This window comes from Thalia democratica, chromosome 6 (assembly GCF_965202585.1).
Source record: "Thalia democratica chromosome 6, ktThaDemo2.hap1.1, whole genome shotgun sequence".
NCBI classification, from domain to species: Eukaryota; Metazoa; Chordata; class Thaliacea; order Salpida; family Salpidae; genus Thalia; species Thalia democratica.
Window position 1 is genome coordinate 14099133 of NC_139170.1, and position 144179 is coordinate 14243311.

At 26.2% G+C, this 144179-nt stretch overlaps 4 protein-coding genes and 1 long non-coding RNA gene across 5 annotated transcripts; 2 read left to right on the top strand and 3 right to left on the bottom strand.

Annotated features, from left to right (window-relative positions):
• The first annotated feature begins 7136 nt into the window (after window positions 1-7136).
• Window positions 7137-18676, top strand: LOC145838281 (uncharacterized). The gene is made up of 9 exons (XM_082945850.1): window positions 7137-7244; window positions 8322-8444; window positions 8668-8824; window positions 8962-9204; window positions 10625-10858; window positions 11152-11270; window positions 11476-11683; window positions 12111-12283; window positions 18398-18676. Exons 1-9 carry the CDS (start codon window positions 7150-7152, stop codon window positions 18645-18647), a joined length of 1602 nt encoding a protein of 533 aa, XP_082801976.1. The 5' UTR covers window positions 7137-7149; the 3' UTR covers window positions 18648-18676.
• Window positions 18677-22433: 3757 nt separating this feature from the next.
• Window positions 22434-26013, bottom strand: LOC145838360 (activator of basal transcription 1-like). The gene is made up of 4 exons (XM_082945936.1): window positions 25903-26013; window positions 24757-24926; window positions 23219-23393; window positions 22434-22981 (listed from the first exon to the last, which is right to left on the bottom strand). Exons 1-4 carry the CDS (start codon window positions 25962-25964, stop codon window positions 22687-22689), a joined length of 702 nt encoding a protein of 233 aa, XP_082802062.1. The 5' UTR covers window positions 25965-26013; the 3' UTR covers window positions 22434-22686.
• An 834-nt stretch (window positions 26014-26847) lies between these two features.
• On the bottom strand, window positions 26848-28556 carry LOC145838284 (ubiquitin-associated domain-containing protein 1-like). The gene has a single exon (XM_082945853.1). It carries the CDS (start codon window positions 28536-28538, stop codon window positions 27441-27443), a length of 1098 nt encoding a protein of 365 aa, XP_082801979.1. The 5' UTR covers window positions 28539-28556; the 3' UTR covers window positions 26848-27440.
• A 14090-nt stretch (window positions 28557-42646) lies between these two features.
• LOC145837989 (uncharacterized) lies at window positions 42647-66052 on the bottom strand. Its single transcript, XM_082945501.1, has 30 exons — window positions 66002-66052; window positions 65704-65872; window positions 65486-65523; window positions 63183-63380; window positions 62960-63025; window positions 62709-62877; window positions 61941-62121; window positions 61697-61825; window positions 61281-61395; window positions 60681-61109; window positions 60190-60404; window positions 58946-59108; window positions 56707-56854; window positions 56087-56242; window positions 55906-55931; window positions 55608-55642; window positions 55391-55410; window positions 55207-55258; window positions 54756-54793; window positions 54296-54424; window positions 53991-54233; window positions 53872-53928; window positions 49753-49878; window positions 49627-49683; window positions 48952-49023; window positions 48352-48504; window positions 46969-47064; window positions 45576-46756; window positions 43135-44331; window positions 42647-42919 (listed from the first exon to the last, which is right to left on the bottom strand). The coding sequence occupies exons 2-30, from the start codon at window positions 65864-65866 to the stop codon at window positions 42731-42733; spliced, it is 5841 nt and encodes a 1946-aa protein (XP_082801627.1). The 5' UTR covers window positions 65867-65872; window positions 66002-66052; the 3' UTR covers window positions 42647-42730.
• Window positions 66053-96861: 30809 nt separating this feature from the next.
• On the top strand, window positions 96862-112705 carry LOC145839403 (uncharacterized). The gene is made up of 5 exons (XR_014370057.1): window positions 96862-96965; window positions 102018-102110; window positions 103961-104082; window positions 111533-111632; window positions 112586-112705. It is a non-coding gene; the product is annotated as an uncharacterized LOC145839403 (long non-coding RNA).
• Window positions 112706-144179: the final 31474 nt, after the last annotated feature.

The following is a 144179-nucleotide window of genomic DNA, read 5'->3' on the forward strand; positions in this document are numbered from 1 at the left end:
AGTGCAGTATTTTGAAATAACTTTGTTATGCAGGTATTTATTTAAAACAAAACTCGTTTAGCGATTGGATACTTTATACTTAATGTTGTGAGACAAACTTTAATCATACTTAACTTAAACCACTAGAGACTTTTTACCCAACGTAAAAATAACGTGAAGAAAACAAGGACAAAATTTTAAAACATATAAACACTTTTTTTTATACTTTTGTAAAATTGTATTTTAAAAAATTAACATTTAATAATTTTTGTTAAGTTTCAAGTATAAAAAAAACTGAATAACAAAAATGTAAGTTATTACATAGTAAGGTTCAGTGATTCTTCGGTTAAAAAGCAAGCAAAAAAGTTGTTTATTTTTAAAATACTAACTATCAAAGTTTGTTTGTTACTGTAATGTAGTTTTAACTCTTCATTTTAAACTCAAACAGCTTAGGATTGTAGCAATAAGATATACAAAACAATTGTATTTTGTTTTGAATTTTACGCTAGAAGTAGATTGAAACATAACAAAATACGAGATACACATTAGCTGGGTAACAAAATACCACAAAAACCTTAAATTATTAAAAAGTAACATATTTAATTGTTCTAACAATTTTTATTCTACAATATACAAACAGTCAAAAAGTTTATAAAGCTAAAAAAAAGAGAATTTCATCCTATCATCTTAAGTTACAATTTTGAGCGTGACTGAGGAAGCAAAGTTTCTATGTTTTGTCGTTGTTGCTTCCTTGCCATTCTTCATCAGATACAATCCTTCTGAAGCCTGCTTGAGAAGAACATCATCAGAAGTAGCACCTTGAATAAAACTTATTTAGTAAATGCAAACTGCAGCACAAAACTGAACCGGTTTTATATTTAAACAAATTAGAAAAAAAGGCTATTAATGCTTAAGTTTAACTTAACTTATTTGATGTATAACTTAAATTATATTGTACTAGAACAATTTAAGGTATAAATTATGTTTTATAAAAACTGATGTATTTTGGAAAAAATTAAAGTGAAAAATTGTTTAGAATTAAAGTAAAATATAAATAATTTTATCAAGCACAAATAAAGTTTAAATTATTGACATAGTTACCATTAATAAAACATTAATTGATATTACCAATAGCAGCAGAAAATTGAATAGAAATTTTTTCAGTTTTAATACTTAAAAATAAAACCAATAACAGGTTCACATCAAGTCTTACCTTTTTCGATAGAAAACACTCTGGCATCTCCTAGATTACTGGGAAAAGTTTCAACCACAGATTCATAAAATTTACCGTTGACGGTCATCAAATACTTCTTCCTGTTGCTTTTATCTTCCTTTGTAAACACGAAGAAGTTATCATGTTTGTACGCAGTATAAAACACGTCTGTATTCTTTTTAAAAAAAGATGAAACAAATATACCTTTTCTTTTCACTACTAGACTTTTCCCCCTAACTTTGATTTTTAGATTTATTTTATCCCACTTAACCCTATCAATTTTGTTTGAATTTTTAGCAGCATTAATCACCGATAAAAAACAAAGACAAACAATAAATATAATGTTTTTCATTATGTACTGTTTTTGGACCTACTTTGATAACTTGAACTGTAGGAATGAAATATTATTTTTAACTTGCTTGCTTTTTAACCGTAGAATTACTGAACCTTACTATAAAAAAAAAATCTCCAATTTTTTTTATTTCACTAATTAAAACTTAACAAAACTCATTAAATATAAATTAGAAAAATGTCACATTACAAAAATAAATATAAAAGTTTATTTAAAAAAAGGTATTTGTTTTCATTTTTTTACATTGTATTCCCTTGGGTAAAAAGTCTCTAGTGTTTTAGGTTATATATAATTAAAGTTTTTCTCATTAACATGAAGTATAATATTTCCAATTACTAACATAAGTTTTTTAAAGTGAAAACTGAAAAAAAAAGTTTTTACAAAATACTGTTCTATTTTAACGGGAACAAGTCAAATATGCACAGCGTCACTTTTATACTGATGTATCTTTTCATGAGTCGTAACTTTTAACGTTTTGTGAAATTAAAATAAAGCTAATTAAAATCTAATAAAGTGTAGTTAATGATAAAAATAAATAAATAAACTGAAATTCATAATTAATTAAAACAAACCTATTAAAAATCAGATAAATCTAGCTGTAAACCTAAATTTTATGAAAAGTTACGACTTGTGCAAAAGTGACGTTTCGTGCATATATAACACCTACCCACTTAAACAGATGAATATACAGTCCTCAGTTTTTGCTTTAAATTATGTAGATAAAACAATATATGTAGCTCTTGAAAAACTATAACTTAAAAAAAAATTCTTGCGTCAAACTAACTTTACGCAGTTCGATGGCTTGAGTACGGCAGACAATGAACACTACCTTTAAATATAAAACCAGGAATAAGTTTGATTTTGAATAAAGCCTTTTATGTAAACTGAATAACTTTGTTTATTTTTTTTAACTGAACCAGAAGTTTTATTTTTCACAAAACGATTTAATAAGTTAAGTTTACTAACTTGTCTTGACAAAAATGATCTAATAAAACAAGTATTTTATTAATTGTATATGATTTTTTAACTTTTTTTCTATCGTGTAAAATACTTCGCTCGTATAGTAAAAGAATAAAAACCAATGTGTTGTTTTATCAAATAGAAAATCCTAAAAACAAAAATTTTGTAATATTTAATAACCTTTAAACAATAAGAAAACTGTAGACTTTTTATTTAAACGTTATAAAAGTTGTACAAAATGTACAAATGTACAATGTTTTTAAAATTTGTATAAATAAGAATATTAAGAATTATTATTGTAAAATTATAAAGTTAAATTTAATTAAAATCTCTATGTTAAACTGTAGTCATTTCGTAACCTATTTTTTATACTTAAAAAGACAATACTATAAATACTTTTTGATTCAAATAAAATATTCAAAAATTTCTTCTAAATTTTAGTAAAAACTCAAGACAAGTAAATAACTATTTAGATATAGTTTCTTGATACTAATGCTAAGTTTGTTCGAACATGACTTAATACAAGAACTAATTAACTTTAAACGTAAGCGAATTTTAAGCACTTCTGTCTGTGTTATGCACACTAACAACTACCTAGCTGTGTGTGCAGCTTGTGTCGGCTTCAACCAATCAGTTGCTTACAACTGTAAAAAAAAATAAGTAGTACATATAACCATACGATGAACAATTGAGTGTCTAATATCTTTAACATTGCACAGGTAAGGTTAAGACAACTAAGATGAATTTCAAACTTTGCATTTTCATAATCGTTTGGTTGGCTATGGTTTGTTTCAGTACTCCAATGAGAAATCAAAGAAGAAGACCAAACTGATATTGAAGACTTTAAAAGTTTTAAAAATAATGCTTATTTATAGAGAAGATTTAAATCGAAAAAAAATGCTATTAAAATGATACAACATGAAAAAATATTAACAAAGTTATTTAGTTTTAAGAGACTCTTGTAAAGTTTTTTTAAAATCGCTGAGTCACACTTTAATCAAGTATGTTATACAAATTTCAGTTAGTTTCAAGTCGAATTTTGAAGAGTATGAAAGACTGAAAAGTAATTTTTCTGATGACGAAGGTGAACTTTTATGTATATAAAAGGTGTATATTGAATTTAGTTTTAAAGTTTTAGTATGTTAAACATTGGATTTAAAATTTGAAATACAAACTATTTTATCTCATTTATATATCTTAAAGTATCGCTTATTAAATAATATCCTGATATATTCCGGATATATATCCAGATATATGTATTTATTACATTAGAAATTTTATCCAAAAATAGAAAACACTTTGTTTACATATATTGTTTATTGAACAATAAAAAAGCGCTCAAACAGTTTGGTCTAAGGACCTGGTGTACGAAAAAACCTTTCGGTTATCGAACCGTACACCACGTCTTTATAACCACGTACACCACGTCATATAATCTACAGAGTAAAAATAAAACTATAAAGTTAGTTAATGTTAATTAAGATCTTAAGGATATTCAAAGGTTGAAAAGCAAAATAAATCAGAGCTAGTATAAAATAATGTTGAGATAATTGCAAACTTAAGTGGTCTTGTATTATACGCATATCATTAAAAAAGTATTAAATAAGTTATATTATGTATTTTTTATCAGGTTGTACAAGTTACTTATCAAGCTCTTTTAGAAACAAATATTAAAAATAGCTCACCACTTTTGTCTGAGCTTCTTTATTTGAAACGCGTAACTTACAATTAAACCTTAATATGTTTACAAATATGCAACAACTAGTTTATTAAAAACGTTTATGTTTAGTAAAGTTCTTTAGATTTAAAAAGCTTATGTACTTTTTATATCAAATTATATATTATATGTCTTGTAGTTTTTATTATACTGTATCGTTTATTTTTAATCTACAGGTTTTATATACGTTTGATTTAATGCAGTAAAAAACAGCAACACATTTAGTCCTCTATAAGAAAATAATAAATTGTCCTTATTGTATAAAAATGATAAACTGCTTTACGCTTACTTTTAATAAATGAATTTGTTAATTCCTACTTGTCTACTATTTAATGTTAAAATTGTTATATTTCAGCAAAACACGAAGACCAAAGAAGCTCATACTGTAAAATGAATAAAAAATAGTTGTAAAAATTCGAATATAACGAAAAAATTCAAAAAATATGTATTGAATGCTAGAAAATGTGTTTAACGTTGTTGGTATTCGATTTCAAAATTAACAATATCTTAATAAAGTTACTCAAGATTGCAGACGTTTGTTGTTTTTATGACAGAATTTAAAAACTAAACTAATAAGTTTATGTTGCAACACTATCTTCTTAGAATGCTAAATATTTTTTCTAAATGGATTTAGTTTTAACTTTCTTTATAAGTTTAGGCAAACTAAATTCTGTAGACTTTAATTCTAAATGACACGCTTTATTAAGGATAGAACTAAATACAAATATCAGCGGCTTAACTTAGTATTGAAAAAGTTTTTATTTCTTAAAAATCTCTTAAACATAATACAAAGTAAATATGTGGTGAAATAAGTATACAATACCAGCAAATTTTTCTCACAAACAAAGGGAAAGTAAAGCTATAGGTCACCCTGAATTGCAAATTTTTTTTAAGTTAACAAGTTTTTTTAAAGCTTTTGTTAATTTTTTCAAAACTCATACTTTACTTAAACATAATGAAAGTTGAGCATAAAAACAAATTTTTGCTGGTTAAAATTTAAAATAACAACATTTTTTTAAAAATCTTTTTGCTGAATCAGCAAATATGAGTGGCTATTATGGTCACGACTGACCTTTAATTTTAATAGCCCAAACACAGAAAGAGTGCACAAAACAAAATTTTGTTCTAAAAATCATGAGTTTATTTTTTTAAAGTGCTTGTTTATTTAGCTTAAAAGTATTACATCAAGTTAACACTTTAGAGCTTTAAAACTAGTTTAAATGAATAGTTTAATTATATAGATATTCAATTATCAAATTTTACTTTAAAATTTACCAACAAAAACGTCGATATTGCTTTACAGCTAATGGGACAAAGATTAAATAAACCAAAGCTATTATATTGACAATCAAAAAGAAACTTTATTAATTCCTTTACTTTTAATACTGATAGTTTCAAATATAAACTTTAACCATACCTTAAATACGAATAATGTAAAATTTCGAGGCAAGCTTAAAAAACATCGTTGTTTTAATTCTACAATTTTTTTTTTTAATTCAATAATATTTTATTAGTTAGCATCATATATAATGTTTTATTAGTAAAATGAATTTAATTTTACTATTTTAAACCAATATCGTACCTCTAAACATCATAACTCGAAATTTTTTATATTTTTATAAAGATTGAAAAATATTAAATGCTTTTAAACATATAGTATGTACAAACTCTGCAAGCTCGCCTAATATCGTATTTGCGAGTTGACCTCATTTACAGAACCCGATTACAAAAACTTTATTACCACTTTTTAGGTATTCCTATAAAGTATTTGGAAAAATTTAATTCGAGCTTAAAATAACTTACACTAAAAACTTAGTGGGTGCATTAAAAATGTAAAATACGAGAAAATAAAAATTATTTTCAAATAAAATTATAAGTTTATTTTTCTTCTTAATTTCTAAAAACAGTGTAAGTTTAAAAAAAAAGAAAAGATAAATCAATACTTTTTTTAGCTTTAACAGAATAAAAGAAGTAATTAAATTTAGAATAAATATTATTGATGTTTTTTTACGATCACACTAATGTATAAAAGCTAAAGACACAAGCATGCAAAAATATGTTATTCAAAGACACTATAAAAATATTTTCAGCGAATACTTTAAAATAGACACTTAAACTTAAATAACAAGTACAAAGTATAATTTTAAAAAGCCATTTTTTTAAGTAAAAAATTGATTATTAGTTATTAGTCAAAATATGATTTATGAATATTATCAACAAGAGGTCTTAAGTTCCATCAAATATCATCAAAATCAAAATAAAACACAGTATGTAAAAACTACTAATTAAAGTTTTTTAACAAAGCAGTTAATTTAAATAAAACAAAACTAACTGAAAAGGCATTAATTTTTGTAAGACAGTTTTATGAATAAATTGTGTGTATATAACTTAAAAGCCTTTATAAACAGAAAATATAAAAAACAGGGGTCAGCAAACAGAGGCCCGAGAGCACCGGACTCCGTTTCAACTTCGAAAACAATTTTTTTTTGTTGTTTATATATTTATTTGTTTTTTGTATACGTAATGTTTTGTCTGTATCGATTTTTCGTAAAAGTCAGTTTTAATCAAACAAAACTGTATTTTTCGTTTTTATTTAAAAGTTTATTTTTTTTTGACAAATTTATTATTGATTTTAATTAAAAATATGTTTGCAAAAAATATTTTACTTCGTATTTACTCAGTTTTTTAACTCAAGTTAGGAATCATTTTACGATTAAGTTAGCTTTGGCATGTTGAAATAAAATTTAAAGCTAACATACGTATTTCAAGTATTTTCAAAAACCGGTTTGAAACAAAAGCCGTCCCTGGAAAAAGTTTCAAGTAGTTATTAAGTGGATTGTAATTTTTTTATCGATTATGCGGTCATTCTACTTCTAAATATTTCAGAAGCTTTTACTCTTTAAAGAATAACAAACCCTAAATAACTTTATGACTGCAAACGAACCGTTTTCGCAAAGGTTGTCAAAAACTAGAAGTAATTTAAGCTTGCCAATGAAGGCAAATGATTTTCGAATAAAACGAAGGTTAGGAAATTTTGTTACTTTCTTAAAGCTTTTAAAATTTTAGGTCGGTTTAATTTCAGTTAACACTTTAAGATTGTTTAAAGTAAAACTAGATTTTTTTTGTTTAACAACTAGTTACTATTACTTATTGAATTCTGTAGTTAGTAATTATAACTAGTATTTAGCATTTAAATTATAGAAATACTTTAAACTTTGTAGGAAAAAAGTCAAATATGTTTTTTTTAAATATATTATTTTTTCAAATATATTATATGTCAAATATATATAAATAGTATTTAAGTTATGAGCTTTTAATAATTTATTTTTAAATTAAAAGATTATAGTACTTTCATGCAACACGTAATATGAAAAATAAATTTAGGAACACTTGAAATTTTCAAGTGACACTTAGAGTATTTACCTACCTAAGTAGTCAATATAAATACAAAGAAAGTCAAGCAAGTTAAAATAAGTAATTAAAAAAAACCATTTCTTTTTATTCTTACTAATTTAACTAAATTAAATTATAAAATTAAATAAAAAAAGTTCTAAAACACTTTACAGTTTAGTTTCTTTTTTCTCTAGCTAGACTAGGATCAATAAAATTTTATAAATTAGTTTTAAAAATTTAGAATGTTCAATAATTCAGGGCAGCAGCTGAGTATCGTGTACACTGACTGCAGTGACGTCACAACAGAAGTTTTAATGACTTCAAAAGATCAGAGTCGTGACGTCACAAAAACGCACGAGCTGTGCTTCGCCTCGAGTTTCAACTAGGTAGAATAGTTCAGGCAGAGAACGCTCCACCTCGCAACAAGATAAAAAATAGTCAGTCAGGTTGGCGAGATTCAAGCGAGAAGACGAGTTTGAAAGTTCTTGTGAGAACAACGCTACTCAAAACAAGTTGAAAAATGACATTTTTGTAAAAACCTTAGTCTCGTGCAGCGTACCCGTAGCACTCAGAGACCACGGAGATTGTGCAGTAGACCTGGACTTTGAACGGTTTAAACCGCTGCACGGGTGTTGCTTTGAGATTGCGAATAAAGAAGTGGCGAGTGATTACTTGTACGTAGTAAAAACACTTTATAAAACTAACAGTTCGACTTCGGTTGGGAACATGCACCAGGGCTCTTCTTCGAAGGAGACGTCTCACTTGGAGTCCCACCAGATCGAGTGCCACACAGTCGGCGATCTTCTCTCGTTCGCTTCCAACACCATGAGGTTTGTTCTTATTGGTATTTTTTAAGACGTATGTTTAATTTAGGTATTAATAAGTAGTTTCAATGCGCTATAATGATATGTCTTTAAACGTGTTTTTGACTATTTACTTACTTGTTTATTTTTAAATTTAAAAAGTTTTTTAGAAAAAACTTTAAAAAAATACATACGTAGTGGTTTTAATACTTGGAATTTAAACTTTAAAAATACTTCTGCTCACCTTTAGATATTTCGACAACCCAGATTTAAGTGATGTTGTTCTGTTAGTTGGTGAGAGCAGATACTATTCGCACAAACTTGCTCTTGCAGCTCAATCCGATGTTTTCAGAGACATGGTGATGAGCAATGAAAATCTTACTAGTGAATGTCCTGATTTTGACAAAGTTTTACGTGTTTTAATTGATTAAAACTAGCCAAAAGTAATACACTTTTAGTAGTTTAAAAAAAGTTAAATGAAAACAAAGCAACAAAAACGTGTTAATTTCAAGCGATTGAAACACTTTTTTATTTGTTTTTAAAGGAGCTTGAGCTGGAAGAAACAAAAGAGTGCGAGCGAGTCTTTGGCGAGTTCCTGAGGTTCTTCTACTGCGGCAGGATCTCCTTCAGCCTCGATACGGCGCTTCCCCTGCTGGTGCTGGCGTGCAAGTACCGGGTTCAAGCGCTGAGGTGCGCCTGCGACTCGTACATTTACAACCTGATTGAAGAAGGCGACCTGAAGATCTCGCTGCGGTGGCTCAAGTGCGCTGCACGGTACAATCTACATGTTGGTGTTTTTGAAATTTTGTATGTAGGTTTATTTTGTTTATATACGTTTGTTGTATTTATTCAAGTTGAAAAGTATAGATTAATTTAATTGAAAATAAAAATTACATTTGCATTGGTATAAAATAAATGTGTTAAGTTGAAGTTATACATGCGTTAGAGTTTGGAATAGCTGTGTGTTTTGATATAAAAAGTAATTTAAATGATCTTGAAAAAAAAATAGCTTATATTAAAACTGATTTTTAGTTTAAAGTTTTACTATACAAAAATACTTTTCACTGGCATAAGTTCAACAATTAAAAAAAGTAATAATTTTGTAATGAAATTTTATTAGTTCAAAAAATAATTTAAAAACTAATTTTTTAAATGAAACTAAACTTTTGAATGCGCTTTTATTGGTTTTACATTAAAATGCTACTTTAATTGCATGTTCTTTTCGTTCGATTTCTATAAAACTACATTTTTTTTGACGAATTAAATATATTTAATAACTTTTCTTATACTATGTTTTGTTATTTTAAATGTTATTAAGAAAGTTAATATACTGAGATACAAAATATATTTTTTGTATTAGTAAGTAGTTTGTAATTAACATAAAAAAGTTTTAAAACAAACTAAGCAAAATCTATTTCAAAAAGTACTTAAAGTGTTTATCTGACGAATTATAAAAACTGTTCGCTAAAATGCTTACAGCTTTCGAGAAATGATTGCAAAGTTAATACAAATTTGTGTTTTATTTTCTAATTTTAAGGAAAACAATCAATTAGTTTTAAATATACAAAAAGAAGATTTTTAATATTTTAAAGAAAGCTTTAATTTAAGTTTATTTGTGTTTGTGTTACACTTTATGAATAAGTTTATCTCTTGATGTTAATCTTCGTTATGAGTTTAAACTAAACCACTTTTTCTAGTTTATACTTTTAATAAAAAACTGTTTTACGTTCCGATATTTTAATATTTTGCCAACTTAAAAGGCTGTAACCATCTTTTTTGTTAAAATTGAGATATTTATAAAATTCATGCAGGCTTGAAACTTAAAGTTTTATAGAAAATATTTCAGTTATATACATTACTTTGTTTAATCAAAAATTTATACAAAACGCATTTCTTATTAAAAGCATATAAAAAATGCGACAAAATTTTAAAGAGTCGATTTTTTTTTCAACTTTAACACCAAATTTTCTTAACCTTTTTTGGTTATACTTATATTATTTTGAACATATTCAAATATTTTGTGTCTGCAATGCAATAAAAACATTAAAAAACAAAACAGCTTTGGACAATTATCGAAGTAAAGCAAGTGAAAACGTTTAAGAATCGTACATAGTCGTAAAATAATCAAAAACAACTTAAGAAAGTTATACTGCGTTTGCTAGCTTGAAACAACTAAACAACAAACAAATACAAAAATAAATTTTCAGGATCTGACGGAAAAATGCGTCAACGGAGCGATATCGGACTTCGTGACGGACCTGATCGAATCGAACGACTGGATCCTGCTTCCGCTGGATTGCGTGGACGCCATACTCGCTTCGAACTGCTTGCTGGTTCCCGACGAGTTCTACTTGTACGAAGCCCTGCAGCGGTGGTTCGTCGTGCAGAGGAAGAACGTGGAGGACGGAGAGGAGGAAATACTGGAGGAGAAGATGAAAAAGGTTGACTGCTTTGGTTTTAAATTGAGTTAAAATGGAAATGTTATTCTATGCTTAACAAATGGTATGTAACATTATTTGAGAGCTCTAGAGGATAGTCAAAATTAATTGTTGTAATCTTAAAGTTTTAAATTTTTCCATTAAATTTCAAAATACATAAGTATAGTTTAAAACATACTTAAATTAAGCATTTTGGGTTAGAAGTTAAGCAGTATTAACAGTTTTTAAAACGTAAATCTGAAGGCATTAATATGCTCAATTTTCAACATCATGTGTTTAATTTTTTTTTTAAACAGACATTGAAAAAGATAAGGTTTTCTCAAATGACTGGAGCACAGCTTTTAGCAGTGGAAGAAAGTGGACTTGGTAAAAGTTTTAAAAACTCACTGAAAACATGTCTTAGTGATGCCTACAGGTGATAAGCAAAAAATGTTTATAAAATTTTTAATTTAGTTTTATCAAGCTGATCTTTCAGATTTATGACAAAAATATTAAAAATAAAAAAGTATTTAATGAAATTAAATCTAAGAAAGCACAAGTTTTAGAGTTTCAGTTTTGAACTTTTCTAAAAGTTAAATAATAATGATGATGTTTTAATATAAAACTAGTTACTTTTAAAGGTACCAGATACTGATAAAAGAAAACGGATCCTTCCAAGAAGACTTGTACTTGTCACGTGACTACACAAATACAAGACACTGCACGCAAATAACTTACAATCCGAACAGAATGAAGAGAAACACGAGTTCGTCGTATTACGATGATGAGAGATGGGAGATACAGCCGAGAAGGTATTACGACACAGTCAACATTGTCATCATACTCAAGGTCAGTTTAAGTGTTATACATTGGACATAAGATAAAGTATATAGAGAAATGTTGCATACAGTCATGTAGGTATCAGTTGAATTAGTTTGACAGATCAATATAACTTTGTTATTGTAGTACTTTGGAAAATCTTAACAGTGAATACCATTTTTATTTGATTATAAAAAAATGAGTTTAACAAAACTAAAGCTACTTAGTAACTAAGAAGTAAAGTTATCAAAACAACATTTAAAATGTCAAAGCTTTTAAAAAAAGTACATCATGAAAGTTTAAATTTGTCTTAAAAATCAAACTTTAAATTATCTGTATATCTTTTTAACAAAATAAAAACATGCAAGCTTTAGGTCTGGAAATTAAGCAACAGTTGTTTTTAAGTGTACTTTTCATTATTGTTTACACATTTTTAAGTTACTAAAAAAACAAACAGAAACCTTTAGAAAATGACATGAAGGTGTATGTTTCAATTCTTATATACAAGAAAAGCGGAGGAGTTCAAATGAGGTTGAGAAGAAAAGCTTGTTTGTTGAGAGCTTTCGACTCTTCAACCATAAGAAGCAATTCACTCGTCGGTAACGTTACCCCTATAAAAGGTGCTAAAAGGTTTGGAATGAATTTATAAACAGTTATGCAGATTTAAGTTTACACTAAACTTAAGTAAATAAAGTCTATTATAAGCTTACATAAATTTATTTATTTGATATACTTATAACACACCCTTTTGGCTTTATTTTTTATTCCTTATTGTCAAAAGTTGAACCTAGACATCACTTAAACAGAAGACAAGCGGTTAATTCGCGTAATAAGAGTTAAAAAATACAAGACAAAATACTATTTTACAACTAAGAAAGTAACATCTTTACAAAATAAACTTAATTTAATATGCATTAAAAAGTTTTTTAAAAGTTATACATTATTATATATGTAGTTTTATTGTGAAATTTGGTCAATAGAGTTAACAAAGTTAAAGTAAAATTAAGCCGCGCGCACGAACAGTTTATTTTTAATTTTTCAAATATTATTTTTTATTATCTTACTAAACATTCTTTAAAGCAACTACTAAAATAAGATTTTTCGAAAATAATAAGTTCTTAGATCAATAACAGCGTATTTTAAACCTCAGCAAACTGAACAAAATAACTTTAAAAAGTATAAAAAAGTTGTATTATTATTATTATTGGAGTTTATTGTGCAAAGACGGACTCGGGCATTAAAACCCGAGCCGCTTAAACGATACACACGAGAAAAGAAACAAACAAATTACATTCAATGAAAATTAAAATCTAAAAACAACACAGTAAAAAAAAAAATTATAAAAATTACAAACAAGTAGTCCTGTACGATAAATAATAACTTAGTATGCACATAGAACAAAACGAAATAAATTCTAATATAAAAACCTATGCATAGACTAGAAAAGATTACACATTTACAAAAATTATATATAAAAACTTATAATCTGTAGGGGGAAGGCGTAAGGAAGAAAAATTGATCTTAGTGATACTAATATTTTAAAATGAATTTTTATTCGTTAATCACTGTATTTTACTTGTGTTTATATTATTTAAATCGAATTTTTTTAGTTTTAATCGAAATTGTTCCACCCTCCCACACGAAACCACATCCTGCGGTAACCTATTCCACATATTTATTGTTCTGCAGAAAAAAGAGTTTTGCCACTGACTGTTATTAAAGTTAAATTTACATTTTATTTTTTTATTATTTCCTCTCAAATTACAATTGGTCCTAGAAAAAACAAAAAACTGATTGAAAAATTCTCTATATTTACCATTAACAATTTTAAAAAGTGTTATCAAGTCAAACTGCCATCTTCTATACTCTAGAGACTCCAATCTGAGTTTCACCAATCTATCTTTGTATGAGGTATTTGAAATGTTGCATCTAATACAAACAAAACGGGTAAAATTTCTCTGCACAGACTCAATCCTAATAATGTCTTTTTTTAAATAGGGTGACCATATTGGGGTATTGAATTCGAGTTTAGGGCGAACGTAGATTTTAAATAGTTTAGTGAGAATACTAGCAGAACTGGTCTTAAAACTTTTAAGTATTTGATATGATGAGTTTTGAGCAATTTTGTATAAATAACTTATATGTTTGTTCCATTTTAGATTTTCAGATATATGTATTCCCAAGTCTTTAAAAGATTTTACTGCTGGTATTTTAGTTTTATTAATTAAAAGGTTAATAGAGAAGGGTTTATTTTTATTGATGGTTAGAACTTGGCATTTTTTTGGATTTAAATCAAGTTTTCTTGTTTTTAGCCATTCGTGAATATTATCTAATGTTAGTTGTAAAGAAGTTTCTGACTTGCTAAATACTTTTGCGTCATCTGCAAATAGACTTATTTCGCTTTTAATGTGAGTATTAAAAGTGATATCGTTGATGTAAATTAAAAAGAGAAGAGGACCAATGACTCCACCTTGTGGTACTTCACTGTGAATTTTTAGAGGATCTGATAATGTGTTGTTAATGAGTACACTTTGTGTCCTATTATTTAAAAATTCGCTTAACCAATTCACTAAGTTATCACCAAAACCATATTGAGTCATAATTTTTAATAATCTAATGTGTGACACAGAGTCAAAAGCTTTTTTGATGTCAGTATAGACTACTGTGACTGATTCATTGTTTAAGTAAGTTATTATCCAAGTATGTAAACATGTTAATAATTAAATTCCTGATGATCGGTGGGGAACGAAGCCAAATTGTTTTGGTGTTAATAAATTAAAGTCGAAGAGGTGGTTAAATATTTTTTGGGAAATAATGTGTTCAAAAATTTGGGAAAACGTACTGGTTAAGGATATTGGCCTATAATTTAATGGATCGTGTTTGATACCTTTTTTGTATACTGGAATTACATAAGATGTTTTCCATTGTTTTGGTATTTCTGACAATGCTAGGGAGCAATTTAAAATTAATAATAAAGGAAAAACTAATGATGGAATAGCATGCTTAATAAAATAAAATGGAGTTTTCTCTGGCGTTCTAATATTTTTATCTTTAAGATGCTTCGTCGATGTGTTAATGTCTCCAGAACTTATGATAAAACTTTTCATTTTACTGCATGTTTTTTTAGGTTGCTTAAAACTTTGATGATTTTGATCTTGTTTAAATACATTTTGAAAATTTATATTGAAGAGTGTGGCTCTTTCAAAATCTGAAATTACTGTTTTGTTTTTATGGTGATCAAATAGGGGAGGCAATGAAGTATTTAATTTAATTTTAGATTTAACGTAGCTATAAAACTTTTTTAAATTTGGGTTAGTGTAGAAGGATTTTTCATATTCTAAATTGTATTTTTTAACAGCTAATTCATATTCTTTTGATTTAATTTTATAGTCTTTGGAAAATGATTTATTTTTCTTACTTTTTTTGTCAAGAATAAGTTTTTCTTTAAATAATTTTATAATGTTAGATGGATATTTTTTGCATTTGTTATTTTTAGGATAAGATGGAATAAAGAGTTTAATTGAAGTTTGAATTAAGTCGACAAATTGGTCATAAAAGTGTTGGAGATTTTTTGATTTATTAAATAATGAAGTCCAATCAATTTTTGATAAGTATTTGTTAATATTTCTAAAATCAGCCTTTTTAAAATTATATGAAACTACTTTAGAATTATGTATTTTTTGACTTTCAGTTTTAGTGTTAAATGAGATCAAGTTGTGGTCACACGTGGTTGTTAATGGGAAGCTAGTTAAAAGAGATGTTATTCTATCTAAACCCAAATGGTTGCAAATTAATAAATCGAGTATGTTTCCACTTTTATGAGTTGGTTTTTCAATTACTTGAGTTAAAAAAATATCTGTGCAGAAATCAAGAAAAAATTCATGGGATTCATTAAAGCTTGTATAAGGAATTCTCCAGTTAATGTTTGGCAGATTGAAATCCCCAAGAACAAAATAAAAATAGCTATCCGGCAAAAACAACTTAATCAGTTTAATTACATTTTTAACAGTTGGGGCACATTTCGCAGCCAGTGGAGGAAGGTAGATACACAAAAATCTTAGTTTAGTCTTTTTAAAAATCACATCTATACATAAATATTCAAAACCAAGGGTATTAATCAAGTTTATATCATTTTTAACAGTAAAAACTTTAAAGGAATCTTTGTAGAGAACTGCAACACCTCCACCCCTACTTATCCTATCGTTTCGGACTATGTTATAACTACGAGGACAAATAACGGCATCGTTGACTTTAGAATTCAACCATGTTTCAGTTAAAAAAAATAAGTCAATATCTTTCATATATAAATAGTTTTCTAAAATATCAACTTTATTTAAAACAGATCGTATATTAGTATAAAAAATCTTTAAATTACTGTTAATATAACTATTTATAGAAGACTGATTAATCTTATCAGAACTAGCAGATAGATTCAATTTTTTATAAAAGTTTAAAACGTCTGACTTACAGTCTGTCCTATTAATCCCAGAGCCTCTGGGTGTCGAATCGAAAAAGATGATTCGTAGCTTCCACTATCTCATTGTTCTTTATCAAATATTTTATGTTGAGATTATTTTGTTCTGCTAAAACTTGTTTTCTTTTTAATTCTTCTCTTAGCTTCTTAAATTTTTTCATTTGTTCAATGGTTCGATCTTGATTTATGTAGATTTTAACTTCAAATTCATTTGTCACATACTTGAGATTTCTCAGTTTAATAAGTCTTTCTTTAGCTTTTTGTCATTGAGTTTTACAATTATAGGTCTGATTTTTCCATCTTCAAATTTACCTATACGGTATAAGGATTTTAGTTCGTATTTCTCGATTTTATTTTCACCTAAAACTTCTTGTAGGACTTTGAAATCTTTCTTGCAGCCATCAAGTTGAGGAACACCTTTATTTTCAGGAATATTAAATACGATTATATTTAATCTTTTTTTATCAATCTGCTTTTGTTCGTTATCAGCTTCTATTTTACTTTTTACAACATCGAGTTTATTGTTTATGTCGGTAAGAACTTCAACTGGCTTTTTTTTGACAATATAAGCATAGGTTGCTTCAAAACTGTTAATTTTAGTATTGATTTTGGAATAAAAGTCTTTTGGTTTCATCGTTTCCATTGCATCAACATATGTAGAAAACTTTGATTCAAACTTTTCAAATTTGGAAGAAAACTCTGTTTTGAATTCCAAAAAACTTCTTTGTAACTCTGTGACTTTTTCTTCTAAAGAAATAACTCTATTACTAAACATCACATATTTGTCATCATTCTGAATTTCAACAATACTCTTTTCAATGCTTTTACTTTTTTCATTATACTCAGTTTTTATTCTACAAATATCAGCCTGGAGTGAGTTGAATTCATTGTCTTTTCTACATCCAAACGCAATCAACTTTTCTTTCAACAGTTTTCCTATTTTGGAACATTCAATCAAAGCTTTAATTTCAGCTTCAATTTCTGTATTTACCATAATATCAAAAAATTTTAAAGTTTTTTGTTATTCACTTAGACTTCTTTATAAAGCTATGATACTTATGATTTACAGGAATGTTTTCATAAGATAAAATAATATTTGAGGATTTTCAAAACTATTTTTTAAAACTACAAAAGTTTTTTAAGTATTTATGTGAATGGTAAATATATATGAAAGTTTTTTTTAAGCTTATCAATGGAAAAACAAAAAACATAACGAGACTAATAACAGCCTTGTTTAAATTGTTATAAAAGCTTTTAAGTACGTACTACAAAAGCAGTATTTGGCGAAAATTTTGTTTACTAGCTTAAAGTAAAACTTTTGACTCAATTATAGAATATTTTGAATACAAATAGTACTATTTATACTTTTCTAAATAGTAATTTTCTTCTGTAGGTTCAATTTCTTACATCTTCAATCCTGTTAAATTTTCAGTAGCTTTGTTTTTACTTGATTTTTTTGCTTATGAAAATAAAAATACAAAGTTTCCAGAAGAACCTATTAGAAGTTTTAGTTTTTTGTTGAAATCAACAAATTTGTTTTAAATGCTGCTATTTTAATTGCACCATCCTTTAAATTGTTGTTTTACTCATTTAAGTTGTAACACTTTTTGTTATGTATAATTATTGTTCTAATAAGTTTTCAATATAATATAGCTGCTTTTAATTATCTTTTACAGTCTTACGGTACTATACGTGTGGTAGTGACTTTTTTGGTAAGCGCTACCCTAAACTTTGATTGCATATTTTGATGAAACAACCTACAAAAAACTACTAAAAATTTAATACTCCAACAGCTACACTTGTTAAAGAGTGAAAATAAAAACTAATTTGTGCATTAAACGTCTATCTCTTCAATAAATAAACCTTGTTAATTACTAAATGTAGTGTAATTAAAATTGGTGTGCAGTTCGATGACTAAAAAGGTCTACCTTACATCAGCTTGGCCGAAATAGTTGAGCGTTGATTTTTTATTTTCATCAATAAACTAATTTATAAGTATTAGTTCATTTAAAGTTGTCGACCATAACAAAGCTTCTCTGAATAAAAAAAATGGCATGAGAATAAAACCAAATCCGTATTTTATGTTAAAAAAGATGATTTTTTTAAAGTTTTTATGATTTACATGTATAACAATTGTAACCCTAATGTAAATGTTCGTACTAAATACTGCAGTTACTCTAAGTCGCTCAACTTTCGTTTTAATTTAATCTAACTTAAAATACTTAAAATAACTGCTTAACTCATGCTACGACAAACAAAATACTTTTCAGGTCAAACAAACTATCGAGCTCGGCACCGGCCAACGTCAAAGAGCAAGGCTCTAAACCTAGCACCAGTCCCAACATCAGCCCGCACAGAACGCCCCACGGTCCACCGTCCAAGCTTCACGGACCGCACAACGGACAGGAGTACTACGCGATAGACAACATCATATCGGATGCCGACTTCCAGCAGGCGCTCAACCTATCGAACGGCGGAAACATAAAACTGGGTGTCATTATAAGAACGTGGACTGTTTAGATAATTGTTTTTTCAACATTGTTTATGATTATTTTAATAAAGTTAGATTTTATTGGGCATCTTATATTGTTCGAGTATTTATACATTCTATGGATGAGCTAATATTTAGATTATTTTTGTTTTGTTTTACATTATTATATTAAGTTAGTACGTCGTTTTGTTAACATAGTTTAATAACACAGTTGTTCTGAATTTTAGTTTGAAGCTAATGTGTTATTGCTTAAAAAAAACAAACTAGAGTACTTTAAAACTTTTATACTTTAAAGATATATATTTTTTAAACTTAAAGTTAGACAAAATCAAAAAGTTCTAAATACATGTATAATTATGAGTCATACCATTTTAGTGATATTTATTTTAGGTTTATAATAAAATCAAACATACATTAGATTTTTGCCACTTAATACTGTATTTTTTATAGAACTATGAAAATTGCCCTGAAAACAATTGGTCCTAGGACCTGGTGCACGACAAAACCTTAAGGTTATCGAGTTGTACACCACGGATACCTTTTAATGTCTTGTCCAGGACAAGTTGATAGTTCTACATAAAAAGTACGTACATATTTTTTCATTTTCCTAAGATGATAAGATTTTTTTTTTTAGTTGTATAATCACCAGTAATATAATTGTTTATTGGTCTTAAATAGAATAAACGAAAACTAATAAGTTTTTTTTTATTATACTAAAAAATATAAATTAACTTTAAACTCTAAATTTTTTTCTTGTTAGATATTTTATAGCAGGTTTCAGAAAACTAAAGCCCCCGAAGGGTAAAAGTTCGGCCCATGAACATGCAATTTTGGCCAGCGAAAGACTAAGAAACTTACACTATATTTTCTGGGTTTAGAAAAAGGTGCTAGATACAGTTCACACTAAATTCGAAATTTTGCGGCTTGTATATATTTTGTTATCGAAAATTGGCCCGCGACTACCAAATGCCGCCGAACTTTGTTTTAAAGCCTTAGCCCTTATACACAGAAACAAGCTTTAATACGTAATTAGATTTAAGTTTGTGTTTGTTTATACTAATTAGTTTTATCAATAAGATTATTAATTTAAATTTCGTATGTAATAAGTATTTCATTTTTAGTCTAAATTTTTACATACCTGCTGCTTTAGAATAAACCAAGCTTCAATACCTCGATTTAGAAGACTAAGTTGGATAACATAAAAATGCTAGTTTTAAAAAAATACTATGTCATTTTAGCATAATTGCAACTAGTTTTACTGTCCTGGACAAGATATTAAACTTTATTCATTGTGTATGATTCAACAACCGAAAAGTTTTTTCGTACACCAGGTCCTTGGAACAAACTTTTAAGCGCTTATTTTTCAATAATCAGTTAAACTGGTAGTAAAAATTACCAATAAACTCTTCAGTTGTTTGTATCTTAATAAAAAATATTAGAAGCTTTGTTTTATTATTATGTTAAAGAAGTTTTTCAACTAATGTTTCTTGTTGTATTTCTTTTACATGTTGGTTCATAGCAATAGAAAACATTCTAAATTTGTATCTTCCCAAAAATTAAGGTTAGAATAAAAATATATTTCTTTATGTTCACAGATATGTGTTATTCAACACTTTATTAAAGTAGTGAATTTCATAGCTAACATTTAAAAAATTGAATTCACAATTTATTATGGACAAAAATATTTTAACATGAATATTCAATAAGCAATAACACAAAATATTTTAACATGAATGAGTAGATTTAAAAAAAATTTTTGAATTCCTAGTTATTGTATAATACTGTTTCAAAATTTAAGGTTTTTCTTAATAGTTATCAATTTCAATATTTGTTATTTTTAACTGTTTACCTCGTTTAATTCTGGCGATAAGTAATTTAAAAGTGAGCTAGAGGTTTATAAATTACAGACATAGTATCGTAGGGTCAGGCAACTTTTCTAGTTAGCAGACCAGATTTGTTAAAAAAGAAATAAGCGTTCTGCAAAATTATTAAAATTAATATAAAAAAGGTATATTTTGTTTGTTTTGCACAAAGTGTTATAAAGCGAAAAGATACGTAGTAGACCAAATATTTTTGTTGTCAGGCCATACTTATCACTTAAGTGAGAACGGTCAAAATCGTACGAAGAAAAAATTCCACGAGATCACAAAATTGCACGAAGATACTTTTGCAGGAAGACAAATTTGCAGGAGGGAACAAAATTACACGAAAATAATTTTGCACCAAAGGTCAATTTTGCACGAGAGTAAAAAAAAAACAGAATAAAATAATTAAAATAAACTAAAAATTAACAAAAAAAGAAAATTTACCGACCGAGGGCAAGAGGTAACAGTGATAGTAAAAATAAAAACATAACTATTAAAAGTTATTGCTAAGAAAAATAAGAATAAAAAAAAAAACTAAACTTAAGTGTTTAACGGATTTACACACTTCAAATAGGTTCTGTAAAAAAAATAAATACTGTAATGAAATAATAAAAGCTAAAGTAGGTGTATACATGTGTTCATTATAATAAAAATAGTTCCTACAGATTTTTAGAGGTTACGTGTTAAAACCGTTTAAAGTTTGTAATACTTAATATTAAGCATATATTTTTTGATATTTATATTATCTTAAAAAACTATAAATAAGCTCTTGAGAAAATCACACGTTTTGAAATTAAACGCGGAGAACATTTTTAGTTTAAGTTAAAGTAAGTTTTTTAACAATTCGAAAAATTTCTTTATTAGTTTTAGATTTCCTAATACCGTTAAGTTAATTTATGTATAAGAATTAATTAACCTTTATTATAACATTATATTATATTTATAATACAAGTTTTAAACTAAGTAACATTTATACAATTATTTAGTTTTCGTAGTGCATTAAAGATATTATAACATTTAACTTCCCTATTTCGCTCCCCTAACATGTCCTTTACCCCTCATAACCATTAGAGACCTTTTAGTTATAATGACCCTAGGTCAGATCTTTATGATTATAGATCAGATGGTTATACAAACCGAGGGTAAGGGGTAACAGTTTTAGTAAAAAAAAAAAACTAAATTAAAAACAAAAAATTGAAATTAAAAAGATTTCACCCGTGCAAAAATGTCTTCGTGCAATTTTGTACGTTCGTGCAAATTTAACAGCAACCCCACAAAGAATCAACTGCGACTAATTTATAAAAAAACTTAATGACAAAAGTATAGCAACACATACAACAAGAACATTTTCAACGTACTTAAAAGTAAAATTCGGACAGTTTAAAAATATTGCTAATGTATAGAGCAAAAAAGTTTGCAGAAAAAAAGATTAGTCATTAAATAAAAACTATATTATTGCTATTATAAATTTCATTTCCCCTTAATTTAACTGAAACCATAACCAGATTTTTTTTTAAACGTATTATATTATTTCAATAAAACTAGTTTCATTTAAATTCATTTGAACTTCTATAATTAAGTAATAAAACTAGCTTTTATTTTATAAAACTTAAGTATTTGTTTTCAGTGTGTGTGCTATACTTAAAAATATACATTTAAAATATCTAATATTTTTTTGAATCAAAAATAGAAAAAAAACTTTTTTTTTAATAGAATTAGTTATTAAAAAAAACTAAAGTACCTACAAATTTCTAGGCTAGTTTAAGTAAAAAGTACAATATTATTGTTTTCTAACAATAAAGTAAGAATAAACTAGTGACATTTTATAAACATTCTTAAATAACGTATTTAAAAAATGAAAACATTACTTATTCAAAAACAGCTTTTTTAATTCCAGAAAAACTATAGCGTAAATAGCTAATAAGCTGAAAACTTTTTAGAAAGGTTTATTTATAATATTTTTAGACACATTGGTAATAAGTTCATTTAAATGTTAAACATGTTTTAAGCTAATGTAAATTCCTAAATAAAACTATTCTTCAAATTAAAAACGTGTTAATTAAAAATTTTCTACTTTTCAAATTCAATTTTATTTTTACTGACCAATTCGAACATATAAAAACTTTATTTTAAACTAGAAATCTTAACTAAAAACTCAAAAGCATCCTAAGTAACTATTTCTCTATACGTGACAAAAATATTTCTACGTGAAAATAGAGGAGACCATCTTCTTCCTCTTCTTCGTCACTTCCTGGTCTTTTCCTCCGCTCTTCCTCTTCATCTCCTCCACCGTCTTCCTCTGCCACTGCGCGCCGCCCTTCTTCGGCTTCCACTCGTCGCCCTTCCTCTCCCTGATGCTGTTGATCTTCTTGCTCTCTTGGATCTGCCTGGCGAAGATGGTGGCCTCCTTCTTCGCCTGCGTCATCTCCACCGTCTTCAGCTTCTTCACGTTTTCCATCTTGTCCACCAGCTGCGACTTCAAATGCCGCCACCTGAACCTGTTAACGATAAAAAGTGCTGATTCAGCAGAAAAAAAAAGCGGGAACACACGCTGTAAAATCTCACTATCCCAGGTGCGTAAGAATGTTAATTTTTCATAAATTAAATAACAACGTTATTGGCAAAAACGAGCTATTCAAGTACATAAACATTAAGCGATAACTTCATTGCTTATACAAATCAGCCTATTTATGAACATTTGCATGTTATATTGGTCGTCATGTTTTGTAATTTACCTCGGCAGGTACCTAATGGACCAGAGGTAGCTCTTGAATCGTTTTCCCTCGCAAATAGGCGTGTTGTTGAGCGAGCTGGCCAGCTTCCTCGCCAGCCTCTTGTCTCCCATCTCGAGCCAGCCTTCTTTGAAGAATCCGCTTTCGTACTTGCCTTTCTGTTTCTTTCGTTGTCTGTCTGTTTCAAAAAAGAAAAAAAAATAAAAATTGTGGGGAGGTAATAATTAAGTCTTTATATACAACAAACTAATATTAGTTTATATTAATTAAACTAATATTAGTGAAGCACAAATCCCAGCAATATTTTATATTATCATTTTTATGTTGTTTATTGGGTAATTTAGAACTCGAGCATCAATATATTCCAAAAAAATAAAAATAAACAAAAGTTTAAACGAAGTTAAAACTAAAAAGAACTCATTAATAAGTTTAACCTTATTTGCTCAATATAAAAGGCGATAACTAAGCACAAAGAAAAATAAATAAAATAAATGAACTACCATACGAAAGTATAACCTAATAAATAAATGTTTATACAAAATTAATACAAGTTAATAAATATTCTGTTAGGGTAGAGAAGTAGGGAAGTAAAAATAATTAATATTACAAATAGAAAAAAGAAAAAATCAGTACTTAATTTAGATGAGATAAATTATATATTTTTTCTTTAATTGTTTTTAATGGAAAGTTATTGAACTTCGCTAATATCTATAGTATTAGTTTTAAGCGAAAGTGTTTGGCTCTCTCATACGATACCACATCCAAGGGTTCATTTTTTAACAGAGCAAAGATTATGTGGTAACTTGTTCCACTTAGTCTTTGCTCTGAGAAAAATGAACCTTGCCACTGACTGTTATTAAAATTATTTATGTACTTAATTTGTCTATTATTTCCTCTTAACTAATATTTATAATGGGAAAAACTAGAAAATTGACTAAAAAACCATATATTTGTTATTAATAATTTTATAAAGAGTATATAAACCAAATTTCCATCTTTTATATTCAATAGATTTCAATCCAAGTTAAATAATTTATTGGAAATGTTTCAACAACTACATATAAAACGGGTAAAACTGCTTTGCACAAACTCAATTTTGATAATGTCTTTTTTTAATTAGGATGAATAACACAAATTTGGGTGTTGTATTCAAGCTTAGGACGAACGTATATTTTAAATACTTTCGTTAGAATATTAGCTGAATTAATTTTTTTTTTTGATATTTGATGGGATGAAATTTGTGCAACTTCATATAAATAATTTATGTGTACATTCCATTTTAAATTTTTATAGATATATTTCTAAATCCTTAAAAACTTCAACTGTTGGTATATAATTGTTATTGATTAGTAGGTCAACCGGGTCAAACGGTTTTCTTTTCTTATGGTTAGAATTTTACAATTATTTGGATTTAAATAAAGTGTTTTTGTTTTTAGCCATTCGTATTATCTAGAGTAAGTTTTAAAGAGATAATATATAATATTTCACTGATGAAAAACAGGCATTTAAAAACAAACTCAAACAAATGTATTTGTTAATACCTGTTTGTTCGAAGAACACATGGCCGACCTCTCCGTGCTTCTTGAATATTTCAGTGACGATCTTGGGAGTCATGCCCGGCGGTATGTAGCTGAAATACATCATTCCGGGCTCCTTTTCTCTTGGCTTCTTGAATTTACCTTCTCCTCCTTCAGCTGCCGGTTGAAGAGACCTTAAATAGTTGGTGCTTCAAATAATAAATTTATCATTAAAAGTAAAACTACAAAATATTTAGTGTTTAATTGGTAAATGTCGGTTAAGGATCAAATGATTTTTTTTATCAAACTAAGGGTGGTCAGATATACAAAAAAAATTTTGGAAACTATTATATTATTAAATTTAAAACTTATGAAAAAATCTTGGCGTGCCACATAATTCTAAAATTGCACTAAAATATCAAAACCTTTTAAAGTAAAACTATAATGAAGTAAGCACTAAAGTGAAAAATTTAATAAAGATAACATTCAAAATAGTTAATACTATTAAACTAAATTTCATCTGAATATTACAAGATATTTTGTAGCTAATAAAAAAGTGTAGGCCAAGAATTTTTGGCGAACCAAACGTTGCCCACTCCAATACAAAACCATAAACATATTTGGGATATTCATTTTGAAAAAGTTTCTATTTATTTAGGGCTGCCAGATGTTTTTGGTAAATTTTCTCCAGGTTTTCAAAATTTTCTCCAGGTTTTTAAAATTTCCTCCAGGTTTTTAAAAGTACACATTTTTCGGCCTATTTTTAGTTTAAAGTTAGTTAAGAAACTGTGCTAAATAGTGTTAAAACATAGAAAAGATACTCTAAAGCTACTATATATTTGTTTTTTAATAAAAAAAGATTTGATGATGACAAAAATTGTTATATGTATATGATAGAATTTTTGTGTCAAATCGATATTTTACTACTGAACATGATTAAATTGTTAAACATTTTTAAGTTTTTTCAGATTAATTTAGTGATATTTGTTCAAAATTCCCGTTTCTTTTCAAAATTTCTCAAATTCCAGGTTTTTAAGCCTTAATTGTCAAATTCCAGGTTTTTTGACAACCCTGTGTTTAGTCTAAATTTATACCAACTACAGTATAAAAAAAATCTTAATCTAACTACTATCTTATAATTTTTTATAAAGACAAATTAATTCAACTAACTTTGTTTCTGAGTTGTTTTCTTCTACTTCAGAAAGCTCTTTAGTTGTGTCAGTATCACTCATTTTGTACAATTGTAATTAATTGCTTAAAGCAAGTTTTTTTTAATTTTTCTAAAAAACATACAGACTTTATTGTAGTTTAACAAAAAACTGACTGCATTATCATAAGTTGTAGTTTCAGATTTTAAAAAAACTAACACTAATGACAGAAAAATTAGTTGATTACAACTAATTAAGGCAAACTAATAAGTTTGCTGGTAAGAATCATTAACATCATTAAATATGAAAAAAAACTATATTACAGAATAAAATAACATTGTTTAAGTTAATTATAATAATTTTACTGATTTCTTAAATAAGTTGTTTATGAAAAACCTACAGATACAAAGAAAACAACAAAACTGTGCTTTAAAGAAAGTTGTTGATGAATTTTTACTTAAATAAAATTTTAAACTTAAAACAAAAATTTCAATCACATCAGTTTTTTATACTTTTAGATAATATAATAAAAGATAACCAAAAGCAAATAAATAACCATTTATATTTAAATATATGTTATAAAACTAGTACAATAGACTTATAAAACTAGTACAAAATCAATATAAAAAATCAAATTTTAGTGATTTTTGCAGTGTAATTTTGAACAAAAAGCAAAACCTTTCAAGCTTTTAGTTTTTCAATATGTAGAGGTTGGTTTTAAAAATCAGAAGTTAGCAAAAAGTTTTATACAAATATTTTTCAAAGGTGTACTTCATTAAATTAAACCTATATTTTTAATTTAAGTCTTACATTGTTAGAACCTTTAATATGTGAAACATTAAAAAAAATTAAAACTTTAGATATTTTTTTGGATTATATTAATTAAATCTTATTAAAACTTATATAGTTATACATTTTTTTAAAGTATTATATTAGCATTCAAAAATTCATAGAGCTTGATAGCTTTTTTGCAGACAAATGAATAGCTTTAAAAGCTATAAACTTATTTAATAAAAAGTTAAACAAAAAAAACTAAAAAATTTTTTTGTTACAGTTTAAAATTTAATTGTTATTTCATATAATAAATATAATTCATTTAGCAGTAATAAATCATAACTAATCAATCTTTAAAATGTATTGATAGTTTAAAAACAGAGTGGCCACTGCTTTTTTGGCAAATTTTTTCCAAGTTTTCAAAATTTATTCCAGGTTTTAGAAAGTACTTGTTTTTTTGTCTATTTTTATTAAAATTTAAGGTAAAAGTGTGTGTTAAATAGTAGAACAATATTGATAAAATATTGTTAAGCTACTTTTAATATATTTGTTAATACAAAAACTTATGATGACCTTTTGATTTTTTTTATCAATATGATAAATTTTTTGTGCAGTATAAAAATTTTACTATTTAACGTGTAAAAATTGTTTAAAACTTCCAAGCTTTTCATTGATTTTAGTACAAAGGTTTTTCCAGTGTTTTTTTTAATTATTTCTCAAATTTCAGTATTTTCCAGGATCCAAGGTTTAGTGGCCACCCTGTAAATAGTTTGTTGTTTAAATATTTCAATTTACATTTTCAGATGTAATAGAATACTTATTGTAAAGCTTCAATATTTGCAGTATGACATTTCCAACCGCACTTTCATAAGCCCAGTTGTTGCGCCTCCATGGGTTTTCTACCATGTCCTCAAGCGCCTCAACTACTTTTGGGTCGTGCAGGCCAATATGTATGGTTGGGTTTCTGAGCAAAGACTTGTACAACTCACAGTCTGGTGACAAGCTGGCATCTGGGTCATCAAACGGTGGTCTGTCACTAAGCAGCCACTCACAAGCAGCATTGGCGTTGTTACCACTCACTTTGAGCGCCAGCACAGAGTCATCTCTGCTGAAGCCCATTGCAAGCAAGTTGGCCAAGTGGTTCTGGTTTGGAACAAAAGACTTCTTTCTGCTTCTGTACTTGTAAGTTACTGCGGTTGAAGAGGTGCTTGTAGTGGGTTCCTCTTCAATGTTGACCTCGTCATGTGGATTGTTCAGAAGCCATTCCATTGCTTGTTTTTTATCCATGTTGAAAAGCAACAGGGCATGTTTTGAAATTTTTTCAGAAAACCCCATGTTGACCAACTCTTCTAATTTCTGACTGTCAACCACAGGTTTTTTCGGAACGCTGCTACCATCATCTGTTTCAAAGTGCATAAACTTGTAGGAAAGGTCCAGTAGGGCAAGCAGAACCTTCCTCAAAGTTTGTTCAACTTGAGAAGTGGTGCTGTCGTTGCTGACAGAAACTCTGGGAGGCAAGCGGCTTCTGCTAGTGATGCCTGCAGTGGCTTCCTGTATTTGGCTTTCAGTTGGAGCATCGTACACTCCACTGCTGTTTAGATTGGGTGCAACAGGCAGCTTGTGGTTGGGAGTTTTTATTATCAGCAGGTTGTTTTGATTTTTTAAGTTTTCATCTTTTGCATTGTTCGAGTCACACAATGACCTCATTGTGTCATTTACCAAAACAAGTTTGTACTTGCATTCATTTTCATTTATTCCCAAGAGTTTCATGACATTTTCCTTTAATTTTTCAATCTTGGAATCAGATTCAAAACTCACTTGTGACTGTTTTCCATAAACATCTCTTACATTAAGCCACATTGATTGAGAAACTTCCATAGACATAGTTGTAAAACCTTAACTAGTAGACTATAGAAAAATAAAATATTTATTCAAATAACATAAGTTATTTTTAAATAAACTGATTCTATCAAGAGTTTAATTTTTTTGAATTGAACTAATCTAAAAATAAATAAAAAACGAGAGTAATAATTTATATGAATCAGTCATAATTGTTTACAAAAGACAGCATAAAAAACCAAATATTTTCACAAACTTAAACCCCAAAAAATCTTTAGATGACTTAAACCTACAATTAAGTTTTAGTTTGATTTTATATTGAAAACTTAACAAATTTTACAAGAAGATCAATATTGTGACTAGTATATTAAGGGCATAGGGGGGATAAACACTTTTTTTTTTTGAAATTTGATCTTGTTTTATATAGTTTTTACCAAGCTACAAGATACTTTTTACAGATTTAAAAATTCAAAATAATTTTATAGATATGGCTGGTCAAAGTCAAAGGCAACAATAGGATCCTTATGGGAGGCGCAAACAAAAACGGTAAATAAGTAGAAATGACTAAAATTCTTCCCCTTCATTTTTTGAGATAACTACCTTAAACTTTCAAAAAATGTTCCTTGATATATACAGAAAATTATGTCAAAACAAAATTAAAAAATGTGTTTTGTTTATTTTTTATATAAAATTCTTTTTGACAGAATTTTTTAAATATATCAAGAAACATTTGTGAAAGTTTGAGGTAGTTTTCTTAAAAAACGTAGAAGATAGATTTTTAGTGAAAAAGTCTATTTTTGCTGTTGTAGTTTGCGCCTCCCATAAAAATCCTATTGTTGCTTCCTACTTAGACCGGCTATATCTCAAAAATTATTTTGAATTTTTTAAATCTGTAAAAAGCATCTTGTAGCTTAGTAAATACTATATATAATAAAATCAAATTTCAAAGAAGGTGTTTCCCCCTCTCCCTATGCCATTAATTCATAAACTAAATGCAAAACACGTTTTCTGTACTTTTATGTATGGTTCAGCTGCAGTTGTAAGGTTTTGGAAATTTATTCATTCATAATTATGCAAATGATGTAAAGTGATGATTTAGCATTATAGTAAGAACATCTATACCCTTATCCCTAAGACACTTCACCCAAAACTTTAAATACATACCCTTATCCCTAACCTAATTCACCAAATATATAACAAATAATTAAAAAAAAAATATTTACTTAAAACTTTTGAAAAAGTAAAATGTTAGTCAATCAGAAGTGCCTTTGATTTGAAGATCAATTTTTTAAACAAGTTTAATTGTCAATAAATATGTATTCAACTTGAAAATATTTACTATTTTTTAAAAACTATCACAAATAAATCTTAACAACTAACCTATATATATTTTGTAAATTAATTAGAAATATTAAGATCTTTCAAAAACTTAATACTTTTTGTGGATAGCATAGATTGCTTACAATTGTAAATTATTGCAATCTTTACAAACTAATACATTAAAATAATTTACTAAGTCTAGTTTAATATTAAGTACTAAACTCCTAAATTGAAGTAAAAACAATTCTTATTTGGAAGTAACAACTTCTTTAATTTTTTGTGTATACTAAAGAAAAAAAATCTGAATAGTTTTAGTTATTGTACTTAGTATAAAACTTTAATGAATGAAAATGTTAAAATAAAGTTTTATAAGGGCATGAAAAGATTCACTTTATTTAGCTTTTTAAGTAAAAAATATATAATAAGTTTTCCAACTACTTTTAAGTAGAACAAATGTTATGTTTTTCAATATAAATCTAAGCCACTTTTCTGATTACTTATTCACTATTCAAAGTATTTTTAACTAAAAGTCTATAAAGGTCAAATTAACTTAGTAACACTTTAAAATTTTGAACTTTTATAATCTTGTAAATCTAAACAAGGGGTCCGCAGGTCAAAAATAGAACAATTTTAGTGTGCTTAAAAAACATATATTTTAAAAATCTTATTGAATCAAAATAATAAGGCAATAAATATCTTACAATACAAAAACACTAAAATTATAAAATATATTTTTGAGAAAAAATGATATTAAATTATTTGAAACAATTTTTTCAATGCGGCAGCATTTTGAGAACATATGACCTAAACTCTAAAAATATATAACTTATCAGACAGATTTTTTTTCATAGTCTTACTCATTAACTTAAAACGTACTTAGTTTATAATAAGAATTTCTTATTTTAACTTGAGATTCTACAATTTTTTTTTAATAAATTAACTAAATTATTTAAACAATTTTCAGTTATCATCTTAACCCATATGAAACTTTTTTTAGTTTAGAACTACAGTCTGACAAATCTACATACTTAAAACTTTTAAACTATATATACATACAATAGACTAAACTAGGGTTTCCCAAACTTTTTTCAAAAGACCCCATTTAAATAAATCAAAAAAGTTATTGCCCTCTCCAACAAAATTTCTCTAAAAACTACGATTTAAAACTTAAAACCTTTTTTTCTCTTCATCACCATTTCCAAAAATATCTAGTTCTAGCTTCAAATTATGACTACATGGTCCCTTCTTTGGCCTCTTTTGCTGCTTATGGCTCCAAAGCCACTTTGGGAAACTCTGGACTATATTAATCTCTTTGTTCTTTTATGGACACAGAGAGATCAACTTTGTTTTTTACAAGCTGATCTTATTTTGTGAGTTTTGTTATATATTTCAGACACTTGTATAAACTTTGAAAATTCAAAATATCTTTTGAGATATAAGAATCAGAGTTTTGTGAGTTTAAGTCCCTTATGAATTGGAAGCTCTAGTGGTAGAAGCCTGAATTTAATATTCTAGTTATAAATGATTAAAGATTTACTAGACAGTATTTGTAGAAGTTAATTAAAGGGATGTATTATTAATAAATGACTTTTAAAACTATTAAGTAAGTTAGGAAAAAAGTAAATGATTGATCTTTCATTTAAAATATAACATACCTTTAAAAGAAGACTGACAAGTTGTCAAAAATAAAATGCCTAAATTTAGATATTAAATGGCTTAGAAATCTAGTTTAGTGAATGGTTAACCCTATTCATAAGAACTGTTTCCTAAGAAATAATAAATTTTATATTTAACTTTCTTTTTTATTGAAACAGCCAGTTAATAAACTTTTAAGTATGTTCTAAAAAACGTGCTCTTGTATCATCTCTGTAACAAAAAGTATCACAAAGTAATTGTTAAAAATAAAAATTATATTGCAACAAAAAAAGATCATAAGTTGCTTTTTTGGTTATGGTCGCTTTTAGGAGCGTGTATTTTACTTATTAAATTAGTCATTTATTTAGAGGTGCTTTTTGACATTATATTCAATTTTTTGTATAATGGGCATGTAATGAATATAATGTCAAAAAGTACCTCTGAAAGGATGAACTTAATAAGAAAAATATGCCCTCCTAAAAGTGACCATAACCGCTTTTTCTACTGTCTTCAATTTTTTTTGTATATAAAACCAAATAGAACAACTGCAATTTTAATAGTTGTTAGTATACAAAGTAGTTTTTTTATTATACATTTAATAACAATTTTTACAACTTTATATATAAAATATAAAGAAAACACTAATTGCATAGCAATTTTGAAGCAAAAAAAGCCAGGCTGAGTTACATCAAGTTAGACTGAGTTTTAAATAAAATTAAAAAATAGTTAATTTAAGTGAGATCAGAATAAATAGCTGCTAATCAATTTAAACACCTTAAAATTAAAATATAAAAACAAAAGAATTTTAAAAATGCACCAAATTCAAAAAAAAAGTTAAGTCAATAAAATTTATCAGATATTTAGGAAAAATATATAAACTAACCTGATTTTTGAAAGAAAAAAATAAACAAGCATGATTTTAATAAAATAGTTCAAACGAGCCTAAATTATCTTGAGTAGTAGACAACCCTGCAATTGAATAACTTTATTAAAACTAGTTGAGTAATACTTTCAGTAGTAAATATTTTACCAGTTATTTATTATCATTTATACTGTTGGGCACACTTAGCTTTTTAAAGAGAGAAGTTTTGCACATTAAATATTTGGTTTTACAAAACACATATTCCACAAGTTTAATTGCCATTTTTTGTTTTTTAGCAAAACCAGTCAAAATTTTATACTTTAATGCTGACCCCTACTCTACAATTTTACATTTAGATTTGTGATATCAATTTTAAACTATCAAAAACATTATTCAAAAAATAACAATTAAGATTTAGAGTATAGTTACGTTTAAAATAATTTTACTTCACATAAAAATTTCTGTGCTTAAGGGCATAGGGGTAAACACCCTTTTTTGGTTTTTGATCTTGTTTATATAGTTTTTACTAAGCTACAAAATGCTTTTTACAGATTTGAAAAATTCAAAATAATTTTTGAGATATAGCCAGTCAAAGTCAGAGGCAACAATAGGTTCCTTATGGGAGGCGCAAACTAAAACGGCAAAAATAGACTATTTCACTAAAAATCTTCTCCTATGTTTTTTGAGATAACTACTTCAAATTTACAGGAAATGTTCCTTGATATATTTAGAAAATTATGTTGGAAGGAATTTAAAAAAAATTAAAAAACAAAAATTTTGTATAAAAAATAAACAAAAATTTTTTTTTTTTAGATTACTTATTATTATTATAAAACTTTTATTTTCAACTTTATTTTAATTATGTTCCGACAGATTTTTTTAAATATTGCAAGGAACATTTCCTGAAAATTTGAGGTAGTTATCTCAAAAAATGTAAGAGGAGATAGATTTTTAGTGATCTCTAATTATTTGCCTTTTTAGTTTGTGTCTCCCATAAGGATCCTATTGTTGCCTCCGACTTTGACCTGCTATATTTCAAAAATTATTTTGAATTTTTTTAATCTGTAAAAAGCATCTTGTAGCTTAGTAATAACTATAAAAAATAATATCGAAAACCAAAAAAGGGTGTTTACCCCCCTATGCCCTTAAAAAGTTCTTTCTAAAACTGTTCATTCCATTACATGCTTTGGTTATAAATGACCAGAAAAGACCTTAATAATGTACACTGGTTAACTTTTTTCAACTATACAAAAACGAGCATAAAGTTAATTTTATAGACAAATTAATAAATTTTTCAAAAAACATAAAACTTTAATGTCAATTATTTTCCTTATCTTAAAAGCTATCTAAAAAATTATTTTTTTATCTTAGAGAACGCACCTTTGTCTTTAATTTAAGAAAAAAAAAATTTGGATTAGGGTTTTAATTATTTCATGGGGTCCCTCCAAAAATAAAGGGTTTTTTTTCTTTTTTTCATTCAAATTGCATTATAACCAAAAATAATTTTTTTTTTTTAATATTTTTTTTTTGATTTCCCTTAGTTTGCATGTTTTTTAAACTCTTAAATAGTTATTTTATAAATAATGTTAATATCTTTTACGATTTGGCCCCAAAACAAAATGATGTATATTACACTATAATTTGCCTTGGCCGTTTCCAAGATAAAAAATTGATAAAAGGAAAAAAACGATTAATAAGAATGTAAATTACAACAAATTTAAATAAACTATAATAATTTAATTAAATTTGTTGTAATTCACATTCTTATAAATTGTTTTTTTCCTTTTATCAATTTTTTATCATGGAAACGGCCAAGGCAAATTATAGTGTAATATACATCATTTTGTTTTGGGGCCAAATCGTAAAAGATATTAACATTATTTATAAAATAACTATTTAAGAGTTTAAAAAACATGCAAACTAAGGGAAATCAAAAAAAAAATATTTAAAAAAAAAATTATTTTTGGTTATAATGCAATTTGAATGAAAAAAAGAAAAAAAACCCTTTATTTTTGGAGGGACCCCATGAAATAATTAAAACCCTAAACCAAATTTTTTTTTTCTTAAATTAAAGACAAAGGTGCGTTCTCTAAGATAAAAAAATAATTTTTTAGATAGCTTTTAAGATAAGGAAAATAATTGACATTAAAGTTTTATGTTTTTTGAAAAATTTATAAATTTGTCTATAAAATTAACTTTATGCTCGTTATACAAAAAGGTATAGTTTTAAGTGATTTGTAGCAAACAGAAACTCAACATTCACAAAGTTCAAATTTTAGAAAAATAGAGATAATTTGATGATAACATTGCAGATATTAAAATAGTTAAGTATAGTAGAAAAAATTTATAAAGTTAATAGTTTTAGTAAAAGATAAAGTTTAAAAAAAAAAAAAATAAGATGAAAGTTAAAACAAAACAATGTACAAGGTAGATAGTAAAGTGGTATACAATTCGGTAACTGAAAGGTTTTTTGTATACCAGGTCCATAGATCAAACTTTATGAGCGCTTTTTATATCGTTCAATAAATAAGAAAGTAATATAACAAAAAGTAAAACTAGTAACCAAACTGAAAATAAAACCGACTGTTCTAACAACTATTCTATTAAAAAACTACTAGAAAACAAAAATACAAGAAAAAATTTCGTCTTCTAATTGAAATAGAATTAACTTAAAAATATATATACTATACAGTAATCTTTCTTTTTAGTTCTATTCTTTCTGTTGATTACTATTGTTTATTGAACGACAAAAAAAGCGCTCAAAATATTTTGTCATAAGACCTGGGGGTGGGGCACCAAAAAACCTTTCAAGTATCGAGTCGTATTACGCGTTTTTAAACAAACAACTTTCATGTTTTAAATAAAGTTTTAGTTAACATACAGTAGAGTATACACTTGCGATAAGTACGCTCTTTTGTGCCGTTTTAAAAGTGCCTGTATAAGTATAACGCTAGTATGTATAATGCTAGTATACCGTGTAAAACACCCTGATTAGCGTTTAATGTATATTTAAAAAGAAATAAACATTATTTTCATATGTTTTGTTATCTGTGTTTTTAAGTTATAGCATTGAATAAACAAAAATACAACTTATATTTTCTTTTCTTTCATTAAGTTTAATTGATTGTTTTATTATTAAAGATTTAAACATTTAGATGATAAAAAAAAATTTGTCTAATAGATATAAGAAATTGTATGAGCACGTGGTGTACGACTCGATAACCGAAAGGTTTTGTCGTACACAGGTCCTTAGGCCAAACTTTTTGAGCGTTTTTTATTGTTCATTAAACTCTATATATATATATATATATAATTTATTCAAATTGCGATTTTAAAAATTCTGGAACATATGTTTCACAAAGCTTTAATTTTTCATAAAGCTTTGATCATCAGCCAGTTAAATTCAAAATACAAAGCACTGTACTAAACAAAGATACAAAAGTTATGCAAAAAAACAAAAAACAGTATGACGTAATATTGTACATTACAAATATTCAGTACAAAAATCGATTTACCTTCTAACTAATTAAACAACTAAAATTTACGAAAACAACAGTTAATTGACTATAAAATGCTTCAAAATTTGACAGTGCTTTGTATTTTGAATTTAACTGGCTGATGATCAAAGCTTTATGAAAAATTAAAGCTTTGTGAAACATATGTTCCAGAATTTTTAAAATCGCAATTTGAATAAATTATTTAAAAGCCCTTCAAGTGGGCTCAGTTGAAAGTGTTTACGTTTAAACATTTACCTTATTTTATATATATATATATATATATATATATAGAGTTTAATGAACAATAAAAAAATAAAAAAACGCTCAAAAAGTTTTTTTTTTTTTTTTTTTTTTTTTTTAAACTTGTTTTGAAGCTGATGAGTGAGTAATCACGAAACTCGAGTTCTTTGAGTTTTGCATCTTTAAATAAACCTTTTTATTAATAAAGCCCTCAAGGTGGGCTCAGTGTGAAAAATTTAATTTATTAAGTTAAATAACTTAATTCTATATATATATATATAAATGTATTTTTAAGTTAAATAACAGATCACTCAAAAAATTCTTTGATTTCTATCAAAAGCTTGTTAAAGTTATACTATAAAAGTTTATTTAGGGAATCTTTAATAATTATTGAGGAACTTTGTATAACAATTTAATTGTTAATTTAATGACATTATTAAACTACTTATTAGCGTTTATAGGCACAAACAAAATATATCTTCATTTTAATACAAAAAAGTTCAAAATACTAACAATTTTAATTTTACTTGGACACGTGGTTAAAACATATATCTAAGGAAAATTAGAATAATTAGGTCAGTGCAGTTCACAACACTTCTGATCTAGAAAATCTTATGGGGAATTGGGGTCATAAATTGCCATCTAAGAAAAATTAAAGAAGAAATAGTTAGTGGTCAAGTGTAATATAAAAGAGATTTACTTCTTTTTATTATTATTATTATTAAAAACTTAAATTGTGCTTCTAAATAAGAGAGTCTTAACTGAAGTAAGTAGGATTTTTTAAAATTTGTGGTAAAGATACTTTTTTTATATTAACAACACAGAAAAAAGTAGTACTTTTTTATATAAGTACAGTAGACTACCGCTTAAGTACGCAAATTGAACCCGAACAAAAAGTGCGTACTTAGCACGATAGTGCGTACTTTTTGACGACATAGTTTAATATGAAATTAAGTTGTTTGTTTTCTTTCTCACAACTAGCCACCAAATAATTAAGCCAAATAAACAAGTCTTTTTATTTTAAATAACATATAATACATAACTCTAATCTGCAATATTTTCAATAGATTTTAAAATGATTTATTATTTCTATAAAAAATTTGTACATAATTAATAAATACATTTATTATAATTTTTTTATTAGCTAAAAAGTGTTTGATTTTTTTTTTTGAAAGAAAAACGTTTCAGGACTGTTTTTGTAAGAAAGTTTATATCAGTAGAAACATTAATAGTATAAGTGCATAATGATAAGATGCTCATTATTTTTTTTTAACTTTAGTTTTTTGTTGTTGTTGTTTCTTTTTATATGTTTATTTTGACTTTATAAAATTTGTAACTAGTTTTTGTGGTTAACTAGTTTTATATTTTGTCACATTAAAATTAGCCTTTCTTTTGCAATCATTCTGAAAGTTTTTGAATAAAAGAAAATTTTGAAATTTTAGAAAATTTAGAGTAATTTAGAAAAATGGATGGAAAGCGTCAGAAAATGACTCTATGGAACAAGTCTAAGGATAAAGGTAAAGTTGCACCACCAAAGTCAACATAATGTCTCCCGTGATAATATGAGGGAACTTTTTAGGATTTTCAATGCTAAAATGAGAATGGATTCTCGATTTTGTCTTTCTTGATAAGTGCGTACTTAAGGCGGGGTGCGTACCAAAAAAAGTGCGTACTTAAGCGGTAGTCTACTGTACATTTTCAAAGTCTTTAACAAAGTTGTTAAAAAATTGTTTAGAATGTAATCTTTTATGGAATGAAACAAACTATATAAACAATAGTTAACCTAACTACTCTTCACAATCAATATATTAACATTACCAAACAAAATGCAGTAATCTGCCATTAAAAAATGCAATTTTTAACGAAAAACTTTAGTTCTAATTAAAAATTTTAAAATAAATTAAAGTGAACAATTAGATTTAAGTAATAAATTTTACAGTTTTAACTTTTTTTTTTTAATTTACATTGAAATAAGTTACATATAAAGTTTAAAATATTTGGTAACTTTAATGATCAAATAGTTACGCCATGAATAACTTTTTTAAATAATTTTAGTATTAGTCAGTATATCAATTTTGGTCACAAAAACAACAAAATTAGCTTCTACTAATGTTTCATTGTCTTGAAGAAAAATCTTAACTTAGTTCTAACAAATACTGAAAAAACTATAAAATTTAGTTAGCTCGAATTATATTCTTTTTTCACATCATTTTATTCGTAATTTATTTAAATCGTACTGCCAGGAATTTTTTAACATTAAACGCACTGCTTTTTACATACTCAGATTTTGTCTTTTAATGAAAATGAAGAGATAAAAACTACAAATACTATAAAATAATTCTCCTCTAGAGTGCTCACTTTCTGTTGATAACGCACTTTTGAAAAAAAAAACTTTTTGTTTTATTAAAGTTAATTTTTACATGTATTTTTCTGATACACAATTTTTATTAGTACGCTTTTTTTGTGCTGTGTTAGAAATGCCTATTAAAGTGTGTTAATACTGTATAAAACACCCTGGTAAACGTTTTATCGAGCAGTTTTTAAGATCTTTTTAAAATTTACCCTTTTATAGTCTAGCTTTTTTAGATAAAAGAAAAGTATTGTAGACTTAATTCCTGTTTACAAACAATATATAAACATCTTTAAATACTAAACGTAAAGCATTAATCTTTTACTAGAGTATGCACTTTTTAATCAGAAACAACTCTAGTCTTATTTAAAAAGTTAAAATTTTTATGAAAGTGGACAATTAGATTTACCTAATAAAAGTTACAGTTATACCTTTAGTTCTAAACATTTACACTTAATAAGTTACATATAAAGTTTCGAATATTTCAAAACTTAAATAATCAAGCAATTACGCCATAAATGATTTGTTAGTTTTTAAACAATTTCAATATTAGTTAGTTTATCAATTGTGGTCAAAGAAATAGCAAAATTAGTCTCAAGTAGAGTTTTATTTTGTTAGAGTAAAACTCTTGAAAATCACTAATATTATTAAACTAGAAATCTGAGTTATCTACTTGTTACAGATTAAAACAAAAGTAAAAGACTACACATTAGGATTTGTCTGTTACCCCTCAAAAATGAAAATGTTTGAGTAAAGCTTAGTTTAACTACTGTCCCTGGCAAATCACATAAATAAACAAGACAAAAAAAACTTTTTAGCTTTTATTACCGTCCGGCTACTTACTAATTTCTAAAAATAAACCCTGTGTAAGTTGTCTGAGAGCTTAGAAATTCAACCTTAGAGTTTTTGGCTTATTGTTGTATATGTAGCAGTCATCACAAAAATACATTTTACCCATTTTCAGATGATTTAAAGAAAGTTTCATGGAGGCACTTCTAAATTTAAAAATAAAAAAAGTTTTCAGAAAATGATAAAAAAGTATTCAAAACCAAAAAAATCCTCAAAAGATGCACCCTACTGCACATTGAAATTTGACATAGAGTTGATGATCGTGTGGTGTAGTCTATTTGTTATTTAATGATGGTGTAAAGAATATCTCCGCTTTGCTAAAAATACCTAGAATTAAGTTAAATTAATAAAGAAAAAAGCATAAGTTCTTTTATTAATTTAGAATATTTAGGTAGAAACTAAAATTTTAGTAAAACATTTAGGTCAACAAAAAATTAGTAAAAACTAAAAACGTAATAATAACTATACTAATACTATTTTATAACTAATGTTAAGTCCTGGACAAGAGATTAAAAGGTATCCAAGTGGTGTGCGACTGGATAACCGAGAGGTTTTTTTGTGCACCAAGTCCTAGAACAGAATATTTTAAGCAATTTTATTAGTCAAATAATAGTATCAGTTTATTAAACGGCAATAATATAAGCACTCAAAAATTTTGGTCCAAAACCTGGATACATGTAAAAACCTTTCGGATATCAAGTCATACATTAGGATACTGTTTGATGTTTTGTCCAAAAATTTTTGAGGTAAACGCTTTTTTCTAGTTAGAATTAACACAAAATAGAATATTTTAAAGTTTATAATAAGACTATGGTAGTTTATAAACGAGACGAGCCTATGACACTAATATTTTTTTTTAATAAAAACTGAATCAGTTATTAATGTTTAATTTAAACTTATTAGAAATATTACAAATTTAAAACACTAAAATTTAAACTTAAACAAAAGTTTTTTTTTTCTTTAAAAGATGCTAGTATTTTAAATTTTTATGTTTGTTATATGAGGTAATACAAAAAAGAATTCATTTTTAGTAAAGTCTGGTTGTAAGCCTTATAAAATTTAAGTATATTTATAATTACAGTTAACAATTTTTTTTCTAGTTCGTTAAAGCTATATAATTTTAAGCTAAATCAAATTTAAAATTTAAGTTATTATGTGTGTGTTTTAGTTTCTATATTATTTATTAATTTGGGAAAAATGCATTATTTAAGAAGTTGTATGTACAAAGTAAAGGATAATATTAAAAAAATACCTTGTAGGAATTTGTTAAACTATTAATCAAAATCAGTAATTTTGAACAGTTTGGTTTTAAAAAATTCAATAACTTTTTTCAACTTTCTTGGTCGTCAAAATAGCAACAATGTTTTTATTTGTGTTTTTCCTATACATTTAATTTAACAAAGCAACAAAAAGTTATTACAAAGTATTTATTCCAACAAACTTTTTTTTAAGTAGTATTGTTCGTAATCTTACTTTTTGCTAAAACAAAAGTATTATTTGTAAACATTTTAGTATACAAGCAATATTGAAACAATTGTATAAACTATTAATGTGTACTGTGCGTATTGTGGTGTACGATTCGATAACCGAAAGGTTCCTTTGTACACCAGGTTCTTAGACCAAATTTGTTGAGCACTTTTTTTAACGTTAAATAAACATTATTTATTAATATGTATGTACGTCAGTTCAAGTGACAATTATATGTTAAATTTCATAGTTTAAAGTTCCTCATGCAAACAAGAGAACGCCCGGAAATATTGACAAAGACAGCACTTGACTATTAGGTTCGCAAACAAAGTTTTTCTTCGAAATGCAATAATGTGTAGACTTAAATGCTATCGTTTAGAAAAGTTTTACAATTCTAAAATTTAAATTTATGAATAACCAAAACATTTGGACAAAAATTTTAATTTTTCTATTCGAGTTTTGGAACATAACTATATTTTATGAATACCTTTTTAATAATCAGGTAATATAAATCTTTCGCTTAAAGCTAAACACTTAAACAAAATGATTTTTTTCGTATTTGAAGATTTTAGAGCACACTATTTTTAACTTATTTATATGGAGCTTTTGTATATTGAAACCATCAAATATAATTATTCTTTTTTGCAGTTGTTTTGATTTTAAATGCACATCAAATGCTTTAACGTACTTTGATACTAGTGCATGTAATAATAATATTACTTTGAATTTTTTAATTGTTAGAATAAATGTTCATATGTTTTGAGTTTTTAAAGATTTTTGTTGTATACTTGTTCGATAATAAAGTTAGGATATTGAAAGTAATTTTTTTTTAGAATTTATCTACCAGCTAGCTAAAAAAATTAATTCTTTTAACTTTTGGATGGGCAACTTTATTAATCGGCGGGTCAGATTTATAATAAAATGTAACATATATAATAAACTTCACTGCACGACCAACAAGAACAGCATGCGAGACAACCTACGACCGGTTTGGTCATTATTAGGACTCATCAGGAAGGCATAGTCGCAAAAACCGCTGTTGTGATCTAACCGAATGGGCGTAAGTGCAAATGCACTTAAGCGACCGTTAGTGGGTAAAATCTGAAAAATTGACGCAGTCAAATCGTTCACAACCCAACGTCTAAGACATTGTCAGCTTGATGTGAGATTTTAGTCTCCATGCTCGTTTTAATAACTTTTAGCTAGTATTTATTTCGGCCATCTTTAACAAAGTTCAGATTTGTAAAACAATAAAATGTACATGCTGTCTGCGTAATTTAAAATATTGTGCTATAGAATAAATTGTTTTGAAAACTACTTTTTAGAAATAATAATTTATGAAGCACCGACGTAGACTGGAAATTAAATTACAAGAGCACATAGCAAAAATAAAAATTATCATAGCTTAAGTTTATTTCCGTTCATCAATTGTTTTCAATTAAAAAAATACACTACCCATCCCTAATTAATTCACAAAAGATTTATTTGTTTGAATAAAATTGTTTACAAGTTAAATTAAATAACGAAAACAAAAAGTCCTGAACATCTAACACTTCTTATACAACAAATGTTAAAGAAAAGTTTTTAAATCTGCTTATTTGATAAAACTAACTATTTACCTAGTATTATCAAATATTGAGACAAAATGTGAACAAGTTAAACATTTTATTACCTACATACAGCATAACAAAGTTTTGCGAAGAAAAAAGTGTTATACATACCATCAAAAATATACTATGCAAAGCCTAACACTTGACGTGATAATTTTAACAATGAACAAATTGTTCCTATCTATTTGGAACAAAAAGGAGGTCTAGCATGATTGTCATGTTTACATTAACTAAAACTTTCAAAATTACATCTAAGAAGAAAGTATAAGGTAAGGAATAACATTATTCTAAATTTAGTTTTGAAATTTCAATAGATTATGCGAAATGCTTATATATAACTAAAGAAAAAATAACTAACTATCATTAAAAACAAAAAAGAAAATAGTGAAAAAAGAAAGAATTTTTTATCAAGAGAAAAAATCGTCCACATTAAAGGTGGTCGACTCAGATTCGGGTTGTTCCAAATTACTTGCATTTGTTTTTTTATTTCCTTGAAGTTCTGATGAAACATTAATGTCTTCTTTAATTGGAACTAGTTCTTCCAAACTTTCATCTTCATCACTTTCAAGCATGTAGTACTCCAGTAATTCTTCTTCCTGTATTAATTTATTAAATTTAAATCAACTAGTTAAAAATGTTGTTAGGTAATTAAATTCAGGAAAACTTCTGTTAACTTAAATAAATTATTTTAATTATATATAGTATAAGAAAAACGATACCATAAAAATTATACGTCATAGTTAAACAATAATTCATAACAACATGGGTTTATATGTTAGGTTTAAATTTTATGGCTAGTATATTAACTTACTTCTTCTTGGACGATCATTGCACTTTTTTCTTCTTCATTTGAAAGTGTTTCTTCTAAAGCAGTCAATTCTTGATGATTTTCTGCTGAAGCAGTCAATTCTTGATGATTTTCTTCTGAACCTGTCAATTCTTGATGATTTTCTTCTGAAGCAGTCAAATCTTGATGACTTTCTGCTGAAGCAGTCAATTCTTGATGATTTTCTTCTGAACCTGTCAATTCTTGATGATTTTCTTCTGAAGCAGTCAAATCTTGATGACTTTTTGCTGTAGTGGTCAATTCTCGATGATTTTCTCCTGATTCAGTCAAACTTTGATGATTTTTTCCGGAATCAATCACGTCTTGAAAGTTTTCTCCTGAATCAATCAAATCTTGATGATTTTCTTCTGAAGAAGTCAATTCTCGATGATTTTTTGCTGAAGCAGTCAAATCTTGAGGACTTTCTGCTGTAGAAGTCAATTCTTGATGATTTTCTTCTGAAGCAGTCAAATCTTGATGACTTTCTGCTGTAGCGGTCAATTCTTGATGATTTTCTTCTGAACCTGTCAATTCTTGATGATTTTCTTCTGAAGCAGTCAAACCTTGATGATTTTCTTCTGAAGCAGTCAAATCTTGATGACTTTCCTCTAAAACAGTCAAATTTTGATGATTTTTTGCTGAAGCAGTCAATTCTTGATGACTTTCTGCTGTAGAAATAAATTCTTGATGATTTTCTTCTGAAGCAGTCAAATCTTGATGACTTTCTGCTGTAGAAGTCAATTCTTGATTATTTTCTTCTGATGCAGTCAAATCTTGATGACTTTCTTCTGATGCAGTCAAATCTTGATGACTTTCTTCTGTAGCAGTCAAATCTTGATGACTTTCTGCTGTAGCAGTGAATTCTTGATGATTTTCTGCTGAAGCAGTCAAACCTTGATGATTTTCTACTGATGTAGTCAATTCTTGATGATTTTCTTCTGAACCTGTCAATTCTTGATGATTTTCTGATGTAGCAGTCAAATCTTGATGACTTTCTGCTGAAGCACTCAACTCTTGATGATTTTCTGCTGTATCAGTCAATTCTTGATGATTTTCTGATGTAGCACTCAATTCTTGAGGATTTTCTTCTGTAGCAGTCAAACCTTGATGACTTTCTTCTGAAGCAGTAAAATATTGATGATCGATTTCGTCTTTATCACTTTCATCAGTTGAATCCAAGTACTAAATAAAACATAAAATTTATTAAACAAGGCAATTAAAACAATGATTTAAAAATAGTTATTTAGATTTTTCAAAAAACGTTTCATAGTTATTAGTTATAGAAATTTTTTAATTAACAAACACTTTAATGTTTAAAACCTTGAGACTGGGGTGGAAAACTATTTTAAAAGGTAGGCCATATTTACCATAAAAATATATCGCGGGCCAGACTTGTTAAAAAAAAAGTATTTTTGGGCAGCATAATTTTGAGATAATGCAATACATAAAAACAAATAAAAGCTTTTCAAAGAAAGTTTTTATGAATTAAGCACTTCTACGTACTTTCAAAAAATTAAGAGCACATTCTAAAACATTTGCTGTTAAAAAGCTCTATTAAATTTGATTTGCACAAGTAGTTACCAATTAAAAATTACGTCGCGAGCCAGATCCGATCAGTAGGCCGTATATTGCCCACCCCAAAGGTGACCACTTATTTTTTTTATAATTTCATAAAAGTTTTATTTTATTCTTTCTTCTAGGTTTTAAAAGTACAACTTTTCTTGTTTGTTTTAGTCAGGGTTGCCTAATATTTTTGGCAAATTTTCTAAATATTTTCCAAGTTTTTAAAAGTACACGTTTTTGGGTCTATTTAAGTTTAAAGATAAGTTTAAGGTTGAAAACTGTGCTGAGTAGTATAACAGCATTGGAAAGATACTGAAAAGGTATTTAAATTAAACGTATTTTTAATAAAAAAAATGTTAAATGATGACAAAAAAGTTTTGTCTGTACGGTAGATTTTTCGTGTCAAATTAAAATTTTACTATTTAAAATGTAAAAACTTTTAAAAGTTCCAGGTTTTTCAAGGATTCCAGGCTTTTTGGAAATTCTGGTTTTAGTATTGATTAAAATTTAAGGTTAAAAATGTTTAAATTACTATAATACAACTTTATCCAAGTTTTTAAATTCAACAAAGTTCTAAACAATATATTTTTTGTGTATTTTTTATCTAATCTAAATTGTTTTAAATGTAAAATTCTTTAAAAGCTCTGTTTTTTTTTTTGGTTTTTGTTTAAAAGAATTCCCCAGATTGTTTTATAAAATACAAAATTCCAGGTTTATGGCCACTCTGCCTACCTTAAAAGCTACTGCCTTAAATATTGATAAAATTAGACTACAATATAAATTAAAAAAGATATATATAAACTGGCAGTAAAAACTTTAATGACAACAAATATAAAACAATAAAGTTAAATTTAAATAAAAACCATTTCACTGATTAGTTCGTCATCATCGGATACATGAAGCGTTTCTTCAGATTTACAACTAGAAGTAATTCCTGATCCTTCCCTAGGTTTATCATTTCCAGGTATTTGATGAACTGCATGGCTTTCTTTATGACCTAAAACTTCTTGATTATCACTAACACGATTTGATTCAAAAGCACTTTCTACTTCCATTTGTTCACAGTTTAAAGTTTTACTTGATAGCACTTTATTATTCTGATCTTCTATATAGTCTTTTTTCTCACTCGCATCAAATTTTGAAGCATTTTTGTTTTCAGGTTCTCTTTGGATTTTACCAACTTCTTCTGGTGAATCGTATTCTTTTGTCAAATCAAAAACTTCAGTTTCTTTTTCGGTAAGGCAGTTTAAAATGGCAGTGTTCAATTCGGGAAATGGTTTATTAATTTTGGCCTGTTTCAAAACTAAGCTTGTTGGGTGTTGGTCTTCATTTGGTTTCGGAGGAGCTTGCAGATCAATATCCATTGTTGTTTCTTCAGATACCACATCAACTGCGTTCGGTCTCATCAAATCTTCTGGTTTTGACAAACTTTTATTTGTCGAATCAGCTTGACAATTCTCTCCTTCTTCGTTGAAAGCAATTTCTTCAGTGCAATTAGCTTCTTGAGGCACATTTAAATCGCACTTTGCACCTGAGCTACTCGGATTACCACTCACCTCGCTCAACTTATCGGCGTTCCTGCTGATTAACATTGATTTTTCTACTACTGCATAGATTTTTTCGTGTATGCCCATGACATCGTCGTTTACATTAAGCTTGTCACCGGCAAATATAGTAGGTCTACTATTTTGTAGATTTCCATCCAGTACTTTTTGACTGACAGGAATTGTGCGATCAACAGTTAAAACGTCGTTGTTTTTAAAGATACTTTTGAGTAGTTTTTGTCTCAAAAGAGCTTCTTGTCGTAGAACTGAAGGGGGTTCTATTGAAATTTCAATTCGATCAGTAGCAGTATTTGCAGATATGTTATGATTTTCAAACCCAGGAATTTCACCAGCATTAAGCGCGTTCATTTGTGCTGCATTAATTTTAATGAACTTATGTGGGCCAGGCTTTTTTGTATCAATAATATATTCAGCAGGCTTCTTTAAGTTTGGAGTTATACATTTAGGACTTTCTTCAGCATCACTGAGCGTCAAATCAACTGTTTAACAAATTATAAAGTTTTTTTCTAGCTAATTTATTTAGTTATTTTCAAGGAAAAAATTAAAAAAAAATTTTTAATTTATTAAAAAAAAAATCCTTATATGAAAAGTTTTTAAATCACAGGGAAAAAACTAAATTTATACCTGCGTGGATCATTTTAAAAGTGTTTAACTACTATAAAAAGTCCTTGAAAAATCAAGAAAAACTTACTAGTTTCACACTTTTTTTTATGACCATCATAATCCAGTGTACTAATTGGGTGAACTGTTAATTTTTCAGCTTCATTCTTTTTTCTTTGATCTTTTTCTTTAGAAAAAAATTACTCTTATTAAACTTTTACTCAACTTTAAACTTAAAAAAACATATTTAAGAAATAAATAATCTTACTTTTTAATTTTATTACACAGTGACCAATTTAGCAAATTTAATTCAGTTTTTGCTAGTAAACTAGACTTTTAAGTTGTTCATGTATTTGTACTTGAGTAAATTAATGTTAAACAAAGTTTTTTAATTACACAATTTGAGTTAAACATTTTTTTGAGGTATTAATTATTGAACAAAGTAAATTAATTATACAAGCAAATGTTTGGTATAAACTTTTTCATGGAAAAACAATATTATAGTTAAATTTACATAAAAATTATAAGATGTTTTCTTTAAAAGGGTATACAAAATTATAAAAAAACTTAATATCATTCAAACAATTAAAAACTCAAAAATGTTTATGTATTATTAAACTTTTATTAGTAAGTTTAATAAAGAATTAAGTTAACATAAAAGTAAGAGTCAATCATCTTACAAATTAAATAAAGTATTTTTTTTTAATTTAAACTTAAGTTTTATCAAGATGTAGGACTATGTATATTTGGACTAAATATTGCGTTATAATAAACCTTAGCAAAGCTATACCAGTATACTTTACAGATTTTTAAAACTTATCAATTAAAAGTTATTTTTGTGTTTAACAAATACTTATTTCGAAAGTATAATATTTACTTTAAAATAGTCATTACCTTCATTTTTATAGTACACAAAAAACATACATGTTATCTAAAATAAAATTATGCTAGTATGACATCAAATCAGTCAGCCAATCTACTATACTCAGAAATAAGATATGTCTATGTCTCTTCTGGTAGAGGGTTTTGAACTTGTTTTGTACAACAAAATGACTATCTTAATATTTGTTTTAACCACCTACTAAAATTGAATCGATATGAGTCTTACTCTTTTCACGAAAACATGGTTGCCACTCTTTTGAGGCGTGAGTTACATAAAACTAGCCTGAGCTTTTGAGAAAAGTTAAAAAAAAAATCAGTAAGAGCCGATAACTAAAAAAAATACTGTAAAACAACATTGAATACTTAAAAAATCATAATAACAATGTTACTAATAAATGAACTAACTTCAATACTTATCATCTAAAATAATTTTTTTATAAAAAATATACATAAAACCTATATAAACTAGCCAGAGGTTTTTCTAATTTTTTTAACTAGGTTGAGCCTAAGTGATCAGCAACCTTGTAAATACCTAAAACACAGTGTAAATAGCTAAAAATATTCTTATATAAAAACTAACAAAATAAAAAACCTGATAATCTACTCATTATATTGAGTATTGCGGTTTTTTGGTCATCTCTCAGCATATCTTTTCTTATTTGCTCTAATGATATATTGTTGTACTGTTTGGTTACAGCAGATGGTACCGAAGAAACGTCGGGTTTTGGTGAAATTAATCTGAGTTCTGTATTAATTTGTTTGTAATTTAAGTTAATCATATTTTTTGTGTTAGTTTTAACTATTCAAACAAAAAAGTTAAATATATTGACAATTTTTATTTAAATTTAAAACTTTCTGCATAATTTAAAATGTTTTACGTACCTGTAATTTATCATATGTATCATTACCAGATATACTGAATAAAATGAACGGGAGTAGAGTGAACTACACAAAAAAAGTTTATATTTCTAAATAAATAAACTTCTGCAAAATACACTATCGTTTAAACAAACAGAATTAGAAATAATTTAAATTGTTAGAAAATTCTATTTTCTTTACTTAAGATTAAAAACAGTTAAAGTTCGTTAGTTAATTATTATTAGTAATAAACAGGCCTTAATTTTATCATGCTTTAATTAGCTCTTAAAACATGAATTAAAAGAAAATAAATTAAAAGAAGGTAAAATCTCACTTTTAGGATCTTTTTGCATATTAAATGCTCTTCTCTCAGTTTCGGAAACAATTTTTTTTTGGTAATGAAGTTCTTTAAAAAAAAATTTAACTTAAAATATTTTTTGAAAAAGATGTAAATCTTTAGTGAAGCTTTAGGTAAATTCTTACAAATATTTAGAAAAGTAAAAACTAAAATACTTAGTAATGTTGAAACTGTTTATAGGAAAGTATATATAAAAAAACATGCATATAGTATAAAAGAGATTTTTTCATCTAAATAGCTTTTTATTAATTTATTCAAGAATTTAGCTAAAACTATTTAAATGCAAAAATTCAAAAAAAACTTTTCACATATACTACCAAGCGTTTCCTAATAAAACTCAAAAAAGACAAACTAAAGAAGAGTTGATAAGAAGATTAGTTGTAAAACTTTTAACTTTACTTTTTTGTATTAAACATTTAGAATACTTATAGATACATCAAAAACATTGCTGTCATTTCTATTTTATTTTAAAAAACTAAGCATAATTAGAAACTTACATAATAAAAATCACTAACAGTTGATTAGAATTTAACTTAGACAAAAAAATACTTACTTTGACTGACAAGACTTTTTTTTTAAATTTTACTAGTAACTATGATATGGTACTTTATAAATGTAAAGATATAAAAATATTGAAAAAAAACAGATTACTTGTTTTAGTTTGGACGTTACCAATGGGAGTATCGATTTCGTTGACTAACTTTTGAACTGAAAAATACAATTATATAATAAGTATTAAAAAAAAAAGAATATACGTTTTTTATACAAACTATTTACTTCGATTTAAAGGGCCCAAAGCAGTAGAATTGTTCTGTATTTTTGTGTTGGTGGGTTGATTGAAATTTTCTAGCATGGTTGTTGGCAACAGTTTTTTAAGAACAGCATACTCAAAAGTATTTTGACCTTTATAGAATTTGAAATAATTAAGTTAAAACTTTATGGCATTTTAATTATTGTCTTATGATTGTTTTAAAATTCACGGTTTTGCTAAAGTTTTAGATAAAATATAGCAGAAAAAAAACATTGAGAAACATTTTAGAATTTAAAGCACATATTCGGTTGATTAAATTCAAAGTTAAAAAATTTGAAAAAATTACTATAAGATATAAAATTATATAATAAAACAAATGTTTAAGCACTGCTTTGGTTTATTACCGGTTTCGGTGAGCCTTAGCCGACCTTTTCAAATAATTTCAAAACAGTAAATAACATTTAGACATTGGCAGTAATGTGAATCTGAACTCATTGATGCGTAAAAAATAAATAAACATTAACTATTCAAATTTTAATGAAAAATGCATAATTAGGTGAACTAAATATTGGTATTAATTAATAAATAAAAATAAAAGAAATTAAAAAACTAAATGCAGTAATATAAACGAAAACACAACAAATTCTTAACAAAATTCTGAAAAAACTAACGGATGATTAAAATGCTAAAAATATTTAAATTATTAGGTTTTAGACTCATTCCAATAGAATAATAAAAATTTGTTTCTGTGCCTGCAAGAGCTCATTACTTCTGATCTTTTATTAATACAGTTCTTATCTGCTTGTAGGATCTTTAATTGCACGTCTCGATTCTCGGTCTTGATTCATATTCTTTTTCCAGTATTGTCCAAGTCAATTCATAATTCTTATTTTCGTTCTTCAATGTGTGGATGTATTTTGATAGCTCAGTTGCTTGTTTGTATTGAATATAATTTCTATCTTCTGGGTTGCTATTTATTGTCGTTCTGTGGGTTGCCACTCTTTTTTTAAATTGGTTGGCGCTTAGACCAATATATGATTTAGTTGCATTGTCAGTTTTTACTGTGGCTTGGTATATGACATTTTTTGCCCTACAGTTACCGCCTTTCAAAGGACATTTCTCTTTGTTTCTACAGTTGCATGTTTCATCTTCATCATTCTTGTTGCAGTTTGTGAGCTTCTTGTTATGATTCTTTATGATTGTCTCAATGTTTGGCAAACAGCTGTAACTTAATTTGATGTTGTTCTTATTCAAGTATTTTTTGAATTTACTGTCTACTCCGAAGTATTTGTTTATTATTTGGAGAAATTTCTTGCCAATGTTTGTTTTTATTGATTTGCAGTATGGTGGATTAAACCATATTATTTTTCTTTTTTTTTTTCTAGGCTGTTTCTTTTCATCATCTTCATCTTTGAACTTTATTTTGTAATTATAGCCACTTAACTTTATTGCGTCATTGTAATCTTTACTTATTTCATTGAATAGATTTTCATTGCTAGAATTTTTGGAAAGTCTTTCTTCTATCATTTTTGGGATTTGTTTCAGTATAGCTGGAGGGTGGTTGGACTTTGAATTAATATATATAATTTTGCTGTTTTCTTTTCTATATGGTTGGAATGTGTGGTTGTATAGATTGAAGCTTAAGTCTAGATAGTTAATTTTACGTGAAGGATTTTCAATATCTAACTTTATTCCCATTTCTTTTGATATGTTGTGCATGGATTTTTTAATTTTCTCTATATCAACATTACTTTTGTTTTTTTCTATGACCATTAAGCCATCGTCGCGGTACAATCCTGTTGTTAGGTTTGGGAGCGCATTCCTGAGTTTATGTAGTATATAGAGACCTACTAGTTCGCATATTTCCGTTCCATGCTTACCTCCCATGGTGATGTCGAAAAGTTCATTCTCTTCTGTGTTACTCTTTCTTTTTACCCATACTTCTTCTTTATTATGTAATACAGATTTAGATGCGTTTAAGATGATCTTAATTTCTTGTTCGCTTACTTTTGTACTTTCTTTTGCAAAAGCTAAGGCTTTACTTAATAGTTTTTCTGATATAGATTGGTAAAACTCCACAATGTCAAACTTCATGAACTTGTATTTGTGTTTTTTTAGTTTTTTGTACCAGTTTAAGACTTCTTGGGAACTTCGCCACTGGAGGTATTTGGTTGATTTTCTTAATACATTGTTGATTCTGTCAATTATACATTTGCTAATTTGACCTATGTCTGAATAGCTAGGATTTATTAATCTTGTTTTGGGATTGCTGGCGAAATCCTTTTTGTGGTCTTTTAGCGTTATATAGCATTGTTGCTTAGGTAAGTGGTTTACTAATTTTTTTCAAGTTTTAGATTTGTTACTATTTCTTTGGCTTCTTTATTTATCTCATTTATAATTGTTTTGTCACTTTTTTTATATGATTTTCGGATCGATTTTAGTAATAGGCTGTCGTATTCTAATTTAGGAATCTTGTAGTAGTTGTTTGTCTTGTCGGCTGGTACTATTAGGCTTTTGGTTTTGCCTATTTGTCTTAAGTCTTTTTGAAGCTCTTGTTGGAATTTGTCTTTAGATTTTCTAAATTTAACTTGATTAATTAGATCGAACATTTCATTTTCAAAATTCTTGAGTTCTTCAGGTTGCTTAGGTGTGAATTTTGATTTGAAACCATATGTCTCTTTATTTTCTATCATGTCTGTGCTATCTTCATCATTGGTGCAGAAGTAAAGTTTGATTCTAATTCGTCTACAGAAACTTCTAATTTTTTCCATTAACTTTATTTTGTATTCTATCTTATTGCATAAAGGAATGTTCTTAGTTGAATAATTAAAATTCAGCTTTTCATATGCTGCCATTGTCACTTTGTGTCAATTGAAGGTGGATATAAAATTATAAGAATAAGTGGCGTAAATCTGTAAGTGTCATATACAGTTACAAATAATAGTAGCGAAATGTGTTACGTTGGCTCAATTAGAAGGTTTTAAAACATATACTATGAACACAATGTATCATTTATTACTCAAAAATAAAATTGTTAACACAAAAAAAAAAGAAAAAAAAACTTGCAAACTACCTATTTAATCGGTAAAATAAAAACTAAAAATATTAAATCAATTGGAATATATATACATCAAAGAAAGACTTACAAAAACAATTTTAGATTATGTTTATAATACAACTTAGAAAGAAAATACAAAGAGGAAAACATTCTTAAATAAATATAATGAATTAGTAACTAAATTCCCAGTGCCTAGACAATTTATCAAGACATCTTTAAATTATATCAAATTATTGTGATTTTAGTTTGTTTATGACTATGATTTTTGTCTGTTGAATCTGACCAACCAAATAAAATTTATTTTAAAACTAATTTATATGTCTAAATTCTATACATTAAACTTAAGTAAACTTATTTTCATGTTGATGTAAAACAAGGTTTCCCAAACTAAATTTCATAAACGCCTCCTTGGCAGAAGTTTAAAAATAATCGCCTCCAACTATTAGATATTGCCTTGTTAATTAATGTCCCCTGATAGCAAAAATATTAAAACTGCCTACTTTGAGAAACCGCAGTGTAAAGTATCAGTAATATACGTGAAAATAAATTCACGGTTTTACTATATGTTTTATTATACTTAAACCATTTTGGTAACTTCTTTATAAAATACATTAAAACTATCACTTCTTTAACATTGAATTACCAAAAATGCTTGCCTCGTGTTTTCGTTTTGTTTCAAGGATATTGTTTTTATTTTTTTCCTAAAACCTTATCTTATTCATTTAATATCAATATCTTTATGTATTTACAACAATGTAAGTAATATTCTATTTTAAAACTTGTAATTTCGTTCACAGCATTTTATCGCATGAATAGTGACGAGCATTGAAAATTATTGTAAATATGAAAATATTTATAACTGTAACTTTGTGTAGAAGTTGACGACATTACAAAGATAATATTTTTGTTTTTAATTAAAAAAACTCAGATATTTTAATATTTTCTACATTTAAAACAAATTTTTTAGAGACAAATAACATTATAAAAGCAAGTAAACTGTTTAATTTTATTTCACTAAAATAGTCTGTTGTGATACATCTAGAAATATCAGGTTAGAGTTACTATGTTTTTAAAATAAAAAACCAACTTTTATACACATTCTTAATCGTTAGAGGGTTCTCTTCGCCTTCAACCATAGTACCTCCTGTTACAAATTTATTTTTATGTTTTCAAATGCTAAAACCAAAACAAACTATTTTGAAATACCTGTATTAGCATGTCTCATGTTCACTCCAGACTTTCCGAAAGACCTTCGCGTCTGCGGATGCTTGTCGATGATATTCTTAACTCTGTGCTGGTTGATTTGAACGAGCTCATCAATACGTTCGGGCGGGATGCATATGTCATTAAAGCATATGTCATTAAAACGCCTGACAGGCGGAGCTTCAATGATTTCATGAGAACTTTCAACTTGTTGCTGATTTTGTTTAGATGGCTTTTGATAACTTCCTAAAATTTTAGTGATGTTTATTAGTTTTCAATCAATTTTATGAAAAAAATTCCAAACCAACCAGACTGATCAATACGTTTGGGATGAAGGTTCACATTTTTCAGTCGTGTAATATACGGAGTTTTAACACTTTCATGAGAACTTACAACTTGTTGTTGTTGGTTTTGTGTAGTTAATTTGTGATAATTTCCTAAATTTTTAATAATGTATTTTTTAAACTTAGCTTATCAAAAAACGAAAGTCAACTAAAGTTTGTCTTAATTTAAAGCAACGAGCTTATTTATAAACAGTAACTAAACAGTTATAAGATTCATTAACTAGAACAACGCTTTCAAATTATTTATTTATGAACATAAAATTTCATCTCTTACAAAAGCGTAATTTTTTAATTATGAACTAAAAAAGAAGTTATCACTTAACTTGAAATATAAAAATTTTATTGCAATTGAGTAGTGTTATCCAATAAAAGCTTAATTCGAATATGACTAAAAAAATAAATTCAACCTCATAACAAAACTAACTTGTAAAAGAACAAAGATTCTTATCATCATGAATCCGGCTGTAATTTGTTAACTTTTAATAAAAAAAACTATCCATAGGCAGTCGCTTTTAAAATTAAAACTATTTCTAACACAATATTTTATTTATACATTGTTTACAAGAATTATCTAATTTATACGGCTTATAAGCAAGACATAATTTCTTTAGTTTTTCAATCTATCTGTTGATTAAAGCACAAATTTTTCAAATCAAATAATAGGTAAAAATATTTTTCTTATGACATTAAATTTAGATAACAATCAAAACTATTTTTTAGTTCTAAACATATTGTACGCCTATACTTTAAGTTAGAATTTTACTTAACCTGAAAAATTAAGTTATATTTATTGAACATATTACAGTAAGTAGTATATTTTTTCTTCATAAGTATTAAATTAAATTAATAAACACTTTAAATAATTAAAAACTTACATGTGTTGGTTAGATATGTTTGGAACAAACTCCGTTGTGAAAGAAACAAAACCTAAAAATTGCTATTTTGTGTTTAAATTATTTTTACAAACAATATAACTATTTATCAGTCTAGATAGATAAAACAAATAGAATTTGGATACTATTTATAAGAATTTTCTTTTTTTTAAACAAAAAATCTTACCTTCATTATAATGGCTGTTTCTGTAAAAAAAAATTGTTTTAATATATAATTGTAAGTATTAAAAAGAAAAGAATAAAATAGACAAATTAATTTTTAGAAGCTATTTTAAATTATTCAATATTAGTTCAAAAAAATAATTAAAGGTGTAAAAAACAAACAAAGAATTTTTTCAATACAGTAAAATACAAGCTAAGACAAAAAAGTAAAAACTACTTACAAAAATGATTCTTTAGCATGCTTTCCTGCAGATATCTGTATATAAAGTGAATTATAATTTAAGTTTATAACATATATGAAGAAATATTGTAATAAAATATTAAAACTGTAGCTTCTAAAATGAATATTACGTTAATGGCTACTATATAATATAGTAAAATAAAAATCATTTAAGTTTTAAGTAATCCATTTGTAAATACTTTTTTTTTTTTAATTCGTTATATCTTAGTTAAAAATTAAAGATATATTAGTATTTTAAGATGAAATAAAATAAATCTTAAACGTCAATGTTAACTCACTCTCGGTTTGTTTGAAATAGGACTGCCTGAAAAAAGATGTAAAAAGTGGTTAACAAGAAACATTTTACTCGTTTTATATTTAAAAACTTTAATTAAAATTTTATAAACAAATTACTATAAGCAGTATAACACAAACTTTAAAACACTGCTAAACGGCTCTGATTATAACTTCCAAACTAACTTCTGATCCGGATGTTTTTGGCATGTTGGTAACACTGTATGTGTTTCAAGCTGTGAAAATGGCCTTCGATCGATTCAGTTGTGCGGTTTATTTTTACCAAGCAAAATTTGCAGTACAGTTGATCTTTCAGCACCACGGCACACTCCTGCACTGTGGCTGCAGTGAGTTAATATATTTTAATGTAACGATCATTCTTTAACGTAAACACTAAACATGAATGTTAGTTAAAGCCTTATATTAGTTTATTCAAAAAAAAAATGACTGATTTTACTTATCTTACTGCAACTAAAAAATTAACAACCAAAATATTTAAATACCAAAAAAATGTTACATGCTTAATGTAATTAAAGCTTTAATTTTTTTTTATTAACAATCAAAATGCAAAGTTTTTGCAGTCAAAGAAAAAAGAAAAATCTTTTTTTCGAGTATTTTATAGGTGTAAGTTAATAAAAATGTTATTACCAAAAGTAATAACTATAGCATAAGTTCAATATGTAAGGTGATACAAAACAATAGTCTTTACACATAACTGTAGTTTTGAACCAGTTTTCTGCATGGACTAAGTTTATAAAACAAAACTGCTTTAAGTTTTAACAAACAGCATAAACATGTATACAAACATCTGATGCTAAGCCTGAGAGCCATCTCCATAACCTCGCAGGCGTCGTCAGTGTCATCAGATGAACTTTCTGAAGACGAGCAAATCATCTTCTCAACTTCATCTTCGTTGTACAGTTGCGAGGCTGAATACGAAGGAGCTTCATATTTCTGCAAGAAATTGTATTTCTTTGACCATATTTGAAGTTGGATTTAAAAGTTAGTTCAACTTAACAAAACGTTTCACTGATAATATGCATAACACTTGACCATAAGATATATTTTCAGTGTGTCCAAATGGTAACTGAACTTTTTTATTAAAGGTTTATACTATATATATATATATATATAATAAGGTTAATGTTCAAACTTGAACACCTTCTACTGAGCCCACTTGAAGGGCTTTTAAATAATTTATTGAAATGACGATTTTAAAAATGCTGGAACATATGTTTCATTAAGACAAAAAAGATTGTCTCTAATCTTCAGCCAGTTCAAATTTAAAATAAAAAGCACTTTGGTAGACAAAGATGCAAAAGTTTACAAAAAAACAAAAACAATATGACGTAAGAATTGAACATTGTACATTACAAATATTTAGTACAAAAATCGATCTACCATCTAATTAATCAAACAACTAAAATTAACGAAAACAACAGTTAATTGACTATTAATTGAATATAAAATACAGCAAATTTTGAAGTATTTTAGAGTCAATTAACTGTTGTTTTCGATAATTTTAGCTGTTTGATTAATTAGATGGTAGATCGATTTTTGTACTGAATATTTGTAATGTACAATGTTCAATTTTTACGTCATATTGTTTTTGCTTTTTTGTAAACTTTTGCATCTTTGTTTACCAAAGTACTATTTATTTTAAATTTGAACTAGCTGAAGATTAGAGCAGGGTTCGTGCGCAAATTGTTTTTTCATTTAGCTTGACTGAGACCAATTTAGCCTGAAATTATTTTCAAAGTAAGTAAATCCCTTAAAGAAGTCATTTTAGGTATTTGGGGGTCTTGATTAGTACTATTGTAGTCTCCAACTTCAACCAGCTTTATCTCAAAAATGTTTTGAGATTAAAAAATATGCAAAAAGCAACTCATAGCTTAGTTCCAACTCAATAAAATAAGACTAAATTGTGAAAAAGGTGATTGATCTCTCCTATGCCCTTAACATAACAAATACAGTAATAAGTTTTTTGTTAAGTGTTATATCTAATCTATTACTAGTGTAAAATAATAATATATATTACTAAACACAATTGTTTAATTTAATTAAAACATTATAATCAGAAGATTTATAATAAAACGACGTGCATTGTCGTGTTTTATTAAAATTTAAAATAAAACGCTTACACGAGTATTAACATAAGTAAAAAACATTTATTATAGTATTTTGAATAATACTAAAAATTGATTCATAATTTTAGATTCTAAACTCTAAATATATACAGTGACTGTTGACGTCAAATAAGATTTAAAAAGCTTACACTTAAATTGAGAAAAAAAACCTTTAATATTTTGTTCTTGTAATGAAACATTAATTGTACCTAAAATTTGTACTCGCACAAAACTTAGTACTTATATATTAAAGCTAAGTTTTAATGTTGTGAATTTCTTTAATAACTTTAAACAAACAGTAAAGTATATGAATTAACTGCTAAGAGTTTTAATCTAAAAAATATTTGGTATAAAACCTTTAAATTAGAAATTAAAACAGTTCAACCAACTAAGCTCTGAAAAACATAGCTGATGTAAATAAATTCAAACAAACAGCTAAGTTGTTGAAGTAAACTGTAATGTTAAACTGTATTTTTTTAATGAATTTTCATAATTATGACGTATATAATCTAATCAAAACAAAATAGTGAAGATTCATATATTTTTTCTAGAGATTCAACAAAAGGCTTTAAGCATTTATTTTTAAAAATATTGACTGGTTTTGTCTTTAACAACTAAATCATTATTTAGAAATAAATTGACATCTCAATCTGATTTTAAAAAAATTTCTCAATTTTTTCTAATTAAAAATTTTCAAGCATTTGAACTGATAAAACTGAGAACCTCAAATTTTTAAATAAAAAACTGATTTAGCCTGACTTCGCCTGATTTAGCCTGACGCGCACGAACCCTGTCAGAGACAAACTTTTTTGTCTTTATGAAACATATGTTCCAGCATTTTTAAAATTGTTATTTCAATAGATTATACATATATATATATATATGAAGGTACTATCTAAATAAAAAAACTTAAATTTACCTTTTTCTTTGAAGTTTTGTTAGACGTGGAGTTTGAAACATGTTCATGATCAGTAGGGCTAATAAAATAGTTGTGATCCACAAATTTAATATCTTCACTAGATATTGCTTCATCATCTGGAATATAGTCTTTACTTGTATCTTTTTCTTCAGGTTTGATACTCCTAAATGGGTGCTTTTTTAGTATCAAATGGGTATGTTAATAAAAAAGTAAAGCATATGTTAGAGGAGATAGATTTTAAATGAAATAGTCTTTTTTCGCGGTTTTAGTTTTCCCTTTCCATAGGGAACCTATTATGCGGCTGGACTTTGACTGGTCATATCTCAAAAAATAATTTGAATTTTTTAAAACAATAAAAAGCATCTTGAAGCTTAGAAAAACCTCTATAAAATAAAATCAACTTGTAAAAAACATGGTTTACCCCCCCTCCCCTATGGCCTTAACAGATTGCAGTCTGCTAATAAAAGTATAGCTTAATTATTATCAACAAAAACATCGGCAAAAGCCTGCCGAGCAGGAGCCTAGACTTTTGCCATGAGACAAACTCAAATTTAACAGAGGGTTGATCACACTTATTCAATCATCAGACCACAAGCTTTCGGTAGATTGAGACCGGTTTGTCCTTATTACGACTCAAAAGTCTGTCACAACCGAAAAACTTGCCATCGTTAATCTACTAACAGTTTATTATGTTTTCACATGAGGAAACCACTAACTGGTATTAATCAGTGACGTCAGCATTGCCTTTTGCCGTGCAACGTTTATGACATTGTCCACTAGGCAACACAGCTAGCAACCTCGTATTAAATACGATCAACAAAACATCGGCGAAAGTCTGCAAAGCAGAAACATGGATCTTCGTATGCCGTGAAAAGCTCAAGTTTTTCAAAGGGCAAAAGACAATAATGATGTCACTAATCAATACCAGCAAGTGGCTGCCTCATGTGAAAGCATCATAAATCGTTTATAGATGATAACTACAAGTTTTTCTGTTGTGACTTACTTTTGAGTCATAATGAATACGGAACCGGTCTCAGTCTACCGAAAGCTTGTGGTGTGATGATCGAATTGGTATGATCAACCCTTTGTTAAAGTTAAGCTTAATACTTATGATAACACTTATGAATTTAAAAACATAATATCAAAAAGGTTTAGCGCTACTGATGATGCTTTTATATTTAAGGTATAAAAAATTGGTTATCTGTTAGCAAAATTTAATAAAACTTCAATACTAAGATTTTTACCTGCGGGATTTCTTAGATTTCGGTGGATCAGAATTAGTTTCTACTGTTTTTTTAGATTTTTCCTTTTGGTGCTGATTGGAAATTCTTGCACTTCTTTTTACAGGGATATTGTTGTAAAGTTTTCTTTTTCCTAAGCTTTTTTTACGATCAAATGTATTTGGAGGTTGTGAATTCACTGTTTTTTCTGAACTTCTGGAGATTTTTCTTAGTCTGCTCTGATTTTTTAAATTTTGTTACACTTACTTTTTTCTAATTTAGCTGTATAATAATAAAAAAAAATACGTTATTAGCGTTTTGTTATTTGTCATACAAATATAATTTATTAGTATTATTAGTTTAAAAAAAACTTATTTATCATAACTTTTACTTACCGTAATCGTACTTTTACAATTAAAATAAGATTCTACACGTATAAAAATTTTGGTTTCGTTAACCTAATTAATATTACATAACAATATAATACTAATAGCTAACTTTTTACAAGAACTAACTAGTTTTGGTGAGAGCTGTTCCTTTTTCCTCTTAGTATCAGGATCTATTTCACTTTCTTTGTATTTTGCAGGTAATTTACTTTGTCTCCGCCTTCCTGATATTACACCATGAGAAATATTCATGCTGCTTTGGCTAGCTATTTTTTTCAACTTGGCAAACCTTTTGCTTATTACAGGTTTTTTACTACTACGTTTGGATTCTTCAGAAGGAGATTTTTTAAAAGCCGATTTTCGCTTAGGAGAGTTCATCACTTCGAAAAGTGACTTTCTTTTTGGTTTTTCTGATTGCTTTGTTGCTGAAAAAGACTTTTTGTCAAAGAATCCTAATGCCGGTTGTTCTTCAGAAGTAACTTTGTGAACAGAATTTCTTTTAACACCTGCAGATCTTTTTACTGAACTTTCAAATTGAGATAACTTGCTATGCCTCAACTGTTTGTGCAAAAAATAAATTTCATCATTTTTGTGTAAAACCAAGGAGAAAAATAGAGGATTTACAAAAATTTAATTCAATAAAATACACTTTCAGTTGCTATAACTTGAAAGTTTTAGTAGTAAGTTTTTACTGTTTTTTAGTAAGATGTTATCATAAACTTAACAAACTTGTTTTCTGACAATTACATCATCTTCTTCATTATCACCTTTCTTATAAAGTTCTGAAGTTTTTCTTAATAAGAAGCGACTAACTTTAGTTTTCTTTGAACAATTTTTTGTCGGTCTGATGTACAGTTTAAATCATTTTCTTTTAACAAAATTAAAGAAAAATAACAAAGTACTGTAAACTATGTTTGAAACAGATGTTTAAATAGTAATCATATATTAAAAAACTACAAATAATCATTTTAAATATAGTTTATCATATGTATACAATAAAAGACTAATTGCCTACTGAAGAAGAATTTGAAAGTACTTTAGGCAATATAACGAATACTAATAAATTTGTAGATTTTTTTGTTAAATAAAAAAAAAAAATTTATTTAAAACGTTGTATACAATAAGAAATGTCTAAAATTAATTACGTTTTACTTTCTAAATTAGTATTTGCATTATTTTCGTTTTCCTCATCAGATCCTGAAGAGTCTCTATATCTTGTTGGTTTTTTAACTTCTCTTTTAGTAGATGTCAGAAGTGACCTTGGTGCTTCAGTTCTGTTTAATTTTATTTTTTCCAAGTTATATCATAAGTCACTTGAACAGAAACAAGGTTCCGTTTAACTTGAGATTTTTAAAATTATACCAAAAAAACAACATTAAAACAACTTACTTTTTATCATCAACCTTCAATGAGGAAACTTTCTCTTCAGTGTATGGCAGTTCATCTTCGGACAACATCTGATCTCTTAACTTCTTTTCTTTCTGCTCGTTTTTCTTTGCCATTCTCTCATTTCTCTTTTCAGTCTTTGTCATTAACTTTTTCCTTACTTGCTTTACCTTTCCTACTGTACCTATTGTGAAAGTTCTAAAAATTAAATACAAATCCAAATTTAACAAATAAAAAACATAACAATTTAATATGAAAAATGCAACATATATAAATCTTGTATATGTATATATCAGTAAAAACCTTAAACTTAGTATGTTGTAAAAGAAACTGCAGCTCAAATTAAGTTGTTTTTTTTTTTAGTATTATTATTTATATTTTAAATAAAGTTGCTTTCACAAATAGTTGCTGTTAAACAAAAATAACTAACATATTGAGTTCTATTTTACTTAAAAAAACCTTCACTTTCTATATAAAAAACATAAATAAATTACGTTTTAGAATACTACTACTAAAAGATTAAACATTTTTATTAGCTAGAAAAGTAATTTAATTAATAATTAGGCAACATCAAAATTTATTTTTGACAAGATTTACAAAAAATATTTTATTTTTCAAATCTCCTATTTATAATTAGAGCAATTTAGGGCTACTATAACTTCAAAATAAACGTTAATAAATAACTGATACTTTGAAAAATAGTAAAAATTTTTATTTTTATTTTGTAATTCAATATTGTTTGTAAAAACTTGAATAAATCTAAAAACAGACCATTTTTTGTTTCCAAATGCAATTTACAGTTCAAATGAGATGGAATGTTGTCCTTGTAAGGTTTTTGCATTGGAATTTCACATGTTTTACACAACAACTGCTCGCCTACCATCACTAAATCTTTCTGATACATAACTATGTACTTGATACATAAATCTGTGGCGGTCATCTGTATAATATAAAAATAATTAAAAACTTTTGATTTCAGATAAAAATATATTTAAAAAACTATTTATTCAATAAAAACTAACTTGGTCATCTTCTGACACATGTCCATTTAACTCATCAAGTTCATCATTTTCATTTTTCTTATTTGCCTGCATTGTATTTTTTAAATTTTAAATTAATAATATTTAATAGTAATGGTTTTATTACCCATATAAAGCAGGATTTATTTAAAAATACGAAAATAAATAGTTTACCTAAACAAACTCAAATTAAGCCTATTAGTTAAAAACATTAATTGTTTCTCACTTTTATTTTAGCCTTTTCTTTGTGTCTTAACTGATCCATATGTCTAACAACATCTTCAGCACTCTCAATGTTTCCAATTATCTCATCACAAACAAGACATCTGAGTGCAACTTTTCCATTCTCAAGATCTTTCATGTAAACTGATGGGTATTTGATGCAGGCGACATCGTAAACCAAGTTTTCAGTTTCATCTACATTCTGTGTTTTTTATGGTTTCCTTTCAACTTAACAAGAAGAAAAAAACTTTAAAGCTTTTGTGAAAAGAATTGTGATATGTAAACTAATAAAAAAATTAAATGTTTTGTAAACCAAAAAAGTCATATAAAAATTTTGTATTTGTTTTATAAATATTTTACACACTAACTGTAGGTGTAGGGAGTACTTGGGTTATGTTCGCTTGACTTATTTTGACATATGTATTGGATATATTTGGCTGAATTAAAAAAAAAAAAGTTTTAAAAAACTTGCTTTCCAAAAACTCTATATTTTAATAGTAATGAAGTCACCTATACATGTCCTAGACTTATAAATTTTATATTAAACGAAAGTTTATAGCTTTAGGCATACATTTAAAGACATTTCAACTGCATACAAAATATCATGACGTCATAATCACACAAAATATGCAACAAACGCTGATGCATTATTAATTGTAAGGGCATCTTCTCTTAATTTACAGAAATAAAAAAATAATATATTGTGATAGGGTATTGTTATGCCACATTAATTAGTGAAGGGTCATCAGACACATTGTATTTTGCTACTTGTAAAGGTAAAAATGATGATGGGACTTACTAGGTGGACCACCTCATGAGAGTTCGAGATGGAAATAATTTGAAGTGGAAACACCCACCAAAACGTGATTTGCTGAACTTGCATTTAGATTCTATTCTTGATTGTAAAATTGATGAGGAATAGAATGTTTTTAATGAAAGATATATTACTTTTTCACTGAGAAATAATACCGAAATATTTTTTTAGTAGAACAGATGTCTTTTACAGAAAGTTAAATAATAGTTTTTTTGTATCTTTATATTTATGTTTACATTATTACAGGGTATTATGTTTACCTAATTACTTTGAACAGATAGTCCATTGTATTTTATCAACCAATCATGTGACAGTTTTTTAAACTACCATTTTTCAAAGTATTAGTCATTTTGCAGTAATGTTTAAAATTAAAACTAGATGACACAGTGCAACAATTGTTTTATTTTGCTATGTTCTATATTTCTTTACTATAGTATTTATTTTGTAATCAATAACTAATGTGTTTTGAAATACAACATCATCTTGTCTATAGTTTATTCAAAAATTTTAATATTTCCTTGTTTTGTTGTAATGCTAATTGAATAATTATTTAAGGTTTTTTTAAACACTTATAGCTATGTAAAGTTACTTGGTTGGTTACAATATATAACACACCTGCACAGATAACCATAATTAAATCTAATTTAATATACATACCATATTACCGAAATTTTAAAAGTTAGTAAGTATACTTACTAAGTTTTATTTTACAACAAAATTTTTATTTAGATTAAACAACCAGTTATGCTTTTTAATTTTCCAAAAAGCACCATTTTACAGAAAAAATTTGCTTATTTTGTGTGAATATGACAACATAATACATCAAAAGCACTTGAAATGTCTAAAAATGTATGTCTATAAGTATAAGCTTTCATGATGACATAAATTAAAAGACTAGGACATGTATAAGTGACTTTATTACTATTTACGTCAAAAAAAAAAAAGTGATAAATTTTTTAAAATTATTCTTAATGAAGCCTAAAGACATCCGAATCAAATAGGAATTTTACAATATGACAAAAAATGTGCTCTACTCCCTCTCCTACTAGCTGATCTTATCTTTCGTAAAGTTTAACTTGAATAAAAATAGTTGAAAAAATTTTTTTATTCAAAACATAAACACTTTTATTTCAATTTAAAAACGGTAAAATAAAAGTTATCAAATAAGATAACCTTGTCAAAATTTTACATTAAACATTTTTTATGTACAACACTTCAAAGATTCTTTTCAAATATATTTTTATCAGTTAAAGACTTAACTAAAAGACTTACAAATCATTCAATATTGATTAAAAATTGTATCTCCAAAATTTAAAAACTAAAGAATCAAATATTTAGCCACAGAGTGAGATTTGTATACAGTTATAACAAACAAACACATGTTAACTATTTTACTTTTAATTTCATACCGAAATATTTACAACTTTTAAACAATTAAATTTAAATTAAATAAAACGGTTAAAATTTTATTTAAAGAAAAAAACATTTCTCACAGTATTTTGAGTATCTTTTTCTTCAATAATGAATTCACCTGGAACAAAAGAGATGCCTATTCAAATTATATTAACTTATACAAGTTAAAAACATAATAAAAAATAATAGTAATATTTTACCATACTTGTTTAACTAACCTAGAATATCAACTACAACAACTATTTTAATACATTAAATTGTTTGAATTAATAATTTTAACATTATTTAAAAAAAAAACCTCCTTTTTTATTGTCAATATGGATCGGATCTATAATGTGAGATGTAGCATCTTCAGTAGGCACAATTTTGTGGCACCAAATACATCCTAGATCTTCTTCAAATTTCTCATAATCTTCAGGGTATTTACCGCAATAGTAATTAACATCTTTAACTTGCTTCATCTTCTTCTAAAATGAAAATTAGTTTAAAACCCTATTCATATGTTGTTGTTAACTATTTGTAACACAGTCTCCAAAAACTTATTAAAAAAACTTGCGTTTTTTTAGACTTAAGTTTTTAATAATGCAAAAACTTACATAAATTACAGCTGTTAACTTTCTTTGACTTGCTGTAAAAATTCATATAACACCTGTTTTCAGTTAATATTTTAAGAAAATGTACACTATTTTTTTCAAATTAGTTAGTTTTGAAATAATTTATATAAAAGCTATAATGTATGTAAATGTTTAGTAAAAGCAATACATTTTTTCTTATATTTAGATAAATTTATGCCACGTCCGTTTTTACTAAAACGAATTTAAAGTTCAGTGGTTGTGATGCCCTAAAAAACAACCAGGGTAACTAGGCAACTTTAAAAAGTTAAGACTAAAAATAACTTTTTATATGAATAATGAGCAGGGTTTCCCAAAGAGGGTAATGTGGCTATCAGGGGGGCTTAATTAGTAAGGCCCCACGAAATAAAATGGGTATTTAACTAGTATAGGGGTGATATCTAATAATGTGGGTGATTGTTTTACAAATTTCTGCCAAGGGGGCATTTATGAAAATGAGTTCGGGAAACCCTGATTTTGAGTTATAAAGCTAATTGTATTGCAATTCATTATCTATTATCATACTTACAGATAGTTTATTATTAACTAATTAAACAACAAATTATTCTTCATTAACCACCTTAAATATTTTTTAATAGATAATAAATTTACATTAAAGTGATAGTAGCAGGAAAGAATGATAAGCACTAAATATTTTTACAATTGGCATTCTTTTAGTCGAAAAATGACCTTTAACTGTCCTGAGTCATCTTGAGTTTTTTAAATCCTTCAAAAACTATTAAAATTCAAAAAATAATAAAAATAAAGCTCTTTAACAAAATTGGTTATCAAAAAGATATTAAAATTAAACTAACTAAATCTTATTCAAAATATATATATAAAAATTATATTCTGATTTTTTTTTCTTAAGTCATCCTGAATTTTTTATTTAAGAAAATAAATTATCCTAAGTCAGCCTGAGTTAAAAAAAAAATCAAAATATCTAGAGTTGTCCTGAGCTGTTCTAATTATCCTGAGATCCTTAAAAATTTCTAAATATTTTGAGTATTTGGCAACCATGACTTTATACAAAACAGGAAGATACAATCCTCATTAGTTTTCTATTGCAGCTTAAATTCCTAAAGCTGTTGATTATCAGCGGTTGATTTTGAAGCTGACACATGTGTTTTTACACACTTCCTGTATAATTAAAGGATTTAAAATTCAGGTGTATAATGTCACTAGATCAAAAAAAGCAATTACACATCTAGTTGTGCTAAAAATGCACCTCCTACTAATTCAACTAAAAGTTGACCAGTCAAGAGACATTATCTAATTATATACAAGGTTGCTACAAGTTTTAAATAGAAATTTCCAAGTTTTCTGAACTTATTCCAGGTTTTGAAAGTACAAACTATTTGTCCATTTTTAGTATGAAATTAAATTGATAGTAAAAACTATGTTAAATAGAATAAAAATATTAAAAAGATACTATAATGCTAATTTAAACAGGTTTTATAATTAATTAAATTATAAACAATACAAAGAAAATTTGTATGTGATAGATCTTTTATATTAATCTAAATTTTGTTATTTCTTATGTAAAAATTGCTTAAAATTCAAGTTTTTTTGTGATTTTTCTATTCCAGGCTTTTTCAGGTTTATTGAGTCTAAACTGTAAATTCTAGGTTACTAATAGTTTTTCAGCTATTTTGGCAACCCAGTTTATTCACCAAATAAGTAAACAAGAACTTATAATAACAATATGCAGAAGCTTATAATCGCATGCATGCAAATAATCGTTACTATTGACAAATACAGGAAATAAAGTAGCTATTTATAAATTAAGTTATGTCATTAAAGTTGCCATTGGTGTAAAAACAACAGAGCTTATGAGCCCGTGCAAAGATTATGATACACTATTTTGATTATTTAATAACTGATTACAATGTAAAATATAAACTTGTAATTTCAAAACAGTAAGGCTGCAAAGCAGACTGTCAAGCAGTAGGTAAAAAGAAGTCTTAAGTAGAAAACTAAAAGAATCAAAGATATATTGATCAAGTTTGACTACATTGATACTATCATAAACATCAACTGCATTATCGAAATTTTGTGTATATGATCCACCAACCAGAAGTGCATTTGTCTCATCAGCTTATTTATTGTCACTTTGATTAACTTTTTTCCAGGACTTTACCAAGCATTGTTTACAGTTAGAACACTCAATATACTTCTTATTTGTTCTGCTCCATATAAATTTTTGGTTTAATACACATGTTACAAGTTAATTTAAATTTAGGTTTTAAAGTGGTTTTTCTTAAAGATTTGTATGAGCAAACTGAGACTTAAACCGTAATAGCAGGTTGTGTCATTACATCATATGCCATCTCTTTTGTTTCAATGAAACTGATTGTCTCAATGACATCTTATTCATCTAGACTTCCCATCCTAACACCTATTTGCGGATATCCTCACCTGCTAGACCAGTAACCATAATTTTTTTAGAATTATGTCAGTGAAATATATTACTTGATTTCAGCCAAATTTTGGGCAAGTAAGAGCACAGAATGGCTTTTCCCTTTAAACAGGCAGCAAATGATCTGGTGTTTTCAGTCAAATTCTGTCTTGTACCAAGAAAGTCTGTCTTAACACTGGACAACAACTGAAACCGGAATGACTGCAAGCTGCTTGATCGTGCTTAAAAGCTCTTGTTCACTTAAATTTACTACGTCTGCAAGTCCCTTAATCACCTAGAATATATAGCATTGCCTAGACCTTCATCACAGGACTGGTGCAATTGACAAAGTTTTTCTGACTCTGACATCTCTGTACTGTCTTTAAACATTGTCCACTTTTTCAGAAATGTGTTACATACCTCTTCAACGGTCCATCTTTGAAAGCTTTGGTTTTGAAAATCTTGCATTAATGCGGAAATTCTTATGTATAATTAGCAAAGTGGCAGCTACAGAATCATTTACATATGGTGTCTCATATGTGCAACTCTCCAGTGGGCATTTATTCTCTGGCAATTTTTGTAGGCAATTTAATCAATAAGACTTTATCATATATAAGTATCTTTCTTGGTTGAGTTTATTAAAAACTAGTTATAAGATTAACAAAATCTGAAATAAACCAAAACAAAATGAAACCTAGATAAATACTAGTGTTTAAAATTGGTTTTACTACTTTGTATTCTGTACATATGTTTTTTTTCTAGGCTGATAGCAAGTCTAATATTATTTTATGTTATCTGAGATAATTATGTGAGATAATTTCATTTATTGAACTTAAAGGCAAGGACATGGTCCCCATGCAACTTAACATCAGTTGTGGCACTTTTATATCGGTAATATATGCCTACTGCAGAATCAAATATATCCTTACTATAGTATATGATAAAGTATAAGAAGATAAAATAATATAGATTGTTTTACTTATTCATTTTGTAGTCAGAATTTATTACTCATTGAAACAGTTAGAGAAACAAGAAATTTATGAGGTTGTACATACAATCTTATGTCAAGTAGTATTAATACTCTGTTTTAATTTTTTAGTACTATGAATAATGTTGATTACCTATTTAATGTTGCCAGTAATAGTAAACCAATTATGAATAGTAGAAGAAGAGCTTTAACCAATTACAAGTTCAGTAAAAAAGAGGTTTTTAAATTCAATACAAATCCTCTAATTTATTGCGGCCAGCTACAGAAGAACTGCTCAAATTTGTTCGTTTAAAGTTTGAATTCTGTCCATTTTATGTTTTTATTTTTTAATTAAAACTACTACTTTTTATATGTTAGGATAAAAGTTTAGTCTTCAAGATTTTTGGTAGATTGGTTGGAGGTACAAATATTAATCAGGGTTTGTGAGCAAATTTTTCAAATATACCCTGACATGCCTCAATTTAGACCAATTTGACTGATTTTTTTTTTAAGTGGGCAATATTAACCTTTAGGGGTGGAGTTTTGCTGTAAGGGTTTGGTGATTTGTAAGGCACAAAAGTGGAAATAAACTAATAAACTAGTAATGGGACAATTTCTAGAAACTGGGGCAGTAATTAAATTTTTGCCGAAGAGGGAGGGTGTTTAAGAAAATAGAAAACCCTGCTCTACCCTTTGTAGGTTGGAGCCCAGTTAGTCTCATAAGAAGATGAAACTACATAATCTATAAGACAGGTCGTAGTTGATTAGCTTATTAGTAATAGACTATTCTATTACTTTTTTTTAATGTAATGAAGTGCTGTATTTACTTGCATTATTCATTATTTTGAACTCAGAATATGTGGAGCCACACAACAATGGCCATATATGGAATTGAAATGTAATGAGCCAATCAGAACAAGAGTTAGTGAGGTGTGAAAAATACTGAAAAATTTCCATAAAAAACATAACAAATACATTGTGCAGTTAGTTGTATATTATGTAGCTGAGAGAAGAATCTATTTAAAAATTTGAAGTACTATTTGAACTTTATTTTCTTGCATATTAGCTGTAAGTATTTCTTAAGACACAAATTTAATATTTAATCTCTGTGTTTAATTGCTTAAATACTTGAGCTAGATTTAAATGTTTAATAGCTTATTAAGATTTTTATAGTTTATTGCTCACTAAAAGTTTTTATTTAAGCTTTAGTTATTGTGTCAAGTCTTTTGAAATAGATTTAAATGGTTGACAGTACTTTAATTGCTTTATAGTACACTGCACTAAAGCTTGGTTTATTAAAAACTGCACTTTTACAAAAAAAATATAAAAGTTTTATAAGTAACTTATATTTTTAAAATCTAGTGGTTACACTATTTTTTGTTGTTCACTTTTATAATAGTTTCATCACTCAATTTATATAACGTAGTCTGGAAGAGTCTCTAGTATTGAAAGATAAAATTCACTGATAAATTATAAATCAGCTTAGAGTATTTTATATTTATTTTGTCCAATTTAAGTTAGATAAACAAAAGGCTGTCTACAGAGGGTCCTAAGTATAAACGTCCTAGAAAGTCACCTAGTTTGCAGGAAAAGTATGACCAAAAAGGTCAGGTTGAAAATCTGCACACAGACAGTCAACCAGACCCAACTGAGACTGTGGATGTTGGCCCGACTTCATCCATAGCTTATAGTGGCGTCCTCCTATAGGTCTTATACAACAACTCTATCACACAATAATGATCATTGCCTGAGATACTTGCATTCTAGTTGACTGATTTTGTAACACTCAGCACTAAAAAATGGAAGAGCATATGAAAGATGCATTCCATTACACTTCTTCTTCTTCCCATTTTGGAAGAGGATATTTACTCTACCCTATACTATGCTTCCCTCTTGTTTCAGGGTTGCTACTAGTGATGTACCGGACCCGGACTTTTTTTTTCAAATTAGAATCCGGCCGGATCCGGATATCAGACAAAAATGGCAATATCCGGCCGGACCCGGATAGTGAGTCCGGTACATCACTAGTATAAACTAGCCTGAGTCAGAATGAGGTTTTTAATACTGAAAAAAAAAGAACTTTAATCTAATAATAAGTAGACCAGCTAGCCACAAGGTTTACAAATTTAGGTGCTATTTACAATTAAAAATCTGAAATCAAGTTCTTGAACAAAATACACTAGAAAATTACAAAATATTGAAAACTGGATCAGCTCAAACTCATTCAAAATCTAAAAGAAAACTAGCCTGAGTTTTTATAAAAAACTTAACTAGCCTGAGGCAGTCCAAGATTTTCTAAAATTCCCAAAAATTTTCAAACTAGCAGGGTTGCCACTGTTTGAGTCAATAAAACTAGCTAGAGTGAGTATAAACAAGCCTGAGTCAGAATGAGGTTTTTAAAAACTGAAAAAATTACTTTAATCTAATAATTAGTAGAACAGCTAGCAAAGGTTGACAATTTGGTAGTAAAGTTGTGGACTGATTGTGGTACACTTAACTTATTAGTACTACCCATCATAATTAAATCCTGCCTTTTTAATTAATATCTAAGAAATACTATATTCTAACTGAGACTACTTTCTATAACCAGATACAACAGTTTTAGTGATGAATCTTCTATATAAAACACAACAAGAAATACTAGCATATACAAAATTATTAATTACTTTGGTAACACTTTAAAAACTGAAAGCTATTTAAATCTATATCAAAGGACTTAAAACAATAAATTAAAAATTAAATAAAACTTTTAGTAAACAAAAAACTTTGAAATTTTCAATAAAATATTAAACTATAAACCTAGCTTAAATTTTTAAACAATTAAACACCAGTTGAAATATTCACTTTTAAAACAAAACACTACTTAAAATAAGCATTCACAAAAAAGTTCAAGATATTTTGTTGGTTCAAGCTGCACACCAAACTAACTAACTGCTAACATATAAACTGCCTGTCATGTTCTGATGTTTTGTTGCAACAGTATGTAGTTTGAAAAATTTCGTCATATGATTCTCATTGGCTCCTACATTCAACCGTATTAACTCTAAATATTCTCTGAGCTCAACTTTAAACAAAAAATAATGCAAGTATTCATTCCAAAGTTTTCAACTTCACAACATATGTAAAGAGTTGCATTTCTGAAATGTTTATTTCATAGTTAAAATGTAAACAAATGTAAATTAGTCACGTGTACAAAATGAGCCAATCACTGTAGGTATTTAATTTTAACTGACGAAAATGACTCTTGTTAATTTACACAAGGTTTGTTTTTTAAAAAATGCTTTTCAATATGCTCTTTTTTACTAACTAGATCCGGGTCCGGACTTTTTTTTCAAACTAGAATCCAGCCGGATCCGGATATCAAACAAAAATGGCAATATCCGGCCAGACCCGGACCTGGATAGTGAGTCCGGTCATCACTAGTTGCTACTCGTTTTTTAAAAATGTTTTCCCAATTTTATAAATTTCTTCCAGGTTTTTATAACTTAATTAATTGTTAACATTTTTGGGTCTATTTTTAGTTTAAAATTAAGTTTAAGGTAAGAAACAGTGTTTAATAGAAAAAAACACTGAAACGATACTGTAAAGCTACTTTAAATAAGTTTTTTAACAAAAAAAAAATTGATGATTACAATTTTTTTTTATTTGTAGGATAGATTTTTTGAGTCAAATCACAACTTTACTACTGAACATGTGAAAATTGTTAAAATTACAGGTTTTTTTAAAGATTTCTCAAATTCCTAATTTTTTTTGCTTAACTTGTCAAATTCCAGATTTTTCCAGGTTTCCAAGTAAAGTGGCCATCCTGTTACTTGCAGAATTCAAATGTGTTATTTTTCATTAATCTAGTTGGTAAACATTATAACAAAATAAAGAACAATATAAAGCATATGTAAACTCAAAATAGTCTTATTAATAATTTAGTAAAATACTAAATATTTTATCTATAAGGTAAAAAAAAAAAATTTATAACTGTTTTTTAGAGTCTCAAATAATTTTTTTTCACTTTTTAGAGAAAAAAATATAATTTTTTATTAAAATATTTAACTCAGAAACTAATTTAACAAAATAGTATATATTGTTTTTAACATCAATTTATTTGCATTAAAAAAGAAGAAAACTTATGTAATAATACAGAATCATTACTCAACTTTCATGCCTGACTAAGCCCTAGATACAACTTGAAAATTAATTTGTCTAGGGATAAAATAATTGAAAAAATACTAGTCATTAGCCTAGTCATAACCAGATTCATAGTAATCAGAGTCTTGTTCGTACATTTGAAAATGTCTATTTTTTACTTGGGGGGTCATGCTAATATTTAAACTTTCTCTGTAATTGTTTGTGTGGGTTACTTTAGATATTTTATGGTTATAGTGTAACTTTAACCTTCACTATAAACCATAAGAAATAGATAATAATATTATTAACTTAAATAAAACTAATACTAAATTACATTTAGGGCAACTCTATATGAAACTAGGCATGACATTGAATGAACATATTGTATTGAAGAACCATGTAGAAAATAAATATATAAAAAAAACTTTTTGCTTTAGAAATACCTTAAATGTTATTAAAAACCTTTTAATTCCTAGAAAAATATATTCAAGGCAGTATAAAACAATTTAAAATTTAACTACTTCAAATTTAAATCAAAAGACTGCTTTAAGAAACAATGTGTTAAAAAAATAAGTTAAAAGTAAAAAACAAATTACTTAGCTGTCTATTTGAGCTACATGTTAGCAGCAGCAAGATCTAAAATGATCCTTTCTAACTGATTATTATCTATATATGGCTGTAGTATGCAAATGCAAAATTTCATGAGTAAAACACATGGCCTTGCAAGCTTTCTATTAAACGCTTGGATGAACAATTGTTATCAAAATGCAGTTTGAAATCATTATACATTAATACAAAATTATATAATAAGATATGTTCCCTAAAAAGTACCTTAAAATGTTCAGTTTTTTTTAAATGAAATTTTTATGTAACTTTTACAAATATTTTTAACTTTTTACTTGCATAGTGCTAGCTCGTTCTTAAATGTTTTAATTCTTAAAAGTACATCAACACTGACTAACTCACATAATGGTACTTCCTTCTTACTAATAGACATACTCACGTCTTCGCTTAAAGTCATTTTGCCTTGAAAACTTAATTTTTATAAAGAAACGAATTGATATCTTAATATAATCAATTCAATAATAGAAAATAAAAATTTAACTTTTGATTATTTTAGAAATTCAGAAAATTCCAAGCATTTAACTGATAAAAAAACTAACTTTTTTCCACTTTTTTAAAATAAAACTAATTTGGCCTGAACACACATACTCTTGTTATAGTTATTTTGTTTATACTTTGTGAAATACATTAGATTTTAATATTTGCATCTAAACATTTGCTTTCTGCTAAGTAAGCTTTTCAAATTTGCTTTTAAAAAATCCCCTTATCTGAGCCTAACAAATTTTATTCAGGGAACTTAGAGAATTAGTATCATTAGAAGCAATATTAAAGCAAGTTACAAACTTCAGAGAAATTTTTGTTTAGATTATTAAAATCAAAATCAGAATCAAAGTAAGCTTTTAGACAGATTTATCAAAGAAATTCTTTATTTTTAAGCTCTAAAAAATTGACTACACTTTTGTTTTTACTAAAATTAAATGATTATTTTGCAAATATCCTATTAAAAGTTTAAATGCAAGGAGTGTTTTATTTTTGGTTTAATAGATTTGGAATTTAAGAGCTTTTAGATAAAAAAGAACTAATGAATATTTAGAATATAAATAAAATTGTGTGACCACATTAAATAATTTACTATAAAAACTTTTAGCTTAGTTAGTTAATAACAAATTAAACTATAATTGTAAAACTAGGTTTAATTTCTAAATATCAAGTTAAATATATATAATAATTTTACTACTTATTTAGAACTGTATAAAAAAATTTAACACATAATTGCATGAAATTGCTATAAAATTTAAATTATTTCTAACAAAAAAATAGTAAGTTACATTAGTTTGTAATGTTTAAACTTTGTCTACAAATTTCAATGCTACTATTAAGTACAACTAACTTTATATATTTTTTTATTTTAAGAAATAGCTTTATAATTTCAACAATTTTTGAAATAAAAATTCAATTATTAAACAAGTGGACAAACTAAATAAACTTATCAGATTAAAAATTAAAAGATTTATTGTATTTTAACTATCTTGTATGCTGGACTTTAACTAAACAAATAAGCTGAAGAAAAATTTAAAACTGAATTAAAATAATTAATGGAAAGTTTAGATTATAGTTTTAAAATTAAGATTATTAGTTTAAAGTGTTTTCTTATTGTATTTTATATATAACTACAATACTCCTCTGTTATTTGTTTATTAAGTTTAAAACAGTGTTCAGTAAAAAAACATGTAGCTTATTGCCCTGATAAATATTTGCTTACATTTGGAAAATCATAACAAACCTAAAAAATCATTTCGCACTTTTGTTAAAATATCTTGTAAGGAATCAGGGCTAGTTTTCAAAGTCGAAAAACAGTAGAGAAAATAAGTTAGTATCATTTTTAACATAATAAACAAAAATAATAGTAGTTTACTTTAATTAAATTATAAATAAAACAACTTCTACTTTCAACAAGGTTATAAAATGCACTTAACTAATTTTCTTAAAATGTTTAGGCTAAAATGATGGAAACGTTCAATAAATTGAAAATTAATATAAAAGTAATTAAACACAACTCTTTTTGAATAAAAAAAATGTACATTGTGTAATCGTTTTTAATAAAAAAAAAGTGTTTTTTTAATTAAAAAAAATAATGTTGTAAATTAAACAACATTAATTTACATACAAAATTTTTTAACGATTAAAATAACTGATATAATATGCTCATCAAGATATTATTTTTTACATAAAATATATAAAAGTAAAAATTTCTTTATTTCATAAAATTTTCAATTTTTACTTTACAGAACATTTTAGACTATTTTTCCTGTTGATTACAATTATGTAACACAAAATTTACAGGTAAAACTAGCATTTAAATGTTTTAGTAGTTCAAGTTTAACTTTTGTAATCAACTATACACTAATATCTCTATTTTACAGGTAAAACTTGCATTTAAATTGTTTTTTTATTGAAGTATCAAATGTACATAAATATCTTTAGCACAAATGAAAAAGTATTTATTTGTTAAGCTATTTAATCTTCTTTACTTTTAAATTTAGTTAAATAAACTAAGTTTGAATGAACATATTTTACTGATATTATATTTCTATCAACTGTTCGGAAATAAAATATTCTAAACTCTACTTTTAACGATAGTTGTCTTTATCTAATCAGACAAACTAAAAAATATATACTTCAAGGAAAAACCTTTTGTGTATAATTTTCTTAAGATTTTAACTAAACTTAAATTTGCAATCGATTTCTAAACAGGTTTAAACAAAGCAGCATCATCAGATTATTTCCTAAGATTATATTTTATTGTACAGTAATAAAAATAAATTTTACTAAAAAGAAATTTATGCGAAATGCAATATAGTAGTCATGCCTTTCATAACTTTAAGGTAAATTTAAAACCAATTTTGAATCACTAAGTTTTTTAGGACAAAATTTAAACATTTAGTTGTTATCATTGTAACTATTTTAACTTTTTTATATACTTTTTTGTTAGATACTTTATCTCTTAAAACGTAAATATGCTAGTTCTAAATTTCTAAATGTAGTTTTAAACTGTTTATTAGAAAAGCAGACACAAAAAATACTTAAATGTGGAACAGTTTAATACTGAACGTAAAATACTTTCAGTACCAACGCTAAGCAAAATTTAGTAAACTTACATCTTGAGAGTTTTTTATTTTTTAAAATACTTATGTTTAAACTTTAAGCTACTTAGTTATATTTTTAAACCAATAAAAACTTTTTCATTGGTTTATCATTGAACATAAGTAAAAATATGTTGTTATTATTTTTTTCTTAATATATGCAGTTTGTAACTTTGTAAAACTTAAAAAAATGTTTTGAATTTGAATAAAATATCTAAATTTTTATATAAATACAATCGTTTTTTTAAGTTGATACTGGTACATATTTTGACCATTAAAAATACAATTTTGTAATTTAAACAAAAAGTATTTCAATACACTTAAAACTTGCAATACTAATAGTTTTTTGGTTTAACTATAACAATTTGTTATATAATGCACACTTAAATACTATGTACAAAAGCATTTTATTTTGAAATTTTATCTCTAACCCTAACCTATCAAAAAACAAATAGAGCAGGGTTGAGCAATTTTTAGGTTATTGGGTCATGTTTACTAGTAAGAGTATTTTAATCGTCATACTTTTTAAAAACACAGTGTTTGGGGCCGCGAAATTTGAAATAGTTATAGTGTACTAATTGGAAAAACTTTTTTAAATAAAGTTTACTCAATGATAACTATTTTGAAATGAATATTAAACTCTAATACACAATTCCAAAGCTATATGAAAATGAACAGTTTAATTATTTATGTACAAGGTATTTACTAGCATAAAACATGTAGCTTACGATCTAGTAGGATTTTCCACTCTTAATCTAAAAAGAGAATTTTAAGTTTTAAATTTTACGTAGATTAATTGTATATAAGTTTAAAATATTTAAATATAAGTATTTATCATAACTTATACTTAAGTATTGTATAGTTATAATGATTTTCAACAATTTTAAATTGAAAAATATATTTACCATTAAAAGCACGAATATTATTTATTTAACAATAAAAAACCGCTCAAAAGGTTTGGTCTAAAAACTTGGTGTACGAAAAACCTTTTGGTTATCGAGTGGTACCCCACTAATATAAATGAATTTATACTACTCATTTGTGTTGTTGTCCTAATCAAATAATTGTTTACTGTCAGCTTTTTCAAAAGCAATTTTAGAGATTGTAGAGGACATTAGAGGAGTTTTAAAACCTAATAGAAATAAAAATTGCTTTTTACTTAAGATAATTTCAATTTTACTTTAAAATCAAAATAACAATTTGCTTTTTAATACTTGTTTATAAGTTATATATAAAGCTTATCAAAAGTAAAGATTCCTAATATTAGTTTTAAGTAGCAAATGATAACTTTGTTTATCACAGCCCATACACTGAATACCGTTTTTTGCTTTTAAGTTTAAATTAACTTATATATATATATTTATTTATATAAATACTATAATTTTTCAAACTCAAACTAAAGTTACTATTTTCAACTCAAGCTGTTAACTTTATCGTTTATGTAAAAGTTGACATATATCTGTTAGTACTAGTCAATTAAAGTTTTGTATACAAAATTTACTCAACTGTATGATAAACTGGTAAATTTAACTTCCACTATACATAATTGGTAAGAAACACGTTTTGTTGACGAGTCAGATATGAAAAAACTTACTTAATGGTGACCTGGGCATTTCAATTTTATTTAATTAAAAAAATATTCAGTTTTTCAATTCACTTTGACTATTTATTAATTATATGTTACCTTTTTTGCAATAAAAATAATGTAAGTTTTGAATTTCTTGTCTATTATATCTAAAACCTTTTTTTACTCTTTACTTCAAGTCAGAATATTGAAAACTTTGATTTAGCGGGCTAGAATTATTTCATCATGGTCTGTTTTGTCTTCTGCGTGCTTTATTCTACTTAAAATTTGTAGAAGTTTAGCATGCTCTACATTGCGCAGCCGAACCCTACTTTAATATACAACATTGATTGTAATAGTAGAATGCTGCACTGCATACCTTTGCCACTGTTATATATTATTTTATTACGAAAATTTAAAGTTTCAATCAAAATAAAATAACCTAGTCAAAAAATTTTAAACGAACTATTGTTTGAGAAATTTAAAATAATCAATGTTAAAACTAAACAAGTCGTTTAAAACTTATACTTCAAACTATCTACATGTAATAGATAACGGTTATCAAAACTTTACTTATAAATAACATATACAACAAAATAGTACACTATAATGCTAATAACTAAATTAAATTTATTTTTAGGCTATCACGTTTTATAATTTATTAATGCAAAACAAGTTAAGTACTGAATTTTATAAAACTAATAAATCTAATAATTACTTTTTATATAATTTTATTCGAGTAGCTTAGGCATAAGTTAACAAAACCTCAAAGTATGAAAACTATTGTATATAGTTTTTAAAAACAGATAAAAAGGTTATACTTAAAATATTGAACTTATACGTTATGGTTTATTGTAAACAGGTTATAAACAAAAAGTGCTTACATGGTTAATATTAAAAATTTAAAGGCTCAATATAAAAACCTTCTGTAGATAAATTTATTCTAGCATAGTTTTAAACAAAACTGTAAAACATAAAATTTTGAATTCCAAGAATGCCGTAACCACAATATTCTATTGATTACTATATCATTACCAAATTATTTATGCAGCTACTGTTGTAGTTTGAAGGTGATTTATAGATACATTTTATTCTTTTTATTTTTTAAACCTTGATAAAATATTTCTAACAAATTAAATCCTGCTCTAGTTCCCAAGCAGTGCTTTAACGCGGATGCATGACAACTAAAAGTCTGTATTTTTTTAAAGGTTTTTCTAAGTGAGGACATTTCAAACTCTAATAATTTAAATTCCAATATTTAAATTTTCTACCATCCAAATCGACAACTCAAGTCAGTCATTTTATTTCAGACGATTAAAATCCTGACATCTCAAACTACAAGAATATAAATACTGAAAATTTAAATTATGACATTTTAAATCTCTGTTTTATTTCTGACAACTAAGAGTCTTAAACTGAGTATATGAAAATTTAAATTCCGACATTTGTAACTACAAAATTCGTTTTTGCTAATATATCACTATATTCTTTAAAGTATGTCTTATTACTTTAAATTTTCCATAAGCACTGCAATAAACTGCAGCATTACACAGTTTTTAATGTTTAAAACTGTACTTATTTTTTGTTTAATGATCGTTGAATTGTACTTTATCCAGTAGATCCAACACAAGACTTGTTGTCATTTTCAGATTTAACAGTTGCTTTATAAACTAAGATTTTAGTTCGAAATTTGCTATTGACCGGACATTATTGTTTTATGTAGTCACACACATTCTTCTTTTTTTTTTTGCACATATGACAGTTTACAGCACTTTGTCATTATTAACTGTCTCATATTAAGCGTGCAAGAATAGAAAGCTTTCAGTGTAGTCATGGTGAAAACTTAACTACATGGGTTGTCTTCAGTGAATTTTTTCTCCACAGTCTCTAAGAAAGATTTCTAAACCCACGTTGCTGCACTTTTGCAAAACGATCGTTGAAATATATTATATTTCCTATGCTTCTTTTCTTGTTCTTGTTTTTCTCGTGTTTTTGGCTATAGCTTAATTCGTGATCGTATCCAATTGCTCTTGTAGCTTCCTGGTAGTGTGGGTTGTTTCCTTAAATATTCTTTGACTGCTAAAGATATTTTGTAGGCATTTGTTTAACGCAACCGGGATGTGTTTTAGTTTTACACATGCTCTAGATCAGCGATTCTTAACCAGGGGCAAATTTACCTCTGGAGGTAAATTCCCTTGTAATAGGGGGTAAACTTTCTTTGTTATATACTATGTAAATTAATTTTTACTGATTATCTTTTTAATTTATAAATTAGTATACAACTAAAGTATTCTTTAAGTTGAAAAAACTTCTTTTTAATTTTTACAATTTTTTATATTTAATAAGCTTAAAGTTCAAAAACTTTTTTTTTCCTCAAAATTTGACACTTTTTTGTATATTGGGGGTAAATTTCGTAATTACATTTCGAAAGGGGGTAAAAAATTGAAAAAAGGTTAAGAATTGCTACTCTAGATCAACGGTGCTTAACCTTTTATTTATGTTTTACTCCTTTTCGGAAGCTTAATACTAAATTTATTCCGAACTTACAAAAAAACTGTTTAATTAAAAAAAAAAAAACTTGTTTAAACTTACTTTAAATTAATTGAATAAATGGTCATAAGATTTAAAGAGTTTATTTAAAGTATAAAAATTAAAGTTAGACATTAACTTATAAGTTATGAAGGCAATTAATAAACTTTAGTTGTCATAACTTGTGTTAAAGAAAATTTACCCCCTAAAACAAAGGAATTTACTCCAGGTGAAGAATCGCTGCTCTAGACGGTTTGACTTGCTATTCATATAAATTGTACGCGCATTTGCTTTTCTGTACGATTTGTGGCTTTTGTTTTGTAGATCTAAAAATACATCTAGGTAGCCTGTTACAAACAAATTGCCTTCAATAGTAACATCAAAGCCATTTTTAAAGACTTTTTTACTTGTTTAATTTTCCTACCCTCACTTGGTCCCGGAAAATGTCTACCACTGCCAAACTATCGTCACTTCATATACCAGAGCTAGCATCACTAAAGATTTTTTTTCTTCTTCAGTATGTTTAAGACGTATAGACAAACTAATTTGCAAGTTTCTGCTCTATTAAAGTTTCCCATCGGTACATCGAAGCTGTTCTTTTTATGCTTTTTCAGCCATAGTTAACTTTGTAGAATAGTATTGTTCTGCAGCTATGACTAATTATTTCTTTTTAATAATCCGTGGTTTCAGTAATGCTTGCAGTAAAAAAAAGAAAGAAGTTTTACAAAAGTTTTTTGAGATGCTTAGGTAGTAGTATAATTATAATGAATTTAACGATATACTAAAATTTCCCACCCGATTAATTCCCACCAGAATCACATCCCACCCGATTAATTCCCACCAGAATCACATCCCACTCGATTAATTCCTACCCAAGTTTTTCGTCACTTATGCAGTTTTTTTGTTTGCATGACATTTTGCACAGTTTAAAACTTATCAATACAAAACTATATATAAATAAAACCAAGTTGAATTTAAATTTCATAAACCTTGAAAAAATCAAATAAACTTAAAAATATATTTTAGTTTCCTTTTTACAAAAACATTAATTTGTTTAGTATAAAATATACTAATATCAAAATAAACTTAACCTAAACCTAAATTTAAAAAAGTGTTTATTGCTAATAAAAATTTATTTTCAAGTATAATATTTTAAACACTTTAAAAATTAATAAGATTTTTGCTTTATATTATTTCTATTTATTTTAGTAGAAATCATTTTAAACATGACTTGGTTTAAAGTCAAAAATACAAGACAAACTACATATACGCAGAAAAACATGCACGAACCAGGATTTTTGACAATGATGTTAAATTATATTATTTAAAGTTCAACTGTATAAATGTCAAAAGTCTTTAAAAAATTTTGCTAGTGTAAAACTTTTTTTTGTAATTAAAACAACAGTATTATAGTTTTACTTATTTTTAGCTAGTTTAACAGCATAGTAGTTTTAGTACTCTTCATTTTTTTTATGTTTAACTTATCATTTCAGCTTTAAAAAATGCTTAAACTTGTATATTAATACACCTTACAACTTTTGAAAACTTAATCTTCAACTATTAGTAAATGTTATGTTATAAAATAAAATAAAATTAAGTTTAAAAATCTTAAAAACAGTTTGAAATATTTCAATTTATACGTTTTTGCCCGTATGGTGTGTAAGTGCAGTTTTAAGCAGTAAGTTAAGTAAATTTTATTATATTACTTAAATTTTAGTAATATTCATGTGTAAATACTGTTATACATTTTCATTATAACCACTTTATGTCTTCAGGTTCAATCTGCTGTACAACTTAGAAGTTATTTGTTGTATAATGTATGTATCTTGTTTTAGTGTGCCTTAAAGTTTTTATTTTGTTTTACATGAATGTCGACGTAACTTTTAAATTATTTGTACTTAAAAGTGTATAAAAAAAATTTAAAAAGATAGGCTAAACTTATTTAAATTCGTTTGTTAAACTACTCAAGCAACTAGTAATCTTTAAATTTAAAATTCAAACTAAGTTAAAAATATGGTATAAATTTTGTCGGTTAAAACCCAAGTAAAGTAAAAAAATATATTGCTTTTATTGTCTGCAGTTGACTTGCCTTCAAAAATCATAATGACATGAGACTCTCTTTTGAAAAAGTTGTTGCTTTAACAGCATATAATTAAGTGTGGATAGTCCAAACTGGTAAAAAAAAAAGATAATCAAAGTAAAATAATAAAAGTAAGTCTAAAATTACAAAAATTGAAATAAATAGTTGTTCCCTATATCATCCGTTTTTTTTTTACAAAAAAGTTTTAATATATTATTTGATCTACTCAAATAGTTTTATATTAACTTAATGTTTAGTTTTATTTTAAGTTTATCTTAAACTTTTTTTGGTTTATATTCAAGTTTATTTTTTCATTAATACGTAATTATTGTTTAAACAAGTGAAATTTACACTTAATACAATTTTAGTTTAATTTTTTTAATATGTATTCATTTAATTTTCGTCAACTTACTTTTATAAAAATTTAATAAAAACAGCTTGCAAAAGTGATCACAGCCGCAAAACGTGGCAACAATAAAAAATGCAAACAGAACGCTTTGTGCAAAGCACAGTCATAAAAAAGTAATAATTCGTTGAAAATTGACACCTATGCAAAACTGACACAATGCAAAAATAACTCTCCGTGCAAAAGTGATGCTGTGTAAAAGTTACGTGCAAAATTGATTTGGGTGGGAACTTACTGAGTGGGAATTGTGTTTGGGTTGAAACTAAGCGATTTCGGAATTTATAAACCTCAAGTTAGATTTTCTTGTCATTTACAAAGATAGAACATTTTAAATGTTAAATGTATTAGGTTGAACGTAAGTGTTTTTTAAGTTAAACCTTCACAAATGTGATATTCAGATACAAAGGTTTTCATATTGCAACTATAACAGGGTTTTCCAAAGTTGGCCATTTCAGGAATTTAGGGGGGATTGGGGCCATAATTTAAAACTTATACTAGTTGTTCTGGAGTTGACGGTGAAGAGCAAAAAAAGATCTCAGTGTATTTAAGGATAATTTTGAAACTTATTTTAGATACTAAAGAAAAATTACAAATTTTACGAGGCCATAAGCTGTTAAAAGGGGAACCACAGGCCATAGTGTGGAACTTACACTATATTTTCTTGAATTGATGGTGAAGAGTAAAACAAAAAAAGTTTTAGGCGTTCTTAATGGTAGCTTTTTGAGAAATTTTATTTATTAAAAAATATATTTTAAGATTACTTTTCTAAATAAAATCTATAAAACAGTTATGTCATTTTACAAATCGCAAAAGCATCTAATTTCGACTGACCGTCTAGCTTTATTTTATTGACAAATTCCTACCTAGATCAAAGCGAAAATCAACGAAAATTAAACAGACTTGTTTGTTAAAACAACAAGTGCGAGGATGATCAAATCTTTCTAGTTATTCTTTTTTAAGATTTTATTTTAACTTAATATAATTTATAAAAAGTAAAATCTTTTTATTCAATTGTTATTTTTTTTGTACTAATAAATTTATTTTGATACATATTTTTTTTATTCAAAATAGTTGAAACAACGTTAACACAAACGAAATAACATTGAAAAAATAGAGCTTAAAAATTATAATAATTAAATAAAGTATAATTACGAACAAAAGCTCGTGAAAAAATTTTACTATAATGTAAAATCAATTGTAAAAAAGTATATATCAGTTTAAGTACTAAATTAAGTCGCAATTAAAACAACTTTGATATTATTTAAACTTAAGTGAAAAGTTTCAAGAAGGCTAATTTGACGAGATTTGATAACCCTCTTGGAGTCAAACAAACGAGTCAGTTTAAGTAGTTCTTTATATTAGCTCAAGTTCTAAATTTGTACCACAATATATTATTTTCAAGTATATTTTTAGCTGAAAAGTTAATGGTAGACCGAAGTTTGTCGACATGGCCTAGAATCATTTTGAAAGGGACTTCATACTTAAACTAAAACTTTTAAGAACTAAAAGAGCTAAAAAAATGAGGTTTGATCGAGTTTAATTTATATAATTAGAAAGTGCTAATAATGAAAAGACGTTCAGATACCAAAAATTTATTTATTACTAGTACAATTTCACTGCTTTATAGTAGATCTTCAGGTACAATAAAAAAATGACGATCTAAAGCACTCCTTATATAGAGAGAGATAAGAAGGTCATTAGAGTTGATTATTAATACTCTAAATAAATTTATTCGTGTTAGTAGTTGGCCCGACTAAAATTAACTAAAATTTAATTAAATTAAGTATATACGACGAAATAAAATAAAATAATTAATAATAAAGTTAAGTAAATTAAATTAAAATATGATTTTAACTTTAATAAAATAGATAAAATATGAAAAAATTAAAAATAGCACGAATTGAAGTGGAGGAACAGGGCAGCAAGCTCTGTTCGCTGATTCAACGATCCTTCTCTGTAAGACTCTGCAATGGTTGTTGTTGCAAATAGTATACGCTTTTGGTTTGTGGGGGGGTTCGCATGTAGTTTTATACACGATTGACCATTATATGTTTATATGACTTAAGTAATTTATATATATGCCGTCAACGTTGTTTAGGTAGATTTGTTAGGCTTAGAGCTGAATTTCTGCTGGTTGTATCTGGTCTTAAATGATACACCAGTGGAGCTTATGTATTATTTTGTTATATTCTGGTGTGAAATTGTGGCATTATGTATCTTTTTCAGTAGACATTGACCATTAAAGGGACATTGAGTGGTGATTCTGCAGTTACAGAGTTTATCAGTTCAGCCTCGAGCGGATAAAATTTTTTTTTTGGGTGCTTGATTAATTGATTTGAGATTTGTAGAATGGCTATTTTTGATCTTGACTTTGTTCTTGATCAATATCTTGTAGAGCTTGGACCCTTCAGGGAAATACGTGAATATGAAGTGAAGGAATTATATTCCGACTTTGATTTTGACTGTGCTAAAGTTTTTATAGAACAAGTGCTAGTTATCTTGCTAAGAATATCTTATAAGTATGATAACTTTTTGATTTACGAACAATCAACTTTATTTTTATTATAGTATTTTGTCTATAAGAACCATACTCAAAACATTTGTGGAGCCAGAAAAACCAATTAATATACAAAACTGTTGTCGATCTCTCAAAAATAACTTGAATAGAAGTATGTAAAGTGGAAAAAGCAAATTATGTCATTGTCCTAATTAAATTAGAGTACTTTTAAAATTTAGATTCTGACTTGTGAAAACAGAGTGCTTTAACTACTTGAGCGTGAGATTTTAATTTTAAGTAAATAACAGTTTATACACTCTAGTGCTAAGTTTTTATAACAACTGTTAGTATTATAAAAAAGTTGTTCTAGACAAAAACTATAGATTAATGGTAATTTAGTGAACACAAAACATTGTAAATAGCCGAACGAACTGTAAAAAGATAACAAAGTGGTTTATTATTAAGGAAATATATATAAAGACATAGCAAACTAAAAATTTATTAAAATATCTGTCTACCAAGTTTTGTTTTCGTTTTTTAATGAATCAGTTGCATTACTAATTATCGCTCAAGGCTGAATTGCCAAAAAATTAAAACTTGCTCCTTATGTCTTTATACTAGTTATTGATCCTCAACATACTGAAATTGGCCAAAAAGGGAAACCCTTTGAGATATCCTGATCAGTGTGGTTCAAAACAACATTCCAGAGTACAACGTAACTAAGTGATTATAATAACAAAAAAAAGGAACGGGTCTAAATTGCGCGAGAATAAAATTGCACAAATGTACAAAATTGCACGAAGATACATTTGCACGAAGACTAGTTTGCACGCGGGCACAAAATTGCACGAGGGGACAAAATTTCATGAAGACTATTTTGCACAGAGGGTCAATTTTGCATTTAAAAATACTAACTTTAAATAACTAAATAACAAGCTTTTGACTAAAATGAAACAAACAAAATAATACAACAGCTACAATTAGTTAATTTCTATTTAAAAAAAATTATTAATATAAACAAAACTTATTTTGGTAATTATTTTTTAGTAAGTAAAAAAGAGATTTTAATAACAGAATCTAATTTTACAATCTAGTTTTTTTTTTATATAACTTTTTGTAATTGGTTTTTAGTTTGATTATATAAATTACTCATTTTGACTTTTTAATTATTATTATTTCTATTAAATTTATTTAATTACTTGTTTTGACTTTTTTATTAATTTTACTAACTTTTATTTTGGACTTTTATTTAAAGTATTCATTATCTTATTTGTTAATATCTAATATTTATAAATATAATTTTTTTTTGATTATTTTAATATTTATTTATTATTTAGTTATTAGAATTTTTAAATTTTTACTTGTTTTATTTTCTTTTTGTTTATTTATAATCTATTTAATATTTAATTTATATTTTTTACTCAAAATTATTATTTTTTACTTATAAATAAATTTTTTATTTTATCTATTTAAATTTTTGATTTTTTATTGATTTGTTATTTTTTACTTAAAATTTTTACTTTTTTTTTTTTAGTTTAAATAAATTAGTTATTAATTTTTTTTTATTTTTTTTAAATATTATATAAATTTATTTCCTATTTTTTATTGTTTAGTTATTAAGTTTTTTAATCCTAATTTTTTATTAGTTTTTTTAAATCTTATATAATTATTTTCGTGCAAAAGATTCTTCTCATGCAATTTTGTCCCCTTTTGCAAAAATGTCTACGCGCAATTCTGACTCGTCCCTGGGAAGGAAACAAAACCCGTGCAAAATTGACCCTCCGTGCAAAACTGTCACTCGTATTAAAATGATCCTTCGTGCAAAGTGTCTGCATGCAAAATTGTCTGCTCGTGCAAAAATATACCCTCGTGCAAAAGTGTCTTAGTGCATAAGTGAACCTTCGTGCAATTTGTCTACATGCAATTTTATCTACGTGCAATTTTGTGCTCTCGTGCAAATTAGTCTTCGTGCAATTTTGTATCCTCGCGCAATTTAGACAGCTACCCCAAAAAAATGTTTGTATGGCAAATATAGTGTTTCATCAAATGAATTTGTGAGCAAAACTCCCAGGCTTAACTTAATATATTTTAATTTTTTTTTGTTAGTTTTTAGAGACATTTATACCTTGAAATTGACGTTAAACTGTATAGAAGTGGTGTAAAACTCGATAACGAAAGGTTCTTCCGTGCATCAGGCTTTTAGACCAAATGTTTTGAGCGCTTTTTTTGTCGTTCAATAAAAATAAATTAAAATGTTTTAAACTCAAATTCAACTAAAATAAGTTATTGAAAGCATATCAACAAAAATTTACGACACAAGCATACATTCAATAAATTAAATAAAATCATGAAAATTTTATTACAAAATACTTTAAAAATGTGCTCCTAAAGTGTATTCAAAAAATCCTACATGAAAATAGACGGTAGTGCTATGGGTAGGCCATCCTATACGATCCTAGCCAACTTGTTTAAAACATTAAAAGAAAACTACCAAATTTAAATTTTACAACAAAGCCTATAATGTACACAAGGTATGTAGGTAATACAGTAACCTCTCGCATCTTTACGCACTCGTGACGTTACGCACTCTCGTTTAGTTACGCATTTTAGAATTCTAAAATGTTCAAAAAATTTTTTTTTTGATATTGCACAAACTAGGTTTATAGCATATTTTTAATTTAAAATATGTTTTTAAATGCTAACTCATCTCTCTATATCTTTAGATTTACTAAACTTATGTTCCTTGACTAATTGATAAACATTTAGTTATACCTCAGTATGTAAGAAATTTTGTTAACAATAAGAGATTAAATTAGAATTTTAAACATAAACAATTTTTATTAAAAAATTTCTTAAAATTTACATATTTTTGTTCAAAATAAGAAATCCATTACAGCACTAACTGTATGTTTTTGTAAAAGGCTACAGAAACAAATTATAATATAGAGACCACACCATTTCTAAATTGTAAACAAATGCTTAATTATAAATTTAACTTGCTAGGTAGAATGATATAAATGTTAAGTATCAAATAAATCACTTACAAATAAAGATAAAGATAAAATCAATTTATTGTTAAAAATTAGTATTTTACTTAAACTTAAATCTTTTTTTAATGTATGTACAGTTTTATCTTTGGTTTTCATATTTAGAAATAAAGTAAACAAATTGTTAAAAGTGGGAAAGTCACCAGTGTGCTATTAACTAGAAGCAGTATCAAAAAAAATCCATAATGGTAAATATATTTAGGAACTCTCGTATCTTTACGATCTCTCATATCTTTACGCACTTTTTCTGTGGACACAATGTGCGTAAATAAGCGAGAGGTTACTGTATAATCTTAATTGTGGAAAAAACAGATTAAAACAGCTTCTATTATTGGATGTATATATTGCATCTTTACTTAAATTTTACTTTAGAAAAAATTATTTACTGCAAACTACTGCTTTCAGACACCGAAATAAAGTGACTATAAGTTCAAAAGATACAGTCCTAATAGTGCATATACTAGTGTATGTCCAAAATCTTTGAAGCATTTTGATAAAATTTATCTATACAAAGAGCTAACTATATGCTCTAACTTTGTTTCTACTAAAATAAGTTTATATAATTTATAACTGATTTTTAATACTCAATGTGCTAATAAATTATACAGTCTAAAATTAACATGCTATTTGAATAAAAAAAAACAATTCAACAAACGAAACATGACCACAATAATAAAAAAATAAAATAACCGTGTACCAGACAAAATCAAAGCAATATTTGATCATCTGTTTAAAACAGGGTTTCCCAAACTTTTTTGCAAATGGCCCCCTTTAAAGAAATTGAAAAAGCCATTGCCCCCTTTATCTGGGAGCGGGTCAGAATGACATAGCGACAAAATGACACGGTGCCGCACTTTGGCACAGCGACAAAATGACACGGTGGGTCACTTTGGCACGGCGACAAAATGACACGTTGCGTCACTTTGGCACAGCGACAATATGACACGGAGGGTCACTGTGGCACGGTGCGTCACTTTGGCACATAGGGTCACTTTGACACAGCGACAAAACGACACGGTGCGTCACTTTGGCACAGAGGGTCACTTTAGCACAGCAACAAAACGACACGGTGCGTCACTTTAGCACAGAGAGTCACTTTGGCACAGCGACAAAACGACACAGTGCGTCACTTTGACATAGCGACAAAAACGACACGGTGCATCATTTTGGCATGGAGGGTCACTTTGGGTCAGCAACAAAATGACAGGGAGGGTCACTTTAGCATAGCGACAAAATGACACGGTGGTTAATAAGGGAGGGAACGATTTATTGTGAAACTTCAATCTTCATTGGTATGGACAACTATCTTGTTTTTCTAGGAAACGTTTCGGTTTCCTGTCTTCTATCCGGTTTTGTAGAATCAGCAACAATCACATTGAATAACTTTAAAAACAAAGACCGCAGGAATTTTCGATTGTGACTTCATAAAATAAAGTGAAACACGTAATGTTTATACCTTCAATTGTCCATCGTTGTACTTATAAACAACATACTCATTTTCAAGCAGTAGCAAGGTATAAGGTGTGCTTAAAAGCTGTGCTTAATAAACGACAAATAATTATTTGTATCAAACAAAGTAAACAAAGATGTAAACGCAGCAACTTTTTTTAACAAAATACTACTGCCAAAGTTAACGCGAATTTATTTTTGATTTCTTTCGAATGGAGAAATTTAAACACAGTTTTGTACTAGAACTTGAAACGAGTAATGAAAATTAGAAAATGACTTGCCAATTTACGACTAGAAAGATAAAAACTCATATAAACATATTTTTTAAACTTCAGCAACATTCTGATTTAAAAAATACAATCTACATATTAGAATAATCATTCAGCACATCAAAACAATAAACTAGTAGATGTAAACACAGAGAAAAAATTGTTTTATAAACTAAAACTCAGACGTTATCGAAAACAACTTTTCTGCTGTTGTAATTCTAAATTCTAATGCGGTTCTTATTTTACTTTTTTATGCTTAAAAAAATTAATACTTGCGCTCTTTTGGCAACTTAATAGGTTGCAATTTTGAACTAAAATACTGCATTCCCTGACGACCTACGTTAGTAGCAACATCTTCAAAAAATCATTGTGCACTTGATTTAAAAGATCGAAATTTAGGGCCTCTATGCGACTTATGTTAGTTGCAACATATATCGTGCACTTAGAAGTAGAAATATAAAGCTCTTTTGCAAATAAAATTGTGCACCTAAGCACTAAAAATGCATAGATAAAAGTATAAGTACAAATAACCGCAAATAAACTAGTTTTTTAGCAAAATATTCCCTACAACAAGCATCTCTTTAAATAAAACTCAATAAACTACTAATACACACTTGTAATACAATTATAGACTTGCTTTAACAAAATACAATTTTTCTTACTATTATAATAGTAAAACTTCGCAAAATAAAATATTATCGCAATTAGTATAGTCAAGATTTTAAACTCGTTAAAAAATTGATTAGTAATTATCTAAATTATTTTCTCGCACCGTTTTTTAATGGATTAGGCGTCTGATTCCTATTAGAATATTCCTAAAGCTCAGGCAACTCGTGGTCTCCAATGTCTCAATACAGATATTGGAGACCACGAGTTGCCCATGATAACTAGGTAAATAGCACATTGCTTTTACCCATTACTGCCGAATGCCCCATACTTTCAAAATGTTGTCTTTTTTATATCAAAAGCAAATAAATTTTTTTTTTTTTACTTTTTCATCAGAAAGAAATTAGCTCCTAATTAATAAAAAATATTGTTTTAAAATTTTAGAAAAAAGTTTTTAGAAGTCCTAGAAAATGTATTTATTTTTACAAAAAACTCATTTTTTTGTTCGCAAGATTAAAAATAGAAAATTAAATAATGTTTTCATAACAGAGTTAAGACAAAACCGAGTTTTTTAAAACTTTGTAATAAAACTCAAGAATATAAACTAACAGAAATGTTTTATAAGCAAATTAAAATCTGCTCTTACTGTATTATTATGAAATTTATTTACTGATTTTGTTTTGAATATAAATGCTATGTAATTCCTTCTATGCAATAAAATACAATAATATCTGTCATACTCTAAGTTTAACTCTTTATATTTTAGGCTACAAAGTTTAGTAAAAATAAAAAAACTTAAAGTATTAACTTTGATAGAATTAACTAAATTGACGATAAACCTAACATTTAATACACTATTTTTAAGAAGAACTAATTTTGATTTATTAGCTATCAAGTTGTGTCAACGCCGTTTGTTACTAGTTTAGATTAAAACTTGGGCAATACCCTTGGTATTTAACTGAACATTAAAAGGAGCACATACATAATAAATATGCGCATTGTTTCTGAAAAACTAAATGAAAGTTTTAATGGTAATATTTCTATTAATCCTCTATCTGAAATGCTTGGTGCAACAAAAAGATTAAAAAAATTGACGGTGTCAGTTAAATATTTTATATATTCTGCCGTAACTGTAAAAGGTTATATGCTAGTAAAATATATTAAGATAAATTTCTACCTTAGTCAAACTTTTATCTGAAGAACTGATGATTCTTACCTGAGGAGACTCCATCGAAACCTAAACTAATTACATTGAATAAATGTTTTAGTTTTAATTTTTTTTATTAAAGAAAACAACGAACTCGGACAAAATTAAATAAACTAATATGCTAGTCTAAAAAAATATCTTACCAAAGAAAAAAACGAACATGAACAAAGATTTAAAAACAAAAATGTTAGTCTATAGAAAAATTGTATGAAATTCCCCTAAGAAATTCAATCAAATTGGTGCTTTGGCCGAATTCGGAGACAAATTGGTGCTTTGGCCGAATTCGGAGACAAGAGTGTGCAGTGCAACCTCTGATCTGCTTGTCTTAATCTAATGTTTTTTGGTGGCGGTGGTATGCCAGATATAGCGTGCTCAATGCTCAAATCTCTGGAGTTTTGTGTTGTCTTTAAAAGATCAACAAAAGTCCAGAGGTTAGGGTGATCGCCCCCAAGTACGCTATACAGGGCACGATGAGCAGTCTCTGCTACGTAATTAGTTCTGTCTGTTGCAGTGAGTACGCTGTTGTGTTGATTCCACGATGCTACTAGAAATAAAGGCTGCCCTCTGTTACCTATATTTTTTTTTACAAATCAACAAGGTTATTAACAATAAACAAACTTTTTGAGCGATAAACTTTTGTCGTTTAATAAACAGTAATAAAAAAACTTTTATGTTTAAACAAACTACTAGGTTAAAATGTTAAACTTATTTAATATAACTGGCTAGTTACTACAGAAGCAGCTTAACTATGTATTTTTAAAACTAGAGTTAAAACACGCATGACTTAATCTTACAACGGAACAAGTCTGTATTAAATTAAATTTTAGTTATTTTCAATAACAATACCTGATAATATTTAATTAAACGTTTAACAAAAAGTACTAAATTTTATTCATTACACAAATATGAAAAGTCGTGAAACGTAAAAAATAGAACTTAAGAATATTTTTGTTTTTATACTATGACTTAAATTTTAAAGCATTGTATGATATATAGTTTCAAATGTATCAAGCTACTATAGTTTAGAAAAAATATAATAAATCTTTTGTTTAAATAATTTCTATGAAAATTTTACAATTAAAAGTTATATTACTGAAAAAATTTAGTTTTGCTTATAGGCTTGTTAATCCATGCTATAGTGACGCACCATGTCATTTTGTCGCTGAGTCAAAGTGACGTATCGTGTCATTTTGTCGCTGTGCAAAACTAACGCACCATGCCTAAGTGACGCACCGTGTCATTTTGTCGCTGTGCCAAAATGACGTACCGTGTCAAAGTGACCCATATTGTCATTTTGTCGCTATGCCAAAGAGATGCACAGTGTCGTTTTGTCGCTGTGCCAAAGTGACCCTCTGTGCCAAAGTGACGCACCGTGTCATTTTGTCGCTGTGTCATTCTGACATCCATCCTTTCAACTCATAAACTTCGATAAAAAACACCAAAGACATTTTTTTTTTTGCTATCCATCTGTAACTCAAGAATATCTAGTGTAAGTTTCAAGTTATGACCTCATGGCCCCCCCTCTTACCCTTTTTTTGCTGCTCGTTGCCCCCTGAGTATCTACAATGGCCCCCAAGGGGGCCACTTGGGAAACCCTGGTTTAATAGCATTAAATGCCAAACTTAAAAATTGTAAAAAATTTTACAATTCTAAAACGATGTAAGAAGGGTTATATTATAGCCTGAAACAATAACAAACGAATGACATAGGCCTGAGTAAAATACTCGAGTAATTATACATTAAAAAGAAAGGCTACATTGTTAACAACTAGCACAACCTTACTTAACTTGTTTTTACTATAATAAGTCCTGGACAAGACGTTAAAAGGTATCCAAGAGGTGTACGACTCAATAAGCGAAATGTTTTTGTGAGCGGTCTTTGGACCAAACTTTTTGAGCGCTTTTTGTCTGTTGTTAAACTACAATATTATACTGTTTAAAACTTTCAGTAGAAAAAAAAACGACATGGTTTTTGTTTAACTTTTGTAAGACTTTCTGTGAAAATACTAGTTTGTAGTTAACACCTTAAAAAAAATGTGATTTTTGTAATCAAATTTTTACTTGTTTTCTCTCGTTTAAAAATTTCAAGTTAACGTTAATATAACTTATGGTTTTAACAAAAAAAAATTAAAACAAATAATAAAAAAAAACACGTAAAGTATGTTTAAACGCTAGTACAGTATAAAAAAAATTAGTTTCGAAGTTGCAATTTTTTATTTCATAGTTATAGAAGTTTACAGAAAAATGCCATGAAAACACTTTGTAACAAATAATAAAAATTATATTTAACAAACTACAAATTTACAAACTATGTCGAACAATAAGAAATTTTAATATGTCAATTCATAAGAATACATATCATCGCTCAATATTTTGAAAATTTAAGGCTCTAAACTCAAGCATGCATTAACTTTTAAAATTTTCTTTTCTAGCTTACTTAAAAAACTTGCGTTTTTATTATTTCACAGATTTAAAAAAATACCGTTTCGATATAATATGTTAAAGTGAATGCTTTTAACTGTTTTAGATTGCAAAAGGTATTAAATTAGTCAAGTTATTATATTCAACTGTTATTTATAAAATTGAGCGAGAAGTTCTATTGTAAATTTAGGGGTGTACTGCTTTAACTTTTATTTACGAGCATAAAGTTATTGTTATAGGAAAATTTATTAATTTTTCAAAAAACATAAAACTTTAATGTCAATTATTTTCCTTATCTTAAAAGCTATCTGAATTTTTTTTTTTTATTTTAGAGAACGCACCTTTGCCTTTAATTTAAAAAAAAAATTATTTAATTTGGGGTTGGAATTATTTCATGGGGTCCCTCCAAAAATAAAGGTTTTTTTTCGTTTTTTTTCATCAAATGGTATTAAAACCAAAAATAAATATTTTTTTTAATTATTTTCTTTTGATTTCCCTTAGTTTGCATGTTATTTAAACTCGTAAATAGTTATTTTATAAATAATGTTAATATCTTTTACGATTTGGCCCAAAATCAAAATGTAGTATATTACACTATCATTTGCCTTGGCCATTTCCTAGATAAAAAATTTATAAAAGGAAAAAAAAAGTTAATAAGAATGTGAATTACATCAAACTAAATTAAAATAAAATAATTTAATTAAATTTGTTGTATATTCACATTCTTATTAACTTTTTTTTTCCTTTTATCAATTTTTTATCTAGGAAATTGCCAAGGCAAATGATAGTGTAATATACTACATTTTGATTTTGGGCCAAATCGTAAAAGATATTAACATTATTTATAAAATAACTATTTACGAGTTTTTATAACATGCAAACTAAGGGAAATCAAAAAAAAAATTAAAAAAAAATATTTATTTTTAGTTCTAATATTATTTGATGAAAAAAAACGAAAAAAAACCTTTATTTTTGGAGGGACCCCATGAAATAATTCCAACCCCAAATTAAATAATTTTTTTTTAAAATTAAAGGCAAAGGTGCGTTCTCTAAAATAAAAAAAAAATTTCAGATAGCTTTTAAGATAAGGAAAATAATTGACATTAAAGTTTTATGTTTTTTGAAAAATTAATAAATTTCCTATAACAATAACTTTATGCTCGTCTTTTATTTTGCTGTTATACTTTGTATTTAGTTTTAACTAAGGGAATTTAACGACAATGCTTTACAAAGGTAGCTTGAAAAACCTTGAAATATTACAAATAAGCCAGCTGGTATACAGAAAATTCACACTGTTAATCATCTCATCTCTCACTCTAAATTTTTTATGTTTTTTGATTATTCATTTATTTTGTAATATTATTGTTTTATTTTTATTTATTAATAATATATTTTTTACTATCACTGTTACCCCTAACCCTTGTTGCCGTTATAGACTTGACCAGTGGGATTTGATTGCAGGTTGGAAATGAGCTGCTTCCAATCCAGCTACAGAAAGAAGAGCAATACACACCGCGCACAATTCCAACCCCAGAATAGCCGATCAATAACCTCTAACAAAAGGATAAGGATAGCAGTGGTAGTTAAAGAATACAAAAGATATAAAAACAAATTTATAATAAATGAATATTTAATGAAAATAAAAGAATATTTGGGTTTGAATTGTGCTCAGGTGGGACTTGTTAGTATACCAATTACTACATATCTACCAGATAAAGAAATCCCGACTTATTTTTGAAACTAAGCATTTTAACAGATTTTGTGTTTTTTAAAAGATTTGATTGTGAAAGTATGAAATACTTTCCTTTAAAATTATATGTAAATATATATTTTTACCATTTTTTTTCTCAAGGAATCTATTTAACTTTAGTTTTGATTTCTTGTATATGAAAAGTAAATAAAAAGTTTAAAAAGAAAAATAAATAGTTAATAGTTAATATATAAATAAAAAATAAGATGAAAAAACTAAGATATTCTTGCACTTACTACTGGTAATCTGCATCTAAACCTGGAATCCTGGAAAAACCTTAAACTTTAAGCAATTTTTGCTTGTTAAGTAGTTAAATTTCTGTTTGAAACAAAAAATCTACCATAGAGATAAACATTTTTTGCATTCATAAAAATTTATTTTATTAAAAACATTTTAAAGTAGCTTTACATTTTTTTAAATGTTTTATACTATTTAACACAGTTTTTTACATTAAACTTAACTTTAATTTAAAATTAGACCCAAAAAGGTGTACATTCAAAAATCTGAAAGAAATTTCTCTAACCTACCCTAAGAAAAAGGCTACCCTGATAAAAGTTTGCAACACACTCAGGATACTCGGTGGAATCAAGACAGCTCAAGATAACTAATGATAACTTGAATTTTAATTTTCAAACTCAGGCTGACACAGGATAGTTTAATTTTTTTTAAAACAAAGGGTAGTTTTTAGATTGCTTAAAATTTCAAGACAATTTTTATTCTAGATTTTGAGTAAGATAAGTTGATTTAATTCAATATTTTGTTTTTTTATAACCAATTTTGTTAAAGAATTTGATTTTTATTAGTTTTAGAAAGTTGAAATTTTTTTAAAGGTTTAAAAAAACCAGGATACTCAAGACAGTTTTTCTTAACTCAAAGAGTGGCAACACTGTAAATGTTTTTTATTGGTGGAAAAATAATAATATATAAAATAGTAAACATTGCAAAACATTTTTTAATAAAAGATAACATCACATGATTTTTGATTTACTATTTAATTGCAGCAGTTTACTAGTTGCTTAATTTTGTTTCTTATATTCTTTTTAATTATTAAACAAGTTAAAAACCAAATAACAGACAACTTGTTTTATGAACAGTGTATGCTTAATAATCTATACAACTTACTTTTAAGGTTTGGTGAAAAGTTGTATATTTTACAATTTAACAACTGTGATTGTGAAGATTTTAATTTAGTAAAATAATTTAATACACCATAAAGATTATTTGATCAACACTAAACAAAATTTTGAACAGATTATGGAAATATATTTTATTTTTGTTAGATAGTTAAATTATAAACAAATGTGTTAAATGGTTTATATGTAATTACTATTATTATTAAGCTAAATACTAAAAAAAGAACTATACTTTTTAGATACTTATTTTTTACTTTAAGTTCAAATACAGACTTATCTTTAATTTTTTAAGTAAGAATTAAAAAAGACAAGCTTGTTTTTCTATTAAAAATTTTTTTAAGATACCATTTTATTTTTAAACATATTGATGTTTAGATTTTAGAACACATGATAGGAATACTCCTTAGTTATGATGTAGCTTTAGTTCAAGACTTGATTTAAAATTTATATAAGATTGTTAAAGCTAAGATATAAAATATTTTACTGTAGCTAATTTTAGGATTTTTTTAATTGACAAAAGGCAAATGATTACTATCAGGTAGAATAAGTTTTCCTGCAATAAACATAGTATAATCTATTTTATTAAGAATTTTTAATATTTTTATCTAATTTTTATACAAAAAATAAGTTTGACACTTAAGTTTTATTGAGCAAATAATTTGATAATTGAAGCTACAGTAATTAGTTTTTTCATAAGTTATGTGTTTAAAATGTAACAAACTAACTGTTTTAAAAAATAATAAAAATAATATTTTTAAATAAAATAAAAGAGGTAAAATAAAATTTAAAAGATTCTGCTTTTTATGATGGCAAGGATGTATGTAATGTACTTATTTATTAGCATAGTCTATTTTTTAACAAAAACTTATAAGAAATAGGAAATCAAAACAAAAGAAAATTATGTTTCAGACTATATGAAGTAAATATAATATAATATACATTAAACTATGGAATTAAATGTTTTTAAAGTTTTTGTCACCGGTTTTATGTCAAAGAAAGTAAATAGTTGTTCTTTTGATCAGATAACAAACAATATTTTAAAGAAATTATTTGTATTTTGTCCTAATAGGAAACTTTTGACTAGCTGTGAACTTAAACTACATATCAGTTGTTATAAGAAACTATATGATTTAAATTCTAAAATTGTTAAGTTTTGACTATTTTAAAAAACACAATAAGGCTGTTATTCACAAAACACTTAAAAATAGTTTATAAAAATATTTCACCATTTTATTAAAAATATTTTAAAATTCTTCACTGATACCTTATAAGACATAAGACAAATTTGTTTTTAGTTTGTTGAGGTATCACAAAAGTTAAATTTATAAACCAATAGAAGTGATTAGTATATTTGTATAAAGTATTATTTTTAGTTTATAAAATATATCTTTAACAAAAGTAAAGAATCCAGATAATTTTTTTTAAGTTTATAATTATGTATTTTTTCTCTTTAATGTCTACTTTTGTTAAGTTTAGCAAAACTACACGATTCTCCTATTTGTCCAGACTTTTTACATGAACAAAAAATAAAAGAAACCTATATAATAAAAAATTCAATGCTGTCAAGCAAGTATAAAAGGTATATATACTTTTTTATTTATGTTTATGGATTATTTTATTTACACTTTGTAGTAATTAGGTTTTTTGGTTTTAAGAAAATTTAGTTATATTTTACCTGCATTAATAATATGAAGTATGGTAATCACTTTGACAATATGCATATGTTTTTTAATATAAACATTGATGACCATGTAGTAGAAATAAAAACTTAAAAAAAAACCTAAGTTTGATTTCATAAAAAGCAATCTGTTGAACAAATCTATAGTTGTGATAGTTGAAAAAAAGTATAAAGTAAAATTTTGTTGCAGTAACAATTTTTTTACAGCTTTTTTTTAATAAGTTTATAAATACTTTATTAAATTTATTTATATATTTAATTTAAAATATTTAGATGAAGTTATAGAAGTAAACACTGATGAAAACAGTTAACTTTACCTAAACAGTATTCTGCTTAGGGTTTTGACTCAATACAGTGTACTTTTAAACAAAACCATTTTGAAACACTTTTGTTTACATTTCAAATTATACATTCAAACTTGTTTAAAATTATATCAAGTACCTGTCAGCTGCAAGTCTATGGCATTTTACTTCTTTTTTTAATTAATAAAACTTTTTTTGGTTTATTTTTTATATATTTTGGTAAGGTGGATTAGGGTTATAGATTAAAAAAAAATAGGTAAAAATGGTAATGGGTAGTGCTTTAGATGTTAAAAATTTCCTGCTGTATTTCCTTACCTCATTTGCATACTGTTATAGATAAAAAAAATTTCCAAAGCCTTACAACTGCAGCCTACCCACAAAATACTACAGCAAACTGTTATCTTAGAAAAGACTTTATTATTTCTGTATTTATCATTTGCTAGTTTAACTTTAAATATGTGTTAAGTAATATAAAAAAATATGAAAAAAACATGAGACCTGATATTTATGAAATTTGCGTTTTTGTTTAGTGCTAGACCAATTTTTAATCGCACCTACATTTTTTTATAATGATTAATTAATGACAAAAATAAGATCTAGTCTTATAAAAGCATCAGAAGTTGTATAATATATTATCAGCTTAATTTGATGTACTAGAATGCTGCACCTGCATTTAGTATAGAAATGTTTTTATTTTGTCATTATAGAAACTATAAAACAGTGTTTCCTAAAGAGGCAATAAAATAACCCTATGATAGTCACTCACTTTATAAATTACTGCTATAAACTATAGAAAACATACAAAAAACCTTTTAGGATTAAATTTTATTCTACAAAAGTAAACTTAAATTATACGAAGAAAGTACATTAGTATTAACCAATAAACTGCTTTTGAATGAATGATGATAACAGCTCAAGTAACTGGTTGTCTTGCTCTTTAAAGTATGTGGAATAAGATAATTAAAGGTAAAGTCTGGCACACCAAATTGAGTTTAGTAAATGTTTTTTATAAAGGTATAGTATGTGAAGGTAACATTATAAAGTAAAATAAAGAGTTTAAATCTGTTAAGAAAACGAAATAAAAGTTATTCAATATAAAATTTATGTTCTAAAGAGGTCAAGATCTTCTGCATATAAAATTTAAATTTAGAAATTTATCCTGAAGCACTTAAAAATATTTGAACTTTTTCAATTTATGGAGTCTTTTGTATGTAATGTAACTACAAAAGAGAAAAATGAATTGTTTTTAATTATTATTAGTATTTTTTTATACTAAAATACCCATTTAAAAAAATTAAGATTATATTTAAAGTTCTCTTAACAAAATAATAATAAAGTAGTGAAAAAATAAAAAGAAATAACGATGTATATTATTTTGTACTTAGTCAAGGTTAAAATTTATTCAGTCAATGATTTTAGATTTACTAGTACCAGAAAAAATGTTGAACAAAAATCCCAAAAATAAGCTGGAAAAACCTGCAGTTTAAGACATTTTTTACATGTTAAGAAATGATATTTAGATTTGTAACAAAAAATCTGTCATATAGATATTTTTTTGTTAATATTAATTTTTTTTTAAATAATAAAATACATTAAAAGTAGCTTTACAATATGTTTTTAATGTTTTATACTAAAAAAAAACTTTTTTTACCTTAACTTAATTTTATACTAAAAATAGATTCAAAAACTTGAATTTTTGACAACCTGGAAATTCGGAAAACCTGAAAAAAAAATTTCTCAAAAACATTTGGCAATCGGCAAAAAAGTACATTACTTTCTTTTAGTACTACAAAAAAGTTATTTTTTGATATAATATACAGATGGCAACTAGTTTACAAAATAATGAAAATTTAGTTTATTATATTTTTAGGTTTCTTATTGTTGTAATCTAAAAACCAATAAAAACTTTAAAACAAGGGCAGATGAGACAACATTTAAAGAAAAAGATAGTACTGAAGCTTTGGTTAGTTTACATATTGATCACTTAGACAAGATTGACTTTTAAAACTTAAGATAGCACATTTTAATTTTAAAAAATCTCTGTCCTGTACATATATAAATTTTATGTATAAGAAAACAAAATGTTCGTTTAAGTAATTTGTTGTAACAATTATTTCATTTTCCCTATTTTTTGAAAACTATTTTATTAATTATATATTTTTGTTCAATGATAAATTTTTAAAATTTTATTACAATACAATGTTTCACTTGTTTAAAAAAACGAGATCTTCAGTTGTTTAAAATCTTATTCAAATAGATCAAAAGTATAGTTTTTTTAAAAATATATCTCCTCCAAAATTTTCTAAAGTTTTGTTTTAAATTTTGTGTTAACTAGCATTCATTACGGCCATAACTTTGCGCTATAAATAATAGATAATAAACTTAACTACACAACCATCAACAACAGTATCTCAAACAACCTACGACTGGTTTTGTCCTTATTAGGACTCATCAGGCAGGGAAAGTCGCAAGAAACCTAGATACTTATTATTGATGGCGCGAATCATCTCAACTTTGTTGATGATGGCCATGATAAATGTTCGTTAAAACTGATCAAACTAGCGTAGACTAAAATCTCACAATAACTTGACAATATCTGAGACATTTGGTTGTGAATGATTTGGCTGCTTTGATTTCCCTGAATTAACCCACAAACAATTGCTTCATATGCACTTAAGCCCGCTTGGTTTAGATATCAGCAGCGGTTTCTTGTGACTATGCCTGCCTGATGAGTCCTAATAAGGACAAACCAGTTGTAGGTTGTCTTGATACTGTTGTGGATAGTTAAGTAGTAAAGTTCATTGTTTATTTTTCAATTTTTGTGGAAATGTTCTTCTATCCGTCAGACAGACACATAATTTTACAAAGTCTAAAGATTTATAGAGTTAAGTTAGCATTCAAATTTTCATATAGAAAATAATTATACTTTTAATTCCATATACAAAATAATTTTAATTTGTATAATATAAAAACAGATATACCAATTTTTGTAGGTTTTGAGAATTGTATAATGCGTAACTAAACAAGAGTGCGTAGCCAGTGTGCTTGTAGATTTGCAAGAGGTTACTGTATTAGTCGTTCAGACTTTTTATGTATTTAAGAACGAAACACCAATAAAAATATATTAAAGAGTAACTAAATTTATATAAAATTTAAGTAAGTATTGTAACATTACAGGGTTACCAAAAAACCAGGAAGTTCGAACAAAAGTAACTAAAAAACTGAAATTTTAAGCTGTTTAGTTTTCACATGTTAAGTAACAAAATTGCGATTAGATACAAAAAATTTTCCAAAAAGATTTTTTTTCATAATTAACATATTAAAAGAAGCTTTATAGTTTATTTTTAAAGTTGTTATACTATTTAAGACACTTTTTTTACATTAATTTTAATTTCATACTAAAAATAGACCATTAATTTGTTTTTTATAAACCCGGATTGGAAGAAATTTACAAAAAACATTTGGCAACCCTGAACATTACTCTGTATTAGTTGTAGTTGTTTGATCGGCTTGTAAATTAATGAACTTAATTAATTTTATTATTAAAAAACTGATTGTATATTTATAAAAATACCTTAAATCAAAGTAGAAATAAAACAGTTGTTAAATATGGACATTTAACCTAGTAAAATTAAAAAGTTGTATCTCACTAATATAGACTTATAATAAACTGAAATAGATTTAATTGGATTTATCACTTCTAAAACTTAACCATTGTTTTGATATACAGCTTCATTACTGACCATGTATTTGCAGTGAATATTTAATATTTTAAAAATGTACTTTAATATATTATAAAACTCACTATTACAGAAATTTGTGAAGATGGATTTGTTGATATCACAATATAAAGCAAGTATGTATCTCTTTGAAAGAGTGGCTGAATTCGAAAAAGAGTCATTCTAAAGTCAACTAGATTAAAAAAGATATTCAAGGTAAAAGATTAGTTTTGTATGAAGAAAGTTTATCCTATAAATAACTTTAAGTGTTTTCTTATTTAGTTTAAGACCAGAGAGAGAGGAGCAACATTTTTGTTTACAAAAGTTAAGATTGGTTTATATTTAAAAACTTAAAGTAGTTACTTTTTACATTTAAATAAGATACTTTTTATACAACAAAAAACTTCAACTAGTTTTTGAGATATAATAGATTGTTAATGAAAAATAAAAAAAGTTTAATTCTTGTGAAACTGTCTTTTTTTGCCTTTTTAGTTTGCGTCTTCCAATAGAAACGTATGAAGTTCTATCTATCATTGCTCATAAATCGAAAGCTACTTTTAAAAAAAGACACTAGTAGCTTAGTTATCTATGTAAAAAACAAGTGATATATCTCCCTATAGCCTTACTTTAAGTACTTACTATTATTAATTCATCATATATTTAGGTGGTGAAACGTTTTTTTCTTATTTATATTTTCTACCTTAACAACTAAGCTACTGTTTACTTTTTAAGTTCAAAGTTACTTATTGCGTATTTTCAGAAAGTACCAGGGAGTTTCATAGGCTTCTAAGGCACAAACTAAAAAGGCAAAAAAAGATACTGTTTCACAAAAATTTTATCATCTTGTAAAACTTTTGAGCAATAGATTTTATAAAACTTTTAAAAATCCGCTAGACAGAGCGTTTTTTTAAAGTAACTTTTTTTTCAAAAATTAACAAAAGTGTTAAATATTTTTATTGGCCATAAAGTGTTTGTTTTTCAGTTAAAAAATATTTTTGATGCGTATTTATAAATATTTCAAGGTGTATATTAACTGAAAATTTGTTTACTTCAATAAACGTAGGAGGAGATAAGTTTTCTATTGTTTTAATATTGTGCTCTTTTTATTTTCTCCTTCCTTAAGGAATTATTGTACGCTCTGACCTTGATATTGAAAATTATTTTGTATTTTTAAGAGCTGTAAAAAGCAACTTCTAGGTTAGTTAAAGCTAAACAGGCTAAAGATCAAGGTGTAAACAAACTAATTTATTTCCTTATGGTCTAAATAATTAAAATATGGATTTGTTATACAAGTTTAATTTTATATATGTTAGCTTTGAAAATCATATAATTTTACTGAATGCAAGCGTCAAATTTTAACAAAATTACATTAAAAAAATATCAAAGGTTTTTTTTTCTAGAGTGATGCTAAGAATTAGTTTAAGCTTTTAATTTGGTCTTTTACACAAAAGTTTTATATAAAAGTAGGCATTCAAATAAGTGCTTAATTGTATTAATTAAACATCTTTTAATAATATCTAATTTTAATAAAAAAAAGGCATTTAATGTGGTTATATGAAACATTGTTTAATAACTAATTTTATTGCAATAATACTACTCTTCAACAGTTATCAATCTTATCAAAAATAGTCTTTATTTCAAGCAAATTAAGTACTTAATACAAGGTTGCCAGAAAACCTGTAAAAAACCTTGAATTTGAGATATTTTTGAAGAGAAACTGGAAAAACCCGAAATTAAAAAAAAAACATGTAAGATAATGATTTTTTGATTAGATACAAAAAAAAACTATCTTTTACTACTTTATTTATTACAAAACACATTTAAAGTATCATTACATTATCTTTTTAAATAGTTTTGTACCATTTAAGAGACAGTATTTTACCTCAAAATATGTTTTATTATAAAAATGGACAGTTAAACTTCTACTTTCAAAACCTGAAAGAAATTAAGAAAAACTGGAAAAAAAAAATTCAAAAGACTTTTGGTAATTCTATTATTAATATTATTGTTAGATAAAAGTTACTATGTCTCATTCTAAAAAGAATACTTTTTTTATACATGTGCTCTACCATACATAGCCAATCAGCTTAATACAAATATGCAATTTTAACAAGTTTTAAATATAAAAAACATTTATTTTATTTATTTTCTCCTTGAAGTTATTCAACATTTCAAGATAGTTCAAAGTGTCTTTAATAAATGTTACAAGGTTTATATCTTTTATATGCTGAGTTGAACTAATCTTGGTTTTAAGATATTCTTTTGTTTAACATTTTTGTTTAGTTAAACATTAAAATGTTTACAATGCGTTTTAACTTTAGAAACTCAGAGTACAATAAGTCGTAAAAGGTAGTAGTTAGTATTAAAATTTTTATTAACTAATGCCTATCTTTTCTGAGATAAATTATATCCATTTTAATTTGACCAAATCTTCTAAATAGAAAATAAAACTATAAAACTCCTTTTTATTTTATGTTTTATCTTCTGTTAGTATTTTTATTTGATATAAAAAACTTCTCTATGCAGATTTATATTAAGAATTTGATCAGTATTGCTATTTAATATTTTGGATTGATTTATAGACTAAACTATATACATATGAAAAAGCTCCTCTTAAAATACAATAAATTTTGAAGTATTTTATAGTCATTTAACTGTTGTCTTTGTGAATTTTAGTTGTTTGATTAGTTAGATGGAAGATCGACTTTTGTACTGAATTTTTGTAATGCACAATATTACATCATACTGTTTTTTTTTTTGCATAACTTTTGCATCTATATTTAGTAAATTGCTTTTTTTGTTAAATTGAACTGGCTGATGATTAGAGCTTTATGAAACATTAAAGCTTTATGAAACATATATTCCAGTATTTTTAAAATCGTACCTTTCCAATAAATTATTTAAAAGTCCTTCAAGTGGGCTCTGTAGAAGGTGTTTAAGTTTTAATAATAACCTTATTTTATATATATTTATCTAATTATATAAAAAATAAAATTTATATAGCTTTTTCACACATGAAATGTAAAATTTCATGTGCTCCTCAGTAAGCTACAGTTTATTATAATAGTTAACAGAAGTTTAGATTTTGAAAATTTTTATAATAATTGTGACGTAGTAATGGTACAGTTTATTGTACGATTAGCTGAATTCGAAATAAATTGTTAATTTGTGCTTTTTAGGAAAGTTTTGAAAGATTATTTTGGAAAAATGTTTTGAGCTATTAGAAAAATTTTTTTAGACTGTTGGAAAAATGTTATAAAATACTCGTGTTTGCAGCTTAAATTTTATTTTGTTTTAATATTTAGTTGGTTTTAATTTTGTTAAAAATGTATTTTTGATAATGTATGTTTTGTCTTTCGCTTTTCTTGTTTAGTGTTACGTTCTTATCTGATTTTTCGATTTCTATTTTTTCTAAGTTACAAAGTTTGCAGCCAAATTTAGTAATGAATTTTGATTTTGTCCTGTTTAATATTTCCCATTTAATTTTGTAGTCTGTATTGTTATCTTTTCAGTTCCATATATAGTTCGCTAGTTCTGTTGTGTGTCTTTTGTAAATATTGTTGAATGACAGGGTTGCCACTTGACCTGGAATTCTGGAAAAACCTAGAATTTGACAATTTAAGCAAAAATAACCTGGAAAAACCTGGAATTTAAGAAATTCTGAAAAAAACCTGGAAGAACCTGGAATTTTTTATTAATTTTAACATTTTCAGTAGTAAAATTTCGATTTGAGACAAAAATCTATCATATAAATAAGATTTTTTTGTCATAATCGAAATTTTTTTCGAAATTTTTTATTTAAAAACATATTTAAAGTAACTTTACTGTATGTTTTCAATGTTTTTATAGTATTTAGCACATTTTCTTATATAGAAATTAACTTAAAACTAAAAATAGACCCAAAAATGTGTACTTTTAAAAACCTGGAAGAAATTTTGAAAACCTGGAAAAATTTGGAAAAATGAGTGGCAACCCTGGAATGATGATTTGTGGTTTCTATATCGTTGTTAAAAAGTATTTCCTGTGGATCCTATATACTATTTTGTTGTTTTATTTGATGTTACTGTTGCTTTATATATTATATTTGACACTAGGCATTCGTTATTTGAAGTGCACAGCTCTTTACGGCAATTAACAAATTAATTAAATATATCGTAAGGACGAAATCGACACAGTTATTAACTGCTGCAAATCTGTCCTTATTTGCAGCAATTGTGCGTGGTCGAAGAAGGATATGGGCGATGGTTTTGATATACCGCAGGGAAGTTCTCATGGTGCAGAAGTATGGGAACTAGTATGGTTACTCATACTGAAGGAAATTGAGAAGGAAAATATCTTTGAGCAGAACAAGTTTGGAATTTATAGAGACGATGGCTTAGCGATCGTAGAAAGTAAGTCAGGTCCAGTTATTGAGCGGCTTTCAAAAAGACTCAGAAAGGTGTTCAGTAGATTCGACTTACAAATAACTATAGATTCCAATCTATTAAGAACTGATTTTTTGGATGTAGAGCTAGATCTTCGCAATGACACTTATGCACCGTACAGAAAACCAAGTTTCCAAGCCACCTATGTCAATGTCAAATCAAATCACATTTGATATGTTGTCAATCAAGTACCTAAATCCATCAACAAAAGGTAGACAACAATATCTAAGAATGAGAGCTCCTTTAACAGAGCGAAACCGCACTACCAGGAAGTGTTAATTAAAGGAGGTCACAATCACGATTTGAAATATAACGCTGGTAACGAGAAAAAGACCAAACGGAAAAGGAAAAATATCCTATATTTCACGCCACCAAAAATTGGTAAACGGTTCCTGACAATTGTTAGCCGAAACTTTGGCCCAACGCACCCTTACCATAAAATTTTCAATAGAAAACTGTTGAAAATTTCATACTCGTACATGCCAAACATGAAGAGCCAGATAATGTCTCATAATCGTAAAATGTTAGAAGATAAGGCAGACAAACGAAAGCAATGCAACTGCAGAGACAAATGCATGGTAGATGGCAATTGTTTATTAACAAATGTTATCCATAGCGCGACGGTAATAACATCAGACAAAAGTAATCAGTATGTTGGCTCATCAGGTTTATTGTTTAAAAGTAGGTACACACGGCATAAATGTTCATTTAACAACAGTAAATACAGACTAAAAACTACGCTTTCGAAATACATCTGGCATTTGAAGGATAGAAATAAAGATTTTAGCATTAACTGGAAAATTTTAGCACGAACAAAAAACAAATTCAGTTTAAAACATGGCTGCACTCTCTGCAATATGGAAAAACACGATATCTCAAAATTAAACTCAAATCTAGCTTTAAATAAACGAAATAAACTTTTTAGTAATTGTAAACATTTTTCAAGCTTTTATTTTAGACAGTTTTAAACATATATACAATTTTAGTAGGTCTTATATTTTTTAATGATTTACTTTGTGATGTTATAATCCTTAAAGTTTTTGTTTAATTTCATGTAACCGCACTACCGCATTGACTTATGTTTTAAAATATTATCACAATAAACAAACTGAAGATCTGTTCTGTTTAACAGAGTAGTGAAACAATTGTATTTGTAAAACATTGTGTTTTATTAATATATATATATATAATTTATTGAAATGGCGATTTTAAAAAATCTGATACATATGTTTCATAAAGCTTTAATTTTTCATAAAGCTTTAATCATCAGCCAGTTAAATTCAAAATAAAAAGCACTGTACTAAACAAAGATACAAAAGTTATGCAAAAAAACAAAAAACAGTATGACGTAATATTGTACATTACAAATATTCAGTACAAAAATCGATCTACCATCTAACTAATCAAACAACTAAAATTAACGAAAACAACAGTTAATTGACTATAAAATACTTCAAAATTTGTTGTATTTTAAGAGAAGCTTTTTCATATGTCGACAAGACGATATAAATTCGCTCCTCTTATTTAAATTTAAATATAGCCTTCTACAAAAAAAATGCATTTGGTGCTGTAATGGATTTCTAATTTGTACAAAAGTATATAAAATATAAGAAAGATGTTTAATAAAAATTGATTATGTTACTACAATTTTTTTTAATTTGACTGTTGCCCACATAAGGGTAAATGTGTCTTGCATTGTATTAAAGACGTATTGATGGATGTTTTGAGTAGGAATGAAATTTCATGCCATAAGAATTTGAAGAATTGAAAATTTTTATTTATTTAAAGATGTAAACAGAGGGGTGTTAAGACACCTAAGCTATAAAGGTCAGAGCCAAAGAGTTACCATTTAAAAACATATTTTAGATTAAAAATATACAATAAACCTAGTTTGTGCAATATTAAAAAAAATTAAAATTTTTAATTTTTGAAATTTTAGAATTCTAAAATGCGTTACTAAACGAGAGTGCGTAACGTCAAGAGTGTGTAAAGATGCGAGAGGTTACTGTACATATGTTTCATAAAGTTTTAGTTTTTCATAAAGCTTTAATCATCAGCCAGTTAAGGCCATAGGGGGGGTAGAAGCCATTTTTTGACCAAAAATAACATATAGACTTATATTATAGTAAATTTCATAATCTTTCAGATGCTTTTTTTAGATTTTAAAAATATTAAGTAACTTTTTTTTTATGACCGGTTGTATAAAGGGTTGTCTTTATAAAGGGTATATAAAGGGTAACTTTAAAGCCGTTTTTCTCGAGTTTTTAAAAACGGGCTTTAAAATCTATCTTCTCCTTCATTTTTCAAGCAATCTTCTTCAAATTTTCAGGAAATGTTCCTTACATTATGAGAAAAAACGTTATTTGTGAATTTTAATAATTTTTAAAAATTAAATTTTATGACAAAAAAAAAAATGATTTTTTATCAAAAATTTTTTTTTTTTTCAAAAAAAGGTATTTTTACTTAAAATTTTTTTCAAGTCACAAATAACGTTTTTTTGTTATTGTATAAAGAATAGACTGTGAAAGTTTTAAGAAGATTGCTTAAAAAATGAAGGAGGAGATAGATTTTGAATGCATTAGTCTTTTTTTGCCGTTTTAGTTTTTCCTTCCCCATAAGGAACCTGTTATGCTGCCCGACTTTGGCCGGTCATATCTCAAAAACTAATTCGAATTTTTAAAAACGATAAAAAGCAACTTGAAGCTTAGTAAAAACTCTATAAAATAAGATCAACTTGTAAAAAACATGGCCTACCCCCCTATGGCCTTAAATTAAAAATAAAAAGCACTGTACTAGACAAAGATGCAAAAGTTATGCAAAAAACCAAAAACAGTGTGGCGTAATATTGTGCATTACAAAAATTTAGTACAAAAATTGATCTTCCATCTAACTAATCAGTTAAATGACTATAAAATACTTCAAAATTTATTGAAAGTCTAATATATTTTATTTTTATGAAACATATGTTTTTGTTTTTTGTAAACTTTTGCATCTTTGTTTACCGAAGTGCTTTTTGTTTTAAATTTGAACTGGCTGAAGATTAAAGACAATCTTTTTTGTCTTTATGAAACATATGTTCCAGTATTTTTAAAATCGTACATTTCATTAAATTATTTAAAAGCCCTTCAAGTGGGCTCAGTAGAAGGTGTTCAAGTTTGAATAATAACCTTATTTTATATATATAATTTATTCTTAAATTATCTTTATATGAAAGTTCTTTAAATACCTTATAATTTTAACAGATGGAAAGCTAATCAAGTGTTTTAAACTACGAAGCGATAGCTTACAAGGAAACCATTAAACAATAAAGCATGGCCCAATAAGAAACAAAAAGTTATTTTTGTAAGTTGATGAAGATTTTGTATATGAGCAATATTTACGTATTTTAATGTATATATTAAGTTAATAAGGAATCTTTATTGTTATCAGGGTTGCCACTCGGTCAGGAAATCAGTAAAAGTCAGGAAATTTGATAAAATTAAAAAAAAGTCAAATTTTGTCTCTTTAAATTTCTAGAACTCCTTGTTTCCAAAGCCTTCAAATGGTAAAGATTAATTAAAAGTCCTTTGAAGTCAGAAAAAAATTCCAAAATTTTCCCAAAAATTTACAAAAATATTTAATTTTATTTCCTATGCCTTCATCTGGTATAAATTAGTAAAATATCCTTTATTAAACTGCAGTCTCCTGTATTAAAATTAGATTGAAAGCTAAATATAGTTTCTAGTGTTAGATTATGTATTATAGAATGAGTTTAATTTAAAGTTTGATTTAGAAAAGTCAGGAAAATTTTGGTAAAAAGTCAGGAAAAGTCAGGAAATTTTTCTCAGCTTGATCAGTGGCAACCATGTTGTTATTCAATGCTTAAAAGTTTTAAGATATATATTTTACCAAATATTAACTTAAATAATTTAAAGCGTTATAAAGTTTCAAAAAAAAAACATTTTTCGTTTATTTAAATTTCTATCAAAATTATAACTGTTCAAAATATAGTTTTAATCGTTTGCTAACAAAAGATCCTAGTAAAGTAATTTCACTGGAATATAAAGAGTTATCTTTCCTATTAACAACCCAGTTGAAGTGTGTTGATTCGTTGACACACAGAAACATATGTTGGTAGAATAAAGGAAGATTACTGTATAATTTGTTTTTATCAAAATTATATACACTAAATTTTATAACTTGTTATATAAACTACGCAAGACACTGCACACACTTAGTAAAAAGCTGTATTAAGACTAAATGTCGTAGTTTTGAATTTAAAACAAAAACTATTATAATTTTAAATTATTTTGCAGATCATATCGAGTTGGAAACTAACTTCTGTTTCAAACGGTTTCAAAAATCAATCCAGTTTTCTACACCTTGGTTTCTTATTGGCTTGCAGCAGTAATCTTTCAGAATATATGTCGAAATAGGTAAATAGTTGTCAAAGTTTAGCATCTACTAACTTGAGAAAAATCTGTTCTATTTTCGATAGTTTTTAATTCCAAATTTTAGAAATCTCAGTTTATTTTTCGTCTTTTTCTGTTTTTATTGTATCACTAACAAACTGGTATTGTAAATTATATTTTAAAAACTTGTATGTGTTTTATTTTGTAACATTTAGTTCATTTTTGATGTTAAAATATTATTTTATTGTAATAGTATTAAACATTTAACTTAAAACTATAATTTTAATTACATTCAAATCATGTTGAGTTTTATTTCCAAACTATTATAAATAACTTCTTAGTTTCGATATTTCGCTCTTTTTCAAACGGCGTATTTATGCAGAAACCATTTTGTTGCTAATATTATAGTTAATCAGCAATAATGTTTCCTCATTTATTTAGTTTAAAGAATAGCTTTCTAACACTACTCTACAACTCGAGGTATATTTCTTATTTTTTTCTTTAAAGGTATATTTAAAAATTATATATGTTATATACAAAAAGGCCTAGTTTAATATTTTTTATCTTGAACTATTTAAAAAGTTTTTAGTAATCATTAAGCTTAGTTGGTAGTTATGTCAACATGAATTAAGTTATCGTTTATATATTATATAAGTTTGTTTAAGGTGTATATTATCTAAAATGTTATTATGAAATTTTGATATTTCAAAGGGCCTTTTAGAATATCGGCGGAAAATGCTAACAAAAGTTTAAGTTTTTTACTGTAAATAATTTATTTAAATTAAACCCTCGCAGAAATAGATTCTAAAGTGTACACGTTTAATGTTTTGAATACTTTAAGTTTTTAACTTGTTTAATTTATTACTGCTACGTTGTTAACTTTTATTAACTTTTATACTGGAGTTTCTAAAAAGGTATCTAAAAAATTTTTTCAAGTAGGCTAAAAGTATATTTGAACTGTTTTTTAAAAAATTTTATTATGATTACTGAATGTTTGTATTTTTTCCAAAATTATTAAATCTAATCAAATATTTTTATTAATGTTTTATTAATATTTTTCACCATTTGATAGTATTTAGATTAAAAATTTTTAATCCATTTTACAAACTATTTTTTAAGTATTTATAAAGGATTATAAAAAATATTGTATGCTATATAAGAAAGTTAACAATTTCAAGTAATAACTATTAGCTGTAGTGGAAGATTTTTTGATAACTAATATAAATTGTATAGAAGATAGTTAAGTTAAAACTGCTTAATACTTTTGTGTTTAATGATTAAGCTATCTAAAAATTAGGTTTACATTGTTTAAAATAAAATAATGTATTGTTGTAGTTGTTTAAAAATATAACTTATATTATGTAAATCATTATAACTTAATTTACTTATTTAAAGTATAATCTTTATTAAGACATGTTTGTAATAATTTTTTAAATAGTTTACTTTATACATGTATATTCAGTTTTGTATATCTTTTATTTAAGTTTCCCATAAATATAATCAGAAAAAGGTAACAATTTGAAGCTTTGTAATGTAATATAAAATAAATTTGCGAAGTGTTTTGATTTTGTTTAGCTAACTTACGAAAAACTTGAAATATATTCAAGTATATAAATTCAAATATATCAATACGACATAATTTAATTAAATTATCACACCTGAAACAGTTGACATCAGTTTTGTTCGAACTTTTTTGAAAATTTTTATTATAAACTTAAGTAGTTAAAACTTACAGTTTTTGTATTTTTGTTGTTGTTGTGATTTTTAAACTTTTTTAATTGTAATGGTATTATTTACTGCACAATAGTTTTAACATTTAATATTCTTTTATTTAAACTATCAAAATTCATACCAATTTAAATTAAAAACTTTGTTAGCAGCAAAAGTGTTGCTTATTCTTTACTTCCATGTTATGAAATTAAAATAAATGTGTTTTCGTAAACATACTTATACATTTATCTTTACACACATAATTATTACATTTTATTTATTGTTTTATTTTGTATCCGCATACTTGAAACGAAATTGCAGACGTTGTGTAGATAATTTTAAGTTAAAAATATGTCATGAATATCAAACATGATAAATATCATTTTTATTTTTCATTTGATAAAGATCATTTAAAACCAAGTTTGGTACTTATAAATTTTTTGTTTATTCCGCATTTGTTGTTAAATTCAAAAAGACGTTTGGAAAACCAATATAACATTAAACTTAACACCAAAGAGTCTGCAGATTTAACTAGTTATTCAACTTTTGTAGAAAATTATCAAAAATCTTTAAAAATAACTAGTTGTTTTTTTAAGTTAAAAATTTATCAATAAAGTATTGAACTTGTATTATTTTCAATTTCAAAGAATTTTATACACCAAATGATTATTTTTAAAGGTTTTCATTACACTGAATTATAAAAAAACTAAGTGCACACTATAAAAATTAAAAATGTATAGTAACTTTATAACGCTTTTGTTTTTTAAAGATAATTAAATTAATAACAATGCAAAAGTTTTCATAAAAAAAGTCTGATATCTAAAGTTTATAAATTTTTGTTGAAACTAATGTAACCTTTTTCATACAAGTATTAATGTTTTATGATATTTGTTTCCATAAAGTTCGTATTTTAAAGAAGGTTTTCGTTATAAATTATGTATTAAAAAAACGTTAAATTAACCATCAAAATATTTAAAATTTAAACAGATTAGTTTATTTACAATGTCATTATTTATTTTACGAAGCTCTATTCTTTAATTTTTTTTGTCAAAACTATTAAACATACTTAAGCAACATTCGACTTGTATGTATTTATAAATAAACAGGGTTGCCACTTTACCTGGAAAAACCTGGAATTTGACAATTTAGGCTAAAATAACCTAGAAAAACCTGGAATTTGAAAAATTAAAATAAAAAAAATAGGAATTTTAATAATTTTAACATTTTCAGTTGTAAAATTTTGATTTGACACAAAAATCATATAATTAAGATTTTTTTGTCATCATCAAAAAATTTTTTATTAAAAAACACATTTAAAGTAACTTTACAATATCTTTTCAATATTTTTATACTATTTAACACAGTTTATTAAAAAGAAATTAACTTAAAACTAAAAATAGACCCAAAAATGTGTACTTTAAAAACATGGAAGAAATTTCGAAAACCTGTAAAAAAATTTGAAAAAACAAGTGGCAACCCTGAAATAAATCTTGAGTATTTGTATTAATTTGTTTTTGCTTATGTTTAATATGTAAAAAAATAACTTTGAAAGTAGTAAAGTTCATTAGTTTGATCGTGCTGAAATGAATTTGATGTTTTAATAATTTATAGACGCCATGGAGATCGAAGTACAGAAGATCCGGAATTATTTCGTGCACATTGCAAATGACGAGTCGTTCATGCTCATTCACCAAGTAACTACAAAGCTGTACCGCCAATACGAGGGCGGTGAGCTGATAAATGAGTGGCAGCGGACTAAAACCAGGTCCCGCGCAATCCTTCACCCGCGGTTTTTTGAAAATTTGGTTTAGTATTAAAAGTTTTCTTAATTTTTTTGTTAACACAAGTGATTAATTTAATGTTTTTTAATAGTTTTATAGTATTTTCACTAGAATTTACATCAGTTTATAAAAAAAAACTTATTAAATTGTAATTTCATATTTAGTAATCTCTACACTTATTAGTTCTTGACTTTTTGTGCTTTTTTAATAAAAGTTATGTTATAATTTCTTCCACATTATAATTTTAAAGCTTTAATAAAAATTGTTATGTTGTTTTATGATAGTTTTTATTTTAGATATAAATAAAAAGTACTGAACACCCTTTAAATATCTTTTTATCCTTAGTGATATAAATAAAGTTGAAAAATTATAGCTTCATACAAGTTACTACTTTTTCGTAGGTTGTAATTACACTTTTGTTTGTTTTTATGACAAGAACTCTAACATAGGTCATAAAGTTTAGAATTTCGTTAAAAATTGTGAAGTTAAAATTTTAAGCAGTATCGTAAATAGTTATAGTTGAAGAAAATATTTATTTTTTTATTAGTCCATTAAGTAAAAAATGTTTTTTAATCTAATTTAACAGGTTTTGAAATATTAATTATGCTACTAGTTTTAGTATTTTCTAGCTGTTAATCATTTTAAGCAAAACACTTATTAATTTTTGTAATAAGAAAGATGTACTAAAATAAATCCATAATAAGCTTGAAAACATTTTTGTTATTTAATGTGGATAAAAGAAAATTCTTTTTTTTTGATAAAAAGATAGTCAATAGTAGCCTAAAAACTAATTTACGGTAAAATTTATTTAATCTTGTATAACTTTAAAGTTATGGAAACCAAATTTAAATGTAGAAGTAAATGTGTAAAACTGTACTTTTTAGTAAAAATATACTTAATCAGACAACTTACTCTAAAAATAGCATACTTAATTTCATCTTTTTTAAGGTTACTACAAATATCTACGACCAATTACTTAGAATTTGTATGCATTGTTATATGACTTTTAGATTAAATTTATATTTTTCCACTCCTATTATATGACATAAATCAGTAAAATGAAATTAGTTAAGCCTTAAACAGTTTTTCAATATTATTTGATTCTAGACACTCAATACAATAGACTAGAGATGGGTAGCGTAATCCACAGGGACGACTTTTTAATATGTAAAAAAACAACTAACATTTAGCTTCTTCATCAAGTATCTCTGTCCTGGACAAGACAATAAACTGTATTCGTGGAGTATGACTTCATAACTGAATAAATTTTTAATACGCAAGGTCCTTAGACCAAGTTATTTGAGAGCTTTTTTTTGTCTTTTTTATGCTTCTATTTTATTTTCACTACACTGTAAAATTATAAAGTTGTTATTTTAGTAAAATTTGTAATTTAAAACTTTTTTAGTTATTTTTATGAATATATATATATTTTAAAGCTTTACTACCTGCTGACACTCATTTTTTGATATGTGCGCCCGCAAAATATTTTTCTGGTAAATCTTGCCAATTTACTAAAAAAAAATCTAACCTCTACTATAAACAACTTAAAAAGTAAATTTGAATGCATAAAAACATTCTAACATATAAAAACTAAAAGTATCTGTATATAGACCCAGTTAGTAATCCAGCCTTATCTTACTTAAAGAAAGAACCGGATCCGGTAACATATTAAATTCAAAAAAATGTTCTGCGGGTCCTAGTTTGTAAATCATGCATATCGACATTTAGAAGTCAGATGTAGTTTTAGCTGTGAAGTTTCAGATTTAGTAACCTGCCAACTAGATACGAATTTTTAGCCAAAGATGCTGTGTTCAAAAATCAAAATAATTTGGATTTCAAAGTTTTTTAATCTAGCCTTAATTGTCCTAGTTGTTCTAAATGACCTAATGTTGTGGTAAGCATAATAAATACATACAAATAAGGTATAAGTCAACTTATACAATTCTTAAGCACTCTTTCTTAAGTTCGTTACTGCCAGTATTGACTATGAAAACCACAGTCTTTTCTCCTAAGAGCACCTGACCAGTTTATACTTTATGTTGTGCTTTCTACCAAGATAACCAATCAAAATATAAACGTTGCTAAATAATAAGTTGAAGGGAGTGAAGTTTTATAACTTTAAACTAGCCTTTTTAATCAACACAATTTGGTAAAAGCATGATTTATAATTCATGAATCTTAATTTATTAAATCTAGTAATTAATAATGTGTACTATATAAATTCTTTAGGTACTACGAGATACAAGATATAAAAAAAAACTGTGGGTTAAATATAAATTCAAGTATGCATACATAAATGATACTTACCTAAAATATACATAAATGAATAAAATACTCAAGTATTTTATTAAAATAATCTTAATGAGTATGTTTTGTTTTTATGGTCTAAGTTATTGTTTAGGGGGATAGTCATTTGTAAACTTTATTTGCTTTTAACATGTTTGTATTAGGCTTAATGATGGTAGTTAAAGACACAAGTGCGTACCCAACCGGCATTAAGTACCTTGTTGACAGGTAACTGTACTTGTATAAAAAAAAAGTATGTTTGTGTGAGAATTTTCTAAAATAATTTATAGTAGTTGTAAAGTATGTTTTTGAATCATTTTTGACTTTATAAAGTAACACAAGCAGTAGAAAACAAATACTTGTGCTGTGACTGCTGATAGATAGTATGTATGCGTTCTTTTGGTTGAAAAAAGATGTTTAATACTTTTTAGCTTTCTTTTTAATTTATTTTCTTCCACCACAAAAAGAAACTATTGTTGCCGAAAAAAATCATAAAAAGTCCTTTGTCTATGATTCAATAGTTCAAAATATTTTTTTGTAGATTCTATATTATTGTACTCTATTGTTTATTTATCAACAAAAAAAAAGCTAAAAAGATTTGGTCGAAAGACCTGGTGCACGGAAAAACTTTTCGAGTCGCGTACCACTTGGATACCTTTTAACGTCTTGTCCAGGACAGCCCAAAGAAAAAAAAGAGGTCTCTTATAGTATTTTAAATCATATGACTCTTAAACAATCTTTGTTCAAGAGTGCAAAGTTTAAGAATGGTCTTAGTTTGACTTGCTAGTATTCGATGAGACAACTTTATAAGCAAAAGGCTTTACTTCTTAAAATCAATTCTTAGAAAAACTTTAATACATTCGATGTAAGGTGGTGTATTGCTGTTTTTATTTATGCTGCAAAAAACTAAAAATTAGTTTAAAAAATTAAGTTTACTCACTAGTTTATTTACTTTCAATTCAATTAAGATTGTTATAGAACAACATACGGCTTGTAGGTAAAATATAGCTTGCAACTTCTACTTTTAGTTTAAAATGTTTAAAGCACAGTGGTTTATGTCTGCTGTCAATAAATTTGTTAAATATATTAAAATTGTTTGTTGTTACGTACCGAAATTTCATTGCTAACGTGAAATTAATCATACAGAACTTTTACGTCGACCAAGTTTTCGATGAAGCTTTACTTTAAAACTTAAATTTTGGCATTTGCAATCTTTAAAATATTTTCAACACTATAAGTAGTACACGGTAAGTTGTTGTCAAACATAATACTAAAGTTTGGTTCAGTGATTATCAAGTTAGTTGCTTCATTTTAAAACTTTAGATAGTTATCTATCGGATACAGATATTTTTTCAAACTAAGATCCGGTATCCAATATTTTCTAAACTAAGATCTAGCCGGATTCTGATATTATTTTTTAGTACTGAAACCCGGACGGATTTGGATCTATAAAAGGCAATATCTGGTGGGATACATTCGATAGATAACTACTTGGGAGGTTTTAGGTTGTTTTAAAATTTAATTTAATGAAATTTTGTCTTTGATAATAATAATTACTTTATACCTAAGAACCGTACTTACTAAATACGTTTATTAGGTTCTAAAATTGACCCAGTTTAGATGATAGCAACTATTTTTATCTTTTGCGATACATTTTAGACTAATGGTGAAAAGTTAATATTTAATCTTATTTTGTTGTATATCTAATTTTACCGAGGTGTTAGTAAAACAGTTTAAATAAAAGATGAATTCTTAACTACTAGCTGAAGTTGTTGTTAAAATATCTCATCTACATTATTACATTTTACTTATTTATTTTTATTACAGCTGATTTAAAAATCTATTTTCTTCTAATAAAGAGAGTATTACATTGTTGGTTTTAAGTTTTTTTTAGTGTTTTATTCGTTTTTTATTACATAACTAAATGTAATTAATAGGTACAGGTATACGCTTAAAGCTATAAAATTTTAATAGCAACTAAAACTGATAGTTTTTTGGTGGAGGAAAATAAACTTTAATTCTTATGATTTAAATTTGTTTTTTTAATTTATAACTAGTTAATACGCATAAGTACTATACCATTCTAAGCACAATAAATTTTATCATTCAAATACTATGTTTTCTTTGTTCATGTTATATTATTATTATTTTAGTATTATACTTTGTGTAACTTTTTATTTACTACTTATTTATTTAATTTTAAACTAATTAAAAAAAAATCTTTGACAAAATATCTTTAATGATAAACAATGTTTATATAGCCTAAAAAAGTTAAATACTTAATATAAGTGTAGCATGATGACCGAAAGGTCTCTTAACATCGAGCACTTTGACCATAATTATTAGCGTCAATACTAGTTTATTGAACGACAAAAAAAAGCTAAAAATATTTGGTCCTAGGACCTGATGCACAAAAAAACCTCTCGGTCATTGAGTCACACACCACGGATACTTTTTAATGTCTTGCCCAGGACAAAATACCTTTTAATGTTTTGTAAATTTATCTTCTGTATTTAGTTGCATGTTATTATAAAAAAATTCAAATCTTAATTAAAATGTTTTTTAGTGTTTATTCTAGTGTAAATGTAAGAAAACAAACATATCTTGCTTTAACAAGTAAGTTTTCTCCATGGTATTTTGATTCAATTTTTTTGTTTTGCATCTACGTTTTCATCTCCATCTTTGTTTTGTCTATTTAAAATTTTCTATTTATGCAAGTATGTGTTTTAATATATAATTAAAACAAAATTTTTATTTAGTTTTTATGCTTTACAATTGTTTCTCGCTTACGCAATGATCACAAGCAAATAAACTTGTGATCATTTGTTTGTTTATTTCCTTGTAATCATCGCGTAAGCGCGAACAATTGTAAAGCAATAAGCTCAATAGAACTTTTGTTTTAAATTTAAAAAGGCTCCTTAAGTTTGAAGCTGTCTAGCAATTATTTGTTTAAATCTCAATTTGTTGTTTATATCTCAATATATGTTTTAATATAGTGAACACGAAAAATTCTTAGTTATACATAAAGTATAACGTGTGCTTTGCTTATTAAACTTAGTTTTGATTACTTGCTTTAAAAAGTCTTTGCCTTTTACTTGCACACTTTTACAGCTATATTTAAGTATACTTACAAAACATCTTCATATGCTATTATTCAATTGTCTATATAGCTCAGGGACCCGCGGGCCAAATGCCGCCCTCAAAGCCAAAATCTGCAGCCTGCGAATACTTTTAAAAAACTTAAAAAAAAGATTTTGCAATAAAAACTTACAACTAGGCTTTTAGTTCAATAATTACTATGATTACTTTTAAATAACTGCGGCCCTCAAGCATTTTTTTTGAGAAAGTTGGCCTGCAAGTTACAAAAGGCTGCCGAATCCTGATATAGCTATACAAATATATTACAATTAATAATATAAAAATACGACTAATATGTTATTTTAATACCTTCTATTTTAGAAAAAAAAAATAAAGACAGTATGTTTCAGACTTTTACAATATTGACTGGATGTATAATTTTCATTTAGTTGAACAAAATCTATGTAATACCAAGCAATTAGTGTTATCAGTAAATCTTAAACAAAAAAAAAAGGTACACCAAGAAGGATAAAGATTTTTTTCCAAAGTGTTGAACTTATTAGAGTTTTTATGAGAAATTTCGTAATATATTAATGTACCCTCATTACTATCTCGAGTCTCGACCAATTAATCAATACCTTTGTCTCCAAAAACACATAAGTTTATCTTAAGAGCTCAACAAGTTTTTGTAGCCTTGAAATTACTTTAAATGCCCAAGCTATTTAGCTTAAACTTTTGTAGTACAACTCAAACGCAACCTATATTTGACAAATATACTTTAAATATTTTGTTCAAAAATGTAGCTTAAAACAGGCAGTTTATATATCTATTTCAATTAAGCTTTTAATTCAGTATCAATAAAGTTTGTCTGTAAAACTATTGGTCTAAAATAACTAAAAAATTATCAATGACAATTTTCTAGCACCTCAACTAAACAAAGTTTAGTTTTGTGCAGTTGTAGTAAGCACCTTTTAGTTATATTATATGTAAAACCTCTAGAAGTATTTTATTTTTGTATATGATTTATTCCTAAACTTATAAGAGGTGAATTTACACTTAATAACTTATTTGTTAATTTAGTTTTGTTTACATAAGCCTTGTTACAACTAGTAGTTAGCATCATGGTGTTTTTATTCATGAGCTAGCAAAAAATCATAACGTCATGCTCTAAAGTTTTTCAATTATTAGTATATATATTTATACCACTTTTATACTACTTTTTATTTTATTTCGTGTCTAAAGTTTGTCGTAAGTATAAAATTATATTGTGTAGATTAAAAGTAAAACACCAATCGTTACAAAACAACTCTATTGACTATTAATGATCACTTTTTAGAAAATAAGTAAGAAGAGTTATACATTTTAGCAACTAGTTTATTGAACAAAAAAGGGCTCAAAAATTTCAGTCCAAGGACCTGGTGTACAAAAAAAACATTTTAGCTATAACATAGCTAACCATTTTTTTTTGCCTTACTTACATCAAAGTTATATAATGGAGAATTTTTATTTAAATATAATTTTGCTTCTTGAAGACATTAGTGTTTCTCCAACTTACTGGGAGCTATATAAATTATTCTAATTTAAAAAAAACTGTGTTCATAAAATTACTATATTTTTTAGATTTTGAGCTTACTAGACTACAAGAAATATAAATGAAAGTAGAACTTTTTTTTTTGAGTTTCTTAACATGTAGATAAAAGGCCAATTAATTAATTTAAATTTTTATTTATTTTATATAATAATTTACAATAATTATATTTATATAATTATATAATAAATATTTTTCACCTTACTAATTGTTCTTTACACAGTAAAGTCTTTTTACTTTTGCACACAACGGAAACTGGTAGACACAGTGAGGACATAACTAGTGTAAATATATATCTTTGCTTTTAAATATAATTACATTAGTAAAAAAAATCAAAAACTTGTAAAAAATAAGAAAATATTTCTTTAAATAGAAAAAGCTTAAGTATAAAACGACTACTTGTAAACATTTGAGCAGTTTTTGAAGTACTAATTTAAACAAGTATCTAGCTGTAGAAACACTATGGCATATTTGGTATAAATACATGTAAAATCTCCTACTTCATAAAAAGTTTTTGTTTTTATCTTTATTTAGTACTGTAACATATTTTAGTCAAAATTTATTTTTAAATGTTACCTTTTATAGTAAATTTATATATCTTCGTTTGCTTAAAAATTATCATTTTTTGCATAATGATTTAGACACTTAAATCAAACAACCTTATGATTTTATTATGAAAATAGAGTTATTAGTATTGCTGTATTTTGTAAAACAAATCTATTTTTATTGATTAACACGGCATAAATATTTAATAGTTTATTAATTAAATTATATACACTCTTTGGTTAGCTTTATAATTTTTTTTTATGTATTTCAATCATTACTATATGTACAACCGTAACTTCAAAATTAAAGTTATTGGAAAAAACTGACTTTATTGGTTTAGAAATACAAGGTTTCCTAAAATGACGTTATCATCAGTTATGGCGATTTAAAAAACCTGAGGACAACTGAGGGGAATTTTCAAAGTTAGAAATTTCCAAGTTGAGCAGTTTTTTTTTAGAATATTACTAGAGAAACCCGAGCTTATCATTTGATTATTTATCACACAAGGTAATGTAGAAAAAAACAGTAAATTTTACAAAAATCAAACTTTCTAAACGATTGTAATACTTCTATCAACTAATTTAACTTTTAAACTAAAATATTGTTAATAATCTTAATAATTACCACAAACAACTTTTTTTAACAGTTTTGGTCAAAACTGTTTTTTTAAAACAAATTTAACAAACTTTTTAAAACGTTTTTCATCCCTAAAAAAGTTTTTTATTAAATTTGTATCTTCTCCTGCAGTCTTTAGGCAAGCTTTCATAAACATTCTCAGTTCTCTAAATTACAAACAGGTTGTAGAAGACGGAATTTAGAATTAAAACTTAAAAACACAGTGAACTTATTTTTTTTCAAAAAATGTTTTAATTGCATTTCTTACAAGTTAATTGTTATACTAGAAAACAAACTTCCGGAAAACTTAAAATAATTATTTTTATAGCAAGCGATATATATTGACTTAATTTTTGAAAATTTTGAGAAAACAGGATAAAAAATTCTTTCTTTTACATTTTAATTAAATATTATTCTACAAAAATGATTATACTTCAAAATTGATCGATATTTTCATAAATATCTATAACTAATAGTATGTAGTAAGATCAAATTGTTCTGGTAATTTGCGAATCCGGCCTCGTAATGAATAATTTAACTTGTGAACATCCTGAGTAGATAAAGTCAGATGTTTTTCAAAACCTAGGGTTTAATAAACGACTATTTTAGAAAAATTTTGCATTTGTTTTTAAATAACTCGTCCGACGAAGACTTTTTTAATAGCTAGCAAAATACTTTTTAGTTTTAATCTGTTTCATCGACTAGAAAAGTTGCTAATCCCTACCCTATCGCCACAATTACATCATTTAACTGCTAATTTACACACGTTTTCGTTACATACTTATATGGTTTTGAAACAGTAAACAAGATAAAACATAACTTGGTATTTTTTTAGTTTCTTAGAACAAACTAGTATAAGGTTGTTAAAAACAGCTCAACATTAAGGTTTATAGGTTTTTAAAGTTACAAAATAACTTTAATATACTTTATTAACCTATAGAAGTATGAATTGGTACATAAAAAAAAATTATTAAGTTTTTACAATTTTTATGATATTTTGTTTTCCCTACTAAAAAAACTCATTGTACTTAACCCTTTAAAAAAGCATCTAAATATGGATTATAAGTAGAGCAAAATTTAAACCCTCACAGTTATGGTCAGATTAATTGACTGGTATAGATTTTGCTTTTCAGTCATCAAGCTGCACATCATAAAAGTTTATGTATTAACTTAACTAACCCTATGTCTTTTTTCAAAAATTTTCGTTTATACATCTTCAATTTCGGATTAGAAGTTTTTTAAGTTTTATTAGTATATTTACAAGCATAGTGGAGTAAGATATTTATTTAGTTACACTATAGTTTGTTTAAAGCGATAAAGAAATCGAGAGTCAACAATATGCGTCATAGAGCTTGAAGTATAAAAAGATCTTTCAGTGTTTAAGCTACACACCGTTTATTTAATTTAAGTGTGTTGAGCCTTATTTAGAAAAACGAAAATTTTAACATTAGAAACTTAAATAAACTCATAAACTTAAGAAGAAATAGGAATGTACAACCGCTGTCCTCTTTTGTGAACATTTTAACTAAAATTTTTAGTAAAAGTGCTTACTGTTAGTCTATATAATTTTTTTGATAAAAAAACTACAACGGAGCCGATTTACTTTTCAATCTTCTAGCTGGCTGGTAAACCACGTAATAGTTGTGAACTATTTCTTTATGTGTTTTGTTTCGTAAATGCTTCTTCAAAACTTGTAGTATATTTTTATTATCTTTGTGCATACAACATAACTGTTCGAAATCACACTGCTCATCACAGGTCCAATCTACTTCTTGAGTGTTGTTTAATTCCTCTGCATCAAATGTTTCTTCATATTCCTTTCCTTGGTAATGCTCATTGCTGTTTACTTGTAGAACATCGGGAGTTTCCGCTGCATCTTTTAAAAACTTCTCAAGAATTTTTGTGGGATTCAAGTTATGTAACTTACAATCACTATCAACGGATTTCTCTGCTCTTCTTCTTTTAATTTCGTCACTGTCTATTGTATTTTTAAAATTGTCGATCTTGCTTTTAAGAAAAGAAGAAGTAGACCTTTTTCTGTTTTGCTTTTTATTATTTTTCAACGTAGTAGACATACTTATTAAAACTATTAGTTTCTGAAAAATACGTGTAAAAAATTAGTTTCTGAAAAAAACTTACATAAATACCAAACTAAAGATTTTATAAATGTTTAGTTTATAAGATACCTTATTTGTTAAAGTTTTATAAAAATCAGTTTTGTTAGTAAAGACATATACAAATAATTTTTTTCGCAAAGTTTTTTAACAATATAACTTTTATACAAACTTCAAAATCAGTAACTAAATATTATACAGGTTTTGCTACTAAAAGTTTTTACAAAAAAAAGTTTTAGATAGACTGAGCATAAAAACTACATAACAAAAAAAAAACAAAGTTAAAAGAGTAACATTTATATTATAACTAGTTTGTTTTACATTAGTGTATTTACATTTCCTTGCTTTTCAAAAGTTTTAGTATAAATTACTACAAAAATGAAAAACTTATCAATTTAAACCATTTCATTTATTGCATACTTTTATAGCTTAATTTGCATTTTATCTTTTTCAAAAATTTAGGATTTTATTTTGTTACTTGAAAATGAACATAAGTAAAGTCCAAAGCGTAAGTAACATTTTATAACAAATTAAAAAATAAAAACTCATTTTTGCATAAAAATTACTTTAGTTTTATAAATATTAAACGTCACGCTTTTTTTAATCTTTATAGTTTTCATTTTTATTCCATATAGAATAGTAAAAAAAACTTATATGTAATACAAAGTACCTACAAAACCTTGAAGTATAAGTTTTTAGACAAATTAAAAAACAATTGAAAAACGGTTAATGCTTACCATCTAAAACAGTGGTCCTCAAAGTTTTCAAAAGTTGTGCAAAGTAAGTAACTTGAAAATAAAACCTGTGCTAACTAAACTATAAAAAATATATGTTATTAATAAAATACAATACACACTTTTTATGTTTATAATGTATAAAAAAAGTTGTAGAGAATTGTTAAATTATGTAATTTAGCTATCTCTATAAAAAACAGACAACTAAATAGTCATTAAAAATTATTATTTTTGCCTTACTAAATTCTTGTGTACAGTAAAATACTTTTCTAATTACTGTGCACAGGTAATAAGTTGAATACCACTGCTCTAAAAGAGTACGTTAGTTGGTGTATAAACCAATGGATGGGTAACTAAAGTTGCACAAACAATTTGTCTGTTGTCACTCAAATCATTTTATTCACATAACTGGGCATAAGAATTTTAATGTGTAGTAAAGCAAATTTTTCTATTTTAATTTCTAACTGTATTTTGGTAACTTTACAAACTCAGCAAACCAAGTGCAGTCACAAACAAATATAAACCAAAATAAAATGATGAACAAAACTGTTTTTAAGTTATCTGCAAATGTTTTTTAAAGTTAAAAACCATTTCAGTGTACCAAATTAATCTATGAAAAAATCCAAATTTTGAATGCAATACGCCAATATCTAGTTTAAAAATAAATTTTATCCGCTAGATGTTTTGGGCTTTCTTTCATCCTTTCATTTGAATTTATTTCGTTTTTTTTTGTAATAAAGTAAAAACTTTTATTTTATTTTTCATGATTTTAAAAATAACAATTTGAAATAGATTGATTTACTAAAGAGAATTGTTCATCTCATTTTACTGTGTAAAGATGTTATGAGTTAGAAAACAACTGGTTTAAGCCACTGTTCATTTTAAGGTATTACTTAAATTTAATAAAACTTTATCAATATCAATACTTTCTTCGTCATAAATTTTAAGCTGCATTTTATAGAAAAACGTTGCTTTTGTAAAAACACTTTTAATGTAGTTTTTTATGTACACTAGCAGAATTAAAATATTTTGCTGTGTACAAAATTAAACTAAGTACAGCACCTGCATTTTTGTAGATCAATAAAATAAAGCAAGGTAAAATAAGGCCTCCTGAATGCTTTTCTAACAAAAATCATTATATAATGAGGAAAAATAAAAACTGTTCCTTAATTTAACGATTTCAAAACATAAAAGTTATATTCTGTGTTCTTTAACAATATTTTCTACAATCAATTATTGCTTGAATAGCAATTGCTTGAATAGCAAGATTTTTTTCTGAAACTGAATTGATTGGGTTAGTACTAAAGCTAAGGAAAAGGGCACAATTTGGGCGTTTTTAGTATTGGTATTATATTTCAAAAAAAAAAAACTGTATAAAATTTTAAAAATTCTTGACTAAACCTCTGTTGTAAAAAATACTCCATTCTTGATTATTACTAATTTGAAGTTTTTAAGTTTTATCTGCTTCCAGTGATTATATCATAAAAAATACTTTATTTTATGAAAAAAAAAAAAACAAATAGGTTTTTCCTTTTAAGATATTATAAAAACTTTAATTTTAATTTTTTGAAATATTGTACCCAAAATCCAAAATGGTCTTTTTTTTGAAAAAATATTTAAAAATTAATTTTACAATATATATTATTAGTTTTAACACTACCTTGATATTTAAAACTCTGGTCTAGAGACTTCTAAAACCTAACAAATAAATGTTATAATAAATATAGATAAAATTAAAAAACATTACGTAATTCGTCTCTAATACAATTAAAGGCCCACAGACCTTCTAATGCAAAACATATAATAAACAAGTTAGAGAGAAAAAGATGAATAAACCTAAGTTGTGTCTAAACAAAACGTTCGAAATAAAAAATCTTAAAGAGGAAGTAAATTATTAAAGATAACAATTACTAACCTAAGACAAAGCGTTTATTGAAAAAATAATTTAATAATGCAAAGTACTGACAAGTTTTAAAAATAGCAAGTTTATAAGGTTTGAGCTAAAATGTACTAACTATTTTAATTTCATAATTTTAAGCCAGCTTTCAAAACTATAAGAAAAGTAATTTATATAATGACATAAACACCAAATTAAACATAGTTACAGTAAAAATTAGTACTGAAAACAAAGGAAAATTTTAAGAAACAAAAACAAAATCTTTTAAACTTGTAGTGTTAGATGCCTTAAAATAAGCTGAAATTATAGTTCAACTAATGATGCAAAAATATTTCTAGTAGTGTTAGAAAACATCGCAACAACTAAAAACTTTAAAATTAAAATAGATTTTATAATTATTAAACCAGTGGTTGTCAACATTCAAAATCTGTATACAGTTATTTACTGAAAAATAAGTTATATGCACACTAGACTTTAAAATTCATACATTGGTTTACGTTTTTGGTTTGTTAGTGTATAAATATCATTTTTAAAACTGTTTATTTATCGTATATTAGATTTTTTTATTAAAGAAAAACAAATGAAACTCTCAAATAAAGTTTACTTTACCTTACTAAACTTTTTGTAAAAAATATAATATAAAGTAAAATAAAAATTTAAAGTAGTTTCTATTTACACCACTGTGAACAGGTACCATTACAACCACTGATTTAAACTTTGTACTTAGGGACATAAACAGTAAGTAAAAGGTGATACTAATTATAGTTTAACTTGAAATAGATGCATAAAAATATTGCTTATACTAATAAACAAACAACTATATCTGGTAAGAAAAGTATTTATGCAAACTTTTACAACACTAAAATTAACTTGGAAAAATTTTTTAAATATTTTTATTTTTCAACTGGAGCTTTTTAAAATCCTGGTGATTACTTGAAAAACTGTCATATTAAAAAAGTTTATATGTATATATGATTTGATATGAAAAAATTATATATGTAAAGAAATTTAGTTCATCCAATAAAAATAATTATAATTATTTTTTTAAAGTTATATACCTGAAAATCTTGAGCCTTTAGTGTACTTTATCAATGCGACATAAATTATCGTTCTGTTTATAAATGTTGTGTACTAATTTGAAATATCTTTTTATAAGATGATTATATTTTAAGAAAACAAATTCTAACTATAACCTAAGCTCAAATATACAATAACTTTAAAGTGTGATAAAACATTATGTTAAAAATAGTAGGGAGAAAAAGTTAATTCAATTTCATGAATTCAATGAATATTCCTTAATTCAAAAGTAAACGATCATTTTTGACATTTAAACATCAATTAAACTTAAAATTATATATAAGCTAAAATATAATATACACTTATATTAGTTTACAGTTTGAAAAACTCATCTTTATTAAGCATGACTTGTATAAACTTTTAAGAGATTTTGTTCTACGTAATATATATTAGACAATCTTTAGTACAAATTAAAGTTAATGATAGAGTTTAAAACTGAGCTAACTAAAACTCATACCCATGACGACTTAAATTTTAATATGATTTTTGTTAAAGCTAGAATTATGTCAAATTAGATTTAGAGCAGGGTTTCACAAAGTAGTCCATATTGCCCCCTTGGAGTAGAGTTTTAATTCAGATTTCAGAGGACCATAAGCTGCAAAGGGGCCAAAGGAGGGGGAAGTGAATAGTAAAGGGGCTATTAGGCTACAACTTGAAACTTATACTAGATATATTTGATTTGATCATGAAGAGCAAAATAAAAAGCGTATTAAACGTTAGTTTTTGCGAAACCTTGTTGCAGGGGTCATAGCTTTTTTTCATTTTTTAAAGGGGGCCTTTTGAACAAAAGTTTGGAAATCCCTGGTCTCTTTACTAACATTTTGAAATAAGGGGGTAACTGTCAAATTTGCACGAGCGTACAAAATTGCACGAGTGCACAAAATTACACCATGATAATTTTACACGAGGGGATAAAGTTGCACGAAGATACTTTTGCAAGAAGACACTTTTGCACGAGCAGAAAATTTTGCACGGAGACATTTTTGCACGGGCTAATTTTCTTCTTTTTTATTATTTTTTTAATATGTTTATAATTTTTTATTTGTTTATTTTTTTTACTATCACTGTTACCGTTAACCCTTACCCTCGGTCGGTAGCTTTTTTTTTTTTAATAATTTACTTTTTTTCAAATTTTTTTGTAATAGTCTTTATTAGTTATTCTTTTACTTTTATTTTCTTTATTACCCCTAACCCTTACTCTCGGTCAATAATATTTTTTTTTTTAAATTTTTTATTGATTTTGTTTATTTTTTTTTATTCTCGTGTAAAAATGTAAATCGTGCAAAATTGACCCTCGGTGCAATACCGTCTTCGTGCAACTTTGTGCACTCGTTTAATTTTGTTCTCGTGCAAACTAGTCCGCTTGTGCAATTTAGTAACCTCGTGCAATTTAGTAACCTTTTGCAATTTAGACTTGTTCCCCAAGTAAGGATATGAAGTTATACGTTTTAAATCTTTTGAAATATCTTTCATTGGATCAAAAAAATATTATTTTTAAGTATAGAATATATAATATCTATACTTTGATAATGAAACTTGAAAATTATTATTTTTTTTATCAACGATGAGCTAAATACCTTTTTAAGTTAAAAATTAGAAGTACTTTGAATGCACATAGTTTTTATAACATTTGGCTTAAAATGTCTTTTACTATAACTTATTTTCAAATTCATTTATTTAATTAATTTATTTGTCTCAAAACAAACTTTGTGATGAATAAAATAAACTTCCAGATCGTTCTAAAATCTAGCTTCATGATCGTAAACTTTCATGATCAGAATAATTTAGCTTATTGTTTTTAAGCTTAAAGTTTGATTTTAAGGTAAGAATATTTTACATTAGTTTGAGATATAAAAACCTTATCTACCTATTTCGACAAGTTTCAAAATTTTTAATTAAACAGTTTACTATACTTCTTAATACGCTTTCATTGATTGACGTTTATTTTAACATACTTTTAATACCTTTTAAAAGCAAGGTTATACTAAAACACCTATATGATTTTATATAAACTTAGTGAACTTTATTTTTTGCTTAAAGTCTAAATGTCTAACTTTAAATATATATGTTTTTTAAACTAATCTGTATTTTTTGCGATTTTTATCGTTTACTAGTTGAACTTGGTATAGCTTTAATTTTATTAAATAAAGTACACTCATGGTAGCCCTAATATCTTTATAATTTTAAAAAAAGTGTCTAGCTTCACTAAAACATAAAAGTATCATTTATTTTATTGTACTTAAATATATGTAAATAAATACTTAAATTAGTATCGATTAAATTACTGTTTTTTTAAAATGCTGAAATCAAGCAGTATTTATCATTCTCATATGTTTTTTTTCTTATAATAAAAATTTTTAAAAGGAAGTTTATTTTGTTAAAGATAAAGTAAAAAAAAATAATTTTAGTTACTTAAATCGACAAAAATTAAGATAAACAACGTTTTTAGAATAAATAAAATTTAAAAGAGCTTTGATAAATTAGAAAAAAAAATTATTGAAAAATGTTTTGCAAACCATCGTATTTTACAGAACTTGTAAATTTCTTTATATAGTTTTGTTATAAATTCTTTATTTGTAGTGTTAAAGTTAAAAAAAACATTTTTAACGTTTTAATACTGTTTTACTTGTTTCTTAAGTAAAATCAACCATAAATAAATTAAACTCATACGTTAATATATTGAATGTTTGTTTTATAAAAAAAAAAGTTAAGAAAAATAGCAAACTTTAGGTTTAATAATTTTATAAAGTATAATAACTAAACCAAAGCCAAAGTGGCCAAGTGGTCTCCGTTGGGGCCATTACAGAAACTTAGGGGGCTATGAGCAGTAAAGGGGCCACAACGGGCCATGAGGTCTTAATTTGAAATTTACACTAGATATACTGAAGTTGATGATATAGAGCGAAAAAACAGTTTTTTTTTTAATTTCTAATTTTTTTTAGGTGTTTTTAATGTAGTTTTTTTAGAAATCTTTTTGAGGGGTCGTAGCTTTTTTGGCTTTTTTAAAGGGGGTATTTTGAAAAACATTTTTGGAAACCTTGAACTAAACAAACCGATTTTTTTAAAAATGCTTATAGTTTATGAGTAAAATATATAAAAAAGTACAAGGAGTTTAGTCAGCAAACGCTGTAAAATATATGGTAAAAACAGGTTTAATATTGAAAGGTGAGTTTTTTAAATTAAAGTTTTTTTTTGTAAAATTATCACTTAAACTTGATGCTTGATGATGTACCTTAACAATATAAAGTAGAAAACAACTACATTCTGTTAAAATCAAATTGCAGAACCCACGGTCCAACGTCTTTCTTGCTCACATTTCCCGAAAAACCCATCTGGCAACTTCTCCGTTAGTAGTTTCGAAAAACTGCACCACCGTTCTCCTGCGGTTTTTCTCCGACTGTACCTCATTGAGCGATGGATTGATCATGCTTTGACTAATCAACAAGCTGTCGTTGGACAAGGAGTCTTTACTGGCAACGATCGCTCCGTTGGCAAGGGAAATATCCGACTCTTTTCCCAGCGTGATATCGTGATCCCTCACGAACTGGCTTTAGCACCATCATGTCCGTGTCTAAATAAATTCCCACGATATGAAAAAGAATCTGCAGTCTGGCCACGACTTTACTGATTTCAACTTCAACACAAAAAATTTCTAAGGTGGGGATTTTTGGACAAACTTGAGCTTTTTACCCGCCACTTGCTTCAGCATTCTCCAGTATTCGCCTTCTGGCTTGCAATCTCCGTGCACCAGAACACATTCGGTCTTCTGGTAACTGAGAGCACGCAATGAAACTTCAAACCGGTGGCAATGAACAAGAAAATATGGACGATGATCGGATCTTTTAACTTTTTATTGTCGTGAGCGCTCAGGTGTTTTTTTCGAAAATGCCAAGTTTGCCATATTGTCGTCGCCTTTTGCGAGTCCGAACATTTTCTAATAGTCTAATTTGTCGTTTATCAGCGTTTCGTTTATTTCCTCTTACTTTTCGGGCCCAGCCAAAGCCTTTTGGTATTTTTAAATGGACGAAAAACGCACCTTATATCGCACCTTATATGCAAAGTTCTGCACCTACTGACTTTCGTTTTTAAAAGTTCTAATTTTTTCTTTTTTAGTTCTGCAAGCTGTGCGTAATTATCGGTTGAATTTTCTTAAAACACAAAAGTATTTTTTTTAAGTTTTGTTAAACCACTCTGAAGAAATCCCTTGTATTGTTCATATTTAATTTTGTAGCAAATATTAAAGGAATTAATACAATGTTGTAATTGGTGTTTGGTCATGTACTTTACTGAGTCGCAAAAGACTACCGCTTTTTTAAACGAACTTGTTCTTATTTCGAAAAGTATTTGAATGATTGATTTTTCCAAGCAAATTTGAATAGATATTGCGACTTTTGAAGGTAGGGCAAGTGCAAACTAGATACTTCTTTTTTTCTTATACTTAAATGAATTGTAACTTGTTTACTACATACGACTAATTTGAGACGCATTTTATAAAGAAGAATAGTTTTAAGGTTCAAAAAAATTTTTATAAATTTAAATAACTAATCTAATTTTTGGTTTTTAAAACTAAATACTCTTAATAGATTTTTTTTATCTACAACAAGGTTCAACATCAGACTTTACAAACTTCTTTAACTAAAATATTTTATTCTTTTTTTCAAATTTTTTATATACTACTTTTGGTAAACATCAAGCTTATATATGATTTATACACTTTAAAAAAATGCATATAGCTTTTGAAAAATTAATAAGATTTTTTTATTTGTCATATAGTCTTTTTGCTAATAGATAAACGACAAAGTGTTAACAAACTGTTAACGGTACACAGCAAAAAAAATTACTTTTACTTCAAGTGATAATTTTTCGATGGTCTGGCAACGGTTATTGACTTTATCAGAAGCTAGAAAATTAAACTTAGAGTTATACATTGCTTAATATATCTGTTTTTTTTAAATTTAAACTTTTTTTGTCAAGTATTTAAGAAGTTATCTAAGTCTAAATACGGCCAGTTTATGTAAATATTATATTCAAAACTTACCCAAAATATCTCTTAAATCTACTCAATTATCTAATTATTTTTTACAAAATACTAATTCTATGTTAACAATTTTACTAAATTTTCAAATCTCCAGTAATTTGTATAAGAGACTTTTGATTTTTTTTTGCTCTTTGTTTTAGTTCCGAGAATATATAGAGTACATTTAAAAATCATTCAAGCAGGTAAAATGGTAGCGGGCTAAATTTTTACTTTTTGGATGCCGATACAACTTAAACTTTATGAAGGTTAATGAGTCTGACCCATGGGCTTTACGTTGCCGAATGCCGATCCTATAATATGGTATGGTTACAATTGAATATAAAGTTAGTATTTTGAAAAATGAAATACTAAAAAAAAAGGGTGGAGCAATTTTTAAAAGTTTTCTGTAATAAGAGCAATAAAAAAATGATTTTAAGAGAATAACCTTAAACTAAAGGTTAAACTAATGGTCGGTTTAAAAAAAAGTATAAACGAAATAGCATCATCAAAATACTTCCTAAGATCACAGTTTTATTGGATTATAAAAAACCCAACAACTATTAAAATATATTGATAATAATGAATGTTGTACAACTGAATCTTTAAGCATATTAAACTGTAAATTCAAAACAGGTATATGTAGCGTTACCAATAGTTTTTTAGCATGAAGTGCAAAATAGTTAGTTGTTATGACATTAACCTTTTTAATTGTACAATATAAATGTACTTTGATATTTACTATAACCACTTTAGAAAACTGAAGTATGCTAATTCTAAATTATTAATCGTAGTTTTATGCTGTTTATTTTAAAAAGCAGACACAAAGTTTACTTTAAAGTTGAACAGTTTAATACCGAACGTAAAATATTTCAAATTTAATGCTAAGCAAACTAGAGTAAACATACATCTTAAAACTATTTTTATTAAAATTAAAACAACTTTTTTGATTAAACTTTAAGGTAGACTATAGTTGTAAATATATTACATTAAATCTAATCAAAGTTTAATTTTATTACAAGTATTTTTTCTTATTTTTTTAACTCTTAACAAAAATAATAAGTCTAAATAAGATATCTGTTGTTGTTATCTTAAAAACTCATATAATCTAAGACACAATCAGTTTTTTATGTTGATATTAACTTATATATTAAGTATAAAACATAGAAATTTGTTTTTAAAAACACACAGTATTACTATAGGAGGTAAAAATTGCAGTGCTAATAGTTTTATTTTTACTTTTAGATATTATCATTTCTGTATAACGCAAATTTAAATACTATGTTCAAAAGCATTTTATTTTGAAAAAATTCTCTAACCCAAACAAAACACCTATTATAGTGATGAGCAAATTTTTTAGTCATTGGGTTATATTTACTACTAAAAGCATTAAGAGCCGGGCTTATTAATAAAAAAGTCTATGGGAACCGTCTAATTTTGAAATAAACTTAATATTAAAGTTGCAAAACTTTTTAAAACAATGTTTTTTTAATGAATACTACTTTGAACTAAGTATCATACTTAGAGCTCATTTTAAATGATTTTGTCAGTTATGCACAAACTATTTACTAGTAAAAAAAAACATGCAACAAGCTGCGATGTCGTAGGCTGCAAATATATAATTACTTAATACTTTAAACTTTACGTAATGTTGGTTATAATTAAAGTTTAAAATATGTATATGTATAAGATAATCAGAGCTTGTAGTAAACCCTTTAAAATAAATAACGATTATCTTCCTAGTAATTTAAAAGTTGTAAAACATATATACAACTAATAAAATGAATTTATCAAAATATTTGTGTGATCTTCTGTTCGATAGTTTTTAGCTATTAGAAATTTGAAATAGTAACTGGGACTTAATACTCAGTTTTAAACTTAATCAAACTAAAATTACGTTTTACTTTTAGTGTTCTACATTTATATATGTAAGTTTTAATTTAAAGTTAAAACAAAAACTAGAACTTAGATTATTTGGTTTTAAGTTACACAAAAATGTGTATCAAAGTGAAAAATTCTTTATACTTTAGTTTAATTGGCAATTGAAACTTAGTATTTTAAAGAACATACGTTGAATACCATTTTGTTACATTTAAATTGAAACTAATTAAAAAATTTAATTAAATTTAAATCATATTTTTTTATTACACTATGCACCATTAACCGTATGTATTAGTAGCAAACTATGTCTTGTTTTCGAAGTAGGTCGGATAAAATGAACACTTTTCAACTCTAGCAGTTTTAGTAATAGTTTTTATTTTAATTCAGTTTGTCAGCAATAGACACATGACGATCTAATAAAAAACTGTAGCACTTATAACTGCTAAATTAAGAAAATTAAAATCAAGGCGACTGTGTTTTACTTCAAAACAAGTGATGAAAAATTTAAACTACCTAAAATCTTAATTTGTGTAAAAATATAATGTGATTTTAAAACTGCAAAAAAAGAAGGAATTTTTGAAAATGAGAAATAACATTACTTCATGCTGTACCGCACTTATTTGCCACTGTTATACATATTTTTTTATTAAGTAAACTTGAAATAAAAATTGAAATATAGTGATCTACCAGATCCACAATTTTGTTACAGCTAGACTTTAATTTCTAAAATGGAACCAGATCTGGTTTTGGCGAAATCAGGTTCTGGCTATATTTTACTTTCGAAATTAAATCTGATTCTAGTTGATTGGACTGAAATTGGTGGATGCAGTATTCAATAGTTATCCAAAAGTAGATTTATTTATCTGAAGCATGCAATAGTCTTTTTTTAAACAATCACCTTAAATTCATACCATAACGTTTCCTAAAACGACACAACTAAACTTAAAGCATAAACATATTAACAGTATCAGTAAACTTTTAAATAGTAACTGATGTTTATTTTAGATTTTTTTTTCTTGTTGCTATAATAAATTTATTCCAAAGATAAAAACACAATGCAACTTTCACAACAAAATATATTTCGTGCAAACTAGTCAGTTGTTTACTTAGCAATAGAAATAAATTATTTATAGTTACTTAATCAATGTATAAGTAATTTAATGAACAAAAACTAATTAAGATTTAATACGCAGTTTTAACTTAAATCTAACTAAGTCTAATAAAAACGTACGTAATAATTTATAAAACAATTTACAAAAGAAACAGTATAATCAGAATCTTTATGTTTAGACAAACAATGTTTTCTCAATACAATACATTTAGCCTAAAGTTTAGTTAGTTTAAAAGTTTTATAACAATTTATAGTACTTTAAAATCTTTTCAAACTACAATCAAGGTTCTTTACTAGATGCTCTGCAATAGCGATCGTTTCGTAGCATTCAAGGCTCTTTTAGATTTATTTTTTTATTTCCCGATTTAAAAAAACATTCAACATTTTTTGGAATATGCTCTTTAATCCACTTACCAAACTGCCTAGAAGTCATTTCGGTATTAGTATCTTCACAAAAGCATTTAAATTGGTAAAATAACATACTTTTTTTAAATTCTGATATTGGATCTTTACCCAAAGGTCTTATCAGTGGTCTAGATATAAAATAACTCTAGGTTTATCTGAGTGATAAGATTTACTAATATATAAATTGACATTTTTCTCTGAGTTCTGAAGTCCTTATTAACATAAGTAAATATAAAAGCGATGGGACACTTTTCAGGCCTTACTGGTTTTACTTTGTTTTAACTTTTTAAATGTAATTTAATAGTTTTGTTTAATAGTTTTCTTTAGGATAACCTTTTTTATTTAGTATCAACTCTATCTGATATGTTAAATCAGCAAATAATTTCTTTAAACAAATTTTGTGTGCGCAAAGGCAAAGCGTTCTTATCAAATTTGTTTTCCTTCTCATACTAAAACGAATGAAAGTTTAAAAAGTTTCCTATAATTTTTTTTTCTAAATTCAGATGTCACAAACTTATTTTTGTGTCGTTTAATTAACACGTCCAGAAAAGGCAGTTTATTGTTTTTTTTTCCTAACGTAAGTTTTGTTGATGAATGTGTTTTGTTTGAAAAATATAAAATTGATACTGATAAAAATGGTATTAGACTAAAATTTTTTAGACGCTAATAAACAAGTTACCTAAATTTAATTAACTAAGGTTATCAAAATTAAAATTAAACTGTTTCATATTACAAAACAATACACTAAACTGCTCTTAACTATAATTAATGTATTTTTAGACTATTAAAATTTTATAATTCTTTAATTTACAATAAATTAAGTACTAGCTCATATGAAACTTATAAAACTAAACATACTTTTCTTTATACGTTTGTTCGAATAGCTAAAACATTTGTTCACAAAAACTACAAATGTTAGTTTCTTTTATAAATGTTTTATAATAGAAAAAAAAACATTTACTTAAAAGTTAAAAGTTGTTCTGAACTTCGTATATCTTAAACCAAAGCTATCAAACTATTGAACTTTTGCTGTCCAAATGTTTTGATTTTAAGACATATGTTCTAGACTATTATATCATTAACGTTATTGTATTATAAGTTATTATAATTATATTATATTATAACGTTATTGTTGTAACAACTGTTGTAGTTAGAAAGTATTTTGTTCTCCCTTTAAAATAATTATTCTCAGCATTCAAATAAAATAATGTCTGCTATAGTTATTAAGTAGTTATTTATCGCGTGTGCACGACAACTCAAGTTCTGAAATTTTAAATTTGACAACTCAAGTTTTGACATCTTGAACTAGTACGTTAGTACGAATTCTAAAAATTCAAACTACGATAATTTAAATATTTATGTTTTAGTTTTCAACAATTTAAATTTATAAATTTATAGAATTTTAGACAATTCAAAATACGAAAACTTAAATTCCTTTATTTTTATCAAGGGCTTTTCAAGTTTTAGTGATATAAATTTTAACCTAAACTTTTGTGTCAATTTGAAACTATTAGTAATTTTTAGTTTTTTCAATTACAGTTAATTACAGATGTTGATTGTCAGTATATTTACATTTTTTGTAATTTTTTAATGTAACAAACTTTTTAAACTTATTTTTTTTAGTGATTCTAAAAATTAACTTTTTTTCAAGCAGGGTTTATCATGGACAGATAAAATAATTATATATATCAGGGGCGTCGCGTGGGGTGTTGCACTGCCGCAACTGCACCACCTTGAAATTTTGTAAGAAAAAAAAAAGTATCTATAACGTTTTCGTTACTTTTTTGAACGAAATCTCTTTTAAAACTTCAGTTTTGAAAACGACCATTTTGCCCACTTCACTGCCGCAAACTCTTAGCTGACTGCCGCAAATGAACTCAAAAAAGCAAAATTTCTTCAAGAATTACCGCAAAATCAATATCTTGCGGTAAGTAAGCTAAGTTGAAAATTCCCTAAAACAGGACTGCTTAAGTATCATCTACAAGCTATTGTAAACATAAAATAAAAACAAAGCTAAGCTACTGCAAAGGATTAAACTTGAGTTTATGTACCCACATGATTTTTTAAATTTAACAGATCACTTCTATTAAAAGATTTGTCATAATTTGCATATTTTGAAAAAAAGATAAAAACCCTAATTCACCAAAGTCTTAAAAATTTGATTTTTTATTTTAATCTGCATACATAAACTTAACTATAACTGATTATTGTTATCATAAAGTTAATAAAATAATTAATAAAATTTAAGTTCTGAAAAAAATAATTAAGAAGTTTATTATAAACTTCTAGTTCACTCTTGCAGAAAAATATTTTAGGTTTATATTAAATAAAAAATAGTATTATTTAAACAATCACATATTTAAATAAAGTAAATAGCCTTAACTTAGAAACTTCGATTACTTTGAGTAGTTTAACATTTTAGGAAAATTTAGTCTACCTCTACTTTATATAACTTTTGGTTTAATTTTTTCATAAACAAAGCAAAAAATTTAGATAAAATTGTTGAAACATGCATGCCTTGCCTCATAATCAGGATAACTTAGAAATGTTAAAAACTCAAGATGACCCAAGATAAATTAAAACAGACCAAATTAGAAAAATATTCAGGCTGACTAAAGCAGTTTTAATTTTTACTCTGAAAATAACAAGCTTATTTAAAATTAAAAAATAAGTGTTTTACTCCTATGGCCACATGAAAACTAACTAACCAAATTTTTACTTCTATAATGGTTACATATTTATAAGTTATCTTTAAAGTTCATGAAAAGTTCAACAGCCTCACAACTAAACTTAAAAAAGTTGAGCTCCTGACAAAAATACTGTCATCAAAATGAAAAACAAATTAAAATTATGTAAAGAAAAGATACCCAAAAAAAACTATTGAATTTTAAAACTCCAACAAAAAACATTAAAATTAGAAAAAAAGTTTATAAAAATTTTTATGTTTGTAAAAAAAATGTGCAAATTAGTGAGGGGTAAGGGGGGAGGGTGTATAGGCACTTTTTTACATGTTGTTCTTATTTTAACTTTTTCAGAAAGCTAATAGTTACTCTTTAATAAACTTGAAATTTCCAATTAAACTTTTAGTTACAACCAGTCAAAGCCAGAGAGTACAATGATTTATTATACAAGGAGCAAACCAAAACAGCAAAAAATACAATTTTACTGAAAACCTATATTCTTCATCATTTTTAAAACAATTTTTAATTAAACTTTTTCATCCTAATTTTTATAAAATTTTATACTTTTGTTTAAGAGAAGTTTTAAATTTTTAAGTATCAATATATATTTTTATATATACAAAAAAAAAACTTTTGTTATAACTTGTTTTTTGGTGTTTTAAATATCTAATTTAGCAATTTTTTTTTTGTTTTATAAAAGAAACATCTAAAGATTTTGAGGCCAACTTATAAAAAAAAGATATGATTTTAGTGATTTGATTTATTTGTTGTTTGAGTTTATATTATAAAAATAAGGATTCATTTGTACCTCTGACTGTGAATTACCATATCTCAAAAATTTTAATGAAATTTTAATATTGATAAAAGATTACTTGTAGTTAAATTAAAACTGTATAAAGTAATTTCAGTAAAATAATTCTAAAGTAGATGTTAAGGGCATAAAGGGGAGGAGGGGGGGGTTAAAACATTTTTTAAAACACTGTTTTAGTTTGTGCCTCCCATTATCAACCTTTTGTTGCCTTTGACTTTGACCGGCTATATCTTAAAATATGTACTGAATTTTTAAAATCTGTAAAAAGCATCTTGTAGCTTAGTAAAAACTACATAAAATAAGATCAAATTGTGAAAAAAGTGTTTTATCCCCCTATGCCCTTAAGAGCAAAGCTTATCTTCAGGTGTAGCAAAAGTTCAGTTGTTTTCAAACTTGACAGTAAAAATATATTTTTATTAAAATAATTGATTTTTTTTTAATTCTGCACCACCTAAAAAAAATACCACGCGACGCCACTGATATATATTATTTTTTGAAATATAATGTTTTAAAATTTAGTCCGATTTGTCGAGTCTTTTACATTTAAAGTTATTACTAAGAAAATGGTTAGAATTAAACTGTTGTATAGAATATATGAAAAGTAAAATTTACAAGATAAAGTATCAACTTTTATTAGTTGATTTTTTTTCTTTCAAAACATTTTGGTTAAGGGAAACAACCTTCTAACAGTACCGGCCCAGATGTAACAGAACAAGTGCTATGAGGGTCGCTGTAACATTTAAAAGTTGCACGAAAAAAGAAAAGCTTTTAGAAAAATATTAGAATTATCATATAATAAGCATCAATGTTTACTAATAATCAAATTAATAGTATAATAAAAACACAGTAATTTTGATTTTTTTGTATAATTCATTTTTATGTCATATAAACGTCTTTGACCTAGCTTTTGTTTGACGGTTCAGATCTGGTGCACGAGAGACACCAAAGTTAGGTATTGAGATAAAAGCTTCTTACTTGTAAGAAAAACTAATTAATCTAACTAAAAATAAATATCTAGTCTGCAAAGTTTTGAAGATTTTTGTCAATTTTTCTATAATAAGTTTTTAACAACGACTATGTGATATGTCATGCTCTGTAGACAGTCAATCCGTAAATAGAAAGTTTCTACTTTACCGGTCGTGTCCTCAAATATTGTCTAAAATTTAATTTTTGTAGGTTGTTTATAAATTGCAATTATTTTTCTTGCTTTTAATTAAGTAGCATGACGAAAACATTATCTCAGTCTATTGCGAACTTATTGGTGAATTAGCTGATTGTTGTGGTATGAACTTTAAGCTAATCTTATGGCAGTACCGCACATTCGTTTGCAATTTTTATATATGTCCAAACTAATAAAATTAACTGTAATCATTTATATTGCGAAATTCTTAATAATACGGATAAATATAAGGACCATAAAGTATTCAAATTTAAAGTTATAAATTGAAGCTACATGAAATATTTAATAAATAAATTTATTATTGATAAGTAATAAAAAATATACTTCACAGATAAAAAAAAAAATGTAATCAACTATTTAAAACTGTTATAGATAAATTTTTTTATCAATATTCTAAATTTTAAGTGTTGGTTGAAAAAATAAATAAGAATAACAAAGTTTTATTGATTTTTCACCTTTTTTTATAATCAAAATAATTTAAATCCTGTAGAAAAATCTTCAAAAACATTCATGTTTTAAACTAACAAACTTGTTTATTTAAGCCTTTGAAATAATCATTATTTGTGTCTTTACAAGCTTATATGCATTTTACGTTTGTTCAGGCTTTTATTTTTTATAGTCTAAAACAGTGGTCGTCAAGGTGTACACTGGTGCACACTAGTGTACACGAAATTTATTTTGGGATGCACAAAGTTTTTGGGGTATTCAAAACTTATTTTGAATTTTCAAGTTGCACTAAAAAAAACTTAGCTTTTATTCAGTTTATTAATTTTTTAAGTTAAAATTTTACATTAAAGCTACTTATTCCTATATGACCTTTTTTATTAATAAAGTTTTTTTATGTCCTATAAGTTAAACTTAAGTTTTTTTGTAAAGAGTAGTTCCTAGAATATCTATTGAAAGTTTTACCTCTCGCGGGCCTGATTCCATTCAATTCTGTAAGTATTTCAGAATGGTAATTTTCTATGAGGTTCCTAAAGAAAGAATTG

What these genes read in the sequence shown, in the direction of transcription:
- LOC145838281 (XM_082945850.1), top strand. Translation starts at nt 7,150, where the DNA reads ATGACTGCAAACGAACCGTTTTCGCAAAGGTTGTCAAAAACTAGAAGT. An exon ending in GATTTTCGAATAAAACGAAG is followed by an intron (nt 7,245 to 8,321) that starts GTTAGGAAATTT and finishes TAAAACTAACAG; the next exon opens with TTCGACTTCGGTTGGGAACA. An exon ending in TTCGCTTCCAACACCATGAG is followed by an intron (nt 8,445 to 8,667) that starts GTTTGTTCTTAT and finishes GCTCACCTTTAG; the next exon opens with ATATTTCGACAACCCAGATT.
- LOC145838360 (XM_082945936.1), bottom strand. Translation starts at nt 25,964, where the DNA reads ATGAGTGATACTGACACAACTAAAGAGCTTTCTGAAGTAGAAGAAAAC. An exon ending in GAAAACAACTCAGAAACAAA is followed by an intron (nt 24,927 to 25,902) that starts GTTAGTTGAATT and finishes CAACTATTTAAG; the next exon opens with GTCTCTTCAACCGGCAGCTG. An exon ending in TGTGTTCTTCGAACAAACAG is followed by an intron (nt 23,394 to 24,756) that starts GTATTAACAAAT and finishes TTTTTGAAACAG; the next exon opens with ACAGACAACGAAAGAAACAG.
- LOC145838284 (XM_082945853.1), bottom strand. Translation starts at nt 28,538, where the DNA reads ATGTCTATGGAAGTTTCTCAATCAATGTGGCTTAATGTAAGAGATGTT.
- LOC145837989 (XM_082945501.1), bottom strand. Translation starts at nt 65,866, where the DNA reads ATGAAGCAAGTTAAAGATGTTAATTACTATTGCGGTAAATACCCTGAA. An exon ending in GATTAAGAATGTGTATAAAA is followed by an intron (nt 49,879 to 53,871) that starts GTTGGTTTTTTA and finishes AATTCTATAAAG; the next exon opens with GTCAAAATACTTTTGAGTAT. An exon ending in TATGCAAAAAGATCCTAAAA is followed by an intron (nt 48,505 to 48,951) that starts GTGAGATTTTAC and finishes AAATTAATACAG; the next exon opens with AACTCAGATTAATTTCACCA.